At 39.7% G+C, this 102,602-nt stretch overlaps 3 protein-coding genes across 6 annotated transcripts in view; all 3 read left to right on the top strand.

Annotated features, from left to right (window-relative positions):
* The first annotated feature begins 13,392 nt into the window (after positions 1–13,392).
* LOC121385464 (glycerophosphocholine cholinephosphodiesterase ENPP6-like) lies at positions 13,393–36,093 on the top strand. The gene is made up of 7 exons (XM_041516159.1): positions 13,393–15,012; positions 17,378–17,526; positions 18,417–18,582; positions 19,924–20,228; positions 31,230–31,370; positions 33,529–33,640; positions 35,608–36,093. Exons 1-7 carry the CDS (start codon positions 14,766–14,768, stop codon positions 35,823–35,825), a joined length of 1,338 nt encoding a protein of 445 aa, XP_041372093.1. The 5' UTR covers positions 13,393–14,765; the 3' UTR covers positions 35,826–36,093.
* A 22,765-nt stretch (positions 36,094–58,858) lies between these two features.
* LOC121385548 (glycerophosphocholine cholinephosphodiesterase ENPP6-like) lies at positions 58,859–74,394 on the top strand. Its single transcript, XM_041516260.1, has 7 exons — positions 58,859–59,502; positions 63,379–63,542; positions 64,447–64,612; positions 65,938–66,242; positions 69,316–69,456; positions 71,100–71,211; positions 74,027–74,394. Exons 1-7 carry the CDS (start codon positions 59,256–59,258, stop codon positions 74,242–74,244), a joined length of 1,353 nt encoding a protein of 450 aa, XP_041372194.1. The 5' UTR covers positions 58,859–59,255; the 3' UTR covers positions 74,245–74,394.
* A 12,857-nt stretch (positions 74,395–87,251) lies between these two features.
* Positions 87,252–102,602, top strand: part of LOC121385627 (glycerophosphocholine cholinephosphodiesterase ENPP6-like) — a 15,371-nt gene continuing 20 nt past the window's right edge. Inside the window, exons 1-7 of one of the 4 annotated variants that reach the window (XM_041516375.1) lie at positions 87,252–87,515; positions 90,184–90,332; positions 91,222–91,387; positions 92,673–92,977; positions 97,946–98,086; positions 99,748–99,859; positions 102,240–102,602. The exon at positions 102,240–102,602 is cut by the window's right edge and continues 19 nt beyond it. In XM_041516375.1, the coding sequence (XP_041372309.1) occupies positions 87,269–87,515; positions 90,184–90,332; positions 91,222–91,387; positions 92,673–92,977; positions 97,946–98,086; positions 99,748–99,859; positions 102,240–102,457 (1,338 nt within the window). In that variant the 5' untranslated portion in view covers positions 87,252–87,268 and the 3' untranslated portion in view covers positions 102,458–102,602. Of the gene's footprint in view, positions 87,516–90,183; positions 90,333–91,221; positions 91,388–92,672; positions 92,978–97,945; positions 98,087–99,747; positions 99,860–101,732; positions 102,193–102,239 lie in introns of those variants that run through there. The other 3 variants (XM_041516374.1, XM_041516377.1, XM_041516376.1) reach the window with 3 other exon arrangements.

Here is a 102,602-nt window from a genome sequence, read left to right as displayed (position 1 = left end):
GGGGAGATGAGGGACCGCCTGCACTGGCAGGTGCAAGGGAGCACCAGCAGCCCGATCAAGTCGGTAGCAGGCGGGTGGGGGTGGGGGTGGTGCTATGGAATTTTGAATCGAGCAATTAATGCCCAAGAGAAATGGTGCGCAATTTTTATTGAGGAAATTTGGCGCAATTTTTGAACGGTTTTTGTACTGACTGGCACGAGTAATAGCACACGGGCCCACCCACGGGGATCGATCCCAAACCGACCGCGCATCAAGCGAGAGCTTTATACCACTGGGCTACGTCCTGTCCATAACGTTAACAGGTTGTAACAAAACTGATATGAACAGCCAGTCGAGAACAAACCGACCCGGGGTGAAAGTAAGAAATGTTTTATTTAACGACGCACTCAACATATTTTGGTTATTTGGCGTCAGACATATGGTTAAGGACCACACAGATATTGAGAGGAAACCCGGTGTCGCCACTACATGGGCTACTCTTTCCGATTAGCAGCAAGGGATCTTTTATTTGCGTTTCCCACAGGCAGGATAGCACAAACCATGGCCTTTGTTGAACCAGTTATGGATCACTGGTCGGTGCAAGTGGTTTACACCTACCCACTGAGCCTTGCGGAGCACTCACTCAGGGTTTGGAGTTGGTATCTGGATTAAAAAACCCATGCCTCGACTGGGATCCGAACCCAGTACCTACCAGCCTGTAGTCCGATGGCCTAACCACGACGCCACCGAGGCCGGTGACCCTGGGTGATGTATTTCAGTGGTAGAGCGCTCGACGGAGATAGATCGATGGATCGATCGCCCTCAATGAGGCAGGATATGCTCAACTTTCGCGAACACCTGGGCTGTGTTCAGCCATACCGAGCAGAAAAACGTCCGCTGGACTGGTTTATGCGTTTCAGGGTACAGTAATACAAATCTGAACTAATCAAACAGTTTGCGAACGTTAGCAAAATGTTAGCTACCTGAACTTGGGGCTGATATCACCACTGTTTTGACAGTGATTCATGAGTGTACGTCATCACAGCTGTATTTATTCCAGTCCTGTACTAGTTTTGATTTAGTAAACTAATTTGGGAGTGGCAGTCCATTTTTAGTAGTGTAGGAAAGATGAATTGTTAAGTAAAGGGTTTCCCTGGAGTGATTAACGGGGAAAGGACATATGAACAAACTCGTAAACCGGAAAACCCAATGAAAGAAAGAAAGAAATGTTTTATTTAACGACGCACTCAACACATTTTATTTACGGTTATTTGGCGTCAAACATATGGTGAAGGACAACACAGATAATGAGAGAGGAAACCCGCTGTCGCCACTTCATGGTCTTCGATTGGCAGCAAGAGATATTTTATATGCACCATCCCACAGACAGGGTAGTACATACACTGGCTGGAACGAGAAATAGCCCAATGCATCTACCGACGGGGATCGATCCTAGACCGACCACGCATCAAGCGAACGCTTTACCACTAGGCTACGTCCCGCCCTAGTCTTAGAGAGAAAAGAATTTAAGGGTCAGACGATATTTTCGACATTATTTTCTGAATGTCAATTATATTAGCTAGACCATAATGTCACGCATGGTATTGTTCCATTTTGACGAAAGTGGGTCTAAGCAACCCATAAATGAATTAAAATCCACTGTCATTGACACTGTCGACTAGTTCTAATGGCTAAAACATGCTTACATTTGCATGTAAATTAGGGCGAAAGCGAAAAGTCTGCTAAGTGCCCATAACTTGCTTTTTCACAAAGCGCTTCATTTGCACGCTTTGCACGTGTATTCCATGTTCCCAATGCTGAATTTCCGTATAATTGGAGCTTGCGTTCGTGTACGGTGCACACTCCAAATTCGACAATGGTACGACGTCAACTGACTATTGAAGATCGAGGAAGGGCTATTGCTTGGCTTCAGGATGGCAATACGCAAAGAAATGTTGCTCTGAGACTTGGTGTCAGTCAGAGTGTCGTTGGCCGACTGTGGCAACGGTACCAAGCAACGAATTCTGTTCGAAATCGTCCACGTTCGGGAAGACCCCGAAGCACTACAAATAGAGAGGACCGTTACATCACCAATATGACTCTACGTCAACGCACAACCACTGCACGCCGATTACGTGACAATCTGCGGACTGCGACTGGAACTCGAGTGTCTGATCAAACCATACGCAATCGTCTGAGAGCCAATAATCTACGCTGCCGTCGCCAGGCTGTTCGACCACCACTCCTACCACGTCACAGAACGGCCAGACGTCACTGGTGCACACTTCATCTGCGGTGGCAACGTGTTCAGTGGGGTCGAGTGATGTTCACTGATGAGTCCAGGTTTAGTCTCCAGTTCAACGACGGTCGGGTTCGTGTCTACAGACGTCCTGGGGAGCGCTTCGCTGACGTTAACGTTAACGTTAACGTTCGGTGGTGGCAGCGTCATGGTGTGGGGCGGCATCTCTATCCACCACAGGACCCACCTCTATGTGGTGGATGACAATCTGAATGGAATCCGCTATCTGAATGAGATTATCCGGCCGTTGGTTCTCCCAGGCCTTCAGCAGATTGGCGGCGGGGCAGTTCTGCAGGATGGCAATGCCAGACCCGACCGCGCCAGGGTGGTAACGGACTTTCTCAGACAACAAGGTATCGCCAGGATGGATTGGCCAGCATATTCGCCTGACTTGGCCCCAATAGAGGACGCCTGGGACGAATTAGGCAGGAGAGTTCGGGATAACCATGCCCCTCCGGCCAACCTTCATGATCTGGGTTAACTTCTTATGGCAGAGTGGCAGGCCATTCCCCAAGAGTTCTTCAGACGTCTGATCAACAGCATGAGGCAACGATGTGTCGAGTGTATTCGCGCCAGGGATGGATTCACACACTATTAAACGAATGTTCTAATGTGTAAAATCCATGTTTGACAACCTTCAACTTTGACAGCATGTCATGTGACTTTCTTGTATACAGTGACGTTTATTTGTGTTTTTTTGTAAATATGGAACAATAAATTAAATTTTTGGTGTAGTTTACATCATCAATCTAATACACACTGAAACTTATTTGGTTATACATTTTTGACCCTTAAATTCTTTTGAGTAGTGTATATATATGCACCACCCAACAGACAGGACAGACTGTGATATACCGGTTATGGTGCACTGGCTTAGACAAGAAATGGCTCAATGAGCACACAGACTGGGATCGATCTAGACCGACCGCGCATCAGGCGAACGCCTTACCACTGGGCTACATCCCGTCCAATGCAGACTACCACATCCTTTAATATAACGACGCTGGAACGAGAAATAGCCCAATGGGCCCACCGACGGGGTTCGATCCTTGACCGACCGTTCATCAGGCAAACGCTTTACCACTGGGCTACATTCCGCCCCTTGCACACTACCACATCATATATTATAACGACGCTGGAACGAGAAATAGCCCAATGGGCCCACCGACGGGGTTCGATCCTTGACCGACCGTTCATCGAGCGTGCGTTTTACCACTGGGCTACGTCCGGGTCCAATTTAGTACACGGCAATCTTGTGTTGAGGTCCACGTGTCTACCGCGCCGAGTCATTTCCGCTTCCAGAAAGCAGCACTTCAATATGATCTTTGATAGAATGTCTGCAGGCTGGGAGAAACTAAAAATATATATATATATATATATATATATATATATATATATATATATATATATATATATATACCATTCTTCGATATCGTTTGGCTTTGTTCGTTATTTACGAAGTTTGTATTACTCACCATTATAAAACCGAATAGCAGGCTGTTGTTTCAATAGTTTGTGTTACAAAGTATAAAACAAATAAAAGACCCCCCCCCCCAAAAAAAAAAAACCCCCAAAAAGCCCCACCCAAACAACAACAACCCCTCGCCCCCGAAACAACAAGAAACAAACACATACATACATACATACATACATACATACATACATACATACATAAAAACAAACAAACAAAAACAAAACTAACAGCAACAAAAACAAACATGGCAACAGTCGTGTATTGATATCTCACCAGTGTTATATTTACATAGGGAAGCATATACAGTGGCGGATCCAGAAAATCCATGGCGGGGGGGGGGGGGGGGGAGGGCATTGACATGAGGCGAAATAAATGTCCAAAAAAAAATATATATATATATATATAACTGTCGCAAATTTAGGGGGGGGGGGGGGGGGGGGGCTGCCCCCGATTCTGATATAAACAAAAACCTGCGTAGCAATATTTCTATTTCTCTTTCCATCTGCACATGCATGCGAAGAGTAACGTCCCTTGCCGAATCATTTTTATTTCACCTTATTTTCGTGCTTATTTTCCAATTAAGGTTCAAGCACGCTTCCCTGGGCACACACCTCAGCTATTTGGGCTGTCTCTCCAGGACAGTTGGTTAGTCGTTAATTCCCCCGCGCGTGCTGTAACGTCACCGTGGTGCAGGGGTGTAACATTCTCTTTGAGAATGGCCAATACAGCACAAATTAAAATTTTGAGTAAAAAAGTCAGTATCTATCTGTGCTATTTGGTTTTTTGTACAGTTCTTTACACTGTTTTTATTTAAATCATGAATTTTTATATTGATGTTGATCATCACCTTATTTGTTTGCATTACCATAGTTTGACACCCAACAGCCGATGTATTTTTCGTGCTGGGGCGTCGTTAAACATTCATTCATTCATTAGTCATTAATTGTTAGTGGTTAGTGAGAGATAAGAGGGTATAGTGAGAGCCGGTGTAGCAGGCTCAAACCACTCCCCTCAGATTTCACTCTAGAGTGATTTGAGCCTAGGCTCAGATCACTCCCCTGCCCAGGCTCATTTCACTCTCCTCAGGCTCAAATCACTCCCCTCCAGGCTCAAATCACTCCCCTCTCTAAATTACGAGTATAGCTATTATCTAGAATGACATCGGCATTGCAATTAATGAATAAAGGAAAGGAATACACTTGCATTATGACACTTTATTTGTATTATTTGATAACTATTTTACTGATTGCATGCCTGCTGTGGATGAAAGGGATAGTATTTTTTTAAGGACTAATTATCTTTTAATACTTTTATGATCTTCTAGGCTCATTTCACTCCCAATCCAGGCTCAAATCACTCCCCTATCTAAATTACAAGTATAACTATTTAATACACTTCCTTCTAATAGTAGCGTCTTCAATTCTTAAATTAGTGGTAACTAGTGAGTTATTAGGAATAAGTAACTGCATATTTGAGTACATCGCTTATCGTAAGAAGATTCAGGTAAACAAAATAAATACTAGTTTGTCAATTAAATACCAGCCGTTACTTATAATAAGCAAAGGAGGACATTTTTATTGTTTACATTGTAACTCAATTTATACGTTGTCATAGTTATCTTCCGAGAATAGTTTTTTTGCAGATGATTAAACTTGGTGAAAAACAGTTTGTGTTGTTACGTGTGACTGTCAATATAAGGAATGACGTCTGAATCGACTTGCTTTATATGATGTCCTCATGGATGTAAGTTGGTTCATGAGAGCAGATTTTCCATAACACAGACTACCTTTAGCCTTAACACAGACTAACTTGTGGGGTTATTTTCCATGTTTTCACGAACACAGGTAATGGAAAATAGACAATGAGGTCAACATGTCAGAAAGCATACATTTCAGATTCATATATGACTACATTACACGATTAAAGTGTTCATTGTAATTTGTGAGGTATATCATACAGTTAGAGTCCATGAGGGGTGGTACAACGCACAATGGTTCGTACCGCATCCAGCGTCGCTGGCCTTGGCGATCTTCCGTGTGTATGACTACTGGTGTATTTAACATGGAAGCCACGGCAACAATCTCAATGTCTGTGGCCCAAACTGCATTATTGTCCATATCACTCGCCAACAAGTATGCTGTCATATCCGGGTGGCCAGAGTAACCCTGGAATTGTGTAAACATTAAACTGGTCAAGAATACTCTTATAGACCATGTACAATGAGGGTGGCGGTCACTTGCCCTCCCGATCATTTGCCCGTTAGGTCTTTAGCCCCTCCGGTCTTATTCTTAAGTGTCAACAAGCAGAGTTTAAAATAGCAACATTAGATATTCTGTACAATGACACAAATCCTCTACTGCTATACATATTTCTGTAAAGGAACTAAAAAAACCTGTTTAAATTCATAACTATTATAGACTCTGCTATTAAGAAAGGTTAATTGTTTTTCTCCATTATTGTACATGAATTACAAATGATAATTATTCCATATTGATCACGTTGTATGTTATTTATGTATGTATTTGCTTGTATTATATATATTGTATTTTCCGGTACCATATATACATACATATCAGCGTCAAGATAACAGGCTTCAATAAAACAAATAATTCATATACTGTACATACTAGAAGTCTTAGGAGGAACAGAAAGTTTTGTTAATAATAGTTATAAATTTACATAGCTTTCTAAGGATGCCAATTTTTTTACAATTAAAAAGCTGCTTAAATTTATGAATATTTGGTCTAATGGTATAATATTTATGAATATATTTAAATAAATAATGAAATTCCTCACCAACGTCATCAGTAGAACAATAAATACATTTTCTCTCTGCATATAAAATATTGGACCACCTTCCTGTCTCAGTAGGTAAAAAGTGATTAGCAATACGAAATCTAAGAAATACATTACACATAGTTTTATCCAATATATTAAAATACTTTTCAAAATTCAAGTTCGCTTTAAATATTCTGTAAGTTAAACCTTTATTAGATTTTGAAAGATCGCTTTGCCAGTTCTGCAAAAACTGGTCCGAGAGTCTTTGTTTAACTAATGTTTTTAACCACGTAATTGACCTAAAAGTTGCTTATCCCAAATATTGTTTAATCAAAGCCTATAAAATATATCTCTAACATTAATAATCCATTTATGGTTTGTTCCACATTGTAAATAGTCATAAAATAATAGTTTGTAGATCTGTACTGATGGCTTGGAAGGTTTATCTGTCAAAAGACGATCCCAAAAACACACAATACGCAATGACAGTATAATTAACAGTGGTTTTCTTCCAAACTCCCCATGCAACATATAAATATGGGTACTTTTTCTTGCATTTGCTAAGTATCGTAAAAACTGGATATGTACATTTTCTAATACATTAATGTTATCAAATCCCCAGATTTCACAACCATAAAGTAATATAGGAACAACAATTGCATCAAATAATTTTAAACGCTATTCAATGGACAAACAGTATTCATTTAATTTCTTTAAAATATAAAACATGGCTTTGCGAGCCTGTTGTGCTAAATATTTTTTGCATATGTTAAATTCTTCTTTTTTTTTCGAACCATATTCCTAAATATTTATATTCGCTTACATTTTCAATCTCAAGAGTACCTAAGTGGAAAACTTTCTTATAGTCCTTTTTTGTACCTCCGAATATAACAATCTTTGTTTTTGTTACGTTTACTGTTAGTTTCCATGTTTTACAATATGTGTCATAAGAATTTAACATGTGCTGAAGGTCACTTTCGTTTCTTGTCAATAGGGCTGTATCATCAGCATATAACATAATAAATAGTGTTAGACCAATGTCAAGATATATATCAAAATCAAAAGCACTAATTGTAATTCCTTTGCACTGTTGAGACTTCAAATAGTCCTCCAAATCATTTAAAAACAAGGAGAATAAAAGAGGTGATAAGTTTTCTCCTTGCCTCACGCCAATGTCACAAGTAAAATATTTAGAAAGTTCACCGTTCTTTCTAACACATGATTTAATTCCACTATACATACTATGAACTATTCTGAAATTTTTTCCATCAATGTTATATTTCAATAGTTTGGACCAAAGTCCTACTCTCCATATAGTATCAAAAGCTTTTTTTTAGGTCAACAAAAGCACAATATAATTTTTCTTTTTTTCTTTTTAACAATTCAGTTATTGCATAAAGTAAGAAGACGTTATCATTAGTGGAATAACCTTTTCTGAAACCAGCTTGGGATTCCGATAAAACATTATTCTTTGGGTTGTGAGTAGTGTTCAATAAAGTATTCAGTATAGTGTCGCTCTCTGTCTGGCCAACAGCGTCTTTGAAGTTATTTTGTAGAGTCGCATTCCATCTGCGTGGCTTTGTTTTATATTAATGACACGTGAACGATGTTGGGGTGTCTTGAGTATTGCAGTTCACTTTCAGTTCAATTGCACAGTGAATATCCGAATATAGTGGGTTGAAATCGCACACCTTAAAATTATATACAAAACTAAAAACGTCCTGCGTAGCAATGGCGTAGTCTACAGTACTTACACCTTTACATGTTACTTTCCCGACATACTTATCATCGCCAATCCTACCATTTAAAATATAAAGATTGTTCATTTTACACATTTCAATAAGTTTGTATCCATTATTATTTGGTTTCCCGTTATCTTGGTTATGTCTTTCAGTTGGTACATGTAAGGATTGTAAAATATTACTATCATCCATGCAGTTGAACATAATATTATTAATGTTATTAAAACACACTATATCATTGTCAATATTTACATAATCAGATAACAAGTTACTTCTGGCATTAAAGTCACCAAGAAGAAGTAACGGGATATTCAATAGTAAGTGTTCACTTATTTCTGAGTTTATTGTTTGAAACGTATCTTCATTATTGTATGGTGATCCTTCAGGTGGGATATAAACAATTCCAACTATCATACATTGTTGCTTAGCAACTCTGAATTGATTCTAAACCATAATATATACTTAGATTTACCATCTACAGTAAAATCAACATTATTTACATATTTTGTTTTAACCGCTAAACCAATACCACCAGACAATTTCACCGAGTGACATTTTCTATTTTTCATAATAAATGTATAACCAGGTATTTCTATGAAGTCTAAATAGCTGGTTTTCGTTTCACAGAAACACATTATATCATAGTCACATACAAACGACTGGAATTCAGGTATGTTTAACTTAGATTTTAAACCACACAAATTCAAACAATTTTAGGCAAGCAGGTAGGCACACTTTGTTAGCTAACAGATCACAATCTGATCCTCCTAGCCACCCCTATACGTGAGTCATCTCCGAACATGTAGCTTGGGCTTGGACTGGGGCTTGGATTTGGCGATTGTGACAACTACGTTTACTTGCATGCATTTTGGGGCTTGTCTCACTTCACACAGGCTACAATAGTTAAGCAACGATGTGCTCGTCGGCAGGTAACAATGGAACACTTTGTTAAGCCCGACTGTTAAAAGAAAAACTCAGAACATTTCTTGACGTTTCAATGTGTTACATGTTCCAAATGTATTTGTGTTATTTGTTCACAAAAGCTCAACAATCTACATAAAGAGTTTCCACTTTAATTTGGTTATTGTTGTTTTATAAATGTAATTTAACACACGTTTGTACCTTGGTAATATTAATAGTAAAAATTAAAAGATGGTTATCAAGGCTGTTTCTTAAAACCTCAGTAAACCGAACACCCCTCTAAACCGAACATTTTATTCGGTCCCAAGGGTGTTCGGTTTACAGAAGCATCACTGTATATATATATACTCTATATATTCTTGGAGTTTAGTGTGCTGGTTTCAGGTTTATACATTATGAACAGTTTTTCCTTCAGGCAGAGGTTACATCTTTTGCTCGCTGGAGAGTATGATTTTGCTTTGGATAAAATTTTCCACTTAATGGTGTATGGGGTGAATCTATCCTTCAGTGGTCAATATCGGGAAACACATCGATCTGTATTAACCGTCTCTTATCATTAAATTGTCCATTAAATAACAGTATGAAGAATTAAAACACATGATCCAAGTCATTCGTCAAAGGTACCAGACGTTTCGTACCCAAGCCAGTTCGCTCCCAGTTTTCCCAGGCGGGATCTAGCTTAGTCGGTTGAGCGCTAGCCTGAGGTAGTTGCGTCATAGGATCGAATCACCTCAGTAGACCCATTCTCCGATTTTTTTTAAATATATGTTTTGCTGTCTCAACTATTTCTGAGTTCGCCCCCACCCCTCCCCCGTTAATATGTCCAATATTAAATAAAGATGATTTTGGTGAAAGTTGTTTGTTCGTTTCACCAAGAGGAGCAAGAAATTAGGTTGCTGCTTTGATGATAACACTATTATGCATGCCTCACGCGAGGTCCAAATAGAGCGAAGTCACTTCTCTCACAAATTTTGAGAGGGCGAATTTTTTTAACAAGTGGGAGCCTTGATTTATTTTTCATTTAAACATAACAAAATTTACTCAGTCCCTTCTGTGTTGTGTTATTAGCTATATTTCCCTCGAACTGGTGATACATCAAATATCAAATGGAAAACCACCGAAAAGGACCAACAATTGCCGCGCTTGAGCAGTTGGTTATTACAACCTTTGGATTATAATAATTTAGGCGGAACGAGTTATAGATGGATCGGAGAATCGCGACACTAGCCAAGCAATCCTTTCTTTGGCATACCTGTCATGTTGTGTGTTCAGCCAGCGGCTGTCGGTAAAAATCTTTCAAGTACAGCTAGTGTCACGGTGCCTTTTCGATGAACCGTGATACCAATCAAACACTTGGCCTCGGCGGGAACGTTACTCTGAACACGTCTACCAAACCAGTTTTTAATGAAACCAGGGACTCAGCTATTATCACATCGGCAAGGGCTTCTGCATCACACAATGGGAGTCATTTCTAATAAATCCTTTCACTCTGATATTTTTTTATATAACACATTGATGAAATGTTTAAGTTTGCAGTTACCAAAATAATATGGTAACAGGTCGTTTCGCCCTTATTACTAGTTCACCCGAGTCGTTTTGAATAGGGTTGATTCGTACCTCTAACCGAGTCGTTTCGCCCCATGTTTTGATTCGCACTAATTTTTATTTTGTTAATAAAGTACATTTATTTATTGATTTGTCCTATATACATTGATTTTTAGATGTCACACATTGCGTGTTTATATTTACAGATAAAAATAATATTATAATTTTGTTTATTTCCAGTATCATTTACTCAAGTCATATACATGAAATACGTACAGGCCATAGATAATATACAGACAATGTATTCACATTAATAATTAATTTATGAACAGTCACACTGCATACTACTATGTGCTGTGGTTTCTTATTAAATATACTACTGTCACGGGGATCCTATAATACCCGTAACTGAATAAAACACGATTATCCAAATCTCTCTCCTAACTGTATATCTATTAGATCTCTCTGTAACAGGCAGTTATACCCGCTGGCTCGTCTAGGTATGATCAGAGATAAGATCTTATATAAAGTATATATTATTATAGCACGTTTAGTTCACTAGAAAACACAACAAAAACACAATACACTTTGGAATCTGTATTAACCTACGCTGACAAATGTACTGCCGCAGTAGTTAATTAACAACAACAAATAATAACAACCCAGAACTGATCACTTAATTCGTTAATCTCTAGGTGTCTAGTTTACACAATATTGTAATCACTTCACCGTGACACAACACCCACACGTGTGATAATTGAGAAACGCTTCCAGGAGAACTTAATTAATACGGGAATTACAACTCTATTACTAAATTATTGCAGCTTTTTAATTACAGCCATATGTTTTTATAACTATTAAACACACATACAAAAAGCAATGTTACACTGAAAATTTTTGAGCCTTTTAAAAATTGAAATATCTAGATTAGTTTATTATTATTATTGTAGGAACATGTAAAGTGATGTCATTCGAATACTGACGTCATTGAAATTAAAACACGTGTGAACGATGGGACATAGCTTTCTAGGTAATCTTCACCCCCTGTCAAAACAATTGTCTGTTCCACATTGATCAGACAAGGACACTTAGTATATATATATTTTTTCATAATGAATAGAAAAGCTTAAATGATGAAAGCTAAAAACTGTACAAGCTGTAAACATGACATAAAATATTACAGTAATATGTGATTTATTTATTGTGTGCGAAACCAAAACGATGATGCCGCAATGTCCTGTCATCAACTCTAGTAATATAATGTGGCATGTTTTTGCAACTGCCTTCTCCCGCTAGTTTTTGTCTTATTGTTTTCACTAATTGTCTCAATATTTTACGCATCATAATCTACAGTTATCTAACATTATCAGCAAATCGTATTGCTCACCTTTCCTGTTTATTGCTGTTCATTTTTGAAAATTACAGAAGCACTAGCAGTACGGACAGGCAAATTTAATGTTGACAACAGGAAGTACATTTACTTTACACTGATTGGTTAACTGCACTTAGCCCTGAGTTATTGAAGACTAACCCTGGGTTAGTGAAAACTAATCCTGAGTTTACTAACCCAGAGTTAAAAGTGTGTTTCAGCAACGGTTTTTTAACCAGTGATTAACCAACCCTGGGTTAAGGAATTTAACTCATAGTTAGTGTTAATCAGTGATTAAGTTAACCCAGGCTTCGAACAACCGGGCCCTGATGAGTGAGAGCAATTCAGAGCTCATGCCACACTATAGCATAAACCAAAGCGCTTGTATCCACATTTGCATTCATAAATAAACATTTCTAAAAAAAAATATTTTTGATATTTAAATTTTGTTTTAGTTATTATTGTTATTTTTTGTTTATTTTAGTCTTTAAATTAGAGAATATTGGACTTGTCTGTCAATCGTCAATCTGCTACTATATATACTAGTATATAGTACTATATATATATTATATATATATTTCAACGACACTGATTAATAATCTGCATGAAATTTTAACTTATTCACTTGCCATTAATGTTACTGTAGTATAGAATTATATCAATAACAAATAATATTCATAATATATCACATGCTCTATATTACATCTTACACATGGAGATAAATCGTTACCGATTTGATCGGGCTGCTGGTGCTCCCTTGCACCTGCCAGTGCAGGCGGTCCCTCCTCTCCTCTCCCCTCCCCCCACCTTTCCTGTCATGGACAGGCGTGCACTACAACAGCTTGTTCTGAATGTGCACGTAAAACCCTGTGACATGACATGACATGATAAATCGTTCTGCATTAATATACTAGGGGGAGTGCTTTGAGCCTGGGGAGTGTTTTGTGCCTGCAAGGGGGGAGTGATTTGAGCCTGAGGGGAGTGATTTGAGCCTAGGCTCAAACCACTCTAGCGTGATTTGAGCCTGGGGAGTGATTTGAGCCTTCTACACCGGTACCGGGTTTAACCACGACACCACAGAGGCCGGTTAATGTCCTTCGCCGAATCAAACTAACACTCTAGTGGGCACTGTCCTGGATCACTGACCACTGGCCATGACAGAGACCGGACCCGGGACATACATGCCTGAAACCCTAGTGGTATAGGGGCATGTAAATAAAGTTCAACCTCAAGCTCTAGTGGGCAACTATGTCAGTTGTCATTATAGGCGACGTGACTACGTTCATAGCAGATGTGAAAGTCTGGCGAATTACAAATACCGTTACCCACTGGGTTGCATTTCGTTTAATTAGCTCATGTAAATCATATCAATTCTAAAGATCGTTAATACAAATCACACAGTTTGAGCGCAGCTTTACGTTCACCTTGAACGTTAAAAAGCGATCAGATGTTTTAACACCGCGGCAGAACGAGCAGACGAGAGTGTTTAGCAGACGGCTGTATGTATCAGACGATCTTATTTAATAGCAGAAGACGTGTTTCAGCAGCAGACGATCGTGTCGAAAGCAGACAGCACCTTTAACAGGAGACAGCGATTTTAAAAGCAGACAGTTGTGTTAAAAGCAGACAGTTGTGTTAAAAGCAAACAGTTGTGTTAAAAGCAGACAGCTGTGTTAAAAGCAGACAGTTGTGTTACAAGCAGACAGCATACGACAGACACCAACTTTAACAGGAAACAACGGTTTTAAAAGCACAGTTGTGTTAAAAGCAGACATATGTGTTAAAAGCAGACAGCAGACGGCAGGCACCAACTTTAACAGGAGACAACTATTTTAAAAGCAGGCAGTTGTGTTAAAGCAGACAGTTTTGTTAAAAGCAGACAGCAAACGGAAGACAGCACCTTTAACAGGAGACAGCGAGTTTAAAAGAAGACAGTTGTGCTAAAAGCAGACAGTTTTGTTAAAAGCAGACAGTTGTGTAAAAGCAGACAGTTTTGTTAAAAGCAGACAGCAGACGGAAGACAGCACCTTTAACAGGAGACAACGATTTTAAAAGCAGACAGTTGTGTTAAAAGCAGACATTTGTGTTAAAAGCAGACAGCAGACGGAAGACAGCACCTGTAACAGGAGACAGCGATTTTAAAAGCAGACAGTTGTGCTAAAAGCAGACAGTTTTGTTAAAAGCAGACATATTTGTTAAAAGCAGACAGTTGTGTTAAAGCACAGTTTTGTTAAAACAGACAGCAGACGGAAGACAGCACCTTTAACAGGAGACAGCGATTTTAAAAGCAGACATTTGTGTTAAAGCAGAAGTTTTGTTAAAAGCAGACAGCAGACGGAAGACAGCACCTTTAACAGGAGACAGCAATTTTAAAAGCAGACAGTTGTGCTAAAAGCAGACAGTTTTGTTAAAAGCAGACAGTTTTGTTAAAAGCAGACAGCAGACGGAAGACAGCACCTTTAACAGGAGACAACGATTTTAAAAGCAGACAGTTGTGTTAAAAGCAGATAGTTGTGTTAAAAGCAGACAGCAGACGGCAAACACCAACGACGATTTTAAAGGGAGATGACCGTGTTAAAAATCAAACGATAGTTATAAAGGGAGACGACCGTGTTTATTAATAAAAAAAGCAAAAAAAAACAGACGACAGAAGGAGGAATGGAATCATCTCTCATTATTGTGATTGGCTTGTGCTGCAGTAGTCTGCTCGTGGTCTTCGGAGATCAGCAGGGTTCAAGGAAACTTCTCGTGATACTACTGGACGGTTTCAGGTGGGACTATCTCAAATATGACGGGTTCGGTGACGATGGGTTTCGCAGGTTCGCCAGAGAGGGGACGACAGCAACGTCCCTGCAGCCGGTGTACCCCTCCTCTTCCTACCCAAATTACTACTCGCTCATGACAGGTGAGAATGGACACCCAGGGTCAGTCCTTATAAAACTCTAGAGTCTATGGTACCAGTATACAGTTAGATCCTTTGTGTACGGCACATTTGGAGTTTGATTGTTAGTGCCGGCCTCGGTGTTGTCGTGGTTAAAGGGACATACCCTAGTTTTTAAACACTAACGCATATTGTTGTACTATTATAACCGTTTTTGATAACTTAAATCATACTTTACTTAGATTTTATTGTTTATATTATCAATTTCCGTACATTCGAAGTGTTTTTGGTCATCCAGGTGTTTTTAATATCACAAAATGCATTTCTCATAGTTTTAAAAACGCACGTGCGTCTGAGAAGTAACAGTTATGGAGTCGAGTTTTAGTCTGTTGTTACAGGGTATTTCACCATTTCAAAGTCACAGATTCCTGTTTCACTCAATTGTAACTTTATCCAAATGTGTTACAGGTTTGTAGATTAACTAAACTTAGTGTTAATTTTCACGGGTTGAAACTAGGGTCTGTCCCTTTAAGCCATCGGACATAAGGCTGACAGATACAGGGTCTTCAATCTCTTCTCTCTCACTAACCACAAACAACTAACCCTCTGTCCTGGACAGACAGCCCAGATAGCTGAGGTGCTTGAACCGTAATTGGATATAAGCACGAAAATAAGTTAAAATGAAACGAAGTAGTCTAAACCTGATTTTATCTTCCAATAATTTCGTACGTACAAAAAATACGAAGTAAAATTAGCAATGCTGGGCTGGAAATAGCGGCTTACGAAAAGAGAAAGGAGTTTGTTGGGTTGTTTGTTTTACCTAGCACCTAAAATTACGAAAACATCGCAGGTCACTTTTCAGGAGACAAACGTATGTACGTACAATCATCTCATCTTCTATCTTCCAACATTATATGTGGGCAAATAGAATTATTTTATTGTGTGTGGTGGCAATAATACGCTTCCGTACTTCTGAGCTCTTGATTCTGTCGTATTTTGCTTGTTGGTCTGCACAGATCCAAGTTTGAAGGCTAATTATTTAGAATAGGAAGTAAATTCTTAAAGGGACATTCCTGAGTTTGCTGCATTGTAAGATGTTTCCGACTAATAAAATATTTCTACGATTAAACTTGCATATTAAATATATTTTCTTGTTTAGAATATCAGTGTCTATATATTCAATGTGTTTCTGGTCGTCTTAATATTTGTAAGAAGGCCAAACTGGATTTTGTCTTCAAATAATTTCGTACGTACTAAAAAAACTTATTTTAGGAACTAAAATGAACTTTAACCTAGTACAAATATTAGAATGATCAGAAACAATTTTAATGTACAGCCACTAATATGTTATGCAGAAAAATATATTTAATATGTAATATGTAAGTTTCTGTTAGTCGATAACATCTTTAAAATTGCAACAAACTCGGGAATGTCTCTTTAAGCTTAGTGATAGCCATGGAGTTATTTTTTAAAATGTGGTGTCGTGGTTAAGACACATACGTAACTAAATGGACGATGGTTGCCTCTAATGAAAATGGCTATAGCCATCTCAAAGGAGGGTCACAGAGTTTCGGTGAATCACCACCCACCCGCTTGTTGAAATGCCCTTTTGACCGGCCTCGGTGCAGTGGTTAAGCCATCGGACTACAGGCTGGTTGGTACTGGGTTCGGATCCCAGTCGAGGCATTGTATTTTTAATCCAGATACCGATTCCAAACCCTGAGTAAGTGCTCCGCAAGGCTCAATGGGTAGGTGTAAACCACCTGCACCGACCAGTGATCCATAACTGGTTCAACAAAGGCCATGGATTGTGCTATCCTGCCTGTGGGAAGCGCAAATAAAATATTCATTGCTGCCTATCGTAAAAGAGTAGCCTATGTGGCGACAGCGGGTTTCTTCTAAAAAAAAGAGAAAGAGAGGGGGGAAGAGAGAGAGAGAGAGAGAGAGAGAGAGAGAGAGAGAGAGAGAGAGAGAGAGAGAGAGAGAGAGAGAGAGAGAGAGAGAGAGAGAGAGAGAGAGAGAGAGAGATACAGAGAGACAGAGAGAGAGAGAGAGAGAGACAGAGAGAGAGATATACAGAGAGAGTGAGACAGACAGAGAGAGAGACAGACAGAGAGAGACAAGAGAGAGGGGGTGGGGGTGGGAGAGAGGGGGGAGTGGGAAGAGAGAGACAGAGAGGGGGTGGGAGAGAGGGTGAGGTGGGCGAGAGGAGGGAGTGGGCGAGGGGGGGGGAGTGGGAGAGAGAGAGAGAGGGGGAGGGAGGGGGAGGGAGGAACTGATAGGTTGGTGGACAAGCAAAGAAGAATAGATATTAATATTAAAAGTGGTCAATGTTAAGAACAAAGGTTTTAAATGTTTACGTTGTTTTCGGCACTTTATTTTCAACTAGGACTGTATACGGAAAGTCACGGAATGACCGGAAACTATATGTATGACGCGGTACGCAACGAATCCTTTTTGATTGGAACAAATCCCGAGCAGAAACATCCTCATTGGTGGGACGATGGTGATCCAATATGGGTCACTGCAACAAGGCAGGCAAGTATTTTCAATTACATTTCTTTAATACTTTCATTCATTCATTCTTCCTTCCTTCCATTCATTCATTCATTATTTCTTTCTTTCGTCTGTCCGTCCGTCCATCTGTCCGTTCGTTCGTTCGTTCGTTCGTTCGTTCATTCATTCATTCATCCATCCATCCATTCGGGGCGGGACGTAGCCCAGTGGTAAAGTGCAACTAATATTGCACTGTAATAAAATGTTTTAGCGTCAGTGAAGTCCGAACCCCCGGACCAACCCCACCCACAGCCTACGCCCCTGTTAAAACTTTTTTCTTCTGTTAGAAAAGGTTATAGGATGGAGAAGAGATATTGTAGCTTTAAACAACCTTTCTCATCGTTTTCAAACTTTATTTTCTATTTAAAAAAAGAGATGCTCAGGCACATTTTCTGGGCAATTTAAAAAGTCGTTTAAAAGGGCATTTAAAGTAAAGTTTGTTTTATTTAACGACGCCTCTAGAGTACAGTGATTTTTTATCTTATCATCGGCTATTGGACGTCAAACATATGGTCATTCTGACACTATGTTTTAGAGAAAACCCGCTGTCGCCACATAGGCTACTCTTTTACGACAGGCAGCAAGGGACCTTTTATTTGCGCTTCCCACAGGCAGGATAGCACACACCATGTCCTTTGTTGAACCAGTTATCGATCACTGGTTTACACCTACCCATTGAGCCTTGCGGAGCACTCACTCAAGGTTTAGAGTCTGTATCTGGATTAAAAATCCCATGCCTCGACTGGGATCCGAACCCAGTACCTACCAGCCTGTAGACCGATGGCCTAACCACGACGCCACCGAGGCCGGTCTTATTTTCTATTAAAACATGAATTATATAAAAATGAAAATTGCTTTCAAACTGATTTTAGAAAAAGAACTGCTATATGTTCTACTGGCTTGGGTGTGAGGTGGAGATTCGAGGGATCAGGCCTAAGTTCTGTCAACCCTACAAAGGAATTCCTACGATACCTCAGTTCCGCTCGGCCATTGCGCAGTCTCTGCAGCTTCTTCAAAACGGAAGTGCTGATTTGGCGAGTAAGTACGGTATCAGGATTGTTTTTGTTTGTTTGTTGTTGTTGTTTCTTCTTTTGTTTTGTTTTGTTTTTGTTTTGTTTTGTTTTGTTTTTTTTTTTTTTTTTGTTTTTGTGTGTGTGTTATTGTGTGTGTTTTTGTTGTTGTTGTTTGTCGTTTTTTGGGGAAGGGTTTTTTGTTTAGTTTTGTGGGGTTTTTATTTTGTTGGGGTGGGGGGGGGGGGGGTGGGGGGGGGTAATATTTATAATTTTCAATCTTATTCAAAATCATATCCCTGCAAAAGGAAGAGACCAAATTTACATTTTGACACGGTCATAATTTATCGCATAAATCACTGGTACTTTGTCTTTAGGAGGACTGCCACTTCCCAAAGCGATGTTTTGAAGACTGCCATTCCCAAGCAGAGGCGAACTCAAGGGCGGGGGGGGGGGGGGGGGGGGGGAGTGCAGGGACCTGTCCCCTCTCCCTTAAATATTCTAGTGCCCCTTTTATTCCTCTCTTATTTTTTTTCCTATTGCGATGTCCTTTTGATGAGTCGGCCCATTACAAGTAACCTTGTTTACCGTTAGACCTCCACCGCCAAATATTTCTTTGATCCGCCCCCGCCCAAGACTGGTGTGGCAAATGTAGTCTTGCATCTATAACATACACTCATAAATCATTGTTAACACAGTGGCGGTATCAAGTGTTCACGAAAGCTGAGCATATCCTTCCCCAGAGGAATGAATGAATGAATGGGTGGATGGACGGATGGATGGATGGATGGATGGATGGATGGAAGAATGGAAGAATGAATGAATGAATGAATGTATCTATCTTTAACGACATCACCTTAGCACAAAAAATTGAATTTCATTTTTAATATTACAGACTTTGTATAAAATTTCCTGATTTAGGCCTACTATACTTAATTATGGTTAAATCACGCTGTCAAAATGTGTGGAATCCACTATGTCCCTCTTTTTGTCTTTCTTCTCTGTTTTGTTTTCTTATTTCTTTCTTTCTTTCTTTCTTTATTCATTTATTTATTAGGGGTGTGATGCAAATTATAAATTTTGGAATAATATAGTTTTCTGATTTTTTTCTTTTTCAATCTTTATCATTATGTTTTTTTTGTAATTAGGCTATCCCTTTTTAAAAAAAACCCCAAACAAACAAACATTATTTTGGACTTTGCTAGTTCTGGCGCTTATAAAACTTTTAGAATCTAGACTCAAATCTTTAATAATGTCACAAATATGACGTTAAATGTTCACTCTATTTAGAATAGAGTCTTGGTGTTTAAAAGCACCGAGCCAGCTTTACAGCCCTCGATACACAATGTTCTGTTTGTGTCTACTTCAGCAATTTATTTCGAGAATATCGATCACGAAGGCCACGTTCACGGTCCTTTCAGCGACGCCATCAACAGCACTCTCAAAATGGTCGACGCTGAAATCGCTCTCCTATTGGCTGAGATGGATCAACGTCATATCCGGGATAGCGTTGACGTCATGATTACGTCTGATCACGGGATGACCGACATGTCGGGAGTCTCCCCGACCAGACTCATTAACATCAGCTCGGTGCTTCTACCGGGAGATTACTCCCTCGTCATTGGAGCTGGCTCCCTAACTAGTGTCTTTTTGAGCAGCGAGCTTGTTCCACGGGTAAGGACGAAGGAAATGTTTTATTTAACGACGCACTCAACACATTTTTATTTACGGTTATATGACGTCAAACATGTGGTTAAGGACTACACAGATATTGATAGAGGATACCCGCTGTCGCCACTTCATGGGCTACTCTTTTCGATTAGCAGCAAGGGATCTTTTATATGCACCATCCCACAAGCAGGATAGTAGATGCCACGGCCTTTGTTACACCAGTTGTGGAGCACTGGCTGGAACGAGAAATAGTCCAATGGGTCCACCGACGGGGATCGATTTTAGACCGACCGGGCATCAAGCGAATGCTTTATTACTGGGCTACGTCCCCACACACACACACAGGTAAGAGGAGTGGGGGTAGTGTCACACATCAAGGTCAAGGTCACGAAAAGTAGGTCATGAGGGCACTAGCGGGGTTGATATTTCTAGCGGGGTTTCGTTCAGTTGGTTCTTTGATCGCCTGAAGAGCGAATGATCGCATGATCTTTTTTTTATTTTATTTTTTTATTTTATTTTTTTTATTATATTTGTCGCCCACACACTCACCCCACGCATCATAACCTGTGCTCCACGTCTGTTACATGGAAGGCCATGGTATGTACTGTCTTGTTTATGGGAAAGTGCATATAAAAGATCCTATTCTTTTGGGGGTTTTGGGGTGGGGGGTTTTGGGTTTTTTTTTGTATGAGTAGCTGATATGTGATATTTAACATCAGGCCTACATAAAAACCTACTACCATGATACAATACATTTCAACCTACCTACCAATGATATTGTACATCTCATCATATTGTCATAGTTATCTGATATATAACATCGGGCCTACATGACGACCTACCTGCCAATGATATTGTACATCTCACCATATTTTTACAGTTATCTGATATTAAACATCAGGCCTACATGAAAACCTATCTACCAATGATACATTATATGACATTTGATATTTAACATTACTTGGCAATACATAAATACTGTGGTTCTGTATTTCCCTTACTGCAACAATAAAGTTAGTTTTTTTGTTTAACGACACCACTAGAGCACATTGATTAATTAATCATCGGCTACTGAATGTCAAACATTTAGTAATTCTGACACGTACTCAGAGGTAACTCGCTACATTTTTCCATTAGTAGCAAGGGATCATTTATATGCACTTTTCCACAGATAGGAAAGCACATACCACGGCCTTTGAACAGTTGTGATGCACTGGTTGGAATGAGAGAAAAAAAAGCAATCAGCTGAATGGATCCAACGAGATGGTTCGATCCTGCGACGCAAGCACCTCAACCGACTGAGCTAAATCCCGTACCTGCAACAATAAATACAGTCTCTGAAAATAACGGCTTGGCAACAAGTGTTATGTGCACACTGCACAGTGACCTTAACCTTTCTACGGGACGGGACGTAACCCAGTGATAAACGCCCGCTCGATGCGCGGTCGGTCTGGGATCGATCCCCGTCGAGGGACCCATTGGGCTATTTCTCGTTCCAGCCAGTGCGCCACGACTGGTATATCAAAGGCCGTGGTATGTACTACTCTGTCTGTGGGATGATGCATATAAAAGATCCCTTGCTGCTAATCGGAAAGAGTAGCCTATGAAGTGGCGACAGCGGGTTTCCTCTCTCAATATATGTGTGGTCCTTAACCATATGTCTGACTCCATATAACCGTAAATAAAAATGGTGAGTGCGTCGTTAAATAAAACATTTCCTTCCTTTCTTAACCTTTCTACATTTGCATTTCAACTTATTTTCGTGTTTTTATCCAATTAAAGTTCAAACTCGCTGTCCTGGGCACACACCTCAGCTATCTGGGCTGTCTGTCCATGACAGTGGGTTAGTGGTTAGTGAGAGAACAGAGGGTGTAGTGGTGTCACGGTACATGCTCTTAAATTTGTTTCGCCTGTGGCGATTTTAATTGTGTTAGAGGGCCGTGTGCAGTTTATTGCCCGTAGCCCAGATGGGCAACTTGTTACGTAAGACTTCTGCGCGACCGTCCTCGATCGGACATTCCAATATGCACTTAGTCCAGCTGCGGAGGCCATGTGGCGAGTAGTTACGTAATACCTCTGCGAGTGCGGTTTTCACAACCGTGATTTTGGCGACGATGGCGTCAGTAAGTCTGACGATCAGAGAGAAATATACTGACGCTAGTAGAGGATGATAGGGGGAGGTACCGCCTTGTACCCCCAGGCCAATTCTGAATTTATAATAAATAGCTAGAATTTAGAGATATCTAGGAGAACGAATTAGGAAGCTTCCTGGGAACGTTAGTCCGTTTGGACTTTGGTAAATATCATTTCTGCTCTGTGTATAACCTTGATGTGATTGATGTGACTTTAAATATTTTAATACTGTATTATACCAATATTCTTTAGACAGTGTCTTCGGTCATCTGACGAAGTAAATCGTAGACTTTTTGTTCTAACATTATATGAGTATTTGGTAATATAAAGCTTAGCCAGTCATCCTAGAAGACCCTAGGTAAACTGTAGGTTATTGTCTTTATTGTGATAGGTACCAGTATTAATTTTGTGTTACAGATTACTGAAAGAGTAGTTAAGGGTTAATTAAAAATTAACCCGTTAGGAATAGAGCTGTAATTCCTTTATTAATTAAGTTCCCCAGAGAAGCGTTCTAAATTATCACACGTTACTGAACGAGTAGTAGGGTTAACTAAAAATTAACCAGTTAGGAATGGTGTTGTAATTCCTTTATTAATTAACTTCTCCTGGAAACGTTTCTCAATTATCACACGTGTGGGTGTGGTGTAACGGTGAAGTGATTCGCATATTGTGTAACTAGACACCCAGAGATTAACTAATTAAGTGATCAGTTCTGGGTTGTTATTATTGTTGTTATTAATTAACTACTACGGCTGTACATTTGTCAGCGTAGATTAATACAGATTCCAAAGTGTATTGTGTTTTTGTTGTGTTTTCTAGAGAACTAACGTGCTATAATAATATATACTTTATATAAGATCGTATCTCTGATCATACCTAGAGACGAGCCATACTAGGGTTAACAGCCTGTTACAGAGAGATCTAATAGATATACAGTTAGGAGAGATATTTTGATAATCGTGTTTTATTCAGTTACGGGAATTATAGAATCCCCGTGACAGGAGTAGAAAATTGGGGCGCTCGTCCCGGATCTGAAACGGGACATGCATATTTAAAAAAGTATTGTTTGTAAATGGGGGCTTTATAAATTATTTTTACAAATTAACCAGAAGTAGCACGTTGTTCACTAGAAAATTAATTAATAATAAGTGTGTCATATCTAAACATGGATAAGAATTTGCTGGATAGGCCTACGCTCAGTGTAGTGGAGATTAAGCGAGCACGTAAGGCCGAGTTAGTTGAAATCGCGGGTGAGCGAGAAATTGATTTAACATCAGCTAAAACCTTAGGAGATATAAGGACAATTATTATCCAGGAAGTTTTTGGTGATAGTCCTGTTATGGAAGACAGTGAGATTGTTCCAGAGATAGAGATAAATGAGTTAAGAGTGGAACAACAATTAGCTTTTAAAAAGCTTGAGTACGAAAGAGAGGAACGTGCATTAGATAGAGAGAGAGAGAGAGAGAGAGAGAAAGAAGGTAGAGATAGAGAAGATAGAGAGAGGGATAGAGAAGATAGAGAGAGATAGGGAAGATAGAGAGAGGGATAGAGAAAGGGAGAGAGAGAGAGAAGAGAGGGATAGAGAGAGAGAGAGAGAGAGAAAGAGAAGATAGGGATAGAGAGAAAGAGAGAGAAAGAGAAGATAGGGAGAGAGAGAAAGAAGAAAGGAATAGAGAATTCCAGTTAGAAAAATTAAAAGTGGAACATGAGTTAAAGTTGAATACTGAAGAAGTTAGACGTGAGGCAGGAAATGGTTTTAACATGTCGGAGGCTTATAGATCAGTGCCTATATTTGACGATCAGGAGGTAGATATGTTCTTTCAACTTTTTGAACGGGCCGCTAAGCAGCTAAATTGGCCGGAGTCTAAGTGGACATTGTTAGCCGTGTCTAAGTTTAAGGGGAAGGCTAGTATAGCTTATAATTCAATGAGTGATGAGCAAGCAAGTCAGTACGACCTGGTTAAGGCTGCGGTATTGAGGGCGTATGAATTACGACCTGAGGATTATCGTTTACGGTATAGCGAGTTGAGAAAAACGCAGGTCAGTCTTATAGTGAGTTTGTGGCTAAGAAGGCAGGGATGTTTGATAAATGGGTTGTTTCTCATCAGGTAGAGTCATATACCGAGTTACGGGAGTTGTTGATCTTACAGGACATTAAAAATGGATTACCAGTTAGCTTACGTATTCATTTAGAGGATCGTGATGTCAAAAAGATAGAGGAGGCAGGCATAGTGGCAGATGATTACGTGTTAATACACAAAGCTCAGGCAGTACCGGGTAGCTCTTTACAACAGGGTGATAAGAAGAAATTTCAGCCAGGTTTTTCCCGGGAAAGTAACTATCGGGGAGAGTCATCTAGCTGGTCAGCTAGTCAGGCAAGGAATGTACCTGGTGGGCAAAGTAAGGATAGGCCTGCATTATCAGCCAATGCACGAACTTTTCGTCCACACTGCAGTTACTGTAAAAAGGATAACCATCTTATCGGGGACTGTTTTAAAAGGAAACGCGATAATGCGCAAGTGGTCGGTTTAGTGAGGTCAGCTCCGTTAGCGAGAGAGTTAATGGTTAGTCCCATGGCAGAGAAAGTAAACCCGTATGTGTCCACTGGTATGGTTTGTGATGTGAAACAAGAATTGAGTCCTAAGGCTATATCAATCTATAGAGATACCGGGTGTAGTCAGAGTCTGATAACGCAAAAGTGTTTAGCTGGTATTGAAAATTCAGACATAGGACGTAGTTTGGCTTTAACCTCGGTTACTGGAGAAAAAATGGTTGTCCGGTTACATAAGGTTTTCTTGTGTTCGAAGTTTGTGACGGGACCAGTCGTTATGGGTGTTGTGAAGGACTTGCCTGTTGAAAACATAGGAGTTTTGTTGGGAAATGATTTGACTAGTCAGTGTTGTCAGCCGAAATGTGACCAACTGTTAATTAAAGACAGCACGTTACCAATAGAAGAGTGTGAGGTTGATGAGATTAAATATCCTGCGTGTGTAATGACTAGGGATATGACCAGTAGGTTAGCACGGGACCTAGAGGATATTTGTGATTTGTCTGATACGTGTGTGAGCCATGAAATTGGAGTGGATGAGGTTATCAGTAAAATGGTAGATAAGTCAACTGTCAAATTAAATGTGGTGGAACCTGTTGATCTCCCGCAGAGGGGAATTGAACCAGTTGTCTTTGATAGAGGGGATTTACCTTGTAATAGACAAGAGTTAATTCTAGAGCAGGGGGCTGATCCAAAATTGTTGGCAGTTCGCACTACATTGTTAACTGTGGACAAGGGAGTATTAATAAATAAGAGAGTTAGAGATAGGAGGTTGCCGGCGACCGAACTAGCTAGGAAGCAACTGAGCCATGCTCAGAGCAAAATAAAATCAGTGTTTGATAGGAAGGCTAGGAGTCAGGAATTTAAACCAGGGGATAAGGTGCTGCTGTACCTTCCCATTAAACGGGGTTCTGTGCAGAACAGGTACTTCGGGCCCTATGTTGTGCTCAAACGAGTTAATGAGACAGGGTATGTGATAAACACTCCTGATAGGGTTAGGAAAAGTAGGTATTGTCACATCAGTTTGCTAAAAGGTTATTTTGACAGACTGCCGATAGTTCCAGAGAGACCGGTCCAAATTGAGAGTCACTCAATTTCCTGTGATGACGTCAAGACTGCAGAGGTCAAGTTGGCCAACGGCCAGATTCTAGCAGACTTGAACCCCCAGCGAGCAAAGCTGACTACATTGATACAAGACAATGTTTCCATTTGCCGGGACCTTCCAACGGTTACCAATACCTTAAGCCAAGATGTGCGCTTGGAACCCAACGCTACACAGATTCGACAGCATGCCTATCGGAGAAAACCTGGAAAACGTGTGACGCTGAAAAGGAAGAACATGAAGTTCCATTGGTCAGGTGAATGCGAGAAGTCATTCAACCGTCTCAAGCAGAGGCGCTACTCGTCTCCCGTGATGGCAGCACCAGACTACCGAATGCCGTTCAAGCTAGCTGTGGGTGCCAGTGACGTGGGTGCTGGAGCTGTGCTGTTCCCAGAAGACGAAGACGGACTGGACCATCCTAATGAAAGCCTCCAACCAGAGAGTTTTGAGATGGAGTCTTCCTCTGCAAGAATACCCAATTACCATTGGACATATCAAGGGCACATCCAATGTAATCGCTGATGCCCTGTCCCGAAGTTGAACGTTATGATAATGTGTTGACATTCTTTATTTCTGTTTTGTTTATATATATTTTATTTGTATACCAGGGACTCAGAGACTCAGTGTGATTACTGGTAGTCACCTTATTATTACATGTGTTATAAATGCCCGTATGCGTCGGTTAACGCACCTTTTTGTTTTAATGTAGTATATTTCCCTATTCCTAGAGTAGAGAAAATATCCCTTTTGAGGTGGGGGTGTGTCACGGTACATGCTCTTAAATTTGTTTCGCCTGTGGCGATTTTAATTGTGTTAGAGGGCCGTGTGCAGTTTATTGCCCGTAGCCCAGATGGGCAACTTGTTACGTAGGACTTCTGCGCGACCGTCCTCGATCGGACATTCCAATATGCACTTAGTCCAGCTGCGGAGGCCATGTGGCGAGTAGTTACGTAATACCTCTGCGAGTGCGGTTTTTACAACCGTGATTTTGGCGACGATGGCGTCAGTAAGTCTGACGATCAGAGAGAAATATACTGACGCTAGTAGAGGATGATAGGGGGAGGTACCGCCTTGTACCCCCAGGCCAATTCTGAATTTATAATAAATAGCTAGAATTTAGAGATATCTAGGAGAACGAATTAGGAAGCTTCCTGGGAACGTTAGTCCGTTTGGACTTTGGTAAATATCATTTCTGCTCTGTGTATAACCTTGATGTGATTGATGTGACTTTAAATATTTTAATACTGTATTATACCAATATTCTTTAGATAGTGCCTTCGGTCATCTGACGAAGTAAATCGTAGACTTTTTGTTCTAACATTATATGAGTATTTGGTAATATAAAGCTTAGCCAGTCATCCTAGAAGACCCTAGGTAAACTGTAGGTTATTGTCTTTATTGTGATAGGTACCAGTATTAATTTTGTGTTACAGATTACTGAAAGAGTAGTTAAGGGTTAATTAAAAATTAACCCGTTAGGAATAGAGCTGTAATTCCTTTATTAATTAAGTTCCCCAAGAAGCGTTCTAAATTATCACACGTTACTGAACGAGTAGTAGGGTTAACTAAAAATTAACCAGTTAGGAATGGTGTTGTAATTCCTTTATTAATTAACTTCTCCTGGAAACGTTTCTCAATTATCACACGTGTAGGTGTGGTGTAACGGTGAAGTGATTCGCATATTGTGTAACTAGACACCCAGAGATTAACTAATTAAGTGATCAGTTCTGGGTTGTTATTATTGTTGTTATTAATTAACTACTACGACTGTACATTTGTCAGCGTAGATTAATACAGATTCCAAAGTGTATTGTGTTTTTGTTGTGTTTTCTAACTAACGTGCTATAATAATATATACTTTATATAAGATCGTATCTCTGATCATACCTAGAGACGAGCCATACTAGGGTTAACAGCCTGTTACAGAGAGATCTAATAGATATACAGTTAGGAGAGATATTTTGATAATCGTGTTTTATTCAGTTACGGGAATTATAGAATCCCCGTGACAAGTGGCCTTACACCTACCCATTGAGCCCAAAAGAACTCGCTCTGGGTTGGAGCCGGTACCGGGCTGCGAACCCTGTACTTACCAGCCTGTAGTCCGATGGCTTCACCACGACGCCACCGAGGCCGGTTACCTTCCATTCAAATTTGCCTTTTAAAAATGTTGTGACTTCCTCACCTGCCTGAAACCTTAGTGGTACATGGGCATGTTAAAAATACTCACTTCCTCACCCCCCTTTACAAAATCTTAGATCAGCCCCTGTGCATGGCCATACCTGGTAGGAACATTTGAGAGAGTTTCTCCACAGAAAAATTCAGGTCAGGTCACGTCAGGTCATAGGGCTTAACGAGCACATTCAGAGAAAAATGTTGTAGCGCACGCCTGTCATGGGCGCGGGTGTCCACTTACGCCGCCTTCTTCGACCAGGACAGAAAAGGGGTTGGGGTGGGTGGGAGAAGTGACCGCCCGCGCTGGCAGGTGCAGGAGATCATTAGCAGCCCAGCAGGGGAAATGAGGTGCTATTGAATTTCGAATGTCTCGTAGGATCAAAGGGACATTCCTGAGTTTGCTGCAATTTTTAAGATGTTATCGACTAACAGAGACTTTTTAACGATTGTAATTACATATCAAATATATTTTTTTACATACAATATTAGTGGCTGTATATTAAACGTGTTTCTGATCGTTCTAATATTTGTACTAGGTTAAATTTCATTTTATTTCCTAAAATATAATTTTTGTCGTACGTACGAAATTATTTGAAGACAAAATCCAGTTTGGGCTTATTACAAACATTAAGACGACCAGAAACACATTGAATATACAGACACTGATATTCTAAACAAGAAAATATATTTGCTTTGTAAGTTTAATCGTAGAAATATTTTATTAGTCGGAAACATCTTACAATGCAGCAAACTCGGGAATGTCCCTTTAAGTCCAGATTTGTTTTTAATTTGCGCAGTTTTCATGGGGTCATTTGCGCAGTTTTCATGGGGTCATTTGCGCATAAAACGGCTCATCGAAAGTACACTTAAAGGGACATTCCTGGGACTTGTACAATAAATAACCGGCCTCGGTGGCGTCGTGGCAGGCCATCGGTCTACAGGCTGGTAGGTACTGGGTTCGGATCCCAGTCGAGGCATGGGATTTTTAATCCAGATACCGACTCCAAACCCTGAGTGAGTACTCCGCAAGGCTCAATGGGTAGGTGTAAACCACTTGCACCGACCAGTGATCCATAACTGGTTCAACAAAGGCCATGGTTTGTGCTATCCTGCCTGTGGGAAGCGCAAATAAAAGATCCCTTGCTGCCAATCGGAAGAGTAGCCCATGTAGTGGCGACAGCGGGTTTCCTCTCAAAATATGTGTGGTCCTTAACCATATGTCTGACGCCATATAACCGTAAATAAAATGTGTTGAGTGCGTCGTTAAATAAAACACTTCTTTCTTTCTGTACAATAAATAGGAAGCGAAAACAACGTATATGACGTCTGAATATTTAAATTTATTACACATTCATTTTGTAAATGTTTTTATTACCTGTATATATTTGCACATAAAATATAATTTCTAATGAACTCAAGCCTTTAAAGGGACATTCCTGAGTTTGCTGCATTGTAAGATGTTTCCGACTAATAAAATATTTCTACGATTAAATTTACATATTAAATATATTTTCTTGTTTAGAATATCACTGTCTGTATATCCAATGTGTTTCTGGTCGTCTTAAAGCAGCACACCCTAGTTCCATCCAGCGAAAATAAATTATAATTTGGTTAATCTACAAACCTGTAACACACTTAGATCACGTTTTTATCAAATGGAGTGAAAAAGCAGGTTTTATATCGATAAATACCATGGGAATCCCCATGTCCCAATTGCTTGAAATAATTTTGAAAGTTTGTATTTTGATGTCACCGGTAGATGTCGCTCGAAGCACAACAATGCCTACGTCACGACAAATGTCACAGACTTGGGGTGCGTTCTTTTCACCTCTCCTGGACATGTTCCAACTGTTCTGTCCTGGTTGTATCCCCTCTCCAGATATCGTAGGACTTAGCAAAATTATTGGTTTTAAGGGTTTGTAACGTTTTGTATTGAGATTACTTACTTGTCTGAACTTTATTGTTACTGAAAATGTTCACGAACTGTGAAGAAAAATCTCACAAATGAACAACAACAAATCGGATGTTGATTGCGCGAACCGTGCACGAGAAAACAAACCGAACCAAAATGATAACGGTCACGTGGTATACCAACGTCTGTGACATTGAAATGGAAATATCCCGTCTAAAAATAGATTAGACCTTGTCTGCTCAATGTTTTTTTCTCAAACGTGCGTCCGTTTTTCAGAAATACGAAAAATGCATTTTGTGGTATGGTTAACAACTAGCCGTAACTAGGGTGTGTCCCTTTAATAATAATTTTGGAAATAAAATGAAATTTAACCTAGTACAAATATTATCACGATCAGAAACACGTTTAATATACAGCTACTAATATTTTATACAGAAAAATCTAATTACAATCGTTAAAAAGTCTTTGTTAGTCGATAACATCTTAAAAAGTGCAGCAAACTCAGGAATGTTCCTTTAAGGAAAGAAAGAAAGACATTTTTATTTAACGACGCACTCAACACATTTTATTTACGGTTATATGGCGTTAGACCACACAGATTTTGAGAGGAAACCCGCTGTCGCCACTATATGGGCTACTCTTTCCGATTAGCAGCAAGGGATCTTTTATTTGCGCTTCCCACAGGCAGGATAGCACAAACCATGGCCTTTGTTGAACCAGTTATGGATCACTGGTCGGTGCAAGTGGTTTACACCTACCCATTGAGCCTTGCGGAGCACTCACTCAGGATTTGGAGTCGGTATCTGGATTAAAAATCCCATGCCTCAACTGGGATCCGAACCCAGTACCTACCAGCCTGTAGACCGATGGCCTAACCACGACGCCACCGAGGCCGGTGTCCCTTTAAGGAGCTATTTGAGTGAGTTTAACTTAATTTGCCGAATTATAGCTCTTTCTGGTACCACACAATTTCGAAAAAGTTACCCTTTTTTATCCAGTTAGAGAATCACCCTGTATTATATTGCGCCGTGCCCTCTTTTTTTTCTCTGTTTTTTTCACTACACCCCCAGTTATGTTAGTCTAGATCCGGCACCGAGATCTGTTGTAATGAGTACTGGTATTTGATTTCGACAGGTGTACCAGAAGCTGAAGTCGTTTCACCCCCACATGAAGGCTTATCTGCGAGACGAAATCCCCGACAGGTGGCACTACAAGCGAGGACGTTACGTGGCGCCAATTACACTGATAGCAGACGTCGGCTGGTTCATACTGACGGTAATCAATGTTGGGGTGGGGTGATGGTGGGGGGGGGGGGGGGGCGCAGGCGCGTGTGTAGGACATTATGCAAGGGTGTAAGAGGTGTCTAGACTGGCGATTTATTTAAAGGGACATTCTTGAGTTTGCTACATTTTTAAAGATGTTTTTGACGACTGTAATTACATTATAAATATTAGTGGCTGTATATTAAACGTGTATCTGGTCGTTCTAATATTTCTACTAGGTTAAATTTCATTTAAATGACATTTTATTTCCTAACAAAGATTTTTTCGTACGTTTGGGCTTCTTACAAATATTAAGACGACCAGAAACACATTGAATATAGAGACACTGATATTCTAAACAAGAAAATATATTTAATATGTAAGCTTAATCATAGAAATATTTTATTAGTCGGAAACACCTTACAATGCAGCAAACTCGGGAATGACCCTTTAAGAGCAGTATAAAGTTAAAATATGACAGAATCAAGAGCTCAGAAGTACGGGAGCGTGTTAGTGCCACCACACATAATAAAATAATTCTATTTACCAACATTATAATGTTACAAGATAGAAGATGAGATGATCGTACATACATTTGTCTCTTGAAAAGTGACCTGGGATGTTTTCGTAATTTTAGGCGCTAGACCGGCCTCGGTGGCGTCGTGGTTAGGCTATCGCTCTACAGGCTGGTAGGTACTGGGTTCGGATCCCAGTTGAGGCATGGGATTTTTAATCCAGATACCGACTCCAAACCCTGAGTGAGTGCTCCGCAAGGCTTAATGGGTAGGTGTAAATCACTTGCACCGACCAGTGATCCATAACTGGTTCAACAAAGGCCATGGTTTGTGCTATCCTGCCTGTGGGAAGCGCAAATAAAAGATCCCTTGAAGCCTGTCGTAAAAGAGTAGCCTATGTGGCGACAGCGGGTTTCCTCTATAAAAAAAACAGTGTCAGAATGACCATATGTTTGACGTCCAATAGCCGATGATAAGATAAAAAATCAATGTGCTCTAGTGGCGTCGTTAAATAAAACAAACTTTACTTTTTAGGTGCTAGGTCAGAAAACAAATTAACTCCTTTCGCTTTTCCAAAGCCGCTATTTCGTAAGCCGCTATTTCTAGCCCGTATTTTTTGTACGTACAAAATTATTGGAAGGTAAAATCAGGTTTAGCCTACCGGTACTTCATTTGATTTCAACTCTTATTTTTGTGCTTATATTCAATTAAGGTTCAAGCACGCTGTCCTGGACACACACCTCGGCTATCTGGGTTGTCTGTACAGAACAGTGGGTTAGTTGTTAGTTGGTTAGTGGTTAGTGTCCTTACCTTAACCGATTGAGCCTTAAGAACTCTCGCTCTGGGTTGGAGCCGGTACCGGGCTACGAACCCTGCACCTACCAGCCTGTAGTCCGATGGCTTAGCCACGACGCCACCGAGGCCGGTTTTAGGCTACTACAAACAGCTTGTTTATACAGACTCTTGATATTCTAATCAAGAACATATATTTAAAATATAATTTTAGTCACCAAAAAGTGTCTAGTAGTCGGAAACATCTTCAATCTAATAAAAATTAGCTCCACTATTACATGTGGATCTAACAGTAGCCCGCTGGAGCTCATGTCCAGTTGACCTTTCATTCGACCAATCAAATTCTTACTTGCAAAATCATGCCAGTGATTTGAAAAGAATTTGAAAACATTCGGGATTATGTCGAGGGTATACGAAATGATTCGAGTGAATTACAAAGTATGCCGGAAACTAATTTCAATATAAAATTTTATATAAAATTCGTTTCAAGACGAAAAAAAAACCGTGATGGTATAGCCATAAAATCTGTTTATACTAGTATACAATCCAGAGTTTATTACGCCACTTTTCCCCGTGTTTTTTAATGTTGAAATAGAACAAGTTCGCCTATTGCATAAATAGTCTCGTCCGATATTTTAAGAATTTGTATGCTCCCGAATAACGTTATAAAAGGCGAAGTGTAATTGGTCGATATTTAAATTGTTATTTATAGATGAAATGTCACATGGACATAGGAGTCCACGCAATGCTGTTAGATCTACTGGTAGACCCAGTAGAGCTAATTTTAATCAGATTTAAACATCTTACAATGAAAACAATCTCAGGACAGTCCCTTTAAACAAACATTCCTTTCCTTTCTTCCAGCCTTACTACCCTCAATATCCTGCCAACTCAGACGGGAGTCCATTTCGTGGTTGGCATGGTTACGACAACATATTCATAGATATGCACGGGATATTCCTAGCCTCTGGTCCATGTAAGTAGCGACTCCGTTAATACTAGTATATATATAGATCTGAGCAGAATCACGTGTTTCAGAAAATATTTTTGTTTGACCAATCAAAACACCGATTACGTAAATCTAATAGCAGCTTAACATATGAGAATGACTTGACGACTAAACGTTAACGTCACCTACGTCACAAAATGCGATTGGCTGATGTCATATTCGCTAAAGAATACGTCTGAATGGAGAGAATACGAAGATTGGTAGTCTGTCATTTCGTGATCATTCGATCATTCATGCATTGATGATTTATTATCCAGTGGCGGATACAGAAAATCCATTTAGTGAGGCCAATGACATGAGGCGGAATGCCAAGGGAACTTTGAGGGAGGTTTGAAGAGGGATCGTAAAAACAATGTAAAATTAATATATAATAAAATTATAACTCACAAAATTTACGGGGGGGGGGGGGGGGGGGGGGGGGGGGGGGGGGGGGGGGCCTGCCCCCCTCCCCCTCCCCAGATCCGCCTCTGTTATCACAATCTTACTTTCCAATATTCGTTTGCTCAAAACGTCCTTATTAAAAAGAAAGAAAAATGAATTATATGTGTTATATTGTCAGCTTTCAAGACAAACCACGTCTCCAATAAACCACGCTTCCATATTGATTTAAGTGTTATATTTCCAGAGCCAAACAATGCTTCCCATATACATTTAAGTGTTATAATAATTATTGTCAAGTTGCTGCTTACAAAACAAGCCACGCCTCCTATATTAATTGTGTTATATTTCAAGCTTTCAAGACAAACCACACCTCCATTAAACCACACCTCCCATATTAATTTAAGTGTTATATGTCCAGCTTTCGAGACAATCCGCGCCTCCATTAAACCACGCCTCCCATATTAATTTAAGTGTTATATTTCCAACTTTCAAGACAAATTACGCCTCTAATAAACCACACCTCCCATATTAATTTAAGTGTTATATTTCCAGCTTTCCAGACAAACCGCGCCTCCATTTAACCACGCCCCCATATTAATTTAAGTGTTATATTTCCAACTTTCAAGACAAATTACGCCTCCAATAAACCACACCTCCCATATTAATTTAAGTGTTATATTTCCAGCTTTCCAGACAAACCGCGCCTCCATTTAACCACGCCCCCCCCCCCCCCCCCCCCCCCCCCTATTAATTTAAGTGTTATATTTCCAACTTTCAAGACAAATTACGCCACCAATAAACCACACCTCCCATATTAATTTAAGTATTATATTTCCAGCTTTTCAGACAAACCGCGCCTCCATTAAACCACGCCTCCCATATTAATTTAAGTGTTATATTTCCCACTTTCAAGACAAATTACGCCTCCAATAAACCACACCTCCCATATTAATTTAAGTGCTATATTTCCAGCTTTCCAGACAAACCGCGCCTCCATTTACCCCCCCCCCCCCCCCCCATATTAATTTAAGTGTTATATTTTCAACTTTCAAGACAAATTACGCCTCCAATAAACTACACCTCCCATATTAATTTAAGTGTTATATTTATCCAACTTTCAAGACAAATGACGCCTCCAATAAACCACACCTCCCATATTAATGTAAGTGCTATATTTCCAGCTTTCCAGACAAACCGTGCCTCCATTTAACCACGCCCCCCCCCCCACCCCCCCCCCCTATTAATTTAAGTGTTATATTTCTCCAACTTTCAAGACAAATTACGCCTCCAATAAACCACACCTCCCATATTAATTTAAGTGCTATATTTCCAGCTTTCCATACAAACCGTGCCTCCATTAAACCACGCCTGCCATATTAATTTAAGTGTTATATTTCCAACTTTCAAGACAAACCACGCCTCCCATATTAATTTAAGTGTTATATTTCCAACTTTCAAGACAAACCACGCCTCCCATTTTAATTTAAGTGTTATATTTTCATCTTTCAAGACAAACCACACCTTCCATATTAATTTAAGTGTTATATTTCCAGCTTTCAAGACAAATCACGCCTCGCGATCTCTCGAAATCACTCAGCTGTATCAGGTGATGTGTAGAATCCTCGACGTCACACCCTCCCCTAACAACGGTTCCTGGAATCTAGTGGAAGACTTTCTAGATTCGTCTTTATCCAGCTGTCTACGAACTGAGAGCTCACTAGCTGCCATTGTGTTCTTCGTATTATCGAGTTTTGTGTTTTCACGTGATTAGTGTAACCAAAGTCATAAAATCATATATAATATAGAATACTAAACGAGCTTGCCTGTCATACCATTTTTATAAAATGAGTGAACAAGTTTGATATCTGAGGAGCGAAAGTTAGTCAGATAAGATACCAACACTGATCACGACTTTCATAAAAATGGTATGACAGGCAAGCTAGTTTAGTATTTTATTTATTACAAACCAACTGCAAACAAGGCGCAACGAAGAAGTAAGCAGATGTCGAGACCTATTACACGTTATTTTTCTGCAAGTTGGGTCAGCAAGTGATTACGTCACGCTCACGTCACACCAATATTACACTAGTTAGATATTGAGTGATTGTTATGACATGAGCAATATATCTTACACTGGTGTATAATAAATCAAGCTTCATTTTATATCCTACTCTATATATTAGAAAAATCCAGTTTGGGCTGCCTACAAATAGCATGTCTATCAGAAACATATTGAATATAGAGACATCGATATTCTACACACACAAAAAAAAAAAAATTCTAATATGTAATTTTAAGCTAGGATCAGACTACCAACTGTCACGACGGTGTTGGCCAACTGGCTGATCTGCCGACTTCTACGACTGTTCAGTTGCTAGTCTGATCACTCTTACAATAAGCTCTTAGCCAAGACCAAAGTCCATCCCATCCTCTTATAATCATGTTTTTAGTCAATAATTTCAGTTTGGTTTGTCGTAAGAAGAAAAGTAAAATTGTTTTGGACTTAACTCCTACGACCAATTACTAGTAGTTATAAATAGTTGTACTATTATTAAGTATTAATAATATTAAAGTTTTAAACCAGCTTGGTAAATACCTCTCTGAATATAACAGGTTAAGAAACACCTTATGATTAATATCAAACCATTATGTATAATTGTCTATTACATTATGTTTGTATTATGTAATCACTGTTATATTGTTTTTGTATCTCATACACTATATGCAGCCGTCGTCTTTTATTTATATTTGTGTTTATATACTGATGAGCTGTAAAGCTCAGTTAATAAAGAATTGAGAATTGAATTGTATTGAATTATAAATCTGAGCGCAACCATCTAAGTCGACATTTTTGGAAATTACAACGCAATTGTCGAGTTGGTCAACTCTCTGTCTCTGTATCTGTGTGTGTGTGTGTGTGTGTGTGTGTGTGTGTGTGTGTCTCTCTCTCTCTCTCTCTCTCTCTCTGTCTCTGTCTCTGTCTCTCCTCTGTCTCTTTGTTTCTCTGTCTGTCTCTTTGTTTCTCTGTCTGTCTCTCCTCTCTGTCTCTCCTCTCTGTCTGTCTTTATCTATGTCTCTGTCTCTCCTCTCTGTCTCACTCTGTCTCTCTCTCTCTCCTGTCTCTCCTCTCTCTGTCTCTCTCTTCTCTCTGTCTCTCCTCTCTGTCTCTGTCTCTCTGTCTGTCTCTGTCTCTCTGCCTCTCTCTCCTCTCTGTCGCTGTCTCTCCTCTGTATCGGTGTCTGTCTCTCCTCTCTGTCTCTCCTCTCTGTCTCTATATCTGTCTCTCCTCTCTGTCTCTGTCTCTCCTCTCTCTATCTCTCTCTGTCTCTCGCTCTGTCTGTCTCTCTCCCCTGTATCTGTCTCTCTCTCTGTCTCTCCTCTCTGTCTCTCTCTCTCTCTGCCTCTGTCTCACCTCTCTGCCTCTGTCTCACCTCTCTGTCGCTGTCTCTCCTCTGTCTCTGTCTCTCCTCTGTCTTTCTCCTCTGTCTCTGTCTCTCCTATCTGTCTCTCCTGTCTCTCTCTCTGTCTCTCTCTCTCTCTGTCTCTCCTCTGTCTTTCTCCTCTCTGTCTCTGTATCTCTCTGTCTGTCTCTCCTCTCTGTCTCTGTCTCTCGCTCTGTCTCTCCTCTCCGTCTCTCTCTCTCGCTATCCGATGATTAATAAACCAATTTGCTCTAGTGGTGTCGTTAAACAAAAGAAAATTTAAATAAGTGTATTATATGTCCCAGACGACATAGTATCAGTTAGTAGCTACACTCCAGGACCCATATTCACAAAATATCGTAAGTCTAGTTTTACATGTAAACGTAAATCTACGATTGAAGAGCTATTCACGAAACAACGAAAAACGTAAGTTACGTGTAAAGTTGGACGTACATATAAGAGTGCCTCAGGTTGCAACTAACGCTGCTCGTAAGTTGTGTACATATAATAAATCAAGCACGATCACCGTTATTTACTATTATTTACGGAAACGAGCAGTATTTCCAATAAATGAAGCAGTTTGCGATGGCGAACGCCCACGGATTGAATATATTTTTGTTCGTGATCGAACGAATGTTTTCGACTCGGCCAATTTCTCCTGAGTTATCTTTTCCTTTTTAAGAAATGTCCTCAAGTTCGTACCAAAACGCGAATACCCACCAATACCAAAATGCCATGGTTCACTGTTCGCAGTGTTATTGTTAGCAGACGACAAACAAAATTGCGTTTTGCGCATTTGTTATTTACCCGGTAGCCATCGTTTCTAATGTGTTTTTATTAATTACTCCAGTGAGAGTGTTAAATCGTAGATTTACGTCCAACTAAGTTACGTTTACATTTACGACCATCTTTGAGAATAAGGTGCTTCTTGCACGTAAACGTAAATCTACGGCAGACGTAAGTGCTAGTCGTAGACGTAAATTTACACTTTTTTTGTGAATATGGGTCCTGGAATACTCCGCTTTAACTATATGAAGAGGTCCCGCCTTTTCATTCCCTTTTCATAAATGCTAGTCTCAGACCCCAGACTACCAACTGTCACGACGCAGTTTGCCAACTCGCCGATATCTCGACTTCTACGACTGTCCAGTTGCTAGTCTGAGCGCTCTTACAACTCGATTCTCGTCGTATACAACTCCTACAACCGATTAGTTGTTAATATGAGCGCATCCATGGTTACGCTAGGATCAGAGTACCAACTGCCAACAGATATTTTGTCAACTCGACGTCAATTTTCCAAACTCCCGCCTAACGACGGGTGTGCTCAGATTAACAACTAATGGGTTATACGACGATAATCCAGTTGTAAGAGCGCTCAGACTAGCAACTGAACAGTCGTAGAAATACTGGAATACTGGAACACTGTATATATATATATATATATATATATATATATATATATATATATATATATATAGATATATATATATATATGTATATATATTTATATGCACATACATATTACATACATACATACATACATATTACATACACACATACATATCTATATCTATATCTATCTATCTATCTATCTATCTATATATATTATGATCAAATTGTGTAGCACAGAGAAATTGATCACGCAAACATTATCACAGCAAAGAAAGAACTAAAGCCTAGGGGTTAACACGATGGTTCAGTCCCCCCTCTCCTAGAGAGAGCAGGTCCCCGTTTTTTTTTTTATAGTTCTTTTTCAATAATTGGAAAAATTACCACGCAACCGTTCAGTTTCTGTCACGCCCACTCCTGTAATGCTGCGCTTTATTTATGTATGTATGTAATATGTATGTATGTATGTAAATATGTATGTGCATATAAATATATATATATATATATATATATATATACACACACACACACACACACACACACACACACACACACACACAGTAAACTCTCTATATGTCAAACTCCGTTTTCTCAAACGTCATGCTATCTCAAAGCAAGAAGTGGGTCCGAACCGTTTCTCCATATAAACACGTAGGAGTTTGTATGCTTATCTCAAACTTTGACATAAATATACACACGTTATGTCAAATGACTTATGTTGTCCCATATGACATATTTACTATATATTTTGTATATTTTTGTCGAAGTTGAAAACGTATTTTCCATAAATTAAAATAATTATTATTTAATAAAATTATTTCGATAAATGCAGTAAACCAAGCCAAGGGCCTCCTTTTAATTTATTATGTTTGTGTTCGATCATTAGAGGCCAGTGGATCAACTTGTTGTTATTGCCAAGTGTGCATAATTAGTATTTATTTAATCCGGTCGCTTGAAAGTGGTGGCCTATGAAACCGCAGCAGTTATCAAAAGCGGGTAACAATAAAAGTGGGATTGGGTATATAAAGGTATTGGATTAGGTGTTCTTAATATGAGTGGTTTTAACTTGTTATTTTAAGTCCAAATTTTAAAATAAAAATATAAGCGTGTACACTTGTTATGCATTCATCTTGCAATATATTTTGTTTTATCTAAAGCCAAGGATAATAATTTGCCAATTGATTGCAAGCTTAAACTATTTGATTCAATGGTCCTCCCAATACTTTTATATGGCTGTGAAATCTGGGGATACGAAAATGTGGACATAATAGAAAATATTCATATAAATTTTCTTAGACGATTATTGCCAGTAAAAAAAGGTACGCCTATTTTAATGTTATATGGGGAACTTGGTAGAACGCCACTAAAACTATTATCCTGTTCAATTATTTAGACCCAAAGTTTTTTGCAAATGTTACGTTTATTTCCTATTCGATATTTGTTTTCTTTGCATTTACATGAAAACAAACCCAAACCCCGACAGGTGTTATATATAAATCATCATATAAAATGCACGAAGTTGACTTAATTCCACTTTTTAAAAATCTCTGTGTCTTTTGAATGCACGTTATTTCTCCAATAAACCGGCCTCGGTGGCGTCGTGGCAGGCCATCGGTCTACAGGCTGGTAGGTACTGGGTTCGGATCCCAGTCGAGGCATGGGATTTTTAATCGAGATACCGACTCCAAACCCTGAGTGAGTGCTCCGCAAGGCTCAATGGGTAGGTGTAAACCACTTGCACCGACCAGTGATCCATAACTGGTTCAACAAAGGCCATGGTTTGTGCTATCCTGCCTGTGGGAAGCGCAAATAAAAGATCCCTTGCTGCCTGTCGTAAAAAGAGTAGCCTATGTGGCGACAGCGGGTTTCCTCTAAAAACAGTGTCAGAATGACCATATGTTTGACGTCCAATAGCCGATGATAAGATAAAAAATCAATGTGCTCTAGCGGCGTCGTTAAATAAAACAAAACTTTACTTTCTCCAATAAATAACTACGGTCATTTGCATATCAAAAGCATCATTCTATAGTGCGTTTCAAACTAATGTTCGGTTCTATCGTCCTATCCGCACAAATCGTAGTATGACCTATATTTAAGAAAATATCTGTAAACATGAAGCAGGCGCGGATTCAGGTGGGGAGTTCAAGTGACAAAACCTCAGTTTGCAAAAAAAATATGTATCAAATATTATAATTATATTGTGGAATACACAAGCGCGCGCTGAAGGGAGAGAGAGAGAGAGAGAGAGAGAGAGAGAGAGAGAGAGAGAGAGAGAGAGAGAGAGAGAGAGAGAGAGAGAGAGAGAGAGAGAGAGAGAGAGACGTCATTTATGTAACGACGCACTCAACATATTTTAATCTGTGGTTATATGGTTATAGGGAGAGAGAGAGAGAGAAGAATATGGTATGCATGCGATTGGTGGAGGTGTGACCCTCTGCACAACCCCAACCCCACTTAAGGCTTTTTTTGTATATGGAGCGGGACGTAGCTCAGAGGTAAAGCGTTAACTCATGGTAGGTCGACTGATCGATTCCACATGGTGGACCCATTGGGTTGTGTCTAGTTCCAGCCTGTGCACCACAACTGATGTATAAAGGCTGTGGTATGTGCTATCCTGTCTATGGGATGGTGTATATAAAACGTCCCTTATTGCTTATCAAAATTGCTTATCGGAAACAGTGGCCCATGTGGCGGTAGCGAGTTTCTTTCTCACTGTCATAATGCTCCTTAACCGTTTTGTGTGTGTGGTTAAATAAACATTTCTCTCGTATGTATGTATAGTCTATATGCATTTCTAGTCGATTAGTTTATAGGTTGTTAGGTTGTTTGATAGTGAATGATATGGAAATAAATAGTTTTTGGTGTTAAAGAGTTCATGCATACATTAAAGTAATACTCCTGATGGGTATGGAGAAATAACTTAATCAGTCGACGAACTCATTTCTTCATCACTATCTTCGTTAAGGGGGACTATCACAGGGGGTATTTTATTTCTTATAAAACTATTTTGTTTTCTAAAATCTTCTTCGATCTTTATTACATGTTTAACTGCGTCAGAGAAGTGTGTAGGTGTTACAGAGTTCAATGCATGTGCAAGTTCTCTCCGCACCGTGGTCATTTTACCATCATTATGACGAGCTATGTGCCCTTTGACTTGACTCCAGATCAGTTCTATCGGATTGAGTTCAGAATGTCTTGGCGGCAGTCTTAGACACAAGTGCCCATGGCGTTCAGCAATATCATCAGTTACAAATTGCTTTGCACATTTGTTACTTTTCACAATTTCATAAAGAACTGGCTTTGTCATGTTACTCTCAAAAGGTATATTTTTGTTTCGTAGCCACGACTGAATTTCTTCCTTTTTAGCGTTTAGTGCAGGACATCGTGTAATCTCAGTTAATTTGTTGTGGTAGCTTGCGTTATCCATGACGATAACAGAAGGTTCTGGTAGAGAAGGCATAAGTTGTTCTTCAAACCATTTGATGAAATTGTCATGATTCATCTCACCATGATAGTCTCCGTCTGTTTTTTTAGCCTCAAATATCAATTCACAGCCATCTATCAATCCATATTTATCACAGCCAGCAAGTCTTTTTCCCTTTCCAGTCACCGAACAGAGTTTAGGAACTCGATCAGCAGCGTCTGATTTCGGCAGGTGATTGGCGGTACTTGTGCCCGGGTGGATATCTGTCCAGTGGTGGGATGTTGTGTGGTTGACATTCATCCAGGTCTCATCTTGATACACTATTAAATACCCCTGTTCTCGTAAACTGGATATTTCATGGAGATAGGACAGTCTCCTGTCTGATATATCGGCGTCCTCAAAAATCACTTTTCCGGTTGTAGACATATGTTGGTATTTAAAATCGAGGTCATGGAGTGTTCTTCGTAAAGTTGATATGGATATGTTGATTCCACATTCCTCCCTTAAAGCCACGTTAATCTTATGTAATGTAGGTAATTCGCCCTCTCTATAAAATCTGTATACTCGTCGTCTAATAACATCTTTATCAAATAAATCGATGAGTTTTCGGTCGCGTTTTTTAACAGTGATTTCTGTGCTTGGATTCGTAGAGCTTAGATTTTTCACAGTTCTTTTTACTGTTGAAACCGAAACTTTAAGTGCAGCGGCAACTCGATCGACAATTCCATAAGAAGCTTACCTAGGTCTACCGCGCTGATATTCATCTTCAAAATAATCGAAAACGTTCTTAATAAACGATTTTACATCAACTGAAGTGTTTTTCGATTTACCCATATTTTTCCTCAAATAACAATAACAAGAATGTCGACTAATACATTTTCAATGAATTTATATACCCTACCTAACTTGTATTTTACGTGGTTTACACATTGCTACAATAGCACGTGCAGTCATAGATCGAAATAATGATGTTATTGACCAAACAATGCTATAGTATTTTGAACATTCAGGGCTGTGTCTGCGGGATGAAAAAGTGGTTGAACCCATACGAGTCCGAACAATATCCCTTTGGTTTTTCGCATTACAAATGTAACACCCCACCCCTAAACACTAGCCCCTAGCACTACCCTAAATACTATATATATATATATATATATATATATATATATATATATATATATATATATATATTATATATATTATATATATATACGTATGAGTTCCCAATTTAGAGGCAAATTAAATAACATTTTTATTATTATTTGATGTTGGTGGGCTTTGACATTTTATCCCCCCCCCCCCCCCCGGTCTTCTGGGTCCGGCCCTGCATTAAATTTATTTATAAATGTGGAAAGCACATTCCTGCGGTGTGTGAGGTGATTTGTGTTTATTACTGTGCTACACCTCAGTTGTGTTAGGTTAGGTATGGTATGCTAATATATAATTGATATAATAAAATAAAAATACATAATACATTAGCTAAATTTATTAAATATAATGCACCTACAAGAAAGGGTTACATGTTTTGTTTGTTTACATCTATGTTTAACGGAAAGATTAGACAATGCTGTTACACACTGCAAAACAATAATAACCTTGATTTAGTGAAACAAGCTATAATGGCCTTCACGTAGCCTCAGATCCCAATGTTTTGATATGCAAATGACCGTAGTTATTTATAGGAGAAATAGGAGATTTTTAAAAAGTGGAATTAAGTCAACTTCGTGCATTTTATATGATGATTTGTATATAACACCTGTTGGGGTTTGGGTTTGTTTTCGTGTAAATGCAAAGAAAACAAATATCGAATAGGAAATAAACATAACATTTGCAAAATACTTTGGGTCTAAATAATTGAACAGGATAATAGTTATAGATCAAAGAATTATAGGATTCTGGGCACGTATAGTTAAAGGTAAATCTACAAAAATCACTAATTTAATTCTTAATGATATGATAAAAGACTATTGAAAACGGGCACAGCTATAACTGGCTAAAAAAATTAATACACCTGTTAAATAACCTAGGCATGACCGATATTTATATATCGAAACATTTCCCATCCGTAAAAATACTAACTGAGCATGTTAAACGAAGGCAATTTGACCAGTACCTACAAACATGGCATAACAACATCGAGTTTACATCCAAAGGCAAAACATATTCTATTTTTAAACAAACTTTAAATTTGGAAAAATACTTTATTAAATTACCTAAAAAATTGTGGACCAACCTGAAATTCAGAACATGTAATCATTATTTACCCATAGAAACAGGACGCTGGAATAGCATACCAGTGGAAAACAGATTATGTGCATTGTGCGAAGAAAATGATATTGGAGATGAATATCACTACTTATTTAAATGTAATTATTTTATGAATACACGCAAAAGGTTTATAAAGCCATATTATTATTAAAAAAACTAGCACTCTTAAATTCAAAGAACTATTTAATTGTAATAGAATAAGCACTCTCCGTAAATTGTCAAAATTAATCTCTGAAATTATAAGTAAATTTAGTAAACCATAGATAAACATCTTCAATATCATTTTATACTTTTAAAAGTACTGACTAACAAAAATTGATTTGCTTTATTTAAATGTTCTGTCACCATGTGTCTTCTTTTTTAAAATGTGTATATAGCTACTTTGAATTATGTCTGTATATATTCTATGAAGAACTCCTGTTGCCATCTTGTCACTGTAAATAACTATTGTAAAATATGTCCTCATATGCTGTCGTTTGACGACCTGAGTGAATCTAAATAAAGTTTGCAATATGTCGGATAATGAACGCTGCGAGCAATCCAGTGAAGGGCCTAGTCTGATCCCGGTGTGTGTGTGGGGGGGGGGGGGGGGGGGGGGTAGCTGGATCCAGTGCTTTAACTCTGACACGCAAGAGAAAGTTAACAGTACATTCTTTTGAAAAGAAACACGAGGCAATCAAGGTAGATATGAGTGACTGAAAAAAACCCGCTAGAAAATGTCCTAGACGTTTTTGAACCAGATCAGATATACAACGCCGACGAAACTGCGATATTTTATCGCATCATGCCAGAACGCACACTGGAGTTCAAAGGTGTGAATTGTCTTGGTGGCAAAAAGAGCAAGGAACAATTAACAACCCTCGTTTGCAGTAACCGGACCAGAACCGATAAGTTGCCGCTACTGATAATTGGGAAGTCAAGGTGTTTTAAACATGTGAAATCCTTGCCATGCGAGTATCGAAATAGCACAACTGCCTGGATGACGTCGGCCATGTTTACTGATTGAAAGAAAAAAATAGCACTCATTGTTGACAACTGCTCCGCTCATCCCCACGTGAAAGGTCTGCATTGTATTAAACTGATTTTTCTTCCACAAAACACTACTTCAAAGACCCAACCAATGGACCAAGGTGTGATTTATAATCTGAAAATCCACTATCGGAATTTGGTGTTAGATTTGCGGTTCCATGATAATTTAGATGTTTAGTTATCTCAAATGTAACGATATCTCAAATTAACCGGCTGGCACCAGCAACTTTTACATATAGAGAGTTTAGGGTACATATATATATATATATATATATACTCCTCCAAAAATGTTAAGGATCATATATTAAATATATAATATTTTCATATATAAAGATGAAAAGTGTTAGTTTTAGTTTCACGAGTAAAAATGTGCGCACCTGGGCCTTGAATTGGCTTGGGTGAAAATCAGAGTGAAAACGCAGTTTTGAAATCGCAAATTGAAAGCTATGGTGAAATTGAATGTCGTCAGTTTGAGATTACACATCGTTTAATGTTAAAGTTCAGTTACAATGCCACCACGACTCCATTTGACAATTGAAGAGCGAGGCAGAGCAATCGGAATGCTTGAAAGTGGTCAAAGTCAAAGACAGGTGGCTAGAACATTTGCAGTATCACAAAGTGTTATTTCCAGATTGCAAACACGTTACAGCAATACTGGACAATTGCGTGATAGACCCAGGAGTGGAAGACCACGAGCTACAACACAGCGTCAAGACAGATATATGGTGACATTGGCTCGTCGAAATCATTTTGATGATGCTGCAAACCTGAATAGACAATTCTACCAGGCCAGTGTGTGACAGAGGTGGTTGAGAGATAAAGTGAGGGATCGAGAGAGAGGAGGGAGGGCTAGAGTGAGTGACCAAGAGTCGGACAGAGAGAGAGAGAGAGAGAGAGAGAGAGAGAGAGAGAGAGAGAGAGAGAGAGAGAGAGAGAGAGAGAGAGAGAGAGAGAGAGAGAGAGACCTTCATAATTGCACATTCATCTATGCCAGCCGCGTGTACAGTCCAAGGAAATTTTGGCGATTAAATGTTTTAGGGGGTCGGGTCATTCACCCGCGAAAAATACATTAAGAAAGTGTTCTTCAGCAGGTTTTTTTTAAATTAAGATAATGAGAACGATAGGCGAACATTTTATACGTCCGATCATTATTAATCCCCTACCGGTCCAACCGGAAGGGATTATATCTTTCATCTCCGTCCGTCTGTATGTCTGTCTGTCTGTCTGTATGTATGTGTCTGTGTATGTGTCCTTCTGTCTGTCCGTCCGTCTGTTCCACATATGGTTTCCCGATGTTATTTTCACAATGGAGCTGAACTTATGTGTATAGCTTTATCATGTATTGTTACAGATCAAGTTTGACTTTCATGGTGATTTATCCAATTTTCTCAGAGTTATGGCCCTTGAATGTAGGATATACGAAACCTTTTGGGGTCTGGTAGGGGACGTGTATTGATTTAGGAGAATGCTTGGTTATTTCTTCTTTTAATTTGTTTCTTTTTGTAACTTTTACAATTCATAATTAAGTAAGTAATGTTTAAGGTTTTTTAATGCCTATGTTTGACAGATGTCGAACGACTGGGAAGGAAGCAATAGTTGCCACCAATCCTGCTCATCCTGAAGCCGACAAAACGATCGTCGAGGTCAAACTGCGTCTGTTCCTTTTTAACTCCGGCCCTTCTCTGAAGCTCACTTTCACGTTCAAGACGTGTCTTACTGGAAACACGCTGGATTGTGCTGCTGGGGTAGGAACTTTTTATGATAATTAAAGAGACATTCCTAAGTTTGCGGCACTTTTTAAGATGTTATAGACTAACAGACGTTTTAACGATTTTAATTACATATCAAATATATTTTTCTGCATAACATATTAGTGGCTCTATATTAAATGTGTTTCTGATCGTTCTAATATTTGTACTAGGTTAAATTGCATCTTATTTCCTAAAATATTGGGGGGGGGGGGGGGGGGGTGGGGGGGTGGGAGGGGTGTACGTACAAAATTATTTGAAGACAAAATCCAGTTTGGGCTTCATACAAATATTAAGACGATCAGAAACACAATGAATATACAAACACTGATATTCTAAACAAGAAAAATATATTTAATATGTAAGTTTAATCGTAGAAATATTTTATTAGTTGGAAACATCGTACAATGCAGCAAACTCAGGAATGTCCCTTTAAGGCTTGTTTGTGTGTTCGTTTAACGACACCACTATAGCACATTGATTTATTAATCATCGGCTATTTAATGTCAAATAGTTGGTAATTTTGACATATTATAGTCTCAGATCAGAAAGGAAACCCGTTTATATTTTTCCATTAGTAGCAACGGATCTTTTATATGCACCATCCCACTTACAGTGACAGGATAGCACATAGCACGGTGTTTGATATACAGTCGTGGTGCACTGGCTGAAACGAGAAATGGCCCAATGTAGATCGATCCCAGACAGACTGCGCATCAGACGAGCGTTTTACCACTGGCCTACGTTCCGCATGATTGTATATAGTGATACACATCCAGGTAGCACTATACCAATTAATTTCCGGCTGGGTCGAAGTTTGAGGTGCACCAAACTTTTGACAGAGATGAGCACACACATCTGACAGTAAATATCTTCAGGAGTATTATTATTATTTTTTTTTTTTCTTTCAAATATGACATATTGCATTTGTACAAAACTGTCCAAAATACATGTGCCTTGTGAGGTGTACATTATATTAGGTTGCACTGTAGAAACAACAGTTTCAGTGAAGTTGTCAGTTTATGTTAGAAGACACCAGATCCTGGTTGTTATAAAAAAACATGATTCGCCACCTTTTGAAACATGTATGTTATCAGTATAGGTAGCACTATACTAATTAGTTTCTGGCTGGGTCGAAGTTCGAGGTGCACCAAACTTTTGATAGAGAAGTTAACACCACAAGTCCTGTGTTTGGTTATCAATGTGAGTGTGTTGGTTGTAAAAAAATTTAGTTTCATCTGGGCTAAAAATGTATACAATTTTAATTCATCTAGTACCACTGTGTCAAGTAGCCTTGTGCTTGGAACATGTATGGGGTACATGTAAAAAAAAAAGTAATAAAATGTTGTGCGAAACTAGGGGTGTTGTAAAAACATCTGGTTATACCAAAAATGAGCCATGAAAGGTACCATTTTCTGCAGTTAATACTTTGAGGTAGGGGTTGTAGAAGGCCTACTGATATTTATGGGTCATAGTTTGGTTGATATATTGCATATAGTGTTTTTAAACACAAACGTTAACATGGTCGCCTATGGGATTTGAATTGGTATAGTCCAACCATTATAAATTCAGTGTTGAATAAAAATTATTGTGTCGAAACGTGTGATAGCGATCCCGATGATGAATCTACTCCCACAGCTGAAATCCCACCCACAATGGATGAAGTGAAACAGTGTTGCCCAACCTTTTCAATGTTTCTTGAATCATGTACTACGACAACCAATGAACACTTGCAGGCGAAATGCAAAACGTACAACGCTTACATACTTTTTCCGGAAAAACTTAACAATTAAACTTTTGTATTAACCGATGTGACCTAGTAAAACTGCTTCCGCTCTGATGAATCCGCATAAATGTATGTGTATTTTTAACATCTACAGACAATAGTTTTTTCAAGGGTAAAACCAGAAGGATTTATTAAACTTCAAATCTAGCAAAACATCTAGTGTGCATGCACACATACATCATATGTCAAATATATATATATATATATATATATATATATATATATATATATATATATATATATATATATACACATATATAGGTAAATTTATTATTGGTCAATTGATCTTTCAGTTTGGGAGAGGCATGCAGCCATATTGCTGCAGTCCTTTTCAAGATAGAAGCAGGTGTTAAACTTGGTTTCAGCAAGCAATCACGGACAAGCACAGCCTGTGTTTGGAACAGATTGTATAGAAAAGAGGTATGTATGTTATGTTATATTTACTAGCAGCTGATTAAATGTCTCAGTAATAAATGTATAACACTGCAATAGTTAATATAAAATACTTTATTTACATATATATATATTTGACCAGTACAAGTTGTATCACAGGTGTTAACAATGCATATCATTATACTTTGCATAATGTAATATTGATTAATATAAAGCTATTCATAAAAATATATAGATGGTGAACATTTACTGGTTGGTACATTTTCTTGTAAATAACTATATTTTTAATATGTGTAGATTACACCACAGCCTTTAAGAGAAATCAACTTCACTAGACACAAAAAAGGCAGCGTAAAAAGAAAGCGAACAACTCCACAGATTGAAGTTGAACCAGTGGACGAGAGAGCAGCTCTGAGGCAGCTGAAACAGATATTCCCAAAGGCGTGTGTTCTCACCAAAAATGATTCAGATACAGACACTGGATCTGAAGACGAAAAAATTCCACAAGTAAGTTCCTATTCCTATATGTAAATGTCTTTGAAGTATTAGTCAATAGGTTATAATTCTGCAGCCAGAAAGAATGGATGTGTTTGGAGATGAAGGCAGAAAGCAGCATCAACATACAGTAGGTTATAATGTACACGTAATGTACAGACAGGATAGCATATACCACAGCCTGTGGTATGCCAGTCATGGTGTACTAGCTGGGACGAGAAATAGCCCTATGTAATGATGAGTTTCATTTTAATAACAAAGTACCTTCAAATTGTTTAGTTTCTGATTTACCATTAATGCTATAGTTATTTATGTCAAAATGCATTACCAAGCTTAGTAAATAAAAATAATATATATATATATATATATATATATATATATATATATATATATATATATACACACACACACGTGTGTGTGTTGGCAGGACTAGCTCTGAGTTATCAGAAAATTTCGCCAAATTATCTAAAAAATGCAAAACCTAGAGCTATTTTCCAACAAAATATAAATTATAACAATATTTTTTCGAAAAATAAAAATAAAATTCGCATTTGGCAATTGGCAGAGCTAGTCCTGGTTGGTCGGTCTCTCAGTCTCTATATAGATATATATGTGTGTGTGTGTAGTTGTTAAATTGCTATTACCAATGTTGTTAATTATCATTTCAGTTTAATGCAAGCATTATTATTTATACCATCTCCTTTTTTTCAGTTGCTTACTAGATTCCACGAGGTGGAATATTTGATTCTCACACCGGAGGACTTGCAAAACAAGTGTGAAGGGTTTATCAAAGATTTTAAGCCAACGCAACAACAAATTGACAACCTGGAGAAAATGACATGGTCACAAGCAAACAGTGCTTTATGGCATCGTCACAGAGAGGGAAGAATAACAGCCACAGTTGCCCACAATATTAAGACAAGACGCGAGACAACACCAACAGAAGGGCTACTCAGCCGAATCATGAAGTATAAACAAACTGACATTTCGAAGATGGATGCAGTCAGTTTTGGCCTGAGAAATGAACCAAAAGCGAAAATGCTGTACTATGAAATTATGAAAAGGAATCATGACCAGTTTCAATTAAAGGACAGTGGTCTGGTCATCGATGCCACATGCCCCATATTTGCTGCATCCCCAGATGGAGTTAGGACCTGTCTTTGCCATGGCATAGGCCTACTGGAAGTAAAATGCTCTTACAAGCACAAGGACATAGAAATCGGTAAAATATCCGAAATAGACGGAGATTTTTATCTTGATTCTAACCTCGACCTGAAGTTGAATCACAGACACTATACACAAGTACAATTCCAGATGTATGTGACTAAATTATTTTTCTGCGATTTCGTAGTTTACACTACAAAAGGCATTGCGGTTAAAACTGTAAACTATAACCCAGACTTTGTGAAATCTTTAATTGAAAAATGTAGTGACTTTGCATTTCACACTGTTGTGCCAGAAATATTGTGCCACAAGCTACAAGAAAAAGATAATGTTGCTATTTGTACATGTAAGAGGCCACGATTTGGGAAAGTGCAGAAGTGCTCAAGGGAAGTGTGCAAGATTAAATACTTCCATTTCAGTTGTGGTGGTCTTGGCAGAAAACCAAGGGAGTCATGGATGTGTGAGGCATGTTCTAAATGTTGAAACTTGAACATATCATATGGACATACCCACAGAATTATGGGACTTCTATTATCATTATAACTATATTTTATTGCAATCAGATGTAAATAAAACTGAATTAATTACTTTGTAAATAGCAAATATCATGACTGTTCAAATGTTAATTGCTTAGTTTACAAGCTTCGGCATCAGGTTTGTCAGTGCACCACAGATTGTTAAGATATCATCAGCATGTTTTGACAATGATATTGGCATAATGTTTTTTACAATTTGATAATTTTGTATCCTTTCTATTGCCCTTTCAACATGGATTCTGGCTCTAGATAAACGCCTGGAACATTCGATTTCTCGCTGAGAAAGCTGTTTCTTGCCTCTTGTGAACGGTGGAATTGCCAGAGATGCACCATGTACTGCAAGTTCTTACTCAATAAGGAAACCTCTATCTGCTAGGACTAAGTCTCCATATTCCAGTTTGTTATAAAACCCAGATTTTTCAGTAATTTCTTTGCCGCTAACTCTCCCACCCCAGCATTCAGACAAGAAACTAACAGAACCATATGGTGTAATACCAATTAAAAACTTAAGGGTATTATGTTGTTTATAGTTACTCCATGTTTTGGCCCTAGCATCTAGATTTGATGGTCTCTGAAGAAATATTTCTGCGCAATCAATGACAACTCTGCACTTCTTATAGTTTCTTTTGAAGGCTTTAGGCAAGTTTTTCAGTATTGTATTTTATCTGGCCACTGTATAAGAAATTTTAGTTTCTTGGCAAAAATTGGTAAACACTGACCTAAAATCTTTGATACTTGTGTTGGGCATATGTTGAACCGCAATGCTAAGTCTCGGTTTGTCAAGTTCAACCTCAGCTTCATTAATACCAACAACAGCTGGTCACCAGGACTTACATTTCCTATTCTCTTAATACATAAACTTACAAGAGATAAAACCCACATGAACACTGCCACTGAGCACAGGCCAGTTAAAGCTGATATTTTGGCATTATCCAAATTACTAAACGTAAACTTCTTCTTTTGAATTTCATCTTTAAGTTCTCCGTTGTGGTCTAGTACTCGCTGATACTCTGTTTGTAACTGAGAATATTTTCTTTGTAGTTCAAAAAACTCATCTTGCAGTGGACTTGGTTCCTCAGGGATTGGGTCAGTACCTATTAAGTAAAAATAATTGCTGTGAGTATTAATGCAAAATTAATAGCAACAGTTGAAATAACTTGGATGTTGTAATGTAAATATTAATATATATTTATGTTGGTTTTGTGTTTATAAATATACAGCTGTCATTATATTTGTATCAAAAATTTGTATTCCATAATAATATATTTTAATTTCCTATTGATACATATCTGACACATATAATATAGCACATTATTAAAAGCAATATATATTGATATAAAAATACACTTATACAAACAATACTTAAAACCAAAATACATTTTTAGATAACATCCTGTACAAAAGAAGTATAAACAGCAAACATTTGAGGAAAGTAATTGTTCTATAAAAGTTTGTTTTTGTACAGTCATGCCATGTTGATTATATTGTATTTTTTTTTTCAAAATGCTGGGAGAGACCTTAGCATATTGGCTGATCCCAAAACCATTAATTTTATGATAATGAAATATATTTGAAAAAAAGAAAGCGATTTGTTTGTTTTTACTGAAATAAAAAGAAAGCTTGCTAGCCAAGTTAAAAATAATTTTAAGTATGAAATACATGTCACCTGTATCTGTAAATGTTGTTTTACATATGTTATGGGTTAGGTCCATAAGAATGTTAGCAACATCATTTCTATTCTGTTCCTGTTGTATTTCCTGATCTAGAGTTTGTAACACCTCTCTACGTTGTTTTACTCTGTGGTATCTGCTAACTGTATTAGGTGTGCTCTCTCGAACCGGCAAAAAGATGAAAATGCTTGGCACATAATCCGGATGATCACCATCATCTACAGGTCTTCCTGTAAACAATAATGAACTTTAGTATTGTACAGTAATTATTAAATTGGTATGTCAGTTTTATAATTGTTTGGAGGGAATCTCGTATTGCACTGCACTAACAAAATCTCCTTTATTACTTGACTCCATCAACTTGCCCATTACAAACAACCCCCCTCCCCTACCCACAGATATGTTATATAATTTATCTTGTGAGCCATTTCAAAATACATTTTACTCAGTGTTGCATTAAACTCAACAAACTACAAGGTATTTATTTCTGAGCCCACGGTTTTCTACATCGCACACAAAAATAGGGTGGGTTTTTTTCTTCAAAAAACATTTTTACTCTTAAATCTTACCTCAGAAAAAACTGACATTATTTACAAACAACTGAGATAATAAACCATCAATGTAAAAGATAAAAATATATTTCGTCGTAAAACTGACCTGTGATAAAATGTTTACTGCACACGTGGTCGTGTTCTGCCGGTTCCCATGTTTTAGTTTTGTCTTCAATGCAGGTGCGTTTCATTGCCACTTTCCATCGATTCCTACGATCAGTACTTCTTGGAAATCGATAAAAACCGATACCAGACTGCTTCATAAAACGATTAGTGCACCCTGGGGCACAGCAACTAGTTGGCATTGTTATTATAAACAGCACTTAAAAGTTCAAAACATGTATCGCTCTACTGATTTCACTCAATCCTCTTTTGTAGATATAGATATACATATAGATATATATATATATATATATATATATATATATATATATATAGAGAGAGAGAGAGAGAGAGAGAGAGAGAGAGAGAGAGAGAGAGAGAGAGAGAGAGAGAGGGAGGGATGGAGAGAGAGAGAGAGAGACATAGGGAGAGACAGTGAGTGAAGGTGAGAGAGACAGAGTGAGTGAGTGGTGAGAGAGAGAGAGAGAGAGAGAGAGAGAGAGAGAGAGAGAGAGAGAGAGAGAGAGAAGAAATGTTTTATTTAACGATGCACTCAACACATTTTTATTTACGGTTATATGGCGTCAGACATATGGTTAAGGACCACACAGATTTTGAGAAGAAACCCGCTGTAGCCACTTCATGGGCTACTCTTTCCGATTAGCAGCAAGGGATCTTTTATTTGCTCTTCCCACAGGCAGGATAGCACAAACCATGGCCTTTGTTGAAATCAGGGTTTGGAGTCGGTATCTGGATTAAAAAACCCATGCCTCGACTGGGATCCGAACCCAGTACCTACCAGCCTGTTGACCGATGGCCTAACCACGACGCCGAAGCCGGTAGAGAGAGAGAGAGAGAGAGAGAGAGAGAGAGAGAGAGAGAGAGAGAGAGAGAGAGAGAGAGAGAGAGAGAGAGAGAGAGAGAGAAAGAGAGACAGTCTAGCGCGCACTCATCGACTTATACACCTAGAAACTTCAACAGGACCTGACCGCCGTGCTCTAGATTGCATAAAATCCTATGCGCCTGATCATCTACCAACACCGACGGGATTTTCACCAGCCTCACGTGATCCTCACGTGTTCTAAAAGTAATCAAAGTTATTTATGTTCTTTCTCGTAATGCTAGACACTTTTTTCTCTCATCCTCAGGTATATGGAACAGAGCTATCCCATGAAAGAAAGCCATGTTACATAAGAAATTTCTATCTTACATGGGATATCACGCGCTTGCGTTTAAGATGACGTCGGTGGTAATATATGACGTCATATTAATGTGAGGCGGTGACGTGAGGCCATTAGACAGTTTTAAATTAATATTTTGTTATGAAAACCTTCATTTTAAAAGTTATCTTGTTAATTTGTAGTGTTAAATATTATTTAAATGTGTTAAATAAATATTATTTAACACATGAAACAAACACGGTAAATACGATTGTGCAGTTTATTTATGATAAAATGGTCAAATAAAAAGGTTAATTGTTCAGCCATCTTTGTCTGTTCGTGTAAAATAATAGTTTATTTACCGAATGAATGAGATAAAAAGACTCCATCATATGTGGTCATATGGGATAGAAAAAGTACACCCTCGGTGGTGAAAATATCGACCATGGAACTCGGCAAGCCTCGTCCCAGACCGACATTTTCACCACCTCGGGTGTATTTTTTCTATCCCACATGACCACATATGATGGAGTCTTATAATATTCTTTCTTGTTCTGTTGTGTGTGTTCATGGAGAAATGTCTGCGAGCATGACTAGGAACTGTTCATGATGGATCCAACAGTTGCTGAGTTTATTGACCCACATCCAGGAATTCAGCAGACAGACAGATAGCGCGGGGTGTTACGTTTCCACGTGATTAACGCTGCAAGTGCAGACGCATTGCGGTTCCCTGACAACAAATACATTTCCACTGTTGATAATGTTAACAGGTTCTAATAGAACTGATTTAAACAGCTGGTCAAGAATAAAAAAAAGTCTTCTTTTTTTGTTTAAGGACAGCACTAGAGCAGATTGATATATTAATCATCGGCTATTGGATGTCAAACATTTTCGTAGTTTACCCCCTTTCTTGGACACATCCACCGGAGAATGTGCCCATGACAGTCGTGCTTGAACCTTCAGCGGATGTAAGCACGAGTCAAATGGTTGATTGGTTAATTTATTGGTAACTTTGATATATAGTCTTAGAGAGGAAATCCGCTATATTTTTTCCATTAATTGCAAGGGATCTTTTATACCCGCAATCCCACAGACCACAGGATAGCACATACCACGGCATTTGATATACCAGTCGTAGTGTAATGACTGGAACGAGTAATAGCATAAGGGTCCACCCACGGGGATCGACCCCAAAACCAACAGCGCATCAAGCGAGAACTTTATACCACTGGACTACGTCCTGTCCATAATGTTAACAGGTTCTAACAAAACTGATATAAACAGCCAGTCGAGAACAAACCGACCCGGGGTGAAAGAAAGAAATGTTTTATTTAACGACGCACTCAACATATTTTTTATTTACGGTTATTTGGCGTCAGACATATGGTTAAGGACCACACAGATATTGAGAGGAAACTCGCTGTCGCCAATACATGGGCTACTCTTTTCGATTGGCAGCAAGATATCTTTTATATGCACCACCCCACAGACAGGGTAGTACATACACTGGCTGGAACGAGAAATAGCCCAATGGATCTACCGACGGGGATCGATCCTAGACCGACCACGCATCAAGCGAACGCTACGTCCCGCCCTAGTCTTAGAGAGGAAACCCGCTACATTTTTGCATTAGTAACAAGGGATCATTTATTTGCACCACCCAACAGACAGGACAGACTCTGATATACCGGTTATGGCGCACTGGCTTAGATAAAAAATAGCTCAATGAGCCCACAGACTGGGGTCGATCCTAGACCGACCGCGCATCAGACGAACGCCTTACCACTGGGCTACATTCCGTCCAATGCAGACTACCACATCCTATATTATAACGACGCTGAAACGAGAAATTGCCCAATGGGCCCACCGACGGGGTTCGATCCTAGACCGACCGTTCATCAAGCGTGCGCTTTACCACTGGGAACCGGCCTCGGTGGCGTCGTGGTAAGGCCATCGGTCTACAGGCTGGTAGGTACTGGGTTCGGATCCCAGTCGAGGCATGGAATTTTTAATCCAGATAACGATTCCAAACCCTGAGTGAGTGCTCCGCAAGGCTCAATGGGTAGGCGCAAAACCAGTTGCACCGATCAGTGATCCATAACTGGTTCAACAAAGGCCATGGTTTGTGCTATCCTGCCTGTGGGAAGCGCAAATAAAAGATCCCTTGCTGCCTGTCGTAAAATAGTAGCCTATGTGGCGACAGCGGGTTTCCTCTAAAAACAGTGTCAGAATGACCATATGTTTGACGTCCAATAGCCGATGACAAGATAAAAAAATCAATGTGCTCTAGTGGCGTCGTTAAATAAAACAAACTTTCTTTTTCACCACTGGGCTACGTCCGGGTCCGATTTAGTACACGGCAACCTTGTGTTGAGGTCCACGTGTCTACCGCGCCGAGTCATTTCCGCTTCCAGGAAGCAGCACTTCAATATGATCTTTGGTAGAATGTCTGCAGGCTGGGAGAAACTAATATATACCATTCTTCGATATCGTTTGGCTTTGTTCGTTATTTACGAAGTATGTATTACTCACCATTATAAAACCGAATAGCAGGCTGTTGTTTTTAATAGTTTGTGTTACAAACTATAAAACAAACAAAAGAACCCTCCCCCCCCCCCCCAAAAAAAAAAAAAAAAAAAAAAAAAAAACCCAAAAACCCCACCCAAACAACAACAACCCCCTCGTCCCCCCCCCCCCCCCCCCAAAAAAAAAACCCACAAAAAAACAAGCAACAAAAACAAACATGGCAACATTCGTGTATGGATATCTCACCAGTGTTATATTTACATAGGAAAGCATATACAGTGGCGGATCCAGAAAATCCATTGGGGGGGGGGGACATTGACATGAGGCGAAATAAATGCCAAGGGAACTTTGGGGGAGGTTTGGAGGGGGATTGTAAAAAAGATGAAAATTAATATATAATACTGCCCTCCCCCCCCACCCCCCCACCCCCGATCCGCTTCTGATGTAAACAAAAACCTATTTCTCATTCCATCTGCCCATGCATGCGAAGAGTAACATCCCTTGTCGAATCATTTTCATTTCAAGTTATTTTCGTGCTTATTTCCAATTAAGGTTCAAGCACACTGCTCTGGGCACACACCTCAGCTTTCTGGGCTGTCTCTCCAGGACAGTGGTTATAGTTGTTAATTGTTAGTGGTTAGTGAAAAATAAGAGGTTGTAATGAGAGCCGGTATCGGGCTTAACCACGACACCACAGCGGTCGGCTAACGTCCTTTGCCGAATCAAACTAACACTCTAGTGGGCACTGTCCTGGATCACTGACCATTGGCCATGATAGACCGGACCTGGGACAGACATGCCTGAAACCATAGTGGTATAGGGGCATGTAAATAAAGTTCAACCTCAAGCTCTAGTGGGCAACTATGTCAGTTGTCATATAGGCGACGTGACTACGTTCATAGCAGATGTGAAAGTCTGGCAAATTACAAATACCGTTACCCACTGGGATGCATGTCGTTTAATTAGCTCATGTAAATCATATCTATTCTAAATATCGTTAATACAAATCACATAGTTTGAGCGCAGCTTTACGCTCACCCTGAACGTTAAAAAGCGATCAGATGTTTTAACACCGCGGCAGAACGTCTTTTTTGAGCAGACGAGAGTGTTTAGCAGACGGCTGTGTGTATCAGACGATCTTATTTCATAGCAGAAGACGTGTTTCAGCAGCAGACGATCGAGTCGAAAGAAGACAGCACCTTTAACAGGAGACAGTGATTTTAAAAGCAGACAGTTGTGTTAAAAGCAGACAGCAGACGGAAGACAGCACTTTTAACAGGAAACAACGATTTTAAAAGCACAGTTGTGTTAAAAGCAGACAGTTGTGTTAAAAGCAAACAGTTTTGTTAAAAGCAGACAGCAGACAGCAGACGGCAAACACCAACGACGATTTTAAAGAGAGACGACCGTGTTTAGAAATTTTAAAGGAAGACGACCGTGTTAAAAATCAAACGACAGTTAAAAAGGGAGACGAACGTGTATATTAACAACAAAAAAAGAAAAAAAGAAGAAAAAAAAAGAAGCAGACGACAGGAGGAATGGAATCATCTCTCATTACTGTGATTGGCTTGTGCTGCAGTAGTCTGCTTGTGGTCTTCGGAGATCAGCAGGGTTCAAGGAAACTTCTCGTGATACTACTGGACGGTTTCAGGTGGGACTATCTCAAATACGACGGGTTCGGTGACGATGGGTTTCGCAGGTTCGCCAGAGAGGGGACGACAGCAGCGTCCCTGCAGCCGGTGTACCCCTCCTCTTCCTACCCAAATTACTACTCGCTCATGACAGGTGAGAATGGACACCCAGGGTCAGTGCTTATAAAACTCTAGTCTATGGTACCAGTATACAGTTAGATCCCTTGTGTACGGCACATTTGGAGTTTGATTGTTAGTGCCGGCCTCGGTGTTGTCGTGGTTAAAGGGACATACCCTAGGTTTTAAACACTAACGCATATTGTTTTACTATTATAACCGTTTTTGATAACTTAAATCATACTTTACTTAGATTTTATTGTTTATATTATCAATTTCCGTACATTCGAAGTGTTTTTGGTCATCCAGGTGTTTTTAATATCACAAAATGCATTTCTCATAGTTTTAAAAACGCATAGCTTAGGTGCTTGAACCGTAATTGGATATAAGCACGAAAATAAGTTAAAATTAACCGAAGTAGTCTAAACCTGATTTTATCTTACAATAATTTCGTACGTACAAAAAATACGAAGTAAAATTAGCAATGCTGGGCTGGAAATAGCGGCTTACGAAAAGAGGAAGGAGTTTGTTGGGTTGTTTGTTTTACCTAGCACCTAAAATTACGAAAACAGCGCAGGTCACTTTTCAAGAGACAAACGTATGTACAATCATCTCATCTTCTATCTTCCAACATTATATGTGGGCAAATAGAATTATTTTATTGTGTGTGGTGGCAATAATACGCTTCCGTACTTCTGAGCTCTTGATTCTGTCGTATTTTGCTTGTTGGTCTGCACAGATCCACGTTTGAAGGCTAATTATTTAGAATAGGAAGTAAATTCTTAAAGGGACATTCCTGAGTTTGCTGCATTGTAAGATAATAAAACTAATAAAATATTTCTACGATTAAACTTGCATATTAAATATATTTTCTTGTTTAGAATATCAGTGTCTATATATTCAATGTGTTTCTGGTCGTCTTAATATTTGTAAGAAGGCCAAACTGGATTTTGTCTTCAAATAATTTCGTACGTACTAAAAAACAAACATATTTTAGGAACTAAAATGAACTTTAACCTAGTACAAATATTAGAATGATCAGAAACAATTTTAATGTACAGCCACTAATATGTTATGCAGAAAAATATATTTGATATGTAATATGTAAGTCTCTGTTAGTCGATAACATCTTTAAAATTGCAACAAACTCGGGAATGTCTCTTTAAGCTTAGTGATAGCCATGGAGTTATTTTTTAAAATGTGGTGTCGTGGTTAAGACACATACGTAACTAAATGGACGATGATTGCCTCTAATGAAAATGGCTATAGCCATCTCAAAGGAGGGTCACAGAGTTTCGGTGAATCACCACCCACCCGCTTGTTGAAATGCCCCTTTGACCGGCCTCGGTGGCGCAGTGGTTGAGCCATCGAACTACAGGCTGGTAAGTACTGGGTTCGGATCCCAGTGGAGGCATGGTATTTTTAATCCAGATACCGATTCCAAACCCTGAGTGAGGCTCAATGGGTAGGTGAAACCACTTGCACTGACCAGTGATCCACAACTGGTTCAACAAAGGCCATGGATTGTGCTATCCTGCCTGTGGGAAGCGCAAATAAAAGATTCATTGCTGCCTATCGTAAAAGAGTAGCCTATGTGGCGACAGCGGGTTTCCTCTAAAAAAAAGAAAACAAAGTGTCAGAATGACCATATGTTTGACGTCCAATAGTCGATGATAAGATAAAAAAAATCACTGTACTCTAGAGGCGTCGTTAAATAAAACAAACTTTACTTTAAATGCCCTTTTAAACGACTTTTTAAATTGCCCAGAAAATGTGCCTGAGCATCTTTCTAACGTTTCCTGGGAACATTGTCCCGAACCACATTGATGATGATAACTAGTTTAACGTGCCCATATACCACTAGGGTTTCGAACACGCCCATCCCGAGTCCGACCTCCGATAAGATCGGTGGCCTGACTCGGGATGGAGGGGGGGGGGGGGGGGGGGTAGAAACTGGGCAGAATTTTGAAAATAGCAATTAGTAAAGAAGTTAATAGATAAAAAAATAAAAAGGTTACAAGCCAAAAATAAAAAAGAATTGACTGCTCGGCCAAATATTTATATAATTTGGAGCATTTTAGAAGGACAGTCCAAAATTAAATAAGAGAAAGAAGAGAGGATCGGATATTTAATAATATTTAAAAAAAAAAAAGAGTAATTTCGACATAAATTTTGAACGCAGATCTAAAAGTTTAAAGTCCGATCGATATGTCCACGCGAGTGGCTCGTTAAGGCCGTTTGGGTGCACAGCATCTACGGGGAGGTGATGTTGTTCCTCTCCTCAAAGTGAGGCACCAGTCTCCTGTAGCGTGGGTGTTAAGGCAGTGGACCATCTGTGGGTACTGGGCGCCGGTGACGATCTTCATGATTCTGTGGATGGTGTTGTTATCCATGTCATGGCTGAGGAATCCCTGTCGGTAAAGATCATCCCGGCGCGACGTCACTACTATATAGCTTCCACTCCCCGTAGTTTGACCGTGTGGATGGCGACCTGGTGGCCATCGGGAAACGTCTTGAAGTTTTCCTTCGTAGACCCCGCCTGGCAGTCTGTCGGGGTCCGTGACGTCTCCCACAAGTACTTAGAGTACTGGCCTTTGATTTTCCGCGCTGCCACTCTCCAGTCACCCGAAGGGAAGTAGAAGGCCGCGTCTTGGCTGGTTGGTCCTCCGGGGGGGTCACGGCCTTCCTCTTGACAGCCCCAACATCCAGAGTCGCCGTCGCGGAGTCCCCCATGGGTGGGGGTCTCGACGCAGACGAACGACGAGCGGGAACAGGTGCGCTGGTCGCGGTGCACTGGTTGGCTGCTCCACTTCCCGCATCTGAACAGTCGGTCCGGCTGGTTGGCGAGTCGCCTCCCGTCGATCCGTCCGGTTTGGTCGTGGTGGGGGCGGCGACGCAGACGGGACCGCCACTGGCGGTTGAGCCGCCAGCTTTGTCCCCGCCTGAGCCGCCCCTGGCGCACGTTTCCTCTTCCTAGTTCCCTTCCTCTTGGCTGTAGCCGCGTTGCCATACACCAAGGTCACGGTTGCCCGTGACCCGGTGTACGCGACGCGGTACTCCAACAGCGATCCATAACTAGCGATCAGTCCCCCCAGGTGGGGGGGGGGGGGGGGGGGTAAGTTGAGAGCGCATGAAACCACGTCTAACTTCATCGCTGGCCAAACTGAGAGTCCCCGAACCACATTAATTACCGAGTTCAGCTGAATCGCCTTCGGTAAACTCAAACTGGATCGGTCTCTAGGTCACCTATAAGTCTATACTAGGTTAAGATGATTGCCAGAGAACTGAGTACTTGAGTGATGTACAATGGCTGACAGCGGCGGATCTCTTATCTGTCAGAAAGTTCACAAAGATACAAATACACTTCTTAGGGCCCGCTAACACTACGCGATTGAATTGGGATTTCTGTCATGCGGTCAATTTGTACTGAAGGTAGAAATCACAAGATGTCTCCGGTCCGGTAACGAAGGCATAGACATTGGAAGATCTCAGTAAATGTGTAGAGGAACAGAGAGAGAGAGAGAGAGAGAGAGAGAGAGAGAGAGAGAGAGAGAGAGAGAGAGAGAGAGAGAGAGAGAGAGAGAGAGAGAGAGAGAGAGAGAGAGAGAGAGAGAGAGAGAGAGAGAGAGAGACAGACAGACAGACAGAGAGACAGAGACAGAGAGAGACAAGAGAGAGGGGGTGGGGGTGGGAGAGAGGGAGGAGTGGGAAGAGAGAGAGAGAGAGGGGGTGGGAGAGAGAGAGACAGAGAGAGGGAGAGAGAGAGAGAGAGAGAGAGAGAGAAAGGGGGAGGGAGGAACTGATAGGTTGGTGGAAAAGCAAAGAAGAATAAATATTAATATTAAAAGTGGTCAATGTTAAGAACAAAGGTTTTAAATGTTTACGTTGTTTTCGGCACTTTATTTTCAACTAGGACTGTATACGGAAAGTCACGGAATGACCGGAAACTATATGTATGACGCGGTACGCAACGAATCCTTTTTGATTGGAACAAATCCCGAGCAGAAACATTCTCATTGGTGGGACGATGGTGATCCAGTATGGGTCACTGCAACAAGGCAGGCAAGTATTTTCAATTACATTTCTTTAATACATTCATTCATTCTTCCTTCCTTCTATTCATTCATTCATTATTTCTTTCTTTCGTCTGTCCGTCCGTCCGTCCGTCCGTCCGTCCGTCCGTCCGTTCGTTCGTTCGTTAATTCATTCATTCATTCATTCATTCATTCATTCATTCATTCATTCATTCATTCATTCATCCATCCATTCATTCGGGGCGGGACGTAGCCCAGTGGTAAAGTGCAACTAATATTGCACTGTAATAAAATGTTTTAGCGTCAGTGAAGTCCGAACCCCCGGACCAACCCCACCCCCAGCCTACGCCCCTGTTAAAACTTTTTTTCTTCTGTTAGAAAAGGTTATAGGATGGAGAAGTTGTAGCTTTAAACAACCTTTCTCATCGTTTTCAAACTTTATTTTCTATTAAAAAAAAGAGATGCTCAGGCACATTTTCTGGGCAATTTAAAAAGTCGTTTAAAAGGGCATTTAAAGTAAAGTTTGTTTTATTTAACGACGCCTCTAGAGTACAATGATTTTTTATCTTATGATCGGCTATTGGACGTCAAACATATGGTCATTCTGACACTATGTTTTAGAGGAAACCCGCTGTCGCCACATAGGCTACTGTACTCTTTTACGACAGGCAGCAAGGGACCTTTTATTTGCGCTTCCCACAGGCAGGATAGCACACACCATGGCCTTTGTTGAACCAGTTATCGATCACTGTAAACACCTACCCATTGAGCCTTGCGGAGCACTCACTCAAGGTTTGGAGTCTGTATCTGGATTAAAAATCCCATGCCTCGACTGGGATCCGAACCCAGTACCTACCAGCCTAACCACGACGCCACCGAGGCCGGTCTTATTTTCTATTAAAACATGAATTATATAAAAATGAAAATTGCTTTTAAACTGATTTTAGAAAAAGAACTGCTATATGTTCTACTGGCCTGGGTGTGAGGTGGAGATTCGAGGGCTCAGGCCTAATTTCTGTCAGCCTTACGAAGGAATTCCTACGATACCCCAGTTCCGCTCGGCCATTGCGCAGTCTCTGCAGCTTCTTCAAAACGGAAGTGCTGATTTGGCGAGTAAGTACGGTATCAGGATTGTTTTTGTTTGTTTGTTGTTGTTTCTTCTTTTGTTTTGTTTTGTTTTGTTGTTTTTTGTGTGTTTTTTTTTGTTTTTGTGTGTGTCTGTTTTTGGGTGTGTTTTTGTTGTTGTTTGTTTTGTTTTTTGGGGGAAGGGTTTTTTGTTTAGTTTTTGGAGGTTTTGTTTTGTTGGGGTGGGGGATGGGGGTGGGGGTGGTAATATTTATAATTTTCAATCTTATTCAAAATCATATCCCTGCAAAAAGAAGATTCCAAATTTACATTTTGACACGGTCATAATTTATCGTATAAATCACTGGTACTTTGTCTTTAGGAGGACTGCCACTTCCCAAAGCGATGTTTTGAAGACTGCCACTCCCAAGCAGAGGCGAACTCAAGTGCGGGGGGGGGGGGGAGTGCAGGGACCTGTCCCCTCTCCCTTAAATATTCTAGTGCCCCTTTTATTCCTCTCTTAATTTTTTTCCTATTGCGATGTCCTTTTGAGGAGTCGGCCCATTACAAGTAACCTTGTTTACCGTTAGACCTCCACCGCCAAATATTTCTTTGATCCGCCCCCGCCCAAGACTGGTGTGGCAAATGTAGTCTTGCATCTATAACACAGTGGCGGTATCAAGTGTTCACGAAAGCTGAGCATATCCTTTCCCAGCGGAATGAATGAATGAATGGATGGGTGGATGGATGGATGGATGGATGGATGGATGGATGGATGGATGGATGGATGGATGGATGGAAGAATGAATGAATGAATGAATGAATGTATCTTTAACGACACCACCTTAGCACAAAAAATAGAATTTCATTTTTAATATTTCAGACTTTGTATAAAATTTCCTGATTTAGGCCTACTATACTTAATTATGGTTAAAGCACGCTGTCAAAATGTGTGGAATCCACTATGTCCCTTTTTTTGTCTTTCTCTTCGTTTTGTTTTCTTATTTCTTTCTTTCTTTTTCTTTCTTTCTTTATTCATTTATTTATTAGGGGTGTGATGCAAATTATACATTTTGGAATAATATAGTTTTCTGATTTTTTTCTTTTTCAATCTTTATCATTTTTTTTTTTTTTTTTGGTAATTAGGCTAACCCTTTTTTAAAAAACAACAACAAACAAACAAACAAAGATTATTTTGGACGTTGCTAGTTCTGGCGCTTATAAAACTTTAAGAATCTAGACTCAAATCTTTAATAACGTCACACATATGACGTTAAATGTTCACTCTATTTAGAATAGAGTCTTGGTGTTTAAAAGCACCGAGCCAGCTTTACAGCCGTCGATACACAATGTTCTGTTTGTGTCTACTTCAGCAATTTATTTCGAGAATATCGATCACGAAGGCCATGCGTACGGTCCTTTCAGCGACGCCATCAACAGCACTCTCAAAATGGTCGACGCTGAAATCGCTTTCCTATTGGCTGAGATGGATCGACGTCATATCCGGGATAGCGTTGACGTCATGATCACATCTGATCACGGGATGACCGACATGTCGGGAGTCTCCCCGACCAGACTCATTAACATCAGCTCGGTGCTTCTAGCAGGAGATTACTCCCTCGTCATGGAAGCTGGCTCCCTAACTAGCGTCTTTTTGAGCAGCGAGCTTGTTCCACAGGTAAGAAGAATGTAGTTATAATTCATTATAGTGACTGAACCTGGTTACTTACAATAACACCACTTCTCAAGATACAGGCATTTTCCGACGCCATTGAATCTTATTCATAATGGTATATTCAAGGAGGAAATGTTTTATTTAGGGGCGCACTCAACACATTTTATTTACGGTTATATGGCGTCGGACATATGGTTAAGGACCACACAGATACTGAGAGAGGAAACCCGCTGTCGCCACTTCATTGGCTACTCTTTTCGATTAACAGCACCATCCCACAGACAGGATAGTACATACCACGGACTTTGTTACACCAATTGTGGCGTACTGGCTGGAACGAGAAATAGCCCAATGTGTCCACCGACGGGGATCGATCCTAGACCGACCGCGCATCAAACGAACGCTTTATCACTGGGCTACGTCCCGCCTCCCACAGGTAAGAGGCGTGGGAGTAGTGTCACACATCAAGATCAAGGTCACGAAAAGTAGGTCATGAGGGCATTAGCGGGTTGATACTTCTAGCGGGGTTTCGTTCAGTTGGTTCTTTGATCGCCTGAAGAGCGAATGATCACGGGATCTTTTTTTAATTGTCTTCTTTTTTTGTGTCTTTTTTTTAAAATTGTATTTGTCGCCCACACATTCACCCCACGCATCACAACCTGTGCTCCACGTCTGTTACATGGAAGGTCACGGTATGTACTGTCTTGTATATGGGAAAGTGCATATAAAAGATCCTATTCTGTTTGGGTTTTTTGTTTGGGTCTTTTGTGTGGGTTTTGTTTTTGTATGAGTAGCTGATATGACACATATATACCAGTAATACTGTATTTCATCATATTGTCACAGTGATATTTAACATCAGGCCTACATGGAATCTACCATGATACAATACATTACAACCTACCTACCAATGACACTGTACATTTCATCATATTGTCACGATTATCTGATATTTAACATTACTTGGCAATACATAAATACTGTGATCCTGTATTTCGCCTGACTGCCACAATAAAGTTAGTTTTTAAAAAAATTAAAAAATTAAAACATTAAAAAAATCCTAGTTCCGCCACTGGATTATGGCTACTTTAAAAAAAAATTATTATTATTTTTTGTTTAACGACACCACTAGAGCACATTGATTAATTAATCATCGGCTACTGAATGTCAGACATTTAGTACTTCTGACACGTAGTCATTAGAGGAAACGCGCTACATTTTTCCATTTGTAGCAAGGGATCGTTTATATGCACTTTTCTACAGACAGGAAAGCACATACCACAGCCTTTGATCAGCTGTGATGCACTGGTTGGAATGAGAAAAAAACACCCAATCAGTTGAATGGATCCACCGAGGTGGTTCGATCCTGCGACGCAACCGACTGCAACAATAAAAACAGTCTCAGAAAGAAGGAAGGAAATGTTTTATTTAACGACGCACTCAACACATTTTATTTACGGTTATATGACGTTGGACATATGGTTAAGGACAACACAGAGGAGGAAACTCGCAGTCGCCACTTCATGGGCTACTCTTTTCGATTAGCAGCAAGGGATCTTTTATATGCACCATCCCATAGACAGGATAGCACATACCACGGCCTTTGATGTACCAGTCATGGTGCACTGGCTGGAGCGAAAAATAGCCCAATGGGCCCACTGACGGGGATCGATCCCAAACCGACCGCGCATCAAGCGAGCGCTTTACCACTGGGCTACGTCTCGCCCCACAGTTTCTGAAAATAATTGCTTGTCAACAAGTGTTATGTGCACACTGCACAGTGACCTTAACCTTTCTACATCTGCATTTAAACTTATTTTCGTGTTTTTGTCCAATTAAGGTTCGAACACGCTGTCCTAGGCACACACCTCAGCTATCTGGGCTGTCTGTTCAGGACAGTGGGTGGGTTAGTTGTTAGTGAGAGAACAGTAAGGGTGTAGTGGCCTTACGCCTACCTACTGAGCTGTTAATAACTCATTCTGGGTTGCAGCCAGCACCGGGCTGCGAACCCTGTGCCTACCAGCCTGTAGTCCGATGGCTTAACCACGACGCCACCGAGGCCGGTTACCTTCCATTCAAATTTGACTTTTTAGAATTTTGTGACTTCCTTACCTGCCTGAAACCTTAGTGGTACATGGGCATGTTAAAAATACTCACTTCCTCACACCCCTTTACAAAATCTTAGATCAGCCCCTGTGCATGGCCATACCTGGTAGGAACATTTGAGAGAGTTGCTCCACAGAAAAATTCAGGTCAGGTAACGTCAGGTCATAGGGCTTAACGAGCACATTCAGAGCAAAATGTTGTAGCGCACGCCTGTCATGGGCGCGGGTGTCCACTTACGCCGCCTTCTTCGACCAGGACAGAAAAGGGATTGGGGTGGGTGGGAGAAGTGACCGCCCGCGCTGGCAGGTGCAGGAGATCATCAGCAGCCCAGCGGGGGCAATGAAGTGCTATTGCATTTTGAATGTCTCGTAGGATTAAAAAAAAGACGCACTCAACTCAACTTACGGTCATATGGCGTCAGACATATGGGTAAGGACCACACAGATTTTGAGAGGAAACCCGCTGTCGCCACTACATGGGCTACTCTTCCGATTGGCAGCAAGGGATCTTTTATTTGCGCTTCCCACAGGCAGGATAGCACAAACCATGGCCTTTGTTGAACCAGTTATTGAGCTACACCTACCCATTGAGCCTTGCGGAGCACTCACTCAGGGTTTGGAGTCGGTATCTGGATTAAAAATCCCATGCCTCGACTGGGATCCGAACCTAGTACCTACCAGCCTGTAGACCGATGGCCTAACCACGACGCCACCGAGGCCGGTGTTCCTTTAAAGAGCTATTTGAGTGATTTTAATTTAATTTACCAAATTATAGCTCTTTCTGGTACCACAAAATTTCGAAAAAGTTACCCTTTTTTATTTAGTTAGAGAATCGCCCTGTATTATATTGCGCCGTGCCCTCTTTTTTTTTCTCTTTTTTTTTTCACTACACCCCCAGTTATGTTAGTCTAGATCCGGCACCGAGAATGCTGGGATCTGTTGTAATGAGTACTGGTATTTGATTTCGACAGGTGTACCAGAAGCTGAAGTCGTTTCACCCCCACATGAAGGCTTATCTGCGAGACGAAATCCCCGACAGGTGGCACTACAAGCGAGGACGTTACGTGGCGCCAATTACACTGATAGCAGACGTCAACTGGTTCATACTGACGGTAATCAATGTTGGGGTGGGGGTGATGGTGGGGGGGGGGGGCCGCAGGCGCGTGTGTAGGACATTATGCAAGAGTGTAAGAGGTGTCTAGACTCTGGCGATTTATTTAAAGGGACATTCTTGAGTTTGCTGCATTTTTAAAGATGTTTTTGACGACTGTAATTACATATCAAATATATTTTTCTGCATAAAATATTAGTGGCTGTATATTAAACGTGTATGTGGTCGTTCTAATATTTCTACTAGGTTAAATTTCATTTAAATGACATTTTATTTCCTAACAAAGATTTTTTCGTACATACGGAATTATTTGAAGACAAAATCCAGTTTGGGCTTCTTATAAATATTAAGACGACCAGAAACACATTGAACATAGAGACACTGATATTCTAAACAAGAAAATATATTTAATATTTAAGTTTAATCGTAGAACTATTTTATTAGTCGGAAACCCTTACAATGCAGCAAACTCGGGAATGACCCTTTAAGAGCAGTATAAAGTTAAAATACGACAGAATCAAGAGCTCAGAAGTACGGGAGCGTGTTAATGCCACCACACATAATAAAATAATTCTATTTACCAACATTATAATGTTACAAGATAGAAGATGAGATGATCGTACATACATTTGTCTCTTGAAAAGTGACCTGGGATGTTTTCGTAATTTTAGGCACTAGACCGGCGTCGTGGTTAGGCCATCGCTCTACAGGCTGGTAGGTACTGGGTTCGGATCCCAGTTGAGGCATGGGATTTTTAATCCAGATACCGACTCCAAACCCTGAGTGAGTGCTCTGCAAAGCTCAATGGGTAGGTGTAAACCACTTGCACCGACCAGTGATCCATAACTGGTTCAACAATGGCCATGGTTTGTGCTATCCTGCCTGTGGGAAGCGCAAACTAAAAGATTCCTTGCTTCTTGTCGTAAAAGAGTAGCCTATGTGGCGACAACGGGTTCCTCTAAAAAAAACAGTGTCCGAATGACGATATGTTTGACATCCAATAGCCGATGATAAGATAAAAAAAAATCTAGTGGCGTCGTTAAATAAAACAAACTTTACTTTTTAGGTGCTAGGTCAAAAAACAAATTAACTCCTTTCGCTTTTCGTAAGCCGCTATTTCTAGCCCTGCATTGCTCATTTTACTTCGTATTTTTTGTACGTACAAAATTATTGGAAGGTAAAATCAGGTTTAGCCTACTTCATTTGATTTCAACTCTTATTTGTGTGCTTATATTCAGTTAAGGTTCAAGCACGCTGTCCTGGGCACACATCTCGGCTATCTGGGCTGTCTGTACAGGACAGTGGGTTAGTTGTTAGTTGGTTAGTGGTTAGTGGTTAGTGTCCTTACCTTAACCCATTGAGCCTTAAGAACTCTCGCTCTGGGTTGGAGCCGGTACCGGGCTACGAACCCTGCACCTACCAGCCTGTAGTCCGATGGCTTAACCATGACGCCACCGAGGCTAGTACAAACATTAGGACTACAACAAACTGCTTGTTTATACAGACACTTGGTATTCTAATCAAGAACATATATTTAACATGTCATTTTGGTCACCAAAAAGTGTCTAGTAGTCGAAAACATGTTACAATGGAAACAATCTCAGGACAGTCTCTTTAAACAAACATTCCTTTCCTTTCTTCCAGCCTTACTACCCTCACTATCCTGCCAACTCAGACGGGAGTCCATGGCTTGGTTGGCATGGTTACGACAACACATTCATAGATATGCACGGGATATTTCTAGCCTCTGGTCCATGTAAGTAGCGACTCCGTATGTATGTATGTATGTATGTATGTATGCCCACAAGTGACTGTCAGGTGTCGGGAATTAACGTGCTTATATCAATTTAATGTTCAAGCACGCTCGTTGCGAGCACGATTTCTGACTAGGGCCAGAAACTGTGCTCACAACGAGAGGGTCGACTCATTCATTCATTCATTCATTCATTCATTCATTCATTCATTTCAACTTATTTTCGTGCTTATATCCAATTAAGGTTCAAGCACGCTGTCCTGGGCACACACCTCAGCTATCTGGGCTGTCTGTCCAGGACAGTGGGTTAGTTGTTAGTTGGTTAGTTGTTAGTGAGAGAGAAGAGGGTGTAGTGGCCTTACACCTACCCATTGAGCCCTTAAAAACTCGCTCGGAGTTGGAGCCGGTACCGGGCTGCGAACCCTGTACCTACCAGCCTGTAGTCCGATGGCTTAACCACTACGCCACCGAGGCCGATAGGGTGCGACTCCGTATGTATGTATGTATGCCCACAAATGACTGTCAGGTCAGATGTCGGGAATTAGCATGCTTATATCAATTTAATGTTCAAGCACGCTCGTTGCGAGCACGATTTCTGACTAGGGCTAAAAACTGTGCTCACAACGAGTGGGGTGGGGAGAGTGTTAGTAAAAAAAAATAAAAAATTAAAAACGTTTATACATTTGATTAGATAAAAATACTAATTAATGGTTAAATAAACTTTATTTACAAGGAAGTTAAAAAGTGTTTATACAAAGGGTTAAAAAAGGTTTCTACAAATGATTACGTAAAAAGTAGAATATTGACAATAAAATATGTCTGGTTAACCTGGTATTTATGTCGGAGGAGAGTAGACGGGAAGGTCTGCCCCATTTTAATTCATTTCCCTAAGCCGTCCCGTCCACCACCTCCAGCATAATGGAAATGTTAAGAACTGGAAAGTGGAGATTGATGAATGATATCTCCATATTAACCATAACATGAACCCGCATAAAACTATGTGATTGGTGCTGTGACTTAACTTAAGTCAAAAGAGCTATCACCTAACTTTTATCATCCATTTAAAACAATGAGAAGGATAAAAAAAGTAAATAATAAAATAACAATAAAACAATAATAAGAACAAAATTAAAAAAAACAAAAAACATGTCATAGTAGTAAATTAAAAGGTGTTAATGTAAGTAGAAAGGGAAAAGGTGGATTATATTTTAGTGTCCAGTCGTATAAAAGTAAAGTAAAATTGTGGGCAATATTAATGTTAAACCCCCTCTGGAATCCCAATAAGGATAACAATCCATACGAGATGTTGTGCCAATAGGGGTCACATAATTATTAAAATACCTAAAATAATTTTGTTTTTATTAATCACATAATATGGTTAAGAACAAAAGTCAAAAAGTTAAAACGTATAAGGATTACTAACATACAGCGTATTACTCCTGCCAGAGAGATTAGACGCAGTGTAACCCTTGATAAATTAAACGTATAAAACACAGCATAAAACATAGAACATAACACACACACACATTGCGACTCCGTTAATAGGGCCTACTAGTATATATATATAGATCTGAGCAGAATCACGTGTTTCAGAAGAAAAAAATTGTTTGACCAATCAAAACACCGATTACGTAAATCTAATAGCAGCTTAACATATGAGAATGACTTGACGACTAAACGTTAACGTCACCTACCTCACGAAATGCGATTGGCTGATGTCATATCCGCTAAAGAATACGTCCGAATGGAGAGAATATGAAGATTGGTAGTCTGTCATTTCGTGATCATTCGTTCATTCATGCATTGATGATTTATTATCCAATGGCGGATCCAGAAAATACATTTAGGGGGGGGGGGGGGCAATCACACGAGGCGGAATGCCAAGGGAACTTTGAGGGAGGTTTGGAGAGGGATCGTAAAAAAAATGTAAAATTAATATATAATAAAATTATAACTCACAAAATTTAGGGGGTGGTGGCCGGGCCCCTGCCCCCTCTCCCAGATCCGCCTCTGTTATCACAATCTTATTTTCCAATATTCGTTTGCTCAAAACGTCCTTATTGAAAAGAATGATAAATGAATTATATGTGTTATATTGTCAGCTTTCAAGACAAACCACGTCTCCAATAAACCACGCCTCCATATTGATTTAAGTGCTATATTTCCAGAGCCAAACAATGCATTTAAGTGTTATAATAATTATTGTCAGGTTGCTGCTTACAAAACAAGCCACGCCTCCCATATTAATTGTGTTATATTTCAAGCTTTTAAGACAAACCACACCTCCATTAAACCACACCTCCATTAAACCACATCTCCCATATTAATTTAAGTGTTATATTTCCAGCTTTCGAGACAAACCACGCCTCCATTAAACCATGCCTCCCATATTAATTTAAGTGTTATATTTTCAGCTTTCCAGACAAATCACAATCCAATAAACCACGCCTCCCATATTAATTTAAGTGTTATATTTTTAGCTTTTAAGACAAACCACGCCTCCATTAAACCACGCCTCCCATATTAATTTAAGTGTTATATTTTCAGTTCTCCAGATAAACCACGCCTCCATTAAATCACGCCTCCCATATTAATTTAAGTGTTATATTTTCAGCTTTCCAGACAAAAGGCGCCTCCATTTAACCACGCCTCCCATATTAATTTAAGTGTTATATTTCCAACTTTCAAGACAAATTACGCCTCCATTAAACCACGCCTCCCATATTAATTTAAGTGTTATATTTTCAGCTTTCCAGACAAACCACGCCTCTATTTAACCACGCCTCCCATATTATTAATTAAAGTGTTATATTTCCAGCTTTCAAGACAAACCACGCCTCGCGATCTCTCGAAATCACTCAGCTGTATCAGGTGATGTGTAGAATCCTCGACGTCACACCCTCCCCTAACAACGGATCCTGGAATCTAGTGGAAGACTTTCTAGATTCGTCTTTATCCAGCTCTCTACGAACTGAGAGCTCGCTAGCTGCCATTGTGTTCTTCGTATTAGCGAGTTTTGTGTTTTCACGTGATTAGTGTAACTAAAATCATAAAATCATATATAATATAGAATACTAAACGAGCTTGCCTGTCATACCATTTTTATGATACGAGCGAAAGTGAGTCGATACCAACACTGTTCGCAAGTTTCTTAACAATAGTATGACAGGTAAGCCAGTTTAGTATTTTATTTATTACAAACCAAATGCAAACAAGACGCAACGCAGAAGTAAGCAGCAATCTAATTAAAATTAGCTCCACTATTACATGTGGATCTAACAGCAGCCAGTTGGAGCTCATGTCCACCAATCAAAACATTACTTACAGAATCATGCCAGTGATTGGAAAATAATTTGAAAATATTCCGAATTATCCTGAGGGTATACGATATGTTTCATGTGAATTACGAATGCCTTATTTAGATCAGTAGAACTAATTTTAATCAGACTGTAGTGTCCAATGTCCAGGTAACATTTCGTCTGTAAATAATAATTTAAATATTGACCAATCACACTTCGCCTTTTATAACGTTATTTGGGAGCATACAAATTCTAAAAATATCGGGTGAGTCTATTTTAGTGGCCGCAGTACAGCGAACCATACCAATACGTACGGGATGGGTTATCAGTCTTCGATTTTACATTACAAATTATTTATTTATTTATAAAAAAAACCCAACTAAATCAGTCTTCAGTTTTACATTACAAATTATTTATTTTATAAAATAAAACATGGTTTAAAGCATTCATAATTCATACGAAACATGTCGTATACCCTCAGGATAAATTATGTGTATATTATGTAATCACTGTTATATTGTTTTTGCATCCCCTGCACTATGTGCAGCCGTCGTTTTTATTTATATTTGTGTTTGTATACTGATGAGCTGTAAAGCTCAAAGTTAATAAAGAATTGAGAATTGAATTGAATTGAATTAAAAATCTGAGCGCAACCGTCGAAATTTGGGGGAATTACAACGCAATCGTCGAGTTGGTCAACTCTGTCGTGCAGGTCTCTCTCTCTCTCTCTCTCTCTCTCTCTCTCTCTCTCTCTCTCTCTCTCTCTCTCTCTCTCTCTCTCTCTCTCTCTCTCTCCTGCCAACTCGCCGATATCTCGGCTTCTACGACTGTCCAGTTGCTAGTCTGGGCGCTCTTACAACTCGATTCTCGTCGTATACAACTCCTACGACCGATTAGTTGTTTATCTGAGCGCACCCATCGTTATGCTAGGGTCAGACTACCAACTGCCAACAGAAATTTTGTCAACTCGACGGATGCGTAGCAATTTTCCAAACTCCCGGCTGACGACGGGTGTGCTCAGATTAACAACTAATGGGTTATACGACGAGAATCGAGTTGTAAGAGCGCTCAGACCAGCAACTGAACAGTCGTAGAAATCGAGATATCGGCGAGTTGGCAAACACCGTCATGACAGTTGGTAGTCTGATACTAGCATAAGAAAAGGGAATGTTAAAGCTGGACCTCTTCATATAAATAAAGCGCATCATTCCAGGAGTGGGCGTGACAGAAACTGAACGGTTGCGTGGTAATTTTTCCAATTATTGAAAAAGAACTGTCAAAAAAAAAAAAAAAAAGGGAACCTGCCCTCTCGAGGAGAGGGGGGGGGGACTGAACCATCGTGTTAACACCCTAGGCTTTAGTTCTTTCTTTGCTATGGTAATGTTTGTGTGATCAGTTTCTCTGTGCTACGCAATTTTATCATAATATATCGATAGATATAGATATATAGATATAGATATATGTCAAACTCCGTTTTCTCAAACGTCACGCTATCTCAAAGCAAGAAGTGGGTCCGAACCGTTTCTCCATATAAACATGTAGGAGTTTGTATGCTTATCTCAAACTTTGACATAAATATACACACGTTATGTCAAATGACTTATGTTGTCCCATATGACATATTTACTATATATTTTGTATATTTTTGTCGAAGTTGAAAACGTATTTTCCATAAATTAAAATAATTATTATTTAATAAAATTATTTCGATAAATGCCGTAAACCAAGCCAAGGGCCTCCTTTTAATTTATTATGTTTGTGTTCGATCATTAGAGGCCAGTGGAGCAACTTGTTGTTATTGCCAAGTGTGCATAATTAGTATTTATTTAATCCGGTCGCTTGAAAGTGGTGGCCTATGAAACCGCAGCAGTTATCAAACGCGGGTAACAATAAAAGTGGGATTGGGTATATAAAGGTATTGGATTAGGTGTTCTTACTATGAGTGGTTTTAACTTGTTATTTTAAGTCCAAATTTTAAAATAAAAATATAAGCGTGTACACTTGTTATGCATTCATCTTGCAATATATTTAGTTTTATTTAAAGCCAAGGATAATAATTTGCCAATTGATTGCAAGCTTAAACTATTTGATTCAATGGTCCTCCCAATACTTTTATATGGCTGTGAAATCTGGGGATACGAAAATGTGGACATAATAGAAAATATTCATATAAATTTTCTTAGACGATTATTGCCAGTAAAAAAGGGTACGCCTATTTTTATGTTATATGGGGAACTTGGTAGAACGCCACTAAAACTAGTTATAGATTAAAGAATTATAGGATTCTGGGCACGTATAGTTAAAGGTAAATCTACAAAAATCACTAATTTAATTCTTAATTATATGATAAAAGACTCTATTGAAAACGGGCACAGCTATAACTGGCTAAAAAATTTAATACACCTGTTAAATAACCTAGGCATGACCGATATTTATATGTCGAAATATTTCCCATCCGTAAAAATACTAACTGAGCATGTTAAACGAAGGCAACTAGACCAGTACCTACAAACATGGCATAACAACATCGAGTCTACATCCAAAGGCAAAACATATTCTATTTTTAAACAAACTTTAAATTTGGAAAAATACTTTATTAAATTACCTGAAAAATTGTGGACCAACCTTCTGAAATTCAGAACATGTAATCATTATTTACCCATAGAAACAGGACACTAGAATAGCATACCAGTCGAAAACAGATATTGTGCGAAGAAAATTATATTGGAGATGAATATCACTACTTATTTAAATGTAATTATTTTATGAATACACGCAAAAGGTTTATAAAGCCATATTATTATATAAAAAAAACCTAGCACTCTTAAATTCAAAGAACTATTTAATTGTAATAGAATAAGCACTCTCCGTAAATTGTCAAAATTAATCTCTGAAATTACAAGTAAATTTAGTAAACCATAGATAAACATCTTCAATATCATTTTATACTTTTAAAAGTACTGACTAACAAAAATTGATCTGCTGTATTTAAATGTTCTGTCACCATGTGTCTTCTTTTTTAAAATGTGTATATAGCTACTTTGAATTATGTTCTATGAAGAACTCCTGTTGCCATTTTGTCACTGTAAATAACTATTGTAAAATATGTCCTCATATGCTGTCGTTTGACGGCCTGAGTGAATCGAAATAAAGTTTGCAATATGTCGGATAACGAACGCTGCGAGCAATCCAGTGAAGGACCCAGTCTGAGCCCGGGGGGGGGGGGGGGGGGGGGGGGGGGGGGGGGGGGGGGGGGGGGGGTAGCTGGATCCAGTGCTTTAACTCTTGACACGCAAAAGAAAGTTAACAGTACATTCTTTTGAGAAGAAACACGAGACAATCAAGGCAGATATGAGTGACTGAAAAAAAAACCGCTAGAAAATGTCCTAGAAGAGTTTGAACCAGATCAGATATACAACGCCGACGAAACTGCGATATTTTATCGCATCATGCCAGAACGCACACTGGAGTTCAAAGGTGTGAATTGTCTTGGTGGCAAAAAGAGCAAGGAACAATTAACAGCCCTCGTTTACAGTAACCAGACTGAACTGAACTGAACTGAACATTTATTTCTCTCAGGCCGTAATCCACGGCATATGAGAACAATATATAATACAACAATTCACACTTTTTAACAAGATGACAGAGTAAAACTATTCACATAAGTATATCTACATAAAACGAACATGGGAATATAATTATAAATAATTGGTTTGGGTTTGCATACACAATAATAATACAATAAAGCTATGAGCCGGAGGGCTTGAAAGTATTCATAATATGTTTACAAAATATTGCAAGTTTTCGAAGGACACCAGTTTTTTTACAATTAAATAATTCGTGAAATTTATATGTGTTTGGTTTGGATCGATAATATTTCGGTATATATTGAAGTCTGAATTGGTTAAAATATGGGCATGTAAAAATATAATGGAATTCATCTCCGATGTCGTTAGTGTTGCATAAAAAACACAATCTATCATGTAATGGTTTACGTATCTACCTGTCTCTATTGGAAGATTGTGGTTTGATACTCTAAAACGTAACAATGGGCACCAATGTTTTTTTTCTAATAAATTTAAATATTTTTCGAATGCTATACTGCTTTTAAATATTTTGTAACAAGATGCTTTCGATGAAGTGTCAATATGACTGTACCATGTTTGCAAAAATTGATCTATGAGTTTTGTTGAAATAAAAATGTTCAACAATGAAGCACTATTAATACGCTCACAATGTGACCACCATATGTATGTGCAACCAATATTATCTAAAATTGATTTTATAAAAGCTATCCATTTGTGATCATAAAAATGTGTATTATAATCATTCAATAACATTCTGTACACTAATAATGATAGCTTGGACTGCTTCCCAGTAATCATCCTAAACCAAAATCCTATCATTCTTATTTTTACTGTTATATCTACCGGGAAGCATCCAAGTTCTCCATACAACATATATAATGGGGTGGATTTTCTAACAGGCAATAATAACTTTAAATATTTGCTATACAATTTTTCTATGCAGGACAGACTTTCAAAACCCCAAATTTCACATCCGTATAAAGCAATAGGTAAAACCATACAATCAAATAATTTAAGTTGGCATTGAATGGAAAGATGGCAACGTTTTCCTTGTCTAAGTGTAAAATACATAGCTTTTTGAGCTTGATCATATTGATGTTTTCGAGCATTAGTGAATTTATTGGATATATGAAATATAATTCCAAGATATTTGTATATTTCTACATTATCTAGATTTGTGTTTCCTAAATGGAACCTTTTGGAATAATCTTTTTTATTACCAATGAAAATTAGCACTTTTGTTTTTTTACAATTTACATTTAGTTTCCATTTTGTACAATAAGAGTCGAAAATATTTAATAAATTCTGCATGTCGTCATAATTTTCGGCAAAGAGCGCTGTGTCATCAGCATATAGTAACACAAAAAGAACAATATTTGTATACAAAGTGGAATCTGTGAATAAGTTATCTATGCGGATGCCATTACAATCATTAGTTTTAAACGTATCCTCTAAATCATTAAGAAACATGGAGAATAATAGGGGCGATAAATTTTCTCCCTGTCTAACACCCATGGAACATTGAAAATAATCCGACATTGTGTTATGTGCAATAATGCATGACTTAATGTTCTGATACATGCTATATATTACTTTAAAACATTTACCATTAATACCATTTTGTATTAGTTTACCCCAAAGTCCTGTTCTCCATACTGAGTCGAATGCCTTGCTATAATCTATAAAAGTACAATACAGTTTTTTCTTCCGTGCTTTTAGCAATTCGATGAATCCATATAATGTAAAAATATGATCGTTCGTCGAGTACTCCTTCCTGAATCCGGCTTGAACTTCAGATAACAAATCATTAGTTTCTAAATATAATTTCATTCTATTATTTAAAACAGCTGTTAACAGTTTCCCGAGACAACTAAGTAAAGTAATAGGTCTATAATTTTCTGGAACAGTTCTATCGCCACATTTATAGATCGGTTTGATTATGCCAACTAGCCACGAATCAGGAAAGATGCCATGTTCAAACACTAAATTAAAGAGCTTAACATATACAGGGACCATACAGCCGATAGTTTGCTTAATATACTCGTTGATTATTTGGTCTATTCCGCAGGCTTTATTGTTTTTTAGATTTTTAACAACGGCGAGTATTTCTTCTTGTAATATTGATTCATTTAGCATGGTAGTGTCCTCAAAATCTATATTAAAACTTGGATCTTTTTCTTCTGTTGTGTTGTCATCACTGCTGTTTATATTTTTAAAGTAATCGTACAGTGTCAAAAGGGGGGAGAGTAGGGTCTTGTTTTTCTTTTAACACTTTCCAAAAGGCGTGGGTATCATGTTGACTAAGTTCTGTGAGTCTTTGTTCTGTCTTCCAATTGTGTTTGTTAACATATTTCCGTATTACATTTCTGTAGCTTTTACTGGCATTCAAAAGTCGTTGCTTATTATCAGGTGTTTTTCGTTGTTTGTATGCTGATCTCGCTTCTGTATACTTTCTTCTTAGTGTTCTGCAATGATTGCCAAACCATGCTTTGTTACGGGTATTTTCACGCTTGTGTCTGGCTCTGACGCGGGCTTGCGTGTAACCGAAAGTGTCGGCTGCGGTGTCAACAAATAGGGTCCCAATACGTTCCACTGCACCATTCAGCTTTTCTTTCGAGAAGTGTTCACACAGTTCATTTAATATTACGATTATGTCGTTGACTGTTTCTTTGTTTATATTTTCACTATAGTGTTTAGCCTCTTTAGTATTCCATTTCCTTGGGGTGAGTTCATTATTAATGACGGCGTGGTGTTTACCACTAGCTGTATGGATATTCAGTCGCATTGTTAATGGATTGTGAATGTCCGAGAATAGTGGTTCGAATTCGTTGACCTTGAATTTAAGAATTCTTTCCAAAACTGTGAATGAGGCTATGGCATAATCTATTACACTCGATCCTTTGCAAGTAGGTTGTCCTATACCCCGATCTTCGCCGACTCTTCCGTTCACTAAATACAAATTACTATTTTTACAAAGATCAATTAGTTTATATCCGTGACCGTTAGGTCTACTGGTATCTTGACTCGCTCTTTGTAATGGAATGCCAATATTTAATAAGTTGTTAGGTTCATTCATAAAATCGGAGATATCAGAAATGAGTGTGTTATTAGTATGTTCACCATCACAACTCACATAATCTACGAGCAAACTCGTTTTAGCATTAAAATCGCCGATCAAAAGAACATTATTTCCACTTAAGAGTTTCTCGTTCACTTCGTCTTGTATTGTGTTAAACGTATCATGGTTAAAATAGGGCGAGCCTACTGGGGGTATATATACAATTCCAATAACAGTGCTTAATACATCTCCCTGTGAAATAGCGTTAGAAAGAGTAAACCATAATACATATTGGGATACAGTTTTATGAATATGTACTTGATCTGTGAGCTTATTTTTAATTGCCAGGCATTTGCCCCCTGATCTTACATTGGATTCAATATTTCTATTATTAGTAAAAATTGTATAACCTGGTATTTCTACGTGATCAATATCGTTAAGTTTAGTTTCAACTAAACATATTAAATCATACTGATTGATAAAATATAAATTCTGGAATATCCAGTCTGCTGCTGAGACCACACACATTTAAATATACAATATATACATAGTCACATACGCTTATTCCCTCTGAATAAGAATGTACACGGGGAATATTTACAGTTTCGTATTCACTTGGTGTTGACAAGTCCTGACCGATAAGTTGCCGCTACTGATAATTGGGAAGTCAAGGTGTTTTAAACATGTGAAATCCTTGCCATGCGAGTATCGAAATAGCACAACTGCCTGGATGACGTCGGCCATGTTTACTGATTGAAAGAAAAAAATAGCACTCATTGTTGACAACTGCTCCGCTCATCCCCACGTGAAAGGTCTGCATTGTATTAAACTGATTTTTCTTCCACAAAACACTACTTCAAAGACCCAACCAATGGACCAAGGTGTGATTTATAATCTGAAAATCCACTATCGGAATTTGGTGTTAGATTTACGGCTCCATGATAATTTAGATGTTTAGTTATCTCAAATGTAACGATATCTCAAACTAACCGGCTGGCACCAGCAACTTTGACATATAGAAAGTTTACTGTATATATATATATATAACCTTTTTGGAGGAGTAGATATATATATATATATATACTCCTCCAAAAAAGTTAAGGATCATATATTAAATATATAATATTTTCATATATAAAGATGAAAAGTGTTATTTTTAGTTTCACGAGTAAAAATGAGATACCGTACTTTGTGTGTAGATTGTTTTACACGATTATGCACAATTTGCACGTGCTCACCTGGGTCTTGAATTGGCTTGGGTGAAAATCAGAGTGAAAACGCACTGTTTTGAAATCGCAAATTGAAAGCTGTGGTGAAATTGAATGTCGTCAGTTTGAGACTACACATCGTTTAATGTTAAAGTTCAGTTACAATGCCACCACGACGATGGGGGGGGAGGGGGGTGTCAATTATGGTATGGGGTGGAATATCTCTGGATGGTCGTACAGACTTATACGCCATCAGGAATGGAGCTCTTACCGCAATTCGGTACAGAGATGAGATCCTTCATCCATTTGTGAGACAGTTTGCAGGTGCCATTGGTCCTGAGTTTGTGTTAATGGACGATAACGCACGGCCACATAGAGCACGAATTGTGAGGGATTACCTTGAAGAAGAGACAATTGAAAGAATGGATTGGCCAGCTGTTTCTCCCGACCTTGACCCTATCGAACACATCTGGGATCAACTTCAGACACGCATTTCAAGACTTGATAACCTACCAAGAACCATAGACGACCTGGCAAATGCTCTGATTAGAGAATGGCAGAACATTCCATTGCAGGACATTAGGCGCTTGATACAGAGCATGCAGCGACGTTGCAGAGCAGTGATTAATGCTCGTGGTGGTCATACCCGCTATTAAACAGCAATTAGTGAACTGACTTTCACACATAATGAAAATTTCTGTTCCGCTGATCATTGAAAACCAGTATGAATTTTGTACGCGTTTTCGTTTTATCAGAATTGTTTGTTTAATCACATTTTATACAGATAACCACATGCACAAACAATTATATATATATACTGAACAAAATAAGAAACTTCCGCTAACTTTGCTTGAACATAACTTGATGAAAACAAACCGGGGGAATAATTGTTATATATGCGTTTAAAGAGTGTTCCATGATGCATCGTTTGGTGCAAAAATCATGGCCATAGGTTAACAGAAACTGGGAGAAATTTTGACCAAGTGTGGTAGGGGTTAAAAAAAAAAAACCCACTTAATAACGGGTATGACCACCTCTTGAATTGACCACTGCAGTGCATCGCAGGCGCATAGAATTGACTAAAGTGTTGATTTCTGCCTGTGAAATATTTTTCCATTCCTGAATGAGCGCTTGACGAAGTTCGTTGACGTTGGCGGGTGGGTTGGGACGACGCCTCGATCGCCTGTCCAGACTATCCCAGACATGCTCGATGGGGTTAAGATCAGGACTTTTAGCGGGCCAGTCATCAATGAAATCAATGTTATTTGTCCTAAGAAAATTTACAGTGTCTCTAGCTGTATGAGACGTGGCATTATCATGCTGAAAAATCGAGATGTTGGCGTTGTTATGGAACAGAGGAATGACGTGATGAGCGATGTTGTCATCGCGGTAACGTCGAGCATTTAAATTGCCATCAACTACTGGTGAACGACAACCATGGGCAATGGCTGCCCAGACAATGATACAACCCCCACCCCCGAAACGACCTCGTTCAAGAACACAACAGTCAGCATAGCGTTCATTTCTCCTACGGTAGACGCGCACCCTGCCATCACCACGTTGTAAAGAAAATCTGGATTCATCCGAAAAAAGAACGGTATTCCAGCGTCGCCGTATCCAACGAGTGTGTACACGTGCCTAATTAAGACGATTTAGACGATGACGTTGCGTTAAAACGCATCCGACGTAAGGACGTCGTGCATGTAAACCGTTCTCCAACAGACGATTACGAACAGTTTGCCCACTGATTCGGTTATTATGAAGCCCAGGTGTGTTAGCAGCAGTAGCAGTGGCAGTTTGGAATCGATTGCGCAAATGCGTGTTCATGATATAGCGGTCTTGACCACGCGTTGTAACACGCGGACGTCCACGACGTGGCAAGTCGTTGGTGCTTCCTATCGTTCGAAATCTTACGCGAAGATTTCGTATCGCTCGACTAGAACTCCCAACATGCCTTGCAACGTCTTCTGTCGACATGCCAGCATCAAGCATGCCAATCGCCCGTTCGCGTAAATTATTGGGTATTCTTGGCATACTAAAAATGCTACAATGTAAAAAACGTTAAATATTTTACAAATTTTGAAGCGTTTTCGTTCGCTTGACAACAATGTCAGTAAGACAAGTAAAACAAATTGACCGAATACTACACAGGACATGTCGAACCATGCATGCACGTGCAAATTGAATTTCACGTTGACTACAATTAACAGTGCAAAAAGAATCGATAAAATTCATGAAACCTGATAATACAACTCAAGGCTAATACTACCTATATAATTTCATTACACAATGAATTCTTTAACACAACAAATACTATATGTACAAATCGGAAGTTTCTCTTTTTTTGTTCAGTAAGTTACAATTCATGCGCTTTGAATACTGATTTTAGTTCGCCTAAGACTGGAAATCTTCTGATTATCGTAACTAATTAAAAACAGGACTATTATATTTGGTGTTGGTAGTTTTAAACATCAGTGGGATTATATGTATGCTGCCTTGGGGTTGGGACGTCGATGGGCTATTTTTTGTTCTAGCCGTGGTATGTGCTATCCTGTCTGTGGGATGGTGCATGCCATATAAAAGACCCCTTGCTAGTATTGGACAAAGAAACTTTCCTCTCTAAAACAGTATGTCACAATTATCAAATGTTTGACATCCAATAACCGATGATTAATAAATCAATATGCTCTACTGGTGTCGTTAAACAAATCAAACTTTAACTTTCCTCTGTAAGACTGTCACAATTACCAAATGTTTAACATCCAATAACCGATGATTAATAAATCAATATGCTCTACTGGTGTCGTTAAACAAATCAAACTTTAAACAGTTATAACAATGATTCATGATGGCATGTCATCACAGCTGTACGTATTCTAAAGATCTCTGTCCGGTGCTAGTTTTGATTTAATAAACTAGTCTGGGAGTGGCAGTCCTCTTTATGATGCAAGAGGGATGAAATCTCCAGTAAAGGATCTCCTCGTGAGTGATAGTCCTCTTTGTGGTGCAAGAGGGATGAAATCTCCAGTAAAGGATCTCCTCGTGAGTGACAGTCCTCTTTGTGGGTGCAAGAAGGATGAACTCTCCAGTAAAGTATCTCCTCGTGAGTGACAGTCCTCTTTGTGGTGCAAGAGGCATGAAATCTCCAGTAAAGGATCTCTCGTGAGTGGCAGTCCTCTTTGTGGGTGCAAGAAGGATGAAATCTCCAGTAAAGTATCTCCTCGGGAGTGACAGTCCTCCTATAGACGAGGCACTGGATAGAGATTAAGAGAATCAACCACTATTTTGTGAATGAATGAATGAATGAATGAATGAATAAATGAATAAATGCCCATTCAGCTCTATATTGTGCAGATTCGAATGAATGAAAGAAAGAAAGAAATGTTTTAGTTAACGACGCCCTCAACACATTTTATTTACGGTTATATGGCGTCAGACATATGGCCCCTGCGTGTGCTGTAACCTCATCGTGGTGCAGGGGTGTAACATTCTCTTTGAGAATGGCCAATACAGCACAAAATTGAAGTTTTGAGTAATATTCAGTATCCGTAAAATTCTGTGATATTTGTGTTTTTGCACAGTTCTTTACACTGTTTTTGAATTTTTATACTGATGTTGATCATCACTTTATTTATTTGCATTACCATAGTTTGACACCCAATAGCCGATGTATTTTTCGTGCTGGGGTGTCGTTAAACATTCATTCATTCATTCATTCAGACATATGGTTAAGGACCACACAGATTTTGAGAGGAAACCCGCTGTCGCCACTACATGGGTTACTCTTTCCGATTAGCAGCAAGAGATCTTTTAGTTGCGCTTCCCACAGGCAGGATAGCCTTTGTTGAAATCAGGGTTTGGAGTCGGTATCTGGATTAAAAATCCCATGCCTCGCCTGGATCCGAACCCAGTACCTACCAGCCTGTTGACCGATGGCCTAGGCCGGAAGAGAGAGAGAGAGAGAGAGAGAGAGAGAGAGAGAGAGAGAGAGAGAGAGAGAGAGAGAGAGAGAGAGAGAGAGAGAGAGAGAGACAGAGAGACAGAGAGAGCGAGAGCGAGAGACAGAGAGAGACAGACAGAGAGAGACAGAGACAGAGACAGAGACAGAGTCTAGCGCGCACTCATCGACTTGTACACCTAGAAACTTCAACCAGGACCTGACCGCCCGTGCTCTAGATTGCATAAAATCCTATGCGCCTGATCATCTTCCAACACCGACGGGATTTTCACCAGCCTCACGTGATCCTCACATGTTCTAAAAGTAATCAAAGTTATTTATGTTCTTTCTCGTAATGCTAGACACTTTTTTCTCTCATCCTCAGGTATATGGAACAGAGCTATCCCATGAAAGAAAGCCATGTTACATAAGAAATTTCTATCTTACATGGGATATCACGCGCTTGCGTTTAACATGACGTCGATGGTAATATATGACGTCATATTAATGTGAGGCGGTGACGTGAGGTCATTAGACAGTTATAAATTAATATTTTGTTATGAAAACCTTCATTTTAAAAGTTATCTTGTTAATTTGTGTTAAAAGCAGACAGTTTTGTTAAAAGGAGACAGCAGATGGAAGACAGCACCTTTAACAGGGGACAACGATTTTAAAAGCAAATAGTTGTGCTAAAAGCAGACAGTTGTGTTAAAATCAGACATATTTGTTAAAAGCAGACAGTTGTGTTAAAAGCAGATAGTTGTGTTAAAAGCAGACAGCAGACGGCAAACACCAACGACGATTTTAAAGAGAAACGACCGTGTTAAAAATGAAATGACAATTTTAACAGGAAGACGATCGTGTTTAGAAATTAGACTACAATTTTAAAGGAAGACGACCGTGTTAAAAATCAAACGACAGTTATAAAGGGAGACGACCGTGTTTATTAAAAGCAGACGACAGAAGGAGGAATGGAATCATCTCTCATTACTGTGATTGGCTTGTGCTGCAGTAGTCTGCTCGTGGTCTTCGGAGATCAGCAGGGTTCAAGGAAACTTCTCGTGATACTACTGGACGGTTTCAGGTGGGACTATCTCAAATACGACGGGTTCAGTGACGATGGGTTTCGCAGGTTCGCCAGAGAGGGGGCGACAGCAGCGTCCCTGCAGCCGGTGTACCCCTCCTCTTCCTACCCAAATTACTACTCGCTCATGACAGGTGAGAATGGACACCCAGGGTCAGTGCTTATAAAACTCTAGAGTCTATGGTACCAGTATACAGTTAGATCCCTTGTGTACGGCACATTTGGAGTTCGATTGTTGGTGCCGGCCTCAGTGTTGTCGTGGTTAAAGGGACATACCCTAGTTTTTAAACACTAACATATTGTTTTACTATTATAACCGTTTTTGATAACTTAAATCATACTTTACTTGGATTTTATTGTTTATATTATCAATTTCCGTACATTCGAAGTGTTTTTGGTCATCCAGGTGTTTTTAATATCACAAAATGCATTTCTCATAGTTTTAAAAACGCACGTGCGTCTGAGAAGTAACAGTTATGGAGTCGAGTTTTAGTCTATTGTTACAGGGTATTTCACCATTTCAAAGTCACAGATTCCTGTTTCACTCAATTGTAACCTTATCCAAATATGTTACAGGTTTGTAGATTAACTAAACTTAGTGTTAATTTTCACGGGTTGAAACTAGGGTCTGTCCCTTTAAGTCATCGGACATAAGGCTGACAGATACAGGGTCTTCAATCTCTTCTCTCTCACTAACCACAAACAACTAACCCTCTGTCCTGGACAGACAGCCCAGATAGCTGAGGTGCTTGAACCGTAATTGGATATAAGCACGAAAATAAGTTAAAATTAACCGAAGTAGTCTAAACCTGATTTTATCTTACAATAATTTCGTACGTACAAAAAATACGAAGTAAAATTAACAATGCTGGGCTGGAAATAGCGGCTTACAAAAAGAGAAAGGAGTTTGTTGGGTTGTTTGTTTTTACCTAGCACCTAAAATTACGAAAACATCGCAGGTCACTTTTCAGGAGACAAACGTATGTACAATCATCTCATCTTCTATCTTCCAACATTATATGTGGGCAAATAGAATTATTTTATTGTGTGTGGTGGCAATAATACGCTTCCGTACTTCTGAGCTCTTGATTCTGTCGTATTTTGCTTGTTGGTCTGCACAGATCCAAGTTTGAAGGCTAATTATTTAGAATAGGAAGTAAATTCTTAAAGGGACATTCCTGAGTTTGCTGCATTGTAAGATGTTTCCGACTAATAAAATATTTCTACGATTAAACTTGCATATTAAATATATTTTCTTGTTTAGAATACCAGTGTCTTTCAATGTGTTTCTGGTCGTCTTAATATTTGTAAGAAGGCCAAACTGGATTTTGTCTTCAAATAATTTCGTATGTACTAAAAAAAACATATTTTAGGAACTAAAATGAACTTTAACCTAGTACAAATATTAGAATGATCTGAAACAATTTTAATGTACAACCACTAATATGTTATGCAGAAAAATATATTTGATATGTAATATGTAAGTCTCTGTTAGTCGATAACATCTTTAAAATTGCAACAAACTCGGGAATGTCTCTTTAAGCTTATTGTCCGAACCAAATTGTTAACAACTACGAAAAATTACTCTCCTACCTTTAATTGCCGTTAGATTTCCTAGGACAATAGTGATAGCCATGGAGTTATTTTTTAAAATGTTGTATCGTGGTTAAGACACATACGTAACTAAATGGACGATGGTTGCCTCTAATGAAAATGGCTATAATCATCTCAAAGGAGGGTCACAGAGTTTCGGTGAACCACCACCCACCCGCTTGTTGAAATGCCCTTTTGACCGGCCTCGGTGGCGCAGTGGTTAAGTATTTTTAATCCAGATACCGATTCCAAACCCTGAGTGAGTGCTCCGCAAGGCTCAGTGGGTAGGTGTAAACCACTTGCATCGACCAGTGATCCATAACTGGTTCAACAAAGGCCATGGATTGTGCTTTCCTGCCTGTGGGAAGCGCAAATAAAAGATTCATTGCTGCCTATCGTAAAAGAGTAGCCTATGTGGCGACAGCGGTTTCCTCTAAAAAAAAAAAAAAAAAGTGTCAGAATGACCATATGTTTGACATCCAATAGCCGATGATAAGATAAAAAATCACTGTACTCTAGAGGCGTCGTTAAATAAAACAAACTTTACTTTAAATGCCTTTTTAAATTGCCCAGAAAATATGCCTGAGCATCTTTCTAACGTTTCCTGGGAACATTGTCCCGAACCACATTAATTACCGAGTTCAGCTGAATCGCCTTCGGTAAACTCAAACTGGATCGGTCTCTAGGTCACCTATAAGTCTATACTAGGTTCAGGTGATTGCCAGAGAACTGAGTGCTTGAGTGGTGTACAATGGCTGACAGCGGCGGATCTCTTATCTGTCAAAAAGTTCACAAAGATACAAATACACTTCTTAGGGCCCGCTAACACTACGCGATTGAATTGGGATTTCTGTCATGCGGTCAATTTGTACTGAAGGTAGAAATCACAAGATGTCTCCGGTCCGGTAACGAAGGCATAGACATTGGAAGATATCAGTAAATGTGTAGAGGAACAGAGAAAGAGAGGGGGGAAGAGGGAGAGAGAGAGAGAGAGAGAGAGAGAGAGAGAGAGAGAGAGAGAGAGAGAGAGAGAGAGAGAGAGAGACAGAGGAGGGGGAAGAGAGAGACAAAGAGGGGGTGGGAGAGAGGGAGGAACTGATAGGTTGGTGGAAAAGCAAAGAAGAATAAATATTAATATTAAAAGTGGTCAATGTTAAGAACAAAGGTTTTAAATGTTTACGTTGTTTTCGGCACTTTATTTTCAACTAGGACTGTATACGGAAAGTCACGGAATGACCGGAAACTATATGTATGACGCGGTACGCAACGAATCCTTTTTGATTGGAAAAAATCCCGAGCAGAAACATCCTCATTGGTGGGACGATGGTGATCCAATATGGGTCACTGCAACAAGGCAGGCAAGTATTTTCAATTACATTTCTTTAATACATTCATTCATTCTTCCTTCCTTCCATTCATTCATTCATTCATTATTTATTTCTTTCGTCTGTCCGTCCGTCCGTCCGTTCGTTCGTTAATTCATTCATTCATTCATTCATTCATCCATCCATATATTCGGGGCGGGACGTAGCCCAGTGGTAAAGTGCAACTAATATTGCACTGTAATAAAATGGTTTAGCGTCAGTGAAGTCCGAACCCCCGGACCAACCCCACCCCCAGCCTACGCCCCTGTTAAAACTTTTTTCTTCTGTTAGAAAAGGTTATAGGATGGAGAAGAGATATTGTAGCTTTAAACAACCTTTCTCATCGTTTTCAAACTTTATTTTCTATTAAAAAAAAGAGATGTTCAGGCACATTTTCTGGGCAATTTAAAAAGTCGTTTAAAAGGGCATTTAAAGTAAAGTTTGTTTTATTTAACGACGCCTCTAGAGTACAGTGATTTTTTATCTTATGATCGGCTATTGGACGTCAAACATATGGTCATTCTGACACTATGTTTTAGAGGAAACCCGCTGTCGCCACATAGGCTACTGTACTCTTTTACGACAGGCAGCAAGGGACCTTTTATTTGCGCTTCCCACAGGCAGGATAGCACACACCATGGCCTTTGTTGAACCAGTTATCGATCACTGGTTTACACCTACCCATTGAGCCTTGCGGAGCAATCACTCGAGGTTTGGAGTCTGTATCTGGATTAAAAATCCCATGCCTCGACTGGGATCCGAACCCAGTACCTACCAGCCTGTAGACCGATGGCCTAACCACGACGCCACCGAGGCCGGTCTTATTTTTTTTATTAAAACATGAATTATATAAAAATGAAAATTGCTTTTAAACTGATTTTAGAAAAAGAACTGCTATATGTTCTACTGGCCTGGGTGTGAGGTGGAGATTCGACGGCTCAGGCCTAAGTTCTGTCAGCCTTACGAAGCAATCGCTACGATATCCCAGTTCCGCTCGGCCATTGCGCAGTCTCTGCAGCTTCTTCAAAACGGAAGTGCTGATTTGGCGAGTAAGTACGGTATCAGGATTGTTTTTGTTTGTTTGTTGTTGTTGTTTCTTCTTTTGTTTTGTTTTGTTGGTTTTTTCTTATTCAAAATCATATTCCTGCAAAAGGAAGATTCCAAATTTACATTTTTACACGGTCATAATTTATCGCATAAATCACTGGTACTTTGTCTTTAGGAGGACTGCCACTTCTCAAAGTGTAGTATTTGAAGACTGCCACTCCCAAGCAGAGGCGAACTCAAGGGCGGGGGAGGGGGGGAGTGCAGGGACCTGTCCCCTCTCCCTAAAATATTCTAGTGCCCCTTTTATTTCTCTCTTATTTTTTTCTTATTGCGATGTCCTTTTGACGAGTCGGCCCATTACAAGTAACCTTGTTTACCGTTAGACCTCCACCGCCAAATATTTCTTTGATCCGCCCCCGCCCAAGACTGGTGTGGCAAATGTAGTCTTGATCTATAACATACACTCATAAATCATTGTTAACACAGTGGCGGTGTCAAGTGTTCACGAAAGCTGAGCATATCCTTCCCCAGCGGAATGAATGAATGAATGAATGGATGGGTGGATGGAAGAATGAATGAATGAATGAATGAATGTATCTATCTTTAACGACATCACCGTAGCACAAAAAATAGAATTTCATTTTTAATATTTCAGACATCGTATAAAATGTCCTGATTTAGGCCTACTATACTTAATTATGGTTAAAGCACGCTGTCAAAATGTGTGGAATCCACTATGTCCCTTTTTTGTGTCTTTCTCTTTGTTTTGTTTTCTTATTTCTTTCTTTCTTTCTTTTTTCATTTATTTATTAGGGTTGTGATGCAAATTATACATTTTGGAATAATATAGTTTTCTGATTTTTTTCTTTTTCAATCTTTATCATTATTTTTTTGTTGTAATTAGTCTAACCCTTTTTAAAAAAAACAAAAAAAAAAAAACAAACAAACAAACATTATTTTGGACGTTGCTAGTTCTGGCGCTTATAAAACTTTAAGAATCTAGACTCAAATCTTTAATAACGTCACACATATGACGTTAAATGTTCACTCTATTTAGAATAGAGTCTTGGTGTTTAAAAGCACCGAGCCAGGGACCATATTTTCGAAGCTATCTTAGCGCTACGAAATAGTGAAACCATCGTAAGGTGTGACGTCACTACAGCACACGCCATAGTGACGTCATAGCTTACGATAATGTTTCGATTTCGTAGACTAAAGATTGATTCGAAAATATGGGCCCTGCTTTACAGCCGTCGATACACAATGTTCTGTTTGTGTCTACTTCAGCAATTTATTTCGAGAATATCGATCACGAAGGCCATGCGTACGGTCCTTTCAGCGACGCCATCAACAGCACTCTCAAAATGGTCGACGCTGAAATCGCTTTCCTACTGGCTGAGATGGATCGACGTCATATCCGGGATAGCGTTGACGTCATGATCACATCTGATCACGGGATGACCGACATGTCGGGAGTCTCCCCGACCAGACTCATTAACATCAGCTCGGTGCTTCCAGCAGGAGATTACTCCCTCGTCGTGGAAGGTGGCTCCCTAACTAGCGTCTTTTTGAGCAGCGAGCTTGTTCCACAGGTAAGAAGAATGTAGTTATAATTCATTACAGTGACTGAACCTGGTTACTTACAATAACACCACCTCTCAAGATACAGGCATTTTCGGACGCCAGTGAATCTTATTCATAATGGTATATTCAAGGAGGAAATGTTTTATTTAGGGGCGCACTCAACACATTTTATTTACGGGTTATATGGCGTCGGACATATGGTTATGGACCACACAGATACTGAGAGAGGAAACCCGCTGTCGCCACTTCATTGGCTACTCTTTTCGATTAACAGCACCATCCCACAGACAGGATAGTACATACCACGGACTTTGTTACACCAGTTGTGGCGTACTGGCTGGAACGAGAAATAGCCCAATGTGTCCACCGACGGGGATCGATCCTAGACCGACCGCGCATCAAACGAACGCTTTATCACTGGACTACGTCCCGCCTCCCACAGGTAAGAGGCGTGGGAGTAGTGTCACACATCAAGGTCAAGGTCACGAAAAGTAGGTCATGAGGGCACTAGCGGGGTTGATACTTCTAGCGGGGTTTCGTTCAGTTGGTTCTTTGATCGCCTGAAGAGCGAATGATCACAGGATCTTTTTTTAATTGTCTTCTTTTTTTCCTTTTTTTTCAAATTGTATTTGTCGCCCACACATTCACCCCACGCATCACAACCTGTGCTCCATGTCTGTTACATGGAAGGTCACGGTATGTACTGTCTTGTATATGGGGAAAGTGCATATAAAAGATCCTATTCTGTTTGGGGTTTTTGTTTGGGTCTTTTGTGTGGGTTTTGTTTTTGTATGAGTAGCTGATATGACACATATATACCAGTAATACTGTATTTCATCATATTGTCACAGTGATATTTAACATCAGGCCTACATGGAATCTACCATGATACAATACATTACAACCTACATACCAATGATACTGTACATTTCATCATATTGTCACGATTATCTGATATTTAACATTACTTGGCAATACATAAATACTGTGGTCCTGTATTTCGCCTGATTGCCACAATAAAGTTAGTTTTTAAAAAATATTCCTAGATCCGCCACTGGATTATGACTACTTTTTTTTTTTTTTTTTTTTTTTTTTTGTTTAACGACACCACTAGAGCACATTGATTAATTAATCGTCGGCTACTGAATGTCAGACATTTAGTACTTCTGACACGTAGTCATTAGAGGAAACGCGATACATTTTTCCATTAGTAGCAAGGGATCGTTTATATGCACTTTTCTACAGACAGGAAAGCACATACCACAGCCTTTGATCAGCTGTGATGCACTGGTTGGAATGAGAAAAAAACACCCAATCAGTTGAATGGATCCACCATGGTGGTTCGATCCTGCGACGCAACCGACTGCAACAATAAAAACAGTCTCAGAAAGAAGGAAGGAAATGTTTTATTTAACGACGCACTCAACACATTTTATTTACGGTTATATGACGTTGGACATATGGTTAAGGACAACACAGAGGAGGAAACTCGCAGTCGCCACTTCATGGGCTACTCTTTTCGATTAGCAGCAAGGGATCTTTTATATGCACCATCCCATAGACAGGATAGCACATACCACGGCCTTTGATGTACCAGTCGTGTTGCACTGGCTGGAGCGAGAAATAGCCCAATGGGCCCACTGACGGGGATCGATCCCAAACCGACCGCGCATCAAGCGAGCGCTTTACCACTGGGCTACGTCTCGCCCCACAGTTTCCAAAAATAATTGCTTGTCAACAAGTGTTATGTGCACACTGCACAGTGACCTTAACCTTTCTACATTTGCATTTGAACTTATTTTCGTGTTTTTGTCCAATTAAGGTTCGAACACGCTGTCCTGGGCACACACCTCAGCTATCTGGGCTGTCTGTTCAGGACAGTGGGTGGGTTAGTTGTTAGTGAGAGAACAGTAAGGGTGTAGTGGCCTTACGCCTACCCACTGAGCTCTTAATAACTCATTCTGGGTTGGAGCCAGCACCGGGCTGCGAACCCTGTGCCTACCAGCCTGTAGTCCGATGGCTTAACCACGACGCCACCGAGGCCGGTTACCTTCCATTCAAATTTGACTTTTTAGAATTTTGTGACTTCCTCACCTGCCTGAAACCTTAGTGGTACATGGGCATGTTAAAAATACTCACTTCCTCACACCCCTTTACAAAATCTTAGATCAGCCCCTGTGCATGGCCATACCTGGTAGGAACATTTGAGAGAGTTGCTCCACAGAAAAATTCAGGTCAGGTAACGTCAGGTCATAGGGCTTAACGAGCACATTCAGAGCAAAATGTTGTAGCGCACGCCTGTCATGGGCGCGGGTGTCCACTTACGCCGCCTTCTTCGACCAGGACAGAAAAGGGATTGGGGTGGGTGGGAGAAGTGACCGCCCGCGCTGGCAGGTGCAGGAGATCATCAGCAGCCCAGCGGGGGCAATGTGGTGCTATTGAATTTTGAATGTCTCGTAGGATTAAAAAATCAAAAATCAATGTTTTATTTAACGACGCACTCAGCACATTTTATTTACGGTTATATGGCGTCAGACATACGGTTAAGGACCACACAGATTTTTTGAGAGGAAACCCGCTGTCGCCACTACATGGGCTACTCTTCCGATTGGCAGCAAGGGATCTTTTATTTGCGCTTCCCACAGGCAGGATAGCACAAACCATGGCCTTTGTTGAACCAGTTATTGAGCTACACCTACCCATTGAGCCTTGCGGAGCATTCACTCAGGGTTTGGAGTCGGTATCTGGATTAAAAATCCCATGCCTCGACTGGGATCCGAACCCAGTACCTACCAGCCTGTAGACCGATGGCCTGCCACGACGCCACCGAGGCCGGTTCGTAGGATTAAGTCCAGATTTGTTTTTAATTTGCGCAGTTTTCATGGGGTCATTTGGCGCTGTCACGGGGATCCTATAATACCCGTAACTGAATAAAACACGATTATCCAAATATCTCTCCTAACTGTATATCTATTAAATCTCTAAGATCTTATATAAATATATATATGTAGCACGTTTAGTTCACTAGAAAACACAACAAAACACAATACACTTTGGAATCTGTATTAACTCTAACGCTAACAAATGTACTTGCCGCAGTAGTTAATTAACAACAACAATATAATAACAACCCAGAGCTAATCACTTAATTAGTTAGACACTAGGTGTCTAGTTTACACAATATTCTAATCACTTCGCCGTGATACAACACACACACGATTGATAATTGAGAAACGCTGCCAGGGGAACGTAATTAATAAAGGAATTACAACTCTATTCCTAACTGGTTAATTTTTAATTAACCTTTAACTACTCATTCAGTAACCTTGTAATACAGAATTAATACTGGTACATATCCCAATAAAGACAATAACCTACAGTTTACCTAGGTCCTCTAGGATGACTGGCTAAGCTTTAATATTTTAGAACAGTGAAGCCTACAATTTACTTTGTCAGATTACCGGAGACACCGTCTAAATAATATTGGTATAATACAGTATTAGAATATTTAAAGTCACATCAATCACATCAAGGTTATACAACAGAGCAGAAAAATATATTTACCAGTCCAGTCGGACAACGTTCCCCGGGAGCCTTCCAATGTTTCTCCCCGATATATCTAAAATCCTATCTATTTATTAAAAAATCCTCAGAGACAGCGAATATCGCCTAGGGGCACAACGCGGTACCTCACCTATCATGTGATATTTCTACAAGAGACGGTATTTTTTTCTTAGATGGCCAGACTTACTGTCGCCAGTTCGCTAGAATTACCCCGGTCGTAAACCGCACTACCTGAGTTATTACGTAACTACTGGTCACATGGCCTCCACATCTGGTCTAAGTGCATATTGGGATGCAGCTCTACCACCGTCGCGCGGGGGTATTACGTAACCAAGCTGCACACGGCCCTCTAAAACAATTAACATCGCCACAGGCGAAAAGATAAGAGCATGTTCCGTCACAGGCGCATAAAACGGCTCATCGAAAGTAAACTTAAAGGGACATTCCTGATTTTGCTGCATTGTAAGATGTTTCCGACTAATAAAATATTTCTACGATTAAACTTACATATTAAACATATTTTCTTGTTTAGAATATCAGTGTCTGTATATTCAATGTGTTTTTGGTCGTCTTAATATTGGTAAGAAGCCCAAACTGGATTTTGTCTTCAAATAATTTCGTACGAAAAAAGATTTTTGGGAAATAAAATGAAATTTAACCTAGTACAAATATTATTACGATCAGAAACACGTTTAATATACAGCTACTAATATTTTATACAGAAAAATCTAATTACAATCGTTAAAAAGTCTTTGTTAGTCGATAACATCTTAAAAAGTGCAGCAAACTCGGGAATGTCCCTTTAAGGAAAGAAAGAAAGAAATTTTTATTTAACGACGCACTCAACACATTTTATTTACGGTTATATGGCGTTAGACCACACAGATTTTGAGAGGAAACCCGCTGTCGCCACTATATGGGCTACTCTTTCCGATTAGCAGCAAGGGATCTTTTATTTGCGCTTCCCACAGGCAGGATAGCACAAACCATGGCCTTTGTTGAACCAGTTATGGATCACTGGTCGATGCAAGTGGTTTACACCTACCCATTGAGCCTTGCGGAGCACTCACTCAGGGTTTGGAGTCGGTATCTGGATTAAAAATCCCATGACTCGACTGGGATCCGAACCTAGTACCTACCAGCCTGTAGACCGATGGCCTAACCACGACGCCACCGAGGCCGGTGTTCCTTTAAAGAGCTATTTGAGTGATTTTAATTTAATTTACCAAATTATAGCTCTTTCGAAAAAGTTACCCTTTTTTATTTAGTTAAAGAATCGCCCCGTATTATATTGCGCCGTGCCCTCTTTTTTTCTTCTTTTTTTTCACTACACCCCCAGTTATGTTAGTCTAGAACCGGCATCGAGAATGCTGGGATCTGTTGTAATGAGTACTGGTATTTGATTTCGACAGGTGTACCAGAAGCTGAAGTCGTTTCACCCCCACATGAAGGCTTATCTGCGAGACGAAATCCCCGACAGGTGGCACTACAAGCGAGGACGTTACGTGGCGCCAATTACACTGATAGCAGACGTCAACTGGTTCATACTGGCGGTAATCAATGTTGGGGTGGGGGTGATGGGGGGGGGGGGGGGGCATTATGTGTAGGACATTATGCAAGAGTGTAAGAGGTGTCTAGACTGTGGCGATTTATTTAAAGGGACATTCTTGAGTTTGCTACATTTTTAAAGATGTTTTTGACGACAGTAATTACATATCAAATATATTTTTCTGCATAAAATATTAGTGGCTGTATATTAAACGTGTATCTGGTTGTTCTAATATTTCTACTAGGTTAAATTTCATTTAAATGACATTTTATTTCCTAACAAAGATTTTTTCGTACGTATAGAATTATTTGAAGACAAAATCCAGTTTGAGCTTCTTACAAATATTAAGACGACCAGAAACACATTGAACATAGAGACACTGATATTCTAAACAAAAAAATATATTTAATATGTAAGTTTAATCGTAGAACTATTTTATTAGTCGGAAACACCTTACAATGCAGCAAACTCGGGAATGACCCTTTAAGAGCAGTATAAAGTTAAAATACGACAGAATCAAGAGCTCAGAAGTACGGGAGCGTGTTAGTGCCACCACACATAATAAAATAATTCTATTTACCAACATTATAATGTTACAAGATAGAAGATGAGATGATCGTACATACATTTGTCTCTTGAAAAGTGACTTGGGATGTTTTCGTAATTTTAGGCACTAGACCGGCCTCGGTGGCGTCGTGGTTAGGCCATCGCTCTACAGGCTGGTAGGTACTGGTTTCCGATCCCAGTTGAGGCATGGGATTTTTAATCCAGATACTGACTCCAAACCCTGAGTGAGTGCTCTGCAAGGCTCAATGGGTAGGTGTAAATCACTTGCACCGACCAGTGATCCATAACTGGTTCAACAAAGGCCATGGTTTGTGCTATCCTGCCTGTGCGAAGTGCAAATAAAAGATTCCTTGCTCATTGTCGTAAAAGAGTAGCCTATGTGGCGACAACGGGTTCCTCTAAAAAAAAACAGTGTCCGAATGTCGATATGTTTGACATCCAATAGCCGATGATAAGATAAAAAAAAGTCAATGTGCTCTAGTGGCGTCGTTAAATAAAACAAACTTTACTTTTTAGGTGCTAGGTCAAAAAACAAATTAACTCCTTTCGCTTTTCGTAAGCCGCTATTTCTAGCCCTGCATTGCTCATTTTACTTCGTATTTTTTGTACGTACAAAATTATTGGAAGGTAAAATCAGGTTTAGCCTACTTCATTTGATTTCAACTCTTATTTTTGTGCTTATATTCAATTAAGGTTCAAGCACGCTGTCCTGGGCACACACCTCGGCTATCTGGGCTGTCTGTACAGGACAGTGGGTTAGTTGTTAGTTGGTTAGTGGTTAGTGTCCTTACCTTAACCCATTGAGCCTTAAGAACTCTCCCTCTGGGTTGGAGCCGGTACCGGGCAACGAACCCTACACCTACCAGCCTGTAGTCCGATGGCTTAACCATGACGCCACCGAGGCCGGTTTTAGGCTACTACAAACATTAGGACTACAACAAACTGCTTGTTTATACAGACACTTGTTATTCTAATCAAGAACATATATTTAACATGTCATTTTGGTCACCAAAAAGTGTCTAGTAGTCGAAAACATCTTACAATGGAAACAATCTCAGGACAGTCTCTTTAAACAAACATTCCTTTCCTTTCTTCCAGCCTTACTACCCTCACTATCCTGCCAACTCAGACGGGAGTCCATGGCTTGGTTGGCATGGTTACGACAACACATTCATAGATATGCACGGGATATTTCTAGCCTCTGGTCCATGTAAGTAGCGACTCCTGTGACCTGTGACACTAGTTTTTACGTGCCTATATCCACAGAGGTTCAGGCACGCCCACCTCGGATTTAATCTCTGACTTCGCCAGTGACTAACTCCGGGGCAGGGGGGGGGGGGGGGGGGGGGGGGGGGGGGATTGAGTTTGAAGTGGGCAGAATTTGGAAAATAGCCAGTTAGTAGCGTCCAGCGAGAGCGCGGACCAAATAGCAGACACCAAGTGAGGCCGTGCTGTGATTGGCTGAATTTCGATTCCTTGGTGAGACCTGTCTTCTACCTAAGTTAAAATGAGAATACCTGCATCCAGCCATGTCCGGACTTTAAAATTAAACCCAAAAGTAGTTTTGACTGCTCGGCCTGAAAGGTTTTAAGGTGATTTGAGCAATTGAACGGGCGCCAAAGTAAAGTGCGTTGGACTATTTAAAAAAAAATAAACATAAGAATTTAGAGCCACGGCCGCAAGTTTTAAAGTCCAACTAAGCCCAAAAACGGAGGTTACCTGTCCTAGATAAGGTTGACTAGGGGGAGGAGAGCCACACCCTCGTATCCAAGTTGGGGATCAGCTGGTGGATGTCTGGCTTCGCTAGCAGTCTGGTAATAGCAGGATACTGTTCGCTGAACACCTTCATCAGTCGATGGATCGAAATGTTGTCCATTTCTGCAAACAGTAGAGCCTGGCTGTAGCGGTTGTCCAGATGGTGTGTTGTACACACAGCTTTTTTCCCGTCCTTGAACGTCACTGGGTGCAGCTCGTACTCCCCCTGTCCGTCGGGCATGTCCTCAAAGTTCCTACATCGTGGAACCGTGAGGAGCTTTTTGGTGTCCGAGATGTTACCGACAAAGCAGTTGAGGTAGCGCCGATTCAGCTTCCCGTGCAGAGTCCAGGGGTCCATGGTGTCTCCGGACTCTGCACCTTCGGGTGGTGGCTGTGGTTGTTTCGGCGGTGTCCTGGTGGTAGTGACCGCAATCGACGCTTCCGCCTTCCGCTTTCCAACGGCACCTTGACGGTCCTGCGTCTCAGTTGGTGTCACCGGTAAAGTTGGCGACATACCACTGGACGCAAGAGTAGCCCAAGATGAAGTGGGCCGCCGGGTCGGAGTTTCGCAGATTGATGTGCTGGACTCCTTCTCTTGGGCCGTCTCTGAAGTAGGGCAGGTCGGGACCACGGTCTCTTCCTTCCTCTTCTTGGGCGAAACTGCAGGGCGCGGCGACGCAGAAGGAGCCGCTGCCGGTAGTTGAGCTACCGGGTTTGGCCCCCCCCCCCCCCCCCTGAACCGCTCCCTGCGGGTTTCTCCTCTTCCTCCATCTAGTTCTCCTCTTCTTCTGTGGTTGCGCGTCGCCGTACACCAAAGTCACGGTTGCCCGTGACCCGGTGTACGCGACGCGGTACTCCAGTAGAACTCCGTAGCTTGTAATCAGTCCCCCCGGGGGGGGGGGGGGGGGGTAACTGCAGAGAGCATGAACAAAGGTCTTGCTTCATCTTATACAATAACGTGAGTGGGAGTAGCGACTCCGTTAATACTAGTATATATATAGATCTGAGCAGAATCACGTGTTTCAGAAAATATTTTTGTTTGACCAGTCAAAACACCGATTACGTAAATCTAATAGCAGCTTAACAAATGACACGAGTCGGAATGCCAAGGGAACTTTGAGGGAGGTTTGGAGAGGGATCGTAAAAAAAAATGTAAAATTAATATATAATAAAATTATAACTCACAAAATTTAGGGGGTGGTGGCCGGGCCCCTGCCCCCTCCCCCAGATCCGCCTCTGTTATCACAATCTTATTTTCCAATATTCGTTTGCTCAAAACGTCCTTATTGAAAAGAATGATAAATGAATTATATGTGTTATATTGTCAGCTTTCAAGACAAACCACGTCTCCAATAAACCACGCCTCCATATTGATTTAAGTGCTATATTTCCAGAGCCAAACAATGCTTCCCATATACATTTAAGTGTTATAATAATTATTGTCAGGTTGCTGCTTACAAAACAAGCCACGCCTCCCATATTAATTGTGTTATATTTCAAGCTTTTAAGACAAACCACACCTCCATTAAACCACATCTCCCATATTAATTTAAGTGTTATATTTCCAGCTTTCGAGATAAACCACGCCTCCATTAAACCATGCCTCCCATATTAATTTAAGTGTTATATTTTCAGCTTTCCAGACAAATCACAATCCAATAAACCACGCCTCCCATATTAATTTAAGTGTTATATTTTCAGCTTTTAAGACAAACCACGCCTCCATTAAACCACGCCTCCCATATTAATTTAAGTGTTATATTTTCAGCTTTCCAGACAAACCACGCCTCCATTAAATCACGCCTCCCATATTAATTAAAGTGTTATATTTCCAGCTTTCAAGACAAACCACGCCTCGCGATCTCTCGAAATCACTCAGCTGTATCAGGTGATGTGTAGAATCCTCGACGTCACACCCTCCCCTAACAACGGTTCCTGGAATCTAGTGGAAGACTTTCTAGAGTCGTCTTTATCCAGCTCTCTACGAACTGAGAGCTCGCTAGCTACCATTGTGTTCTTCGTATTACTGAGTTTTGTGTTTTCACGTAATTAGTGTAACTAAAATCATAAAATCATATATAATATAGAATACTAAACGAGCTTGCCTGTCATACCATTTTTATGAAATGAGTGAACAGGTTTAATATATGACGAGCGAAAGCGAGTCGATACCAACACTGTTCGCAAGTTTCCTAACA

Source organism: Gigantopelta aegis, chromosome 11 (genome assembly GCF_016097555.1).
Source record: "Gigantopelta aegis isolate Gae_Host chromosome 11, Gae_host_genome, whole genome shotgun sequence".
Taxonomy (NCBI): domain Eukaryota; kingdom Metazoa; phylum Mollusca; class Gastropoda; order Neomphalida; family Peltospiridae; genus Gigantopelta; species Gigantopelta aegis.
The sequence above is the reverse complement of the archived record's forward strand: the minus strand, read 5'-3'. Positions and strand labels throughout refer to the sequence as shown.

Bases quoted from the DNA above. Each gene is read 5' to 3' on its own strand.
- LOC121385464 (XM_041516159.1), top strand. From the start codon at position 14,766: ATGGAATCATCTCTCATTATTGTGATTGGCTTGTGCTGCAGTAGTCTG. The intron at 20,229-31,229 runs GTAAGGACGAAG...TGATTTCGACAG, and splicing joins GCAGCGAGCTTGTTCCACGG to GTGTACCAGAAGCTGAAGTC. The intron at 31,371-33,528 runs GTAATCAATGTT...CCTTTCTTCCAG, and splicing joins TCGGCTGGTTCATACTGACG to CCTTACTACCCTCAATATCC.
- LOC121385548 (XM_041516260.1), top strand. From the start codon at position 59,256: ATGGAATCATCTCTCATTACTGTGATTGGCTTGTGCTGCAGTAGTCTG. The intron at 66,243-69,315 runs GTAAGAAGAATG...TGATTTCGACAG, and splicing joins GCAGCGAGCTTGTTCCACAG to GTGTACCAGAAGCTGAAGTC. The intron at 69,457-71,099 runs GTAATCAATGTT...CCTTTCTTCCAG, and splicing joins TCAACTGGTTCATACTGACG to CCTTACTACCCTCACTATCC.